Here is a 139,528-nt window from a genome sequence, read left to right on the forward strand (position 1 = left end):
TGTGCCCATTGATAGGTTGCCATTTAATTTTTTCCCCCCAACATTGTGCTGATAAATGCCAGAAACTGAAGGTGTTGGGGATATCTTTCAAGAGGCTGAAACATGGAACGGATGAGTAAATTCCAGCCGAAGTTTATAAATAACTGAAAGGCCACTGTGCAGCACAGCACACCCAGAACCCACTTTGAGGTAATTACATGGAAGACAAATTGCAGGATACATTATCAGAGGCATTTTGTGCTCTTCAAAGTGAACACGGCTAGATCATTTTTCTTCTGGAGTTGGATAGCACTGGAAACAAGAAGCTGTTTTTACTTGTCTTTGATTGAGATGGGAGACAATATGGTGCTGGACTTTCATGATATCTGATGGAGGGGAGAAATGGAGTTCTCTTCCCAATTTGACCATTAGTAAGGCAAAATATAGTCAAAGTCTGGATGCAAAATCACATTTTTTGTGATATAAGAGTAAATACTCTCCAACTGCTTGCCTTTACTCTGAAGGTGCACTCCTCTATTGTCTCCCGAGACAGACGGATGCCAACAACTCACACACCTATTAGATATACACACATTGGGTGATATCTAACTAAGTCAAACTTAGAGTAGACCCATTAAATTCAAGTGATTGTTGATCATTATTCATACTCATTATTCTACTCTGGGTATGACTAACATTGACTATTACCATATGTGTGTGGTACACACACACACACACACACACACACTTACTCAAAGTTTCCAAAATTACACTTTCCAAAGAATGAAAATTAGGTGTGTTCATGGAAGACTGAAAATATCAATCAAACCTTTATTGCATTAGCATACAGCCATAGCAGGATAAGACAAAAATGCTAGAGACAAGCAACCAAACAAGATTCAAAGCAATATTACTGGCGTTATGACATTTAAATTACGCTAAGACAGTAATGTAAAGATTTAGTTGCCGGCACTGGGAATCTAAAATGCGGATGTATATAAAGCATATAATGGCCCCAAAATAGGCTCGGCACATTAGGTTAAAAAGGTAATAAAAAGAATTAAAACAGGTCCAGGTCTAGGACACACTACCCAGTCAGAGTAGCCCTGAGTTTCAAAGCCTGCACTATAAAGATTGCCACCCCACGTGAAATTTGGGGATTTGCGTCCACAAGAAGCGATTTCAAACAGTCTTCTTTAGATGTGATGGTGGACGGGATCAAGAGGAGGAGCTTAGTTCTTATTGGCTCATAAATAGGGCAGTAGAAAAAGAAATGTATGAAGTCCTCTACTTCATTCATTGTGCATGGACATAGACGCTGAGTAATAGGGGTCTTAGAATAAATCCCTTGCAAGAAGGCCGTGGGTATAGAATGGAAACGGGCCATGGTAAACGCTCTTCTCAAATTGGGCTCCGTCAGGTCTATCAAGTAGTTGGCAAGTGATCTTACCACTTTCACTTTAGGGAGCCACATGGAGAGGCGAGCTGTGGTGGACTGTGCCCGGTCCATGGCCTCGTCTCTTGTAAGAATCCAGGCCCGGATTTTATGTTGGTCCCAAGATGACAGCGTGTCAAGATCTGAGAGGGAGTAGCGTGCAGTAATAGTCTCCATAGCCTTGGACCATTTGTTGCTATGAGAGCAAGTTAAAAAGGCTTGCCTGGCTAGTAGGGAATCTGGGGCTTTGATTAATTTACAATAAAAACTAATAATTCTAATGTGGGCTCTCGCCACAATGGAGGGGAGGCCCAGTTCTGTTCTTAACTGTGCAGCAACCGAACCCTTGGGGAGATCCAGTAACTTTCGTGCAAAAGAGTTTTGTAGAATCTCGAGCCGTTGTAGTGTTTTTAAATTCCACCCCCAGATTTCAACCCCATACAGTAACATCAGGAGGAAGGATTTATCTGTGCAGTTGTATCTGGGGGTTATATCTGGGGGTTATATCAGCTGGGTAAGGTTAGGATTACTATTCTGTATGTTTCTGTAATTTGAAATTATGTATGTTTCTGCAATTTGAAATTATGATGCCAGAATTGTGTGAAGGGAAATTGGGTAGAGTTGAGGGTGGGATGCAAGAAGATCAGCTTAGTCCAGTAAGGACCTCAACCTAGGCTGGTGCGAGATTGCAAAACAGCTGACATACAACGAAATGCACATTCATAGGAGTCCATTCATCCAGAGTTCTTTTTTCTATTGCGTCTTTAACTTTGCTACTGAGGGAGCATCGGGGGAGCTATGCTGCTACAAAATGTAGTGTACTGGTCGCCATCATATAGCTAAAAGGATCTCTCAGTTCATGTCCTCATGGCCTGATCCTGTGAGTACTTACTCAGAAGGAAATGAACTGTCCAATAAGTGTCCATGGGATTCACCCAAAGTCCCATGGGAAACATGATATTTAAATTAGCTATGGTCAACATCTTTCATTGGTTTTGAACTACATGCACACTTTACTTTTAAAGTACATTTCACCTCTCAAAGAATTCTGGGCATTGTAGTTTGTTAAGAGTTGCTGGCAATTGTAACTCCACAAGGGGTAAACTCCAGTGCCCAGAATTCTTTGAGGGGTGTGTGTGTGTTTTGAATGGGCGTTAAAAACAAAATGTGTGTACACAGCCTTAGTGGGACTCTTGTCACAAGAGACTGAGCTATTTTCTAATGAAATTGGATTTACCCAAGAAATTTTTTAGAGTTTTCTTCAAGGCAAACATGTCTCTGTTTCTATGGCAATGGTCATTTGCAAAGTGGTGAGAACAGAACATACTGTGCCCAGAACTTGACCATTGGGCCTGCAGAAGAGAGACGTACACTACCACAGATTAAATTCTGTCTTATAATAATAATAGTTTTTTAAAAAACAGAAGCAGACATTTACAAAATTACTTCGTGCTCAAAACTGTTAATCTTAAACATTAAATAGGCACCCAGGATACTTGGAAATACATACCGTATTTTTTGCTCTATGACTCACTTTTTCCCTCCTAAAAAGTAAGGGGAAATGTGTGTGCGTCTTATGGAGTGAATGCAGGCTGCACAACTACCCCAGAAGCCAGAACAGCAAGAGGGATTGCTACTTTCACTGTGCAGCAATCCCTCTTGCTGTTCTGGCTTCTGAGATTCAGAATATTTTGTTTCTAGTTTTCCTCCTCCAAAAACTAGGTGCGTCTTGTGGTCTGGTGCATCTTATAGAGCGAAAAATATGGGATATATGTGTTTGTGTGTCACATGGTGATTCTAGTATAACTGATGTCCTATCTGCAGAGATGCACCGCATTTTCTTCACAGCCAAATATAATGCAGGGGTTGCCCAGAAAATACATCTTTCCTGAAATAAGAGTGCGACTTTGAAGGAAGCTGTTTAGACCATGAGTAAACAGCAACTAATCAATTTGCACTTAATCTGCACCCAAACTGATTCTGAAGAAAGGCCTTGACATTGTCATAATAAATTCAATAAATTCAGAATCAATAATTTCCAGATAAACTTGGAGAGCTCACTCATCGTCAGTACTGAGATCCTACCAAATCCAGACCTACAAACTGGAGGCTCCATCCGCTGTGAATGTAAACGAATATTTTAAATCTCTCATTCTTGTGGACAAGTATGTCAGCATTACTCTCTGCCAGCAATTAATGGATTTGTCAGACTGAGTCACTTGATAATGAGGGAGATCTTAAAAGCAGATTCAAAAGAGAGATAGAACTCACCCATAGTAATTCTATGTATATTTCATAAAGGATATCTCAGAGAGGGCTCTGTTTTGATAAATCATACCCCCTTCTGCCCTCTCTGTGGTTGTCTCTCTCTCGCTTTTGTCAAGACCCCAGGCCTTTTTGTACAGTACAGCCATGTGCTGATGTTGCACTAATTATCTAGACTGCCTAGTGGGCTGTGTTATTTGAACTTATGGCTGGATGAACTTAAGGAAGGGGGAGGGGAGAGGAATCTTCCGGTTGAGTCATTTCTGATTTCACATTCATTTTAATGCAGTTTACATTGTAAATTTTATATACGGCAGCAGCTATTCTTGTTTGTCATTGTTGGACAGAGCAAGACGTTATTAGAAAATGTGAAGCTATATCTGACTCTGCCTGATATTTTAACTTTTAAGAATGGCGGCGAATTGTTATTGGAAATGAACTGAGAAATTAAGCTTTGAGGTCACATAATGTGGCAATGAATATTTCAGAGGAAGGTATCTGTTTACTGAGAGCAGAGCTATGAAGGCTGTGGGGGAAAAGAGGGAGGATTACAAAAGATGAATTGCCCTCATAAGTTTTTATTTAAGTTCCAGCCAATAAGACCAGAGGTAGATGAGCCTTATTTTCAAAACTGAGAACCATAATAGATTGCCATCTGAATTCCTCCTGATATTGTTGGAATCCAATTCCTGATAACCTCAGCCAGAATTGTCAATGCTCAGACATTATATAACGTCCAGCAAGATTGGAGATGGTCTTAGGTCCCAACCCTACCCGTGAACTGTGTTGAGCAAGGTGGAGCCTGACATTTGAGGGGAATTAGTTCAAGTAAATGGCTGCAACAGGATCATATCAGCCTGCTTGGATGGCCAGCTGCTTCAAATATACTTGGACAACAACAATATGATGGTGAAGAAGAAGAAGAAGAGTTTGGATTTGATATCCCGCTTTATCACTATCCGAAGGAGTCTCAAAGCGGCTAACATTCTCCTTTCCCTTCCTCCCCCACAACAAACACACTGTGAGGTGAGTGGGGCTGAGAGACTGCAGAGAAGTGTGACTAGCCCAGCAGCTGCACGTGGAGGAGCGGGGAATCGAACCTGGTTCTCCAGACTACAAGGCCACCGCTCTTAACCACTACACCACATTGGCTCTCTGGTTCTTAACCACTACATCACACTGGTGAGGAGCTGACCCAGACAAGAGGGCACTCCACTGCCAGAAACCATAGTCTCGTAATCTGGTGAACCAGGTTTGATTCCCCGCTCCTCCACCTGCAGCTGCTGGGTGACCTTGGGCCAGTCACACTTCTCTGAAGTCTCTCAGCCTCACTCACCTCACAGAGTGTTTGTTGTGGGGGAGGAAGGGAGAGGAGAATGTTAGCCACTTTGTGACTCCTTAGGGATAAAGTGGGATATCAAATCCAAACTCCTCCTCTTCTTCTTCTATCTGCTAAGCCTGTACATTCCTAAATAAAGCATTACAAAGGCATCAAGAGTCCCTGCTTCCTCTTGCAAGGAGAGTTACAGCACCTGCTGTGGCTGTAGAGGCCGATACAGGAGAGATATGTTTTATTGCAGGTGGGTCAGATGGAAGTGCCCGGATGTGCTAATTTCGGTGTACCATGGCGTTTCTTCTTTCTATGCACCTCCCAGTGGCCATTCCGCCCCGATCACTGCTGTGGATATGGAACCTAGTCGAAGAGATAAACAACTACCTAACATTTAGAAGACATCTGAAGGCAGCCCTGTTCAGGGAAGTTTTTAATGTGTGACACTTTAATGTATTTTTAATCTTTGTTGGAAGCCGCCCAACAAGAGTGGCTGGGGAGACCCAGCCAGATGGGCGGGGTACAAACAAATTATTATTATTATTATTATTATTATTATTATTATTATTATTATTATTACAAAGGATTACCACACGGTGGGGTTAATGTCCCCAGCCTTCATGCCATGTTTGCAGACATCTTTGTAATGCAGACTTGGTCTGGCAATGAAGCTGTTGCCTGAAGTCAGTTCCCTGTACGGCACATTTTTGGGGATCCTGACATCTTCCATTCCATGGACATGGCCGAGTCAGCATAGATGCCACTGAGCCAGGACTTTGAACATGCTGGGATTGTAGACTTGGGGAAAGCTCACCTTTCTTTGAGACATTGTCATGCCATGTGATGCCCAGAGTCTTCAAAGTAAAACCAATACCCTCATTACAAAAAATACATTTGTTGCACTAGGGTGATGGGGGGGGGGGCTTAAATCCACTTTAATTGCACAAACCTAAATTTGCAGTATGCGCTTTGAATCCCTCCTGCAAAATAGTGACTGTCCAGTAGTAGCCTAAAAATCAGGGTAGACCTACGTTGGTAGGAGCTTTGCTGCTCAGTCGCCCTAGAATATAACGACTCATCAGAAGAGTGAGATGGAAAGTTCAGAACTCCTTCCTGAAGCTTTGATTGATTTGGGCAATATATATAAAGTGCAAAATCAATGGGAAACAGTCTGAAATGCGTCTTTCTGCTGACAAAGAGGCCCCTTGCACTAATGACAATCTAAGCAGTAAAAGTGCTGGCAGGCTCTGTGTGGATGTGACGTTAAGTCATTTGCCAGGGAGGCATGCAGGCCGGATTCAAGGGCTTAAAATCACTCTCAGAGCAGAAAAGAGGAATCCAGTGGCATTTTCATTGTAAAGCTGATAGTTGTGGCTCTGAGTGTACATTGTAAGGGAAAAATAAAAGGATACTCTTTCAGAATTGTAGGGTTTGGGTTTTTTTTTTTTTTGCAGGTGTATCCTGCAACATGTCATTGATGCAATAAATAGTGTGCTTATAAACTGCTTGGAGGTTTTTCCTACAATCAAGCAGTGTCTAAATTTTATGAACTAAATAAATGAACGATGTTTCAGTGCAGTGCTGCTGCAAAGCAGTTGCACAATTCAGATGAAGGGTTGTGGAAAGGTCTTTTTCTTTCCTGAGTTGGAGTCATAGAATCATAGAATTGCAGAGTTGGAAGGGAAGCCAAGGATCATCAAGTCCAGGGTTTTCAAAACTTGAGTCTCCAGCTGTTTTAATTTTTAAAAATTCCAATCATCCCTAACCACTGGTCCTGCTAGCTAGGGATGATGGGAGTTGTAGTTAAAAAACAACTGGAGACCCAAGTTTGGGAAACTCTGATCTAGTCCAGCCTCCTGCAATGCAGGAATCATTTGCCGAGTGTGAGGTGTACTGTTTGTCAGTGTTGATGTCGCTCATTGTGAGACTCTGCCCCATCGGCCTTGCTGTGTACCTGAACAAAAAAGTTTCCATGCCAAACTACAGCATTCCTGCATCTAACCATTGTTGTTGTAAGTCTTCAGAAGGCATGAAATTCATTCTGAGAAGGTGCTATTCATTGATTCTTCTGTTCAGCTTTTGCAAATGGGCATTCCTCCTAGTAGGGATGTGGGTGGCACTGTAGGTTAAACCACAGAGCCTAGCACTTGCTGATCAGAAGGTTGGTGGTTCGAATCCCCGTGACGGGGTGAGTTCCCGTTGTTTGGTCCCAGCTCCTGCCAACCTAGCAGTTCAAAAGCACAAAGTGCAAGTAGATAAATAGGTACCACTCCAGCGGGAAGGTAAACGGTGTTTCCGTGTGCTGCTCTGGTTCGCCAGAAGCGGCTTAGTCATGCTGGCCACATGACCTGGAAGCTGTCTGCAGACAAACGCCAGCTCCCTCGGCCAATAAAGCAAGATGAGCGCCGCAACCCCAGATTCGGTCACGACTGGACCTAATGGTCAGGGTTCCCTTTAACTTTTTATTCCTCCTAGTACAGAGGAATTTTGTCTTCAAGAGCCTGCGGGTTGCTTCCTAGTACAGAGGAATTTTGTCTTCAAGAGCCTGCGGGTTGCTTCAAGAGCCTGCAGGTTGCTTCACGTGGTCCTTGAGACCACTGTAGTGGTCTGATATTTCTTTTGAAGTAAGATGGCAGTTTGATACGGTGACCGTTTCTATGGTGGTAGCCTGAGTGTTGGAAAAAAGTTATTTGAGGTAATAGAGGTAGGCAGAAAATGCAGTACTGGAACTGTTGGTATTCATTTTGTGGTGGCCTTGTAGGGATCTTTCTGGTGAACCAACAGACAGCCTCGTTTTGCAATTTACAGAGAAAATTATAATATTGTCAACCAGCCCACATAAAAAACCCTGAGTAGTTTGTTGAATGAAGAAAAAATTAATCACTTCACATGTTTCTTAAGGGCATCACTAAATCAGATTGCAAATGTGTACTGTACTGTCACCAAAGATTAAGCATAAAGCTGTTGTCAGATGTATTATTCTATAGCCAGTGAAATATTGCTAAGAAATAGAAATTGCTTATAATTGTAGTATACAAGACTGCTGACTTTTTGCCTCAGGGTCCCCTTTTACCTCAGTTATGTACAAAATGGGCCCAGCTTGATTGTCTGTTACACAGTATTCATTTATTGACATAATTAATTCCATTTAAGAATCATTTCCCAAAGAATATCTCAAAGCAATTTCACAATAAAAACACCAGCGATAAAAAAACCCAAACAGTTTGATATATGAAAACAATTATAACATATGTCAAAACAATTTAAGTCCAACACAGATGCAAACTGGGATAGCACTTTTATTTATTTGCATGCATTGATTGATTACGTTGTATGTACAGTATTTATAGGCCACCCTATATCAATCTTTTTTTTAAAGGAATCCTACGTTAAACAAAAATGCACTGGACCTAATCTGTCTTAATGTCTCCTGTCTTTGCTTAAAGCAGTTTGTAATGAATAGTGGAATGTAAGGGTCAGGTTTCAAGGTCCAATGCAGAGGGAGGGGGGGGGACTTCAAAAAGTTTCATACAAGTTCAAACTTATTCAGCAGAAACTAAACTTGGAAAAGTGCTAGGTTCTGGCCAAAACAGATGAGCTGTGTCAGCCCTGTTATATCCTAACCACAAAAGTGTGCAGAATCTCTTGGTACCTCTGGTGCATATCATTTTCTGATCCTTAGAAAGTACCTGAAGCAGCAGAAACTGCGAGGATTAGCCTTTTTAAAGTTTCTGTACAATGAGAAAATCAGGGCTGGCCCTGTCATTAGGCAAAGTTAGGCAGTCTCCTTTGACAAACAGCGGCAGCAAGATGGTGGAAGACTAAGATGGTGGAGGACTGAACTGGGTGTGCAACTGTTCCCCATAAAGTGGCCCTGCTGCCTTCAGGTGTGGTGATGTTAGGACTGGACTGAGGAGGAATGGTGGAGGCCGCCCCCCCTTCCTGAACCTTCCTGAGAAGAGGAAGACAGTATAGATTTACAGCAGTGGTTTGCAGAAGGTCATGACTCTGAGACAGAAGAAGGATGGAGCTGGGAGATAATGGAAGGGGAGGAGAAGGAAGCAGCAGAGCCAAAACAGCTGACTGACACGTTATCATTAGAAAGCATTCCTGACACCCCTACTCATAGAACCAGGAGGGCTGTTAAAGTGGAAGTGCAGAAAGCAAACAGACAAAGGGCCTTATGCAGCCACTGTATAAAGGGTGACGCCACAGGCGATGGAGAGTAAAAGGGGGAAGAAGATTACTTGGGGAAAATGCCATGAATGAATGAATCTTTGTTTGTCATAGCAATAAAACAACAATATTTGTGTCTGTCATAGCAATAAAACAACAGTATGATATACAAAGAACAGAAATAAAAAAGTCATTAAATAAAATACATTTTAGGGTTTTGAATCAATAGTCAAATAGTGTTGGGTTTTGAATCAATAGTCAAATAGTGGATCTTATTCTGATTGCCCCAGCTAAAAACCTTGCAACCTTTGCTGTCACTTGTTCATCTTGATCTGCCAAGAGAAAGGACACTGTGGCAGTGGTTGGGCAACCCAGAATGGACAATAAAAGAGGGGTGATAATCTCATTCCTCAAGTCTTTATAAAGAGTGCAAGCCAGAAGGGCAGGCACCATCAATTTGGTACTGCCATCTCCACAGGGACATAAGCATTTTTTGTGTGGGATCTGTTGGAATCGTCCCTCAAGTACAGCTGAGGGCAATACATTCCATCTTGCGAGAGTAAAAGCGCGTCTATATTTTAGAATTGCTAGGTTATGCAATTGATTAATAGGGACTACATTCCTTTCTCTCAGTGTGTAAATCCTGAATAAATTACGCGGTAAGGAAATGTAAAGCAAATGAAGGAACATTCTTTCACCTCTGGTGGACTTGCCCTAGGGTGAAGGCCTTCTGGGAAATGATATATAATGAGCTGAAAAAGGTATTTAAATATACCTTTACCAAGAAACCAGAGGCCTTCCTTCTGGGTATTGTCGGCCAGCAAGTGTCAAAGAAGGACAGAACATTTTTAATGTATGCAACAACGGCAGCAAGGATACTTATTGCTAAGAATTGGAAAACTCAAGATTTACCCACACTGGAGGAGTGGCAGATGCAACTGATGGACTATATGGAACTGGCCGAGATGACTGGCAGAATCCGAGACCTGGGAGAGGAGAGGGTTGAAGAAGACTGGAAGAAATTTAAGAGTTACTTAAAAAAACATTGCAATCTGGTTGAATGTTAAGAAAGGATGCTAGATCATAAATAATTGTGCACCACTAAATTAGATGAAATTATGATGATAAGTAAATTGAGGTTAAATTATAAACCTATTAGAGAACTAACAGACTATAGTTAAATGAATGTGACATAAGATTGCAAACAAGATGATAAATTGCGGGCAAGAATTGACAATGATGTAAATGGGAGCGGGAGATGTGAGGGAGTCCTAAGTAGTTGAGAAAATATGTTATGATATATGTTATATTGTTCTTTATCTTTGCATTTATGTTTAAAAACCTTAATAAAAAATATATTAAAAAAATAAAAATAAATAAATTACGCGGTAAGGACCCTTCTTGTTACCTGTTTTGTTTTGCTGCCACCGGGGAAGAGAAAGGATTCCCTGAACCTTGACAGGTGGATGCATCCACTGAGTTGAAGTTAGTACCATGTGATGGAACTGCAGGAGAAGGCTCCATCTTGCCTCTTACTTCAGGCAACAAAATGCCTCAGTTCAGTCCTGAAAATACTGGAGACTTGTGCTGGTTTTCTGAAACACATTTTTCTTTACCAATATTTAGATTGGAAAACAAGTACGCGGGTAGACAATCCCAAGGCAGCATCAAGGGCGCTCCCTACTATGGCTTTGGAGATGACAAGGCCTAGTCCTCTAGCATTTGCCTCTTTTCTTGGGTCTTGTACACTGGCTCCATGATATGATCTATGATCCCCACAGATATGTCCCCATCAGTGCATAAGAGGATTGGCAAGCTAATGGTCCTTCAGATGTTGTTGACTTCCAACTCCCATAAGCCCCAGGCAGCATGACCAATATTTTGGAATGATGGAAGTTGTTGCTCAACAACACCTGGAGAGTCACAAGTTCCCCATCCCTGGTATATAGAAATGACTTGATTTGGGTATACATTCTGGAGTAAAAAATAAATTAAAAAATAACAACACCAGAACAGAAGGTCTGAGTTAGACCCAAGGTCTATCTAATCCAGCAAACTGTGTCCCAATGGCCAACCAGATGCATGAGGGCATTTTCTACCGGTATTCAGAAGCATGCTATTCCTGATCCTAGAGGTGGCATATTACCATCATGACTAGCAGCCATTGATAACTTCATCCTCCATAAATTCAGGGCGTTTTTAATCTGGAACTATCCGGAACTCAGTTCTGGCACCTCTCAGGTGGGCACTATTGCCATTCTAAGAGAATAAGGGAGGTGCTCATCGTGAGTTCTGGAACCCCTTTTTCTAGAAAAATAGCACTGCATAAATTTGTCTAATCCCCAAAGCCATCAAGGATGGTGGCTGTAAACTAGGGGCCTTGACCCAAACCCTGAACATCGCATGATAAGCCTAAAAGTCACAGAAGATTACTGTAATATTTTTTTTAAGCCATAGAAAAGAAGAAGAAGGCTTTCGATTTGATATCCCACTTTATCACTACCCGAAGGAGTCTCAAAGCGGCTAACAATCTCCTTTCCTCCCCCCCCCCCACAACAAACACTCTGTGAGGTGAGTGGGGCTGAGAGACTTCAAAGAAGTGTGACTAGCCCAAGGTCACCCAGCAGCTGCATGTGGAGGAGCGGAGACGTGAACCCGGCTCGCCAGATTACGAGTCTACCGATCTTAACCACTACACCACACTGGCCATATAGCTAAAATGCTGTTTATGAAGTGATTTCTGAATTTCTATGATGTAGTCCCATGAGTTTTTCAGTAGTTTTTTCAGTGATGTTGGATAAAATGAGAATTTTAAAATACAGCTGATCTTTCTTTTTTAAAAATAAAAAAATGAAAAATGAAAATGAGGCAACCAGGAGCCTAATAAGAGTGGTGGCAAGAGTTCTAGGCCTTATGTTTCCTGCCTGCCTGCCTTTGTAAGTGTGTGTGAAAGAAAGAGTTCAAATACTACCATTGAGAGTAGATGAAGTCAGTATGGGGAGAAAGACTCACAGTCTCATAGCAAATAGGAACTAGAAAGGTTTTTGTGAAGTCATGGAAAAATGGCCTTCACACATCTTCCCAGAAATAATGAAGCCAGTCTCCTCAGTTACAGTTAGCTTGGACTCAGACATTTATCTTCATTTTTCTCATAATTGGCTGGGCATAGGTATCAATTTTCAAGCAAAGGGCTTAAGGCCTCTACAGAAGTGTCGGGGATTGAAAGTTAATGTGTGCCCACGGACAGCTAAATATTGAGAAAGAACATAAATCTCCACACATAAAGGTGACTGGTGGGAGGGACACATTCTTCTTGGGTTTGAAGCTTCAGGAATTTTGGAAGCTGATAAAGCAATCTTTTTGTAACCATGATAGAATGGCAGGGGCAGCCCCTTTATGTTCATCTTTATTCTACCTATACAAGTTGGTTAAACAATTGGTTGCGTTAAGTTCTGTCTGTGTGTGGACATAGCACTTGTTTCCTTCACGAAATGTCCAAAGGTCAAACTGAGTGATGTACACCAAATCCACCATGTTAACCTTGAGAGGTGGTTGTTGTTGTTGTTACATTCTAATACTGCGTTTTTAGTGTGAATTGTAACGTTCTATATGAATTGATGTGCATTGCCTATATTCTATAAGAATTCTATATGAATCCGGTCTGTATTGTGAAGTTCTATATTTTATTTGAAAGCATGGTTTATAAATCTTTAAATAAAAATTAAAAACAGAGCCAGGTCCATGGTGGTCTTTGGAAATGCTGGTGTACTGAAAACAAGCATGTCTATACTTTGCAAAGTTCTGAAAACTACCAGTCTTCAGTAGCTGTGCAGCTGGTCTGGGGATACTACCAGACAAGGGTGTGTGCTGAAATGGAACTTCCAACCTGCTAAACCAGAGGTTCTCAACCTTTTTGAGTCCATGGCTTCCTTGACCAATGACATTCTTTCTGTAGCTGCCCTGGCCAGCCCCAGTGGCACCATTCGCCTGGGAAGCTTGTAGCCAGGGCTGCTGCAACAAACAGATAGGCAAGCCTTTGAGAGGCAGATACGTGAGAGGGCATCAGAGGAAGGAGGGGAGGAAAGAAAGAGGGACAGGGGCCAGTGTTGCCTGTGGCACCCCTGACTATCCTTCAAGGCACCCCAGGGTGCCATGGCACACTGGTTGAAAACCACTGTGCTAAACGATTGGGCAGTGGGTCCTGCCCAGTGAAATAGGTGCAGCACATGGGCATAGCCAGGATTTATGTTGAAGGGGGAGAGGACACCCACCTGCCACCATCCTCTGTCTCTTTTTGTTAAGTATTTTTACTCATTTTCTTGATTTTGGGGGGCAGCTCCCCCTGCTCCACCCTGGCTATGCCCCTGGTGCCGTAGTATTAAAGAAGGCAGGCAAGAGCAACAAACACTTAGAAGATATGGAGGCAGTTGTAAATAGTGGTTACACGCACATGATAGCAAGTGACCTTTTGATAAATGATTGGTCATCTGTTCTTACCCTCTTTGAATTAAGTTGGAACTGTTGTCTCCTGTCTCTGTTGCACGGGTGGTGCTAAGAAGCTTTTAAATGGCAGAGGCACTGCTAGCAGCCGATAAAAACCGATGCATATGAAATGGTCCTGTAGTGTAGGAAGAAGATAGGTCCAAATGCCTTTTCAGCTGCCCATTTTGCTTTTGAATAAGGCAAGAAGAGTTCTGCATATGTCAGCTTATTCACCAGTGTGCTGTCTCATCAGCCCAGGATAATACTAAAGTCCCCAGGCTATTTCTTGTATCCCCGGGGGGGGGGGGGGGAATTATTCCAATGAAATTACTTACACGTTTATTGAAAGCTGATGAGACTGGATCATATGTTCTTAATTATACCAACTGAAAATTCAATTTCTACCCAACCAGTGGTGCCAAAAAGTGCGCCAGACTTTGACAAATGCGATGCAATTTACAGTTTTCAGTCCGGTGCCAATTTGTGAGCGTGATTCAATATTATATTCACCCATCTTGGCAATAAATGGGTGATGGTTGTAATAATTTTCTAATTCATTTCCTAATTTATATTTCTTACAGCAGGCAAAATTCTGACTGCTTAAAATCAGGGTCAGCAGAAGAGAGACAGTGGTAGAGTCATGGCTAGCTTGTGATGGATTGTTCAGTGCGGGCTAGATGCTATGATTTGCATATCGCAGGCATGGGAAACCTGTGGCCGTCTAGATGATGCTGGATTCCCAGCCTCCATGAGCCCCAGCCAGAATGGGCAATGGTCAAGGATGATGGGACTTGCAACCCAGCAACATCTAAACATAGGCTCTTTCCCTCTCACAGCCTCTGTTGGGATGAGTTCTTAGGAACATGTGAAGTAGCCTTTATACCAAGCCAGATCACAGGCAGGGATGGGCTAATCTGTCAATTTCAGTTTATGTCAGTTTCTCATTTTTCCAGCTTTAAGTTCAGTTCACATTTCTGCATCAGAAAGCCTTTCTTTTTTTAAAAAAAAGGTCTTCATGAAAATTCAGAAGCATTTTAGTCTGAATTATTTTGTATGCAGTTTTGTCTAATATACACATTTTTGTAAGCAAACTCCCCAGGGATAGGCTAATCTGTCAGTTTCGGTTTGTGTCAGCTTCTCATTTTTCCACTTAAATTCAGTTCTCCGCATCTTCACATCACTTTGGGAATCTTTTCTTTTAAGTCCTCTTGAAATTCTCATCAGCGCTTTGGTGCAAATTTCTCCTAATATAAACAATTTTGTAAAGCCTTTATTTCTAATATAACAAGTTTTTGCATGCTATTTTAATGCACACTTTGCCACAGTATGTGCATTTATATGTACATTAGCTGGTTGGAGAACTGTGTTGCAAAATTCAGAGAACTGTGACTCTCAAAGCATGACTGTTTCGGTTTGAAAATTAGGTAAAGGTAAAGGGACCCCTGACCATTAGGTCCAGTCGCGGACAACTCTGGGGTTGCGGCACTCATCTTGCTTTATTGGCTGAGGGAGCCAGTGTACAGCTTCCGGGTCATGTGGCCAGCATGACTAAGCCACTTCTGGTGAACCAGAGCAGCGCACGGAAACGCCGTTTACCTTCCCGCCGGAGTGGTACCTGTTTATCTACTTGCACTTTGATGTGCTTTCGAACTTCTAGGTGGGCAGGAGCAGGGACCGAGCAACGGGAGCTCACTCCGTCGTGGGGATCCAAACTGCCGAACTTCTGATCGGCAAGTCCTAGGCTCTGTGGTTTAACCCATAGCGCCACCCACGTCCCTTGTAAATGTGAGTTGATTCCTTCCCAATGCCTAACAATTGGTCCATCCAGACTACTGTTTCCCAACCTTGGGTCTCCAGCTGTTGTTGTACTACAACTCCCACCCTCTCTAGCTAGCATGGCCAGTGGCCAGGGATGATGGGAACTGTAGTCTGAAACCAGCTGAAGACCCAAGTTTGAGAAACACTCATCTAGATCAGTACTATCTGCACATGGAGCACTGAGTGCTTCAGATAGTCCTACATAGTCCTTCCTACGTCCTACCTGAGAAATGCCAAAGATTGAACCTGTGGCATACGTGGTGCCAGCGTGGTGTAATGGTTAAGAGCGGTGGACTCATAATCTGGTGAACTGGGTTCGCATCCCCGCTCCTCCACATGCAGCTGCTGGGTTACCTTGGGCTAGTCACACTTCTCTCTGAAGTCTCACTCACCTCACAGAGTGTTTGTTGTGGGGGAGAAAGGGAAAGGAGATTGTTAGCTGCTTTGAGACTCCCTAGGATAGTGATAAAGCGGGATATCAAATCCAAACTCCTCCTTCTCCATACAGCCTTCAAAACATGTGCTCTGCCACTGAGCTTTGGCCCTTCCGTAAGGGGGAGAGATTGTCCTCTGTGTGTAGACAGTAGGGGTGCCTGCAGGTGGAGATGGAAAACTCCATTGTGCTAGCACTCATCCTTGGAGTAGCCTTACTATTCAGTTGAATGCAACCCATAAGAAGCTGCCTTACGCCAAGTCAAATGCTGGTCCATCTAACTCCAGCATTTCAGACAGGAGTCTTTCCTCAGCCTTACCTGGAGATACCAGGATTGAAGCTAGGACATTTTGTATTAAAAGCATGTGCTCAACCACCTAGCTCCAGTCCTTCCTTGCCAAAACAGGTGATTGTTTTACCAAACAACTGATTCATGAGCAGCATGGTAAGTTAACATGTGGTAAAGGGTCATTTGTATTTGCTCTTACACATTTGCAGCAGTGTGCAGGATTCCTTTGTTCCCCCTAGGAAACATTTCAATCCCTGCTTTCTTTCTTTTTTAAGGAACAAAAGAGTGACAATTTCAACTCCTTTGTGCCATCACTAATTTTGCGCAATCTATGTGTGTCTTTTTCCCCGTTGAGCATTCATGCACAGCGCCGCTCTTTGCTTCTTGTTCATCAGAGTCGCTCCGAGAGCTTTGAAAGCATTAATTACTTTAGTCATTTAATCAAGTGCTAAACAGCCGATGGGCTGAGATTGTGACTCAATATACCAATCACAATCGAGTTCACTGCCACCTCGTGTCCTCCTGCCCCCGTCTTTTCCGATTTCTCTGCTGTTCCTCATTCTCTGCTCAGGCTCTGCACAAGCTTCCCAAGCTCTTCGGAGAAGAGGGAGGCAGGATTTGCAGTGGGGAAAATATTGGAGGTAGAAGCTGCAAAAAAAGGATTTCCTCTGACTGGTGCACTGGAAGTTCAGCCCCATTTCATTCCCACCAACAGCAGGTGTTGCAATCAGAGTCCTGCTTCAGTACATAGAATCAGAGCATTGTAGAGTTGGAAGGGACATCAATGGTCACCTAGTCCAACCTCCCTGAAATGCAGGAATCTCAGCTAAAGCATCCATGACAGACAGCCATTCAACCTCTACTTGAAAACCTCCACTGAAGGAGCCTTCAGAGGGAGACCATTCCACTGTCAAACAGCTCTTATTGTCAGAAAGTTAATCCTGATGTTTAGTTAGAATCTCCTTTCTTGTACAGTGGTACCTCGGGTTACAGACGCTTCAGGTTATAGACGCTTCGGGTTACAGACTCTGCTAACCCAGAAATAGTACCTCAGGTTAAGAACTTTGCTTCAGGATGAGAACAGAAATCACATGGCAGCAGCCTGGCAGCAGCAGGAGGCCCCATTAGCTAAAGTGGTGCTTCAGGTTAAGAACAGTTTCAGGTTAAGAACGGACCTCCAGAACGAATTAAGTTCTTAACCCGAGGTGCCACTGTAAATTGAAGCCATTGGTTCAAGTCCTGCCCTCCTGAGTAGGAGAAAACAAGTTTGTTCCCTCTTCCAAATGGCGGCCCTTGAGGTATTTGAAGATGGCTGTCATCTCTCCTCTCAGTCTCCTTTTCTTCAGGTGAAACATACCCAGCTCCTTCAACTGCTGCTGATAAGGCTTGGTTTCCAGACCTTCCCAGGTTGATGAGCCCCATCTGCCCCTTCAGCACATGCAGAAACCACCTTCTTGACTGTTGGACTAACTCTTGGTCTCGTCTGCTTAATCCACTGGAGCCTGTCTTCACATGCAGGGGAAGTCCCTAACTCACCGAGGGCAATGGGGTGAGTGTGCGAGTAGAAACAAGCTTCCTGTACAAAGGTAACATTTACATTCACTGACCCTCTCACTTTTGCCTCTGGCCCTGCCCACCACTGGCATGTGGTCTCCAGAAATTTGTCCTGAAGGGGAGATGGCCCTAAGTCTGAGAGAGTTTTCCTTTCTTGGTCTACTGCCCCATTCTTGTCTTGTCTTGTCTTGTCTTGTCTTATCTTTCTTTCTTTTTTTCAAAATTTTAAATTAGTTTTCCAAATTTATAACAAACGAATAAAAAAAGAACATCAAACAACAAACAAACAACAAACAAACAAACATTTATTCCAGCTGTAATAGTTCCACTTTTGTTAACATTGTTGGGTGACTTCCTCGAATCCGCCTGGCTGAGCTTCCATATAAATCATTGCAGCAGTTTTCCAAAACTATTTCCACTAAGATTTACTGAATCAATTAACATCTTTCTTTCTTTTCATTTTAACTTTTAACATAGTATTCTACAACATCACATATTTAAATCCTAGGCCTATCTGATACTCACAAGTAATTCTATTTAAGAAGAAGAAGAAGAGTTTGGATTTGATATACCGCCTTTCTCTCCCTTTAAGGAGTCTCAAAGCGGCTAACATTCTCCTTTCCCTTCCTCCCCCACAACAAACACTCTGTGAGGTGAGTGGGGCTGAGAGACTTCAAGGAAGTGTGACTGGCCCAAGGTCACCCAGCAGCTGCATGTGGAAGAGCGGAGACGCGAACCTGGTTCCCCAGGATTACAAGACTACCGCTCTTAACCACTACACCACACTGGCTCTTAGATATCTTAACATATTTAGCTAAGTAGTCTTTGAATTTCTTCCATTCCTCTTGGTCCTCCTCCTCCTTCTGGTCGCGGACTCTTCCAGTCAGGTCAGCTAGCTCCCAAAAGTCCATCATCTTCATCTGCCATTCCTCCACTATTGCTACTTCTTTTAATTTCCAATTTTTGGCCAACAAAATTCTAGCTGCAGTTGTGGCATACAAAAACAATCTGACATATTTCTTGGGCAATTCCAAACCTGTTATTCCAAGCTGAAAGGCTTCTGGTTTCTTAATAAATGTATATTTCAACATTTTTTTCCAATTCATTATAAATCTTTCCCCAGAAGTCTTTCACCTTGGGACACGTCCACCACATATGGTAAAAGGTACCTTCTTTTTATTTACATTTCCAACATATGTTGTCACATATGTGGTAGATCTTTGCTAGTTTTACAGGGGTTAAGTCATTCTTGTCTTCTCTTTTGGCTTCCATACTATGAGTAGATTTTGCTCTCCTCTTCCAGTTGTAAGATTTGGTTTCCAGGCAGACAAAGACGACTGGGTTGATATCAACATGGCTGAGACTCTGTGGCTGCTCTGTTGTGGATCTTGACATGTTCAGTTTGTTTTAAAATTTTGTTTCTAACCTTTATGATTCCGAGGGGCAGGGAGCACTTAGGGAACAACGTGATTGGAATTCAAACATAGGAACTGGTACAACAGACAATTAAGCTTTTTTTTCTTTTTCTTTGCTGGTATGTATGCTTGTAAGCCAATGTTTTCACTACTAGACCTTAGTAAATGTCACTTCGGATCTCAATTAACTGGTGATCAGTTCCAAACATCCTAAGACCTGCCACTTCTCATCGCACTTTAGAAATTGCACAAATGGCATTGCAGAAGCAGCACAACATGCCTGCAAGCTAAATGCCATTAAAGAGGGAAGTAAATAAGTTCATAGCCTGGACTCTGGGTGATTGGCTGCTCTGCAACTGAAAACAGTGTTTCTTTTTTTAATTTGACGTTTGTTGATGCTATCGAAAGGTTCTGAAATTCAAGCTCTTTGAAAGGATGCATCCAGGCCAGAGTATAAGAAAGCTCAAAGTTGGGGACAACAATAATACACAGAACTATATTCCATCAGATTCATAATTCCATATCTACAGTAGTGCATCAGAATTTCTGCATACAAGCACAGTGGGGACTCCATTTACAAAGAAATTTCTTACTAATGCCTTATTTACCCTCAAGTTGAAATTAGTTACAGCAGTTATCAAATAAAATAGATGCATGCAGGACTCAAAATTAAACAACAATAATGGAAAACATCATCACAAAATAGTCAACTCAGACAATCAGGTTGACGGTTTGCGTAAATGTTAGTATCACCCTGTATTTATTAATGGAGACCAGACATGAGAACCAAGTGACCTATACAACATCACTTTGCTATATGCTATTACCATTAGCATTTGGGGAGGTCACATTTTCCCCACCTCTGGGCTAGAGGAATGATGAATGACTTGCAACACCTTTATTGTACTAAGATCAACCTCTAGTCTAGGCCTTTTTGAAATGCCTGGGGTTATGTGAATTTAGGGCAAGTCCTCAACTTACCAACTTCTTAGTACTAAGACAGTGGTTTTCCACCAGTGTGCCCTGGCACCCTGGGGTGCCTTGAATGATGGTCAGGGGTGCCGCAGGCAACACTGGCCTCTGTCCCTCTTTCCTTCCCTTCCTCCTCTGATGCCCTCTCACGTCTCTGCCTCCCAAAGGCTTGCACAGCTGTTTGTTGCAGCAGCCCTGGCTACAAGCTCCCCAGACAAATAATGCTTCTGGGGCTGGCCAGAGGCTGCTTCCTAGGCCCTTGTGGGGCAGTGGGAGGAGACACCTCTCTTTGGGGCAGGGGGGCAGATCAGAGACCAGGGGCAGGAGCAGTAATTGCCAGGAGGACTCCCAAGAAGATGGAAGAGGAGAGGAGCCTGAGGGAACACTCCACATGGAAGGGTGTTTGAAAAAGGCTGGGCAGGCAAGGGGTGACACATCTGGGCTCCTGAGCCCCACAGGGGTGCCACAGAAAGAATACCTGTGAATTATAAGCTTTACCATTACAGATCTCCATAGTCCAGGCTTAGCTGCACCACTGCATACAGAACACACCCAATAGTTTCCTACCAGAGGATTCTAGTCCATTTATGCTAGGAGGCAAGCATGAAAAAAGTCATGCAGAAAGCCAGACTCTTTCATTGCTTCAGACATGTTGGGCACACCTCTACAAGTGTGCCATCCTGTGTTGTTGAATACATGGGAGTCTGGCCCTGAGCCACTGGTTATCTATACACTGGGCTTTTTCAAACTAGTGCCCTCTAGATGTCATTGACTCCAATTCCCATCAGCCAATGGTGAGGGATGATGGGATCTATAGTCCAACCTGTAGGAGGGCACCAGGTTGGGAAATGGTGATCTGTGTGCTCATAAGTAAAGTGGCTGGAATGTTTTTTTGACTAAGAGGTCTAGTGAAGTTTATTTAAGCAGTCTCCCTCCCTCCCTTTAAGAATGCAGATTTCCTATTCTGGAAGAACAACTTTCTCTGTAAGAACATACAAGTGAGCCGAGGACAGTTATATGTTCGGAAATGTTTGCTGCACCTGTCTACTTGCATTTTTTCATCAATGAAAACTTTATTGCTTTTTCAGCACACTGTCTTCCTTAAGTAAGGTGCACAACAGCTGCTTGTCAGCATCTGGTTCTTCTGAGCTACGGTTAAGTGCAACTGAATGTTGGAATAGGTGACCTGCATAAATTTAGGTTTGCCCTTTCGTATTCAGAAACTGTGCTTGAAGACGGGAAGGGGAGCTTCGCTCAACTTGCCTTGCCCTGTCAAAGCTTGAGCAGCGCAATTGTAGCCAGGTCTACTTGGAAGTAAGTCCTACTGAATTCAATAGGTCTCTCACCCAGGTTAGTGCAGTTAGGACTGCAGCCTTAGTGACTCGGGAAACTTGGCAAGATCCTGCGATTCTTGTAGTGGCTGCTGTGAATATTCTGCTTCAACTTGCGAGACACATCCCAATGATTAATTCAGCTCATTAGGAAGCAAGCTTACCTAGCTTATGCATGGCACAGCACAACGCTGCTTATGTGAATGGCCTGGGGGGATATAATGCCTCTCCCTTTAAATAGATAAACAGGAGTGCTTTTTTGCATTGCGTTATTCAACTAACCGGGCTAGATGGGGACATAAAGAAATACTATGGAAAACTAGGTATTTCAGAAATCCAAGAGGCAGGCAGTTCTGAATTTTTATTGCAATTCTGCAAACACTTTCCGCTTCCATATTTTGTGTTTTACTACCAGTTAAGCAATTGTTTAATAAAACATCTGATTTTTAGTAGCCAGCATTTGACTTTTTAAAAAATGCAATAAAGTTTTTCCTCTTGATAATATCAAGAAGGCAGTCCTGTATACGGAAGTTTTTAATGTTTGATGTTTTAGTATGCTTTTATATTTGTTGGAAGCCACCTAGAGTGGCAGGGGCTACCCAGTCAGATGGGCAGGGTACAAATAAAATAATGATAATGATAACGATGATAGATTTATTTGAATTGGGAGAATGTTTCGCTTCATTCTTCCATAGCAATCATTCAATCCTTGGCTGTTCCCCCACCTCTCTGAGGCTGTGCATGCATACACACACACACAGGACCCCTGGACGGTTAAGTCCAGTCAAAGGTGACTATGGGGTTGCAGCGCTCATCTCACTTTCAGGCTGAGGGAGCTGGTGTTTGCCCACAGACAGCTTTCTTTGTCATGTGGGCAGCATGACTAAACCGCTTCTAGCGCAACTGAACATCGTGACGGAAACCAGAGTGCATGGAAATGCTGTTTACCTTTTTGCCACAGTGGTAACTATTTATCTACTTGCACTGGCATGCTTTCAAACTGCTAGGTTGGCAGGAGCTGGGATTCAAATCGCAATCCTTCTGATTGGCAAACCCAAGAGGCTCAGTGGTTTAGACCACAGCACCACACATGTCCCAATCCTGTGCATATAGGAAGTGACTAGGAAGAGCAAACTGTCTCTCAAGCATTATGGATTTTGGAGGGGAAGTTCCACAGCTGTCACTGGAAGTACTGGTGGGCATAGTTGCTCCTGTGGCATCACATTGGCAAACTCTGATGTAGGGTAGCAATTGTGGCAGTGGGAGAGGGATAGCTGGAGAGCTGCAAATTCAAAGAGTCCATGTAGTGAGGGGAAAAGTAAATGTAGTGAGGGAAATTGTCCCTCTTTGTATGAAATCAGTACAACCTACATTAGAAAGCTCAGGTCATGCACTCTTTAATGTTCTCTTTAATTCAATAGCTAGATATTTGGGAAGTTCTTTTCACAGGGTTGATAAAGGACCTGCCTTTTCTCCAGTCCGATAAAAAGAATTTTGAAAAGAAATTCCACACAGCTACTGACATTGTAAGTCGCCTCAGAAACATACACCAGAGATGCCATTGGCAGTGTTTGTGTACATGCTAACTGTTGACCCCCAGGAAAGTTTGCCACATTAGCCACAAACCCAAGCATAGCAAAAACGTAATTGCTCCAGGACAAAACCAGTATTAATGTTCCATCAAGGCCAGACTTTCACGGTAGTTCATATTCCATAGATGTGCCTATGAGAATATTTTATTCTGAACCTGCAGTCCCATAGAATACATTGCATGATTCTCTCTCTCCCCCCCCCCCGGTAAGTCACTCCCCCCCCCCGGTAAGTCACTAGAAAACTGCATGACTCTCACTGCACTGCACTGGCTCCTGGTGGAGTACAGGGTCAGGTTTAAGGTGCTGGTTTTGACCTTTAAAGTCCTATGTGGCCTAGGACCCACGTACCTACGGGACCGCCTCTCCTGGTATGTCCTGTGGAGGACCTTAAGGTCCACAAATGACAACATTTTGGAGGTCCCAGGTTGCAAGGTGGTCTCAACCTAGGGCCAGGGCCTTTTCAGTACTGGCCCCATCTGGTGGAACGCTCTGTCACAAGAGACTAGGGCCCTGAGGGACTTGACATCCTTCCGCAGGGCCTGCAAGACAGAGCTGTTCCGTCTGGCTTTTGGTTTGGATTCTGTCTGACCCTTATGTTTCCCTCCCCTTATGGTTTTGATCTATGGGCTACTTTTAAAATGAGGCTGCATTTTAAATTGCATTTTAACCTGTATTTTAAATTCGTCCCCCCCCCCCATGTTTTTACTGTAATTTTACTGGTGTTAGCTGCCCTGAGTCTGACTCTGGCTGGGGAGGGTGGGGTATAAATATTTATTTATTTATTTATCATCATCATCATCAATATGTGTTATGTGTGATGGATACACATGTAGATCCATTCCACCAGTGACACTATGTGACAACCTTATCCTGGAGATATGCAGCCCCCCTCCCCCGGAATTGATGTCAGCACAGGACATTTATCTTGTATGAAAATAGCTGCATTGATAAAGAAAGTATTAAGCAGTATCAGTGGCTCAGCTACACTGTCTCATATGCAACTGTTGCATCCACTAGTGTTGATGGAACAGAGAGGAAAACCTTACACACATACAAACAGACAAAAATACACACACTGCAATACTCAAGCAATTGCAATCCCAAATGTAGCATGCAGTTTTCCAATGGAAGAGGATTGACTCTGTAGCAGTGGCTGCATTCACATTATACCTTCAAAGAACGATAGGAACTGTAGTTTACCTCACACAGAGCTGCACCCTTAAACTACAGTTCCCAACGATTCTTTGAGGGGAGAAATGTGCTTTAACAGCATACTGTGTATGCAAGAGAACTCTTTGTGCGCCCTTTGTTTATTCAGTATCCCAACCCTTCTTCCATCATGAAATTCAAGGAGGCACACAAGGAGATTCTGGGTGGCTTCTCATCCAGGTACTGGCCAAACCTAGGAGATTTCTGGATTGTCACTATTTTCAGGTAGGACTGAATCATGTTTTGGCAAGCCCAGGTTGCACAATGACTGCTGACTGGAGATTTTTGGGCTTTTTGCAATAAGGAAAGTGAGGAGGGGAATGCGCTTAGAAAATGTGGGTGCTTTGATGGAACATCATCTAACCGCAGATCAATAGTGCTGCTGAAGCCAGAGCGATGCTAGATGAAGTTGTGGCTTTTCCCGTTGGACAGCCCTTCTGTCGTTTGCCCCAGTTTGCATAAGAAGCCTCTCAAGATGGTTGGATTCTGAGAAGCGTCTCTTGTGTTTCTAAGCAGCTAGTACGAGCTGGGAGCCAGCTGCAATGCCAGAGCTTGCAAGCAGCTAGTTCTCAAAGCAGGAGGAGGTGGAAGAGAAGGAGCTATATATATTATATATATATAATATATTACACACATGGGAAGCTGATGCTTCGATTGACGAGCACGGGGGAGTTACTGGTTCCGCTTTTTTCTTTAAGGGGGAAAAAAGCCACACACAACCAAAAATCCTTAATAGGGGAGGAAAGACGCGAGCGAGAAGGAAGCGCCTTTTCAAAATCCACCCACCTCTCTCCCCACCCCCTCCAGCTCTCCGGCAGCCTTGGAAACGGCATTTGCGCTGCCTCCGCCGCTGCGTTCGGGCAGGGAACGGTTCAAAGCAAGGCAAGGGATTAAGCGCAGGGCGAGCTTTTCGCAGGCGCGGGGGCAGCCAGCGGAGAGGCGCCGGGGGGCCGCATCCCCGCGGCGAAGGATGGAACTTTGAGCGCGCCGGGGGCAAGGAATCCGGTCCTGGAGTGGAAAGGATCCCTCCGATCGTCTCCAAGGCTTGTTGGATCCAAGTCTCCAGTCTGAGGGATTTATTTAACTGGGGATATTTTTGGAACGACTTACTGATATTATTATTATTATTATTTTGCACGCAGGCAAATCTGCAAAGAGGAGACTTCCGTGCGCCTGCGGGGGGCTGGGTCCACTACCCACTCTGATCTATACGGGACGCTGCGGGATTAAAGGACCGGCGACACCCCCCCCCCAAATCTCCCCCAGTGGTCGCAGCGGAGGGCTGTGCGCGCGCGCGCCGCGACCCGCTTCCCCAGCGCGCGGTTGCTGCGCTCTCCTGCCTCGCTCGGAACGTCTTGGAGAGCTGCCGCGGACGGAGCGCGCTTAGGCGCCCCTCCCCAGCCCCTCCAGCAGCGCCCGGGGCTCCGCCTGCCGCGGGGGAAGCCCGTGCTGGTTGCCTCCATCACTCCCCCGGAGGGGCCTTGCCCCACGTGCGCGATCCTGCGTCCAGGACATCGCCGCCTCCGCTCCTTGTCATTCATGCGCTCGGCCGTGCGCCCGGACGCCTTTGGTCCTCTTCTTCTTCCTGCTCCTGCCTGGGACTAAGGCGCCTCCTCCTTCCCCCGGTGGATGCCTCCGGGAAGCGGGCGGAGCGCGCAGCCGGGGAGGGGGGCTGCCGCTGCCGCCGCCGGAGTACATGCCAGTGCCCTCTCCTCCTGCTCCTCCTCCACCTCCTGCTGCTGCTGCTGCTGCTCTTCTCACCAGAATGCTTTACTTCCAGATGGTGATCATGGCAGGGACTGTGATGCTGGCTTATTACTTCGAGTACACCGACACCTTCTCGGTCAACGTGCAGGGCTTCTTCTGCTACGAGAGCGCCTATCGCAAGCCTTACCCGGGCCCGGAGGAGAGCAGCGCGGTGCCCCCCGTGCTCCTCTACTCGCTGGCGGCGGGGGTGCCCGTGCTGGTGGTAAGCGTCGCTGTCGGCAAGCGAGGTCCCTCCCCTCTGCCTCTCCCACCCTCTCGGTCTGTCCCCCTTTTTCTGGCACACCCCCACCCCCGGGAAATATATACAGTATATGCTTTTCGCCTTTTAAGTTGCTCAACTTGTTGACGAGGTGTCAGGAGGGCACGGGGGTGCCAACTTGAAGAAAAATTGGGGTGGGGGAGGCAGGTAAGCCTCATCCCACATAATCGATCACATGACGGGGCACACCCACACCATTGGAATGCCAATGCCTATCAACTTTGGGGAGGCCCTCAAATATTTTATTGGGGGACGGGAAGGCAAAGGGACCTCAGCCCCTAGGAGTTGGCACCTATGGGAGGGCACAAGGAGGGAGCAATAAATTGAGGGGGGTGGAATCCACTGTCAGTGGGTCAGTTGTTTGGGGATAAGAAATCCTCCTTCATGCTATGCCTTGTTAGTATTTTGAGTGCTGGAATATTATCCAACATTCTTGCACTTCTGTTCCTTTATTGGGATCAGATAGCACAACCCCCCCTTTTTTTTGCTTGAGTCCAAATTTGCTCCCTGGTGCCTTTGAGATGGGTTCAGCAATTGGGCCACCAGTTGGACTCTCTCATTTGGGGAGGGGGCTCTCCACTCTTCTCAGCCATTTTCTAAGGACAGCTAGTTGAGAGAGGGCCTTCGGGTTTTCAGAAAAGCCAGATTCAGTGCTAGGCTCTTTCAGAGAAGGAATAGTGCCTCCCCTGCCCCCATCCTTCTTTTAAAAACCCAACCCTGACATGATTTTTGTTTGGCTCCATTCAAAGCATGTGTTAGTCACAGATCTGGTGGGTAGCATTCTGGAGGAGACCAGTTGCTGATAATAGCCACATGTTAATATTTCAGCCAACAACAACAACAACAACAAAAACAGAAAAAAGACAAGCTTGGTTATTTCTGACAGTAGATTGCTATTTAAAATGGAGCAGGTGCTTCTTCTGATTTCTGCCTAGTACATTTAAGAGATAGACGGTGTGGCACGTGGCATGATGTGCAAGTGAAATCCTAAAAACCTGCTACTTATATGTGGTTTTCTGTACATATCTTTTTTTTTTAAATAGAAGTAATTACACACACACACACACAGATATGTGGCTGTGTTGTAATGCAGTTCAGCTGGGTTCTCAGCTGGGGGCTGGGGAAGAATATCAGCAGCAAAGCAACAAAACATCTGCCTTTAAACGGCTCAGTGTACAAGTTGTAATGTCAGCTGACAAAAGCATTAGCATCATTTAATAATCCTTGACCATATTGAACAGATGAACAGAAAGGGGAGTGTGCGGCTGTTAGGGCTGGATTATATATAGACATGAACGCACACATGTGTGTGTGTACACACAAACACACACACACACACACACACACACAGAGAGAGAGAGAGAGAGATACTGCATAGAATTAGTCTTGTTCTCGAATCTGCTGATTTCCCCCTTGGTAGCAGTAAATATTAAGGCCATAAAGATGAATGGTAATATTTTGGAATTTGCAGTTTAATAAAGCAATGGTCTCCTCGGAAATTCTGAATGGAAAACTAAAACTCAGAGAGAATTTCCTTTCCATCACAGCAGGGCTTTGCTTAGGAGTCTCTTTAATTATAAATCAATCACACTTGCAACCCTGTGAGTCTTCAGAGTGATTTTAAACCTGAGAGCCAACTTACGCCCTAATCAAGAAATAATTGAAGCCGGGGCTGGCACAGGTTGCCTCCCACCTTGCAAATGTTAAGGAAGAGCGTTGGATAGAATGATATTGTGTTTTTCTCAGGCCAGGAAGAACTGGAAATGGGAAAACTTTTTGAGTACCCTTCCAAAAAGACACACACAAAAACTTAATGTTTAAAACTATGCAACTGCCTGTCCTCTTTTTAAAAGCTTCTTTGCTTTTCAGTTTCAATACACACACACACACACACACACACACACATGTATATATGTATATACATATATATACACACACATATAACAAACAACCCCCATATACCTCCCACCCCCAAGAAACATTCCATGCATCTACACATTAAGTGATAACAGCTGAGCATTAAGCAGGGTTGTACTATAGCTTTGTGTTGATTTTAGCAGCTAAGGATCTTCGCTTCTTAACAGAGAGTGACATAATAAAGTTTGCTTGCATTGTAGGATGGGTCAAAGAAGGGAAAGCATTTGACTGTAAAAATGTCACCTGCTGACACTGAAGTAAAAGAGACTTAAGGTTGCAATCCTGTGCACGTTTACTTGGAAGCAAGCAACACTGAACTCTGTGGGACTTACTTGAGTAAGCATGCTTTGGATTGTGATGCAAGTCAGTTCCTTACATGGGGTGCAGGGAGGTGGCGGGGCAGGGAAAAAAATAGAATATTAGCCCATAATTCCCATGGGGCACTGGGCTATTTTTTTAAAATGTAAGGTAGGCTGAAATCTACTTCCATCAGATACGTGAAATGTAATTAACAGCAGGTATTTGATGGACACCACTGTTGCCGGTGTCAGCAAAAAAACTCAAAGGCATTGCATACTGAAGGTGTCATTTTCCTAATACATTTGGCCCCTTATAGGAACCCTTCAGCAAGTCCATGAGGGCAAAAGATTCTTGCATTGCAAGAGGTTGCACTAGAGGATCCTCGTGGTCCCAACTCTACAGTACTATGATTCTATGAATGCACAGTGCCTTTGCATTAAATGTATTGGAGCAATTAGGGACCCTATTCTTCTCTGCAGATAATTATTTTTGTATCCATGTGAGTGCAGTATGGATCCAGCAGTATCCATGTGAGTGCAGTATGGATCCAGCGGTATGTAGTGCAGATGTTATTTTGTTAGCTTGGCTTTATTAGGTGGGCAGGGGAATCTAGGTATGAAGTTCCAAGAATGGAGAGGATCGTGATAAATCACCAGTCAAGACCTCCATACATCTAAAACACTCTGTCTTGGATCCTCAGTAATCCACACTGGATTTGTGGCCGTGTCTGCATCATCCCAACGTGGTTTGGAAAGAAGGAAGTTCACAGCTGCTTTTGTGTGGCTGCGCGTTTCTGGATTATTACCCCAGTCCACAGAATTTCACAAGCAGAGTCAGCGGTACCTACATGACTGCATCTCTGCATATTCACCTGTGGAAGAGGCGATTGCTGATTGGTTGGAGCGGCACAAGTTTAGAAGGGGATGTTGGGTTCAAAACAGTCAAGAAACACTGCCTGTGACCTGTCTATGATTGGTCCCATTGAGTTTGGCACCTTTAGAGCTTTCTGCACAGATCGCTCTTTTCAGCCATTCCCGATACAGGCATCTCATATCGAAAGAGATGGCATGAAAGAAAGAGGGGGGAATAAACCTCCTTTTTAAACATGGGGGAATAAACCTCCTTTTTAATTAGCTGCATCACATGACTCTGTCACTGCATCCAATACACATTGGCTGCCAGACTTGTTTCCCAAGATACAAGATATTAATTTTTAAGGAGATTTGCGGTCCAGTTAAATATTCATTACACACTTCTATTTGGCAAGACTGTTTAAAAAGTGGCCGTTAGATACATTTTCTCCTCCTCATTTATCTTCCCAAATGCCTTGTTGCAAGCAGGAAACAGCATTGCGTGGCCAGGAGGAGACCCTCCTGACCCCAGGCGACTCCCAGGTGGAATAATGACTCGTGACACGTGCTATGGGATTAGAATTGGCCACAACTTTATTAAACTTTCAGATGCAGGAAGACCTTGGCTTAGGCACTGGGCGTTTATCCCTCCTGGATAGCCGGGGATCTGGGGCACATCAGGGTTAATCAATCTATCTGGGGATTGGGCTGGCTCTGGAAGATGTATGTTTCAGCAGAGAGCCCGCCCCCCCATTTCTCCATCACGCAGGGGAGAACACTGATAATATTTCAAGTATGGCCAGTGACTCCCCTCAACACAATCCCTTTAACAGGGAACCCTGGGACCACTGCCATGGGGGGGGGGTGTATCACAGCTTCACGCCCCCCCCAGTGAAGATAGACTAAAGGAATCCTCCCAAGGCCTGAAACTGCCAAAGTTGTGGCGTTTTGCTATGGGGACAGCGAAACCTGCAAATGCAGGGAAATTCCTTCCCGGTCCTTTAACAGCAACCATTGTTAAGACCATAGCAGCATCCGCATGCCTGTAAATAAGATGTTAACCTGCAATAAAAGACCTAAACTAAGGGAGGGTAGGGCGGGAGAAACTCTGGAGCCGACTGAGGACTCCCAGGTAGGTTACATCCTCTATTGTGCCGAAAGGGCTGCCCCAACCCTTACCTGGTCCATTTCCCTGGCTATGACTCCCCTGCTGCGATTGGTTCTTTGAGCTGAGGTTAGGCAGAAACCTCTAGGCTTGCAACTAGGGGAGGCGGTCCAGGATTGTTTTGCTGGAAGTTGCGTTGGATCAGGGGTGCCACGCAAATAGCGCCCTCTATTTGATGTGGAGAGTGGTCATTATGTATTCATCAGCTATGTAAAACATATAGCAGAGAAATGGCTCTATCTGATTATTCTACCTATCCCCAGGTGTGCTGGGTTGGGCCTCATGGGGGGGCTGTTATGCATGCATGACATCACACATGTGACACCCCATCCTCCATCAGGCCATGCCTGCTGGGACATATAGGCACCTGCTGGGATGTTTTGGTGATCATGGGGGGAGGGAGGGCGAAAATTGCCCTCTAAGCCTCCTGCCCAGTGCGCTGGCATTTGCCTAGGGGCAGCGGGGGATTAAAACTGGCACACACACTAGTTACGGTATCTCTTGCTTGGATTACTGCAATGTGTTCTACGTGGGGCAACCTTTGAAGGTGACGCAGAAACTACAACTAATCCAGAATGCGGCAGCTAGACTTGTGACTGGGAGCAGCCGCTGAGAGCATGTAACACCAGTCTGGAAAGATCTACATTGGTTCCCAGTACGTTTCTGAGCACAATTCAAAGTGTTGGTGCTGACCTTTAAAGCCCTAAACGGCCTTGATCCAGTATACCGGAAGGAGCATCTCCACCCCCATTGTTCTGCCCGGACACTGAGGTCCAGCTCCAAGGGCCTTCTGGCAGTTCCCTCATTGCAAGAAGCCAGGAAACCAGGCAGAGGGTCTTCTCGGTAGTGGCACCCGCCCTGTGGAACACCCTCCCATCAGATGTCAAAGAGAAGAACAACTACCAGACCTTTAGAAGGCATCTGAAGGCAGCCCTGTATTTTAATACTTTGTTGGAAGCCGCCCAGAGTGGCTGGGGAAACCCAGCCAGATGGGCGAGGTATAAATAATAAATTATTATTATTAATATTATTATTATTACACAGATAAACTCCCCTTCCCTCCACCAACACCTTCCCTTATACCCAAGTCATTTAGTACAGACAGGAGTCCCTTCATTTTTCTCTGCCTTTAGATCCTCAAGAAACAGCTAATTCAAATAGTGTGATGGACTAGTGCAGCTGTTGTTGTTGTTTTACCCCACCCATCTGGTTGGGTTTCCCCAGCCACTCTGGGCAGCTTACAGCATATCTGAAAACATAATAAAAACATCAAGCATTAAAAAGCTCCTGAAACAGGGCTGCCTTCAAATGTCTTCTAAAAGTTGTGTAATTCTTTTATCTCCTTGACATCTGGTGGGAGGGCGTTCCACAGGGAGGGTACCACTACTGAGAAGGCCCTCTGCCTGCTTCCCTGAAACTTCGCTTCTCACAGTGAGGGAACCAGCAGACGACCCTGGGAGGAAGACCTCAGTGTCTGGGTGAACGATTGGGGTGGAAACGTATAGAGAGATGTGCATTAGTAATCTTTACAAACTGCCTCTGTGTCCTGAGTTATCATAGTGGCATACAACAATTGAAACTCAACCAAGTTTCACACTGAATGAAACACGTTAAAAACAGCTTTTCCACCTGGGGTGAAAGGCACCAACTTGCTTTTATCTGAGAAACTAAAGAGTTGTGCTTGAGTACACCACTACAGTGGGGTGACTGCAGAGACCCTAGTAATTGAGAAACAACCCCCTGTCTCCATATATACATATTCTTAGTCTGTGTTGTGGTAACGCTAAATGTGACATAAATACATAGGCAAGCATGAGAAACAATTTGTATGGATATTAATTCCACTCCTCAATCTTGCTTAATGTCATTGTTATGCTTGCAAGTGAAGGAAAGTTAGTTTCCTCAGGTAATAATAATAATAATAATAATAATAATATATTATTTATACCCCGCCCATGTGGCTGGGCTTCCCTAGCCACTCTGGGTGGCTTTCAACCAAATATTTGAGTACGAAGCCAGTTTTCTGCTACATACAAACTTGGGGAAGTGTTTGTTCGAACTTTAGTTCATTAAAACAAACCAGGATCAAACTATGGTTTGATATCCTGGTTTGTCAGCTAACTAAAACAACCAAAGTTCATTGAGATTGTCATATGTAACGAAATACTTCAGTTTAGTCAAAACGGAAAGTGGAAGCTTTCATTCTGTCATGTGAAAAGGAACCAGAGGTGCAGAATGGAAGTCTGCGGCTTGCTATGGCTCATTCCTGATAATCTAACTATAGTTTCTCTAGGTAACCATAGAGTAGTACTCAACTAGATGTGCTAGCAGAATGAAATTTTCCCCTCCCCGCCACTTCCAAATCTGTTCCATGGGGCTGGGGAACCTTCATAATAGATTTAGGGGGTGCACAGGGTGGGGGGGGAAAGAATGTTCCACTTAAAGCTACAAATGATAGTTTAGATAAGGCACTCATGTGGTGCCTTCTGGATGCCTCTGAACTCCCATCAGCCTCAGCCAGCATAGCAAGTGGCCAAGAATGTTGGGAGTTGTAATCCATCAACATCTGGAGGGCCCCACATGGGCTACCCCTGGTTTAGACAATCTTCCAAATCTTCTGTGTGTGAGACACATGAGCAGAGATAAATGAAAACCAAAGGAAAGGAAAGGGACGCGGGTGGCGCTGTGGGTAAAACCTCAGCGCCTAGGACTTGCTGATCGCATGGTCGGCGGTTCGAATCCCCGCGGCGGGGTGAGCTCCCGTCGTTCGGTCTCAGCGCCTGCCAACCTAGCAGTTTGAAAGCACCCCCAGGTGCAAGTAGATAAATAGGGACCGCTTACTAGCAGGAAGGTAAATGGCGTTTCCGTGTGCTGCGCTGGCTCGCCAGATGCAGCTTGTCACGCTGGCCACGTGAACCGGAAGTGTCTCCGGACAGTGCTGGCTCTCGGCCTCTAGAGTGAGATGAGACACAACCCTAGAGTCTGTCAAGACTGGCCTGTACGGGCAGGGGTACCTTTACCTTTACCTTAAAGGAAAGAGTTGTGCATTTGTTGAGTAACTGCTGAGAATGGCTGTTAGCTTTCTCCTTGCTTGTACTTTTGTACTTGGGTAGCATAATCAAGACAGAGGTCTCAGCCAATTTTAGGCATGGTGACAGGATGGAAGAGAGAGGCAGAGTCTTAAGTATGTGAGCTTCAAACAATTCTACCATTTTTTGTGTGGATCAAAATCTGTACCCCAAATTGTGCCTCGAAGGCCACCAGAAGCCAATTTGGACTGCAGAATAAGTAGCTGAGAATTCTCTTTTCTTTACTGATTGAAGTATTTAATATCTAGAGGTCATAGTCATGTTGAGATATTTTTACTTTCTCTGTTATGTCTTGAAATCTATTTAAGAAAGAAAAGGAGAACTGTCTCACTTGATTCTCCACTGTGTGCGCTTTTCTTTGTCAAAAACATGTGAATTGTTATACAGAATTTTTTTGATTCAGTTCTACTTGCAACCTTTCCTACTATGCTTCCTGGTTCTTTAGTAGGACTGTTTGCCTTTTTTGAACTCCTGCCTTTGAAAGCAGGGAAATACATGTTAGCCTAATCTTCCACCTACAGTTGAAATGATGTGTATATTACCGGTACTTTTCCAGGAGGACCGCAGTTAACCTACCAGATGTGCTATGAAAAGATGTGCCAATGGCCAACAACTTGGATGTCTTTGAAAGGGGGTTAGATAAATTCATGGAGGTCAAGGCATGATGGCTGTATGCTATCAGAAGCCTTTGAATACCAATTTCTGGGGAGCAATAGCAGGAGAGAGCTATTGTCCTACTGTCCTGCTTGTGTACTTTCCATAGGCTTCCCATCTGAGCAAGGGGATGCTGGACTAGAAAAGCCTTTCATTAGATGACTCCTTTTTTCTATTGTGCTTTATCTCTTCTGCTTTCAGTGTCAAACAAAGTTGTCTTCTATAACTTTATCACTATTTTACTAAGATGCAAAAAGAATATCTTGATAGCTTGATAGCTTCTGTGGCACCCGATGCCACAGAACCATTTGGGCATATGATTTTTGCGAAGTGTTGTGATGGTTTTGTTGCTTTTCATTTACCCTTGTACTGTAATCTGCTATTTGCCCAAAGCAAGTGAAATGTACGTTCTGGTAAATGCACATTGTATGTCTTTCTGCTTCTCCTCATCTTTAAGAGGTACTGAGCTCTAAACCAGGGGTGGGGAACCAAATCTGGCTAGCAGACCAGATGTGGTGTAGTGGTTAAGAGCAGTGGACTCATAATCTGGTGAACCGGGTTCGCGTCTCTGCTCCTCCACATGCAGCTGCTGGGTAACCTTGGGCCAGTCACACTTCTCTGAAGTCTCTCAGCCTCACTCACCTCACAGAGTGTTCGTTGTGGGGGAGGAAGGGAAAGGAGAATGTTAGCTGCTTTGAGACTCCTTTGGGATATCAAATCCAAACTCTTCTTCTTCTTCATGATCTCCTCATAGGGCAAGTTTGACATGTGGGTAGCCCCATCAACAGTCAATCACTATTACATCACCATGACAACAGTTCAGCATCCTTCTTGCTCTGAACTCTGTTCCAGATAAGAGTGGCCAACTTAGGGGTGCTCACAGATTTCCCCAAACTAATCTTTCCTTCAGAGGTGTCCTGGTAAGTCCCTGGCTCCTAGCATAGGAGAGTTGAGACTCTCCTCATTATCAAACTCTCCTTGAGGTTAGCAGACAAATTCCCTCCTCACTTCCCTCAGTGCCTCTTCTGGTAAGGAGTTTACTTCCTGGGTTTCTACATCAGGTTGCAACCGGGAAGGATTTCCCTGTCATTTCTGAGGCTGAGACAGTGTTTCTCTGTGTATCTCTACCTTCAAAATCTATGCTGCTCCTCTGGCTGCCTCCTTCCCACCTTCTCTCACTCTTCATAGTATGCAGAGGAGGAAAAGCACCCCTCACACAGCTGTGAGGTTCTATGGAGGCAAGGCTCAGTTATGTCAAGCCCCTGACAAGTCCCAGCTTTCAGCCAGCCTCTGACAGCCAGGCGACATTTTATTTTTATTTTATTTTTGCCCACATGGGTTTTGCAAAGTGCTTTGCAAGGTGCTGTGTTAAACAGCTGTTCTGAATTCCCCAAGCTGCATGCACTTTTCCTTGCCATGGGAGGGAGGTGCTTGGAAAATGAATCTCTTCCTCCTCTCCAAATAAACACATTCAACAAGAGAAGGTTTTCTATTTGGATTGTGGCTGGCTGGTGCAAGAAACACCACAGTTGCAAGAAACAGTTGGGAAAGCTGTCTCAGATACTCAGCAAACAAAAGGAGCTTCAACGTTCTCAGGGCTCAACAAGAGTTTCGTTGAGAAGGAGGGATCAATATTAAAAAACAACCTTTTGCACAAGCACAGTAGTAGTTGACTTTGGGTGCCTGGAGTGCTGAACATTGACCTTGTAGCTACAGAATGTAGTTTAACATTCTAGATAGACATTGGCTTGTAATGCAACCAGAACAAGTAAGCAGAACAAGTTCATAAACCAAACCAGATTCATATTCAAGCTTTGACAGTATCACTGCTTGAGAGACCAAGGGCCACATAGGAGCAGAAATGGTCTCCCTACTCCTCATTACCAGTGTTAGAAACTCAGATTTATAAGCTAGGACCAAATGCCTCCTTAAATTAAGGTTAAAGTCACCAAAGCGAAATGTCTAGTTGTCATTTTGGGGCAAGACAACTCTCAAGTCTTATTTTTGAAATGATGGACTGACTGTGAGTGATTATCAGTTAAACATCTGGCTAGTTCAGATGCAACTTTGAGTTAAGGTTAAGAGCTTTGAAAACTTAAAGAAGAAAAGTCACTTGATCCAGGGACAGTCCACATATATATTGGCTTAGTCCCAGTGGCGTAGCGTGGGGGGTGCAGGGGGGGCCGGCCGCACCGGGCGCAACATCTGGGGGGGTAGGGTTAGGGGGCGCAAATCCACGGGTTAGGGGGCGCAAATCCACGGGTTAGGGGGCACAAATTACTTGCCTTGCCCCGGGTGCTGACAACCCACGTTACGCCACTGCTTAGTCTGACCTCTTTTCCTTAATGGTGACATGGACCATTCATAACACAGGGATATTCTTCACAACTGTGAGCAGGGCAGTGGGGGCGGGGTGTAAGTGAGGATAGACTAAAACAATTAACTGTAATGTTGTTCGCTTCTCCTGCTCAGGCTGCATGGAAAAAGGATTTTGGTTTCTGAAATTCATTCTGGCTGTGCAGATAAAATAGAACTGATAGAATTCTACAGGGCGTGGCATTAGTGTGTGAAAACAGTCAAGATCCAGTGATGCCCAGGCATGCAGTTCCAGATGGTGCAGATGTCTGGCACCCAGGTACCTTCGCTTGATCGCAAGTGGCCAATAGTCAGATGCGAAATGTGCCTGGCTAATTTTGAGCACTGCTCATTACATAAAGGTTATATGGCATATCAACTAATGAGGAGAAACACTATCTAATCTTTTTTTAAAAGTTTTTTATTTATATAACAAGAAAAAAGCACACACACAAATACCAAATTACACACAAATTACAAAAATAACCGTAGGCACATAATTTTCTTAGCAAACAATAAAACATCTATTGGTCTTAACACTAAAGACCCAACTACCCGTCTATTCCATATTTCAAATTCATATTACTTTTTGCCAGTATATGCTTTTATCATAATTAAACTTATTCTCAATAAATCTAATTTCTTATATCTACCTTGCGAGTATTACTGGAGTTCCTTGAATGCTGCAACAGAATTTAAACTACTATATTTATTTTTCAGATAATCTTTGAAAACCTCCCATTTTGAAACAAATTCCTGTTTTGATTTATTCTTTATTTTTTTCTGATAAACCATCTAATTCGGCATATTCTGTCAGCTTTTGGATCCAATCTTGTATAGAGGGGATTTCATTACTCTTCCATTTTGCTGCAATCAAAACTCCTGCTGCCGCCGTCACATATAAAAAGATACCCTTTCTCTTTTGTGGAATATACAAATCTGTTATCCCCAGGAGGTAGGCCTCTGGTTTTTTATTGAAAGATATCTTTAGCATTTTTTGCAGTTCTACATGGATACTCTCCCAGAATACCTGTTTTTTCCTACATATCCACCACATATGGTAGAATGTTCCTGAGTCTCCGCATCTCCAACAATTACTTGACACATTTTTATACATTTTTGAAAGTTTCCATGGTGTTAGATACCATCACTGTTGCATTTTTTGAAAGCTCTCTCTAATCGTGTAACAATTTGTGAATTTCCAATTGATCTTCCATAAATTTTCCCATTGGCCCATGGTTATTGAATGGCCAAAATCCTGGGACCACCTCACCACTGAAACTGTTACCTCCTCCTCCTTGACTGTCTAGTCAAGAAGGAGTCAATAAGTTTTAGAAAGAGTTTTTCTTTTAGAATTTACAAGATCAGATTCGAATCGGGAAATTTCTGTTGAGAACTCCTTTTGTTTGTCAGATTTAAAATTTTCAAATAACTGATGGTATTGGAACCAGTCTGAGATGGAAACACTATCCAATCAAATGTGATTTACTTATAAATGTGATAATAGGATTATTATTATTTGCCAATAATAAAAAATCCATCAAATTCATTTGATAGGGTGTTTTATTGTGGTTCCTAAATGTCTTGTTGCAGCTAAAATGTGGCTTTTCAAGGACAACTTTGAGAGGGCAGTCGATGGCAGCAAAAACATGTCTTGTGGCACTTTAAAGACACAACAAATTTATTAGGGCATAAGGTTCTGTAGAGACCAGAAAAAGTCTGTGCCATAATAAATTTGTTAGTCTTACAAATGTGCCATGGGGCTCCTTGTTGTTTCAAGGACAGTAGCACAGACCTGAAAACTTGAGAAATATGTCAACTTCTCACATCTCGAGACTTTCTCCCCAAGGCACAGCAGTCAGAAATCACCTTTCTTGGCACTGTTATCATTTGTCCTGTCCTTGGTGGCACATGATTTTCTGGCTACCACTGTGAACACGTTTTGTATCATTTGAACAGAAAGGAAGGAAATAAATTTGCTGCCCAGACAATTCAGTGCTTTTTAAGTGATCACCGCATATCTGTTAAAAATTGAGCTCAGAATCGTGAGCATTATGATTTGGATTTGGGGCTCACATTTTGGATTTAGCCTTTTGATGCCTCCTTTGAAGTTTATTGAGCTGACCATTTTAGTACTTGGTAGCATTTCAGGACTGATGGGGGCACATCCTGGTGACGTGTAGATACAATGCCTGCTCCTGGTGAAGTAGGGATGGGGAACCTGTAGCCCTCCAGATGGTGGACTGCAACTCCCATCATTCCTCATCATTGGCCATGCTGGCTGGGGCTGATGGGAATTGGTGTCCAACAGCAACTAGAGCTTCCCTGTCTCTGCTGGAAAAGATGCACAGTGTCTTACAAAGCACAATATATTGTGTGCTTCTTTCCCTTCCCACTTTCTGTCCTTTCTGGAGTGAATTCTTGCTTCCTTTTCCTTTCAGCGATAACTATGATGTACATAAATAACTATGATGTACATACATGCACCACCAGTGTAGGTGGTGATTTGGTTTTCTTGTAATCCCAGACTGCAAAAACTCTTTAAACTATGTTTTTAATCTCTACATTGCAGTAGTGATATCAGCCATGGTTAGTGTTGATAACATGAACCCCAAACCATGGATCATAGCAACCAGGGAAGGGAGGAATCTGTGAAGTGTGCAAACCACGGCTTTCAGCTTTGTACATGCACTGGTTCTTGGCTAATCACTTTCAACCATACATGAGTAACAACGAATGCTGCCATATGATGCTGATATACATTTCACATTGCTTGAAGTTGAGAGGATTCTGCACATCTACCCTTTTAAACAACTTTCTTGATCCCGAACACGTTGCATGGAATCTTTTTTAAAAATATATTCCAATAAGATGTAATGCCACATTTTGTGCTAGAAAAGCTTTATTTACAAGGATAGTGACTGAGAATCTTCATACCTCTAGAGTAGGTCCCATTGTTTCAATAGCATGCGATAGTGTGTTGTCTGTTTCATGTAATGTAAAGGAAATGCACCGTGTATGAACAATGATTAATTGTATGGGTGAGCATCCACAACAGACTGAGCTTTCATTCTTTCCCTTATCACCCAATCCTTTGCGATGGAGGCAGTTTATGCCTTCCACTGTGATTTGATGGGTGCATTATTGAATGATGTACAGTAGAGGTGTATGTCAATCATCCATTATTTTCATGCATTGCAATCCTGCTGTTTTCGAGACATGTCAGATTCTATTTGGACTTAATATCATCACTAATGTGTTTAAGATCAGGATGCCAGTCATCATTATCTATGCCAAATGAGGGCACCATAGATGATAAGGAGAGCGAGCGTGATCCTTTTTGTAGTCCATTTCTAAGGCAACTTAGATGGTGACATACTGATGTTGTGTGTGCATATGTCAGTGCAAATGCTTAGGATGAAGCTATTAGTGCAGGCTATGTAGAAGTACACAATCTATGCCCGTGGCAGGTGTCGCACACTGCCTTTCAACAGACCAGTAGCCAAATACAATATTTCCTTAGATCAGGGTTAAGGAGTCTTAAGAAGGGTTAAGAAGGTGGACTTTCAGATATATGAGGCCTATGTCATTTAGGACTTTAAAAGTGCATATGAGCCCCTTAATTGATCAGTCTCCAAGGAGACACATTCTAGCCAGGTAAAAACAAAATGAGGTGGGTGAGGGATGTAGTCTGGGGAGACGTGTGTGGGCTGGGGAGAGTCCAGAGGGTGAGACAGAGAGGCTGGGGGGGCAGCATCTGCCTTTGGCCATCCCTGCTCTAGAAAGAGGAAATATTGACGTCCTCAGTATGCATTGTACATAATACTGCCTATAGCCTCACTGTATACAATGATAGACCAAATCACAATGCAGATCAGTTGCCACTCAGAGGGCATGAGTTCTTCCTTCTGCTAGACTAAAACTGTTTTGCTGTCCATTAAGCAGAGGTGGATCAAGAGATGATGACTTGCAAAAAGTCCTTGCGTTGGAGAAATGTGTGCTATTAAGGTCCCTTACTCGGGAGGGATGTGCCATAAACATAACATGTTGGTCTTTTGAGCATAGAGCTATGTCATATCCAGCCCCTTGTGGGAAGGTTAGCCCACCCACATTGTTTCTCTCTTCCCCCTTCCTCCTCTCAGTTATCTACATTTTCTAAGGAAATGGAGTTCAGAAGGTGTGCTTGCTTGAAATTTACATGTTAATTGGGTTTTGGGCTCTCAGGTTAATTAGCTTTAACATCTGTTTCACACTGGGATTATTCCTGCGATTGACTGAGGAAGCCATGAGGGTTTTGAGGTCACCAGACAGGCCTCTGCATGTCTCGTCTCTTAACCCCCCAACCCCACATTTTGCTCATATAATTCCCTGGGCTTGGGAACAGGCTAACCTTTGACTTTGCATGTTTCAGCTGATGCTGTTTGTCACACAACTTTAGTGACCAACATCCAGCTGAAGTAGGATTGAGTCAACACACATATATTTTGTTTAATGTCTCCAAATGTAGTTCAGTAAATGATAACGAACAGTATGAAATATACTCAGAACTAAAACCCCAGTGAGTTCAATGGGACACTGTTTCAAGAAGAGTGGGGGGGGGGGCGCAAATGCTTCAAATAGTACTTTTGCAAAGGAGCTGAGTGGGGATGCTCACCAAATCTTTCACTGTCCTCCCCTCTTCTCCTTTGTACCCCTAATGTTGAAGGTGTAAAGGAGCAGTGCTGGGTAAGAGACTGCTAAACAAACAAACAAACAAACAAACAAACAAACAAACAAACAAACAAACAAACGGAAGTGTGTTTGTTTGCATCTGGATATGCAAGAGCTGATCTTGTTTTCCAAAGTGATGCTAAACCTGTGCTATAGAAGGATGATGAAAGAAGGGACACTTCTCTGAAATATGCTTCTGAATACCAGTTGCTGAAAACCACCTGAGAGAAAAGTGCTATTCTGCTAATGTCCTCCTTGCAGGCTTACCGTAGGCATTTGGGTGGCTACGGTGAGAAGAGGATGCTGCAGTAGATGAGCCCTTGGCCTGATCCAGTAGCCCCTTCTTTTCAAACCTCGAACTAGTAGAAAATAATGTAGGAAAACAATTCATAAACTGATGGTGCCAAAACAAATAATTAAAGCCTGTCTCAGTTTCAGAGTACATAGAACTTCTTCACCCAGTATGCAGCAATTACCGTAGCTACTATTCTAAGACCTCTGCCAAAAAACCCAGATTGGCTGTGGTTCCCTAGCACATGTCAGGTAGGTGTTGGGAGGAGAGAAAGGACATGCATAGCCAAAGGGAGACATGTCTCCAAACTTGATTTTCTGATCTGCTGTTAACCTTGTTTGCCTTTGCAGAAAATGTATTCAAGCAGTGATAGTTTTCTCTCTCATGATGACTGATTTATGCAGTAACACTGTAGACAGCAGCGGTTTCAAGATGTGTCTCAGGGAATCCTGTATTCCTTAGAGGTTTCTCAGGGTTTCCTCAATAGGCAGATAAATAATAGGGAGTGAGTTTCTCTGAAAATTTGCTTACCCACCACGACTGATGCTCTCTCCTGTGTGGCAATAGGAGACTGTTAGCTGAGTCTAGGGGTCATTTTTGGTTCGTGGAAAAGTGACAGAGAGGTCCAACAGGACTGGTGAACCATACTTCATCTCCCCAGCCTTCCAAGTTTCGCCCTGTAGGGAGATGAAAATGCCCTCTGGGGAACATTTATTCTATGCCCCTACACCCTGTCTCTTCAGCTAGAAGAAGCAGGAGAGGAAGCACCAATCACTAATGATTCCTCTCCCCCCACTACTTCAGAACATGTCAAGTAGCTCTGTGGCTGGAAGGTTGAGATCCACTTTTGAGGTCCAGGAACAAGCTACTACTGAACTGGCTGGCTATGTTTCTTATGCCAGAACACTTGTGTGTTGGAGATCAAGTTGCATCTGGAGGATTTCCTTCTGATGCTGGACCCCTTCGCACAGTCAGTTGTGCATATGACTTTGTGAACAGGCTTGTGAGGCCGCGTGGATGGTATGTTTTCTGCCACTCATGGCCCTTTGGCTCCAAGCTTAAATGATTTATCGTAGCATGAATTTTTTCAGGCAACAGCATATGAAAGTTTATGCCACAATAAACCAGCTACTCTCTGAGGTGCCATAGCACTTTAAGGCTTACTGTAAATAGAAGTGCTGCCTGATTCTGAATATTACAGACAAATCCTTTTGCCTTTTGCGAGGCTTTTAGTAATATTCTTATTTTTGAAAAAAACCAACACCATGTATGAGCATCATTTTCTGTGTGCGTGTGTCTGTGTGTGCTTTCTGATTTGGCTCCTGTTAAAAGCAGTCTTAAATACTCTGCAGTTTGGAGGCTGAAGAAGCAGATGGGATACGTGCTCACACCAGCACAAGAGACCAATGTGCTATTCTTTTTGCGGTACCTCATATAAAAGATACAAGCTCAGTAACTCAAGCAATTTGTCTACCTGTTTGTCTCTAAAGGGCCTTCTGACCCACTCATTTATCTCTGCAATTCCCAGTTGACATGGAAGGTTTTGCGCATGGTGTGAAAAGACCAATGTTCTGTTGCACATACAGCCTTCCTACTGTGGCTGTGGCTGACACGGCCCTAAAACTGTGCCTGTAATGAGGGCTTCTCATAATGAGAGTCATAGCCAATCAAAGAGAATCTGCAGATCTGCAGTGATTATTGGAGGTCTGCGATTCAGCATTCCTTCCATCTAAACCATTGAGTAATATGGTTTTTGTCTGGAGACCAAAGGAACAATCTGTCCTCTCCCCCCTGCTGGTTTCAGGAGGCACTGCCAGCCTTGGCGTTCTGAAAAAATGAGATTACTAACAGTTCTTTTAACTTTTCTCCCCCTCTGCATAGTACATCTCTGAGGCTCGCTGGAGTCATGATGGCACTAAATAGGATGTGATTCACTCTAATCTATTGTCCCTGGGAAACTCGGAAATAAAATTCTGTACATTTCTTTAAGAAAAGGGATCGCTCATCTTCTCTAAATGAAACACTGAATGCAGGAATGCAAAAGTAGCACTCCAGTCCTGTACAGCCTTGTGCAACAGAGATTTGTAGCACTTAGCTCTGAAGAGGATAGGTTTCTCAGCTTGTCGGGGTTGGGACTAGGGCAGTTTCCAGTTGGTACCCTTTCTACAGTTTGTACAATTTGTCATGGATGCTTTAGTTGAGATTCCTGCGCTGTAGGAGGTTTTTGGTCTAGGGTCTCTTCCAACTTTACAGTTCTACAACCATTGTATTAAGAAGAATATTGGATAATCTGCAACAAAGTCTAAGGCAAAATCCTTTCAGTGGAAATCCAGAACTTGTCTTCATTTTAATCTCTGGTTGTTCAGCGGTTGAGTTTTTCATTGGGCCATTTGCTCTTCCCAGTCAAATATCTTTTAAAGAGGGGAAACATAAAGGGATATGTTCCTTGGAAATGGAGTAGCACATGTGTATTATTTTTATGAAGTAGAATGATGGGTAAGCAAATGCCAAGGGAAAAGGAATGTAACGAGCTTCCATCTGTTCCACTTGGCATATAGCTTTGCGGATTTTAATGGTAATTTTGCCTGTTTAAGGAGAGCTGATGGATGTTCCATTCCGTTCACAGCGACATGCACTTTATAGGGATCTTTTCTTCCTAGGTTTTGCCTACGCTAGGAAGATAGGCTGAAATCTTCAGCTTTCCTCCTGTGCATTTAATTCCACCAACCAGTGTCAATACTAATGCTGAATAAGGCAATGATAACTCTCTTAATGCCATCTTCAGAATGCTGGCTTGGGTCCTAAGTTCCTCTGAGTCAACTCAGGAGATGTTCCTACTGGTGGAATAGGGATACGGCAATTGCGTGGCGAGTTCCTGCCCCCCCCGTGGATGGGCTAAATAAGCCCACAACTTTATTGGTTACAGGTGATGAGTGGTATTGGCTTAGGCATTGGTCCTAACCGACTATATCCGACTTCAGCCTGTCTGCTTGAAGTCCGGGAAGGGTTAACCACTAGTAGGGGGAGTCTTGCTGATGCACATAAACTAGGAACTCCCCCAGGGTCATTGATTGGGGGCATGCCTTAGGCCCTCACCTCCCCAGGCTTTGGACAGGGCCTGCCCCCTGGAATCCTTTATTGGACTACCCTTTGATATGTGGGGCAGGTGATGGCGCTACCTCCCTTTTTCCATCTACAGAACAATACCAATGCCTAACTGCCAATACCAATAAAGTTGTGACAATTTGCTACGAGGTAGGCGAAAACCAAGTGGCTGCTGCCAATTTGCCAAGTGGAAAAATTCCTACCAGGCCCCTCAATGGAGACCAACCAAGGTCCATAGCAAGATCAAGGAACAAAAACCTTATAGAGCGGGAGGGTGAGGAAAATCGGAACAGCTGGCAGGCAGCAAATAGGGAGATCCCCGGCTGTGTTCTGCCTTAAATAGGGCAGATCACGCCCCCAGAGCCAGCTGATTGGCTGGCCAGGTGTGACATGGCTGGGAATCCCTCCAATCGCACGGGGGCTGGGCTCCAGCCGCCGTGTGCGTGGTGGGGCCGTGAAGCCCGCAACCCCACCTCCTCTGTAGCGCAGAAGTGGCTTTTTGGACAGCTGCTCCTAGAGCACCCCTGTGCCACCCCAAAATGGTTTAACTGTTTGCTTGCTTTTTTTAAAAAACAAACAAACAAACAGATTGGTGACATGAGGTGTTAATACTAAGTTGGGGTTGCCATATGTCTGGAATTTCTTGGACCTAACTGGTAAATTGGCTGTCAGAAATAGTGTCTGGGCAGAAATTGCTTTAATGTCTTGGAAAATCTGTATGTATGCCATGTCGGAAGTGTCATTTGCAGAAGAAGCTTAACAACTTTGGGCAAAACTAAAATATGGCAACCCTATACTAAGTGCACTGAAATTTCAAAAGCAACAAATAAGTGATCTGCAAAATCTGTGTGGATGCCAAAGCTGTATTAAAAATCAACTAACCATTGACCAAGGAAAACCTGATTGTATCTTCAAAAAGGCAGAAGGTGCCTTGAAGGAAATGTCACACAATGCATTTCCAGGAAGCCAGGAATTTTATGCCACCCTAATAGATCCATCAGCTTCCTTCATGGAGAAAGAAAGAAAGAAATCGAACTACTACGGCAATGGAAGCATAGTGTGTGGCATGACACCTACAAGAACCTATTTTAAAATAAAGCCCATTGTTGTCATTGTCGAACATTGTCTATAAAGCACTTTTGCTTGTCAGTATTATGCAAAAACTTTGCAGAGACATTTTTGGAAATAATTCACATTGACGTTTAGGTGGCCATCTAGAGGCAAGTCTGTTGACAGTTTGATGAAATAGAAGCACGGGAAGAGATTAATGATCAAAGGCGGCAGTCAGAAGTGTCAGAGTAGATGTCACCTAAGATGGATATTATATAATGTACGAGGACCCTACAACAAAACGTTGCTGGCAATGGTGTTCTCACCTCCTAATTTCTCAGGGTGTTTACCAGCCATGCTTTCCTCCAGCCTTCCATTCCACACCCAAACTTCTCTGTTTTGCTTTTCTGATAGCCAACCTCCCATGCAGCAGCGGTTGGCCAGGTGGGTGCCCCTCTGCTTACCTGAGCTCCCATCACGGTTGTTGCTGTGACATACCAGAAGGGTGAGAAGGAGGCAAAGTTGGTGTGGTGCAATTACATTGGCAGGAGAGCTGGACTGACTCCACTCCATCTCGCTGCTGCCTCGCCCCTCCTTCTTGCCCTCCCAGTATGCCCTAGGGCAAACATTGATAGGTGGTCAGGTAAGCAGTTCTGCCATGTCAACCACTAACTATTTCCATGACTATTTCCTCAATGCGGTATTCTTTGGAGTTTTCGCTCCCTTGGATATTCTATCAAAAGGTTTTGTTTTGTTTTGTATTCCTGAACACTTAGTGGTTCGCCAGATACTCCAGTCTTGTTTCTCAGTGGCTCTGTTTTGGCTATATAGTGGTACCTCGTGCTACATATGCTTCAGGTTACAGACTCCGCTAACCCAGAAATAGTACCTTGGGTTAAAAACTTTGCTTCAGAATGAGAACAGAAATTATGCTCCGAGAGTGCGGCAGCAACAGAAGGCCCCATTAACTAAAGTGGTGCTTCAGGTTAAGAACAGTTTCAGGTTAAGAACGGACCTCTGGAACGAATTAACTACTTAACATGAGGTGCCACTGTAATCCTGTTGGCACTAGTTACCCACACTCAATATTCAAAAAAAATGACCAAACATTTGTATAGCGCTTTTAGGTGTTCAAAGCACTCCACATTCATTATCTATTTGTAAAGATTACAACATTATAAGGCAACCCTGCATTATCATTCCCCACACTGGGGGGGGGGGGGGAAACCAGCTTGCCAAAGGCTACTGTCAGGAGGAGGTCAGCAATAAAACAACCAGTGTCAGTGAAGTTAACTCTTTATTCAAAGATGCCCAAACAGTGCACATCACATCATCTCTTCCCTGTAGGTATTGCCCCAATGAGGCAGTTGTGAGGACTGAAGGTCGGTGCCTTCCACTGCTCTCTTGAGACTCCTCCCCCAGTTCCTTCCGCAGCTTCTTTGTCTTGTCTCTCCATGTTCTGGGAGACCAGGGGGAAGGGGAGCTGGTCGCAACAGGAAGGGGAGACTCCCTGGCTTCTTCAGCAACCTGCTTCATCTCTGCCTCTTGGTCCCACTCCTCTCCAGCCTCTGCTTCTGCCGCTGATTCTGAACTGCTCTCTGCCACTGCCTCCTTCTGCTCGCTAAACCCTGTTGCCTCTTCAGCTTCCTCTGCCTCCTCCTCCCAGTCTGCTCCCTCTTCTCCCTCTGACCACTCATCATCATTTCACCACCAATATCTGGGCTCTGAGCCTTCCTCCCTTGGGGGTTCCCCAGTTGATGCTTCCTCTACATCCAGCCAGTCCATGACAGCTACTTACCGACTGTATGGCCCATGTGAGATGTTCAAGAGGCTTTACTGAAATATCAACAATAAACCAAACATCTGATCTTTTCAATATATATATATATATATATATATATATATATATATATGCATGCAGATATCATGTTTTAATAGTTGATGTTTCGCTAAGATTCATCCACACTCCCTATTTCCAATAGAGTGGAGCATTTGTGGCTTCCAGTTATAGCTGTTGGTATAATGGTTGCAGTGAAGCAACCATTTTAAAATTGCTGTTAGATTTGAATTTCAAAGGAAGTTAGTATTGAATATCCATCTGGCATATATTTGTTCTATTCTGCATTGTGCAAACACCTGACCATAGGCTGTTGAGTCTCCAAAATTGCACATCTGATTGCTGCAATATCATGCCTGGATTCATTTCTTACTCACCTATTAGGGGTTTTCATGCCCAGTGCTACAGGATGGCTTTAAATTCATCGGGCTGAGTAGGGAAGGGAGCACGGAGCAAGAGTGTCCTGGGAGAATATTGGAGATGCTGTACCTTAAACGATGTACTCACGCATGGATGGCCTGAAAATCTTAATGTGCTTTATTGCTGCTTGTTTGCACAAGAGGCAGATGTTTAGGAAAGGACAGATTGTTGTTGTTCTAGGTTCGCATCTTCTTTTTTTGCCATTTGATGAGTGAAGGTATTCTTCTGTATGTATCAATGGAAAGGTGAGATATTTATTCATAAATGGCCTCCACAGAAGTTCATAATTTTGTTTTGCCTTTACCTGGGCAAACGACACAGAGCCAGGTATGAGCATTCGGTGCTGTTCATCTGAGAATGTGCTTATATAAGGCTAAAAAATCTACCCCTTTGTTCTTTTAAAAAGTACCCAGGTGCAAACGCTGAACATCCTCTTCAACAATGGTCACCTGAAAGAAGAGTCTTGCTATGTATCACAGCAATTCCTACAACCTCCAGTCCTAGTTTGCATTTCAGCTGCCAGTTGATTACCAATAGCTGTTTAATCCACTTCAACAAGGTATACACCTAGAATTGCTGTGGATTCAATTCAAGTTTCGTACAACAGTAATTGTATTAACAAGCAAACACTTCTTCTAATAGCACATAAATATAGTCTAAGGTAAGCAATAGTGGCACTTAAACATTTCTTACAAAATCTAGATCTTAAGATTTCAGTAGTTCTAAATAGGAGAGCATTTTTCTAAGTTTCCAGCTATTGTAAGATATCACCACTCAAGTGATGAAAACAGGCCGGTATGTTCAAACTTCTGAGTGTATACAGTTTCTGAGAATCTTATCAGGTGAAGATAGTAAGTCACTACCCCATAAATTAGGGTCACAATTGAAACTACCTTACTGTTTCTTATCATTCCCACAACTTGAACATATACAAAGAGAGTTTATTAATTAAATTACTGACCCTAAAAATTCCTCAACAACTCATATAATTCTTCAGAATTAGACAAATTCTAAATTTATTTTTGACAAGTTTTCAATAGTGCATTTTTTGGCTGTTCATGAACCTGAGGCTCCAATACTTTGGCCACCTCATGAGAAGAGAAGACTCTCTGGAAAAGACCCTGATGTTGGGAAAGACGGAGGGCACAAGGAGAAGGGGACGACAGAGAACGAGATGGTTGGACAGTGTTCTCGAGGCTGCCAACATGAGTTTGACCAAACTGCGGGAGGCAGTGGAAGACAGGAGTGCCTGGCGTGCTCTGGTCCATGGGGTCACAAAGAGTCGGACACGACAAAACAACTAAACAACAACATGTTTAGCTTATCATGTCCAAACATTCATTCACCCCAAATTTATTGGTCATTGATTGATAAAACATAACTTTAAGCACCATTGTGAACTTGAATGATAGATTGAGCATCCCTTAAACTTCATATAACCTTTACACTCCAACAGTAGGGAGGAGGTCAATGTAGGGCTAAGCAGATTGCACTATCGACACAACCATGTCTCTTTTCCTGGTGGAACAATTTGTCCCTCCTCTCCCCACATGCTGTTCTGGGATTCTCTTGACCTACATGGGGGATATGGGAGGAGGAGAGAGGGAAAGCCCCATTTCTCTAGTAGAAGTACTTGCATGGGCTTCTCATGCTGGGACCAAAAAACTGAATCTTAGTTTTATTCTTCAGCATTCTTCCTCCATATATTAAACCATTCTGGCTTGTGAATGAAGTTGATATAATTCATTATGAGCTTGCTTTGAGTCTATGTCCTTCCTTAGTATAATTATTGCTTTCACTTAATTACCTCTTAAGATTTTTAATTATTTCTCAGGACCCGTTCCCATTTTGCAATGGTTTGCTTTTGTTCAATATATTCTCCTTATTTGGAGAAGTCATTCTTAGCAGAGCTAAAGCAGATGAACTGCTGGGGGCATGGCATATAGGTGGTGTGGTTGACTTAAAAGTGCTGTGAGCACAGTATGTGTGTTGCACATGCAAGCTTCTGAACAAGCACTCTATTCTTTGTCAGGAGCTTGTCCTACACATGAGTAGGACCCTGGCAGAGACACATGCCCAACTGGCATGTTCTCTCCCTCCTGGTCGATCGTTCAGGAGCTTCAAAAGCTTTCTTCAGCCCGAACATCACAGTGACTGATGCCAACAGATATCGGCACACTTAGGGATCCTCAGAGTTTGTGCAGTTTGTGTAACAGACCTCAGCAACTCAGCATTTTGGCTAATCTACTTTATTTTCATATAAACACACATGGAGCACTGCAACATGGCTCCCTCTATCTCTAGCATCAGACAGCAAAGAGAAAAAAAGAACAAAGGACAATAGTCCCACTTCATGGAACACAGTAATATAAACATCCTGTCTCCGTCTGTGCTGGTCCAGGGGGGAGGTTGCTGAGGAGCGAGGTCCAGGACCTGAGTTGAGGGTCGGCAGACAGTCCTCCTCGGGCGAAGCGGGGTCCACAGCGGGACGCCGGGCAAGGACAGGAACTCTGGGGGAAACAGGACTGGATGCTGGCCGAAACAGCTCATCAATGACTTTGCTCCCGCAACCTGGGACCGGGCTGACTGGCCTTTATCTTCTCTGAGGCCAGGGGTGGTCCTGGCCCCCAGGAGATCCGCCTCTCTTGGCCTTAAGGCGAGCACTCCGCCTGGGAGAAACCAGTTCCCTTCGCCTCTCTGCCCTGAGCCTCTGCAGTTCAGGAGAGGCTGAAGGGTTACTGGGCCCAGAGGGAGACTCACCTGTAGGCACTGAGTCCTCAACCACCTCTGGAGCCAGAGTGGATTCACCTGGTGCCTGCTCCTGAGGATACGGCACAGCTGCAGGCACTTCAGAATCAAGGCCTTGCCCCAGTTCAGCCGGCCCTGGAGGCAGGGACTCCTGTGCAGGCTGGGATTCCTCCGGTTCAGCCTCTGAATCGGATTCCCAGGCCATCACACCGTCACTTCCCACACTGTGGAATCAAAACAGATACCATCATGTGATAGACAAAAATCCCATGACTGCAGACATAGAGGAGGAATTCTAACATCCTTCCCCCTTTTTAATGTGAAGTGGGACATGTGAGTGTAGGGATGTGCTGAAGTATGCTCTTTAGCATGCAGCATGTTCACCAGAAAGGGACTTGGATCCTGAGTTGCCCTTCTGTGAATGGGAATAACTCTGATCCAGTACAAAAAAATTCCTTCCAGTAGCACCTTAAAGACCAACTAAGTTAGTTCTTGGTATGAGCTTTCGTGTGCATGCACACTTCTTCAGATACACACTGAATCTGAAGAAGTGTGCATGCACACGAAAGCTCATACCAAGAACTAACTTAGTTGGTCTTTAAGGTGCTACTGGAAGGATTTTTTTTTGTTTTGACTATGGCAGACCAACACGGATACCTATCTGTATCTGATCCAGTAGATGCTAATAGTGGTAGAAAGGTAGGCAAAGAGATTTCCACCAATTCTCCCTGAAGCCCCCAGTGCCATCTCCCAACACTTCTCTGGAGTATCCTCCAACCCTCAGAGCATCATTTTGTTGGCTGGTACAGAGGACTATAGGAGGAAGTGATGGAAACCAGTTCCTTTTGCTAGCAGGGATATCTCATGAGATTGCTCTCTTTTGGCCCAAATTAACATTTCATATCTTCTGTAGAGTGTGTTACATGTGTTGGTTTGGCTTGAGGATGGAAACTCCTCCTGAATGAATGCATGAAATCATGATGAATAATTTCCAAGGCTTTTAATTTAATCTAAATTAATTCTTTTAATTTAGATTTGTTATCATGAATCAGTAATTTTTTAAAATAATAATAATAATATTATGAATCATCTTAAAAGGAGCCTCTTTTGTTTTGGTGTGCTTGCAGTTATTTCTGAAGTTCAAGCAAACTTTTCAGGGGGAACTCACAGGAACTCAGTTCTGGCACCTCTCTGCTGGGTTTCAGCCCCTCTCAGGTGGGTGTCATTGCCATTCTAAGAGAATGAGGGAGGTGTTCACAGTTTCTAGGGAAATAGCACTGCTGCGTACCATCAGGCTAATAGTTCACATCTGAAACCAGAGGAGGAGTGGCTAACCTGCAAGTTGGATACATTCCACCAAGAGGCTTGGAGTGGACCACAGAATGGGAGTGAATGGGATGGGGAAGGGAAGATAGATAGAGAGCAGGCAGAAGAGGAGAGAAAGGGAACTGTCAATCCATCTGCTGTATTCCACTTTGTGTGTCAGTCCTCCCTCTCTCGTGTGTGTATCTTTGTGTATGTTTGTCTGCACATGCTTGAAAGAGTGGCCAACCCACAACGTAAATTTGGGCCAAAAGAGAGCCATCTAATTTAGCACATTCCATTTTACTCATAGGATCGAGGCCATGGTGTGTGGTGATGCGTCAAATTTTTCTTCCAATTTCTTAACGCTCATGCATTCTCGGCATTGGCAATCTAGGCTTGAAGAGAAAACCTCTTTCATGGGGAATGAAAGGGCATACTCAGACGATGTATAAAATATTAGAACAAAAAAGCTTTTAGCTCCGCTGTGTCACAAAACATGCCACTCTATACCACAGATTGTTTTTCAAAAGGCTGGGGGACTGAATAATAGATCTTGTCACTTGGTGTTGTGTGAAATGCTCTCGTATAGATCTCCACCTGAAACTCCCAGTTCAAAATATCTGATTAATATGTTCTTTCCAGCCAGCCAGTCAATCTTTATTTATGGCTTTTGCCAAATAATCCTTTCAGCTACAAACTGCAATTTAGTCTTCCCTACTTACCTGTGGTAAGTCGCAATTTTCCCCTGGGGACTGGAATAGAAACAGGTTCCACCGTTACTCCCTTTTGTCAACTCATAAGACTGCATCTATCTCAGCTGTGCCTGCTGTCCTCATTGTTTAAATCCAGGGCTGGCATTATGAATTGCCACACACTTTTAATATTTGTGATCTGGGTTGGCTGCCTCCTTCTGCCCTGATGCCATGGACTGGTTGGGCACAGAGGAATGGTGGGAGGAATCCGCTGGGGAACCCCCCCAGTGAAGAAGGCTCAGAGACCAGGTATTGGTGGTGGGAGAATGAAGAGGGAGAAGACTGGGAAGAGGAGGTACAGTGGTGCCTCGGGTTACATACACTTCGGGTTACATACACCTCAGGTTACAGACTCTGCTAACCCAGAAATAGTGCTTCAGGTTAAGCACTTTGCTTCAGGATGAGAACAGAAATCGTGCTCCGGCGGCGCAGCAGCAGCAGGAGGCCCCATTAGCTAATTTTTTTTAAAAAATGATATTTATTAACAGTTTAAAGATTACAGAAGAAAGCAAAAGAATTAAACAAAACAATACAATACAATAAAAAAACAAAGGCACTACATAACAATAACACTAAAACGTTGAATTAACATAACAAAACAACAACTGTTTAAAACACATCCAATAGTTTCAATATCTTATCTTTCATTCACTTGTTTCAACGACCTCCTCACACCTCCCTTTTTGTATTCCACTTCAATTAACTGTTTCAGCAATTCCTTTCCATCTTCCTCTGTTTTCTGTCCTGTAATTTTTCTTAACATGTTCTAACCTTATTTTTTCCCTTTAATACATTAATAATCTATTTGTACTTAGTTCCTTATAACATTTCTACGAAAGCCATGTAAGTTCATTCCAACATTTTTCTAACATTCATTAATTTTACAGTATTTCTGTAGATAGTCTTTAAACTTTTTCCAGTCTTCTTCCACTGACTCTTCTCCCTGGTCTCGGATTCTGCCAGTCATCCCCATTAGCTAAATTGGTGCTTCGGGTTAAGAACAGTTTCAGGTTAAGTACAGACCTCCGGAAGGAATTGACTACTTAACCTGAGGTACCACTGTATTGGAAGCTGGAGAGGTAACAGGTCTGTGGCTGAAGCTGAAGCAGGAGAGTAGGGAGGCCAACAGGGAGAGATGAGTCAGGCTGGTGAAGAGTCACGAGTGTCTCCCCCTCCTGCTGTGACAAGTTCCCATCCCCGCTGGTCTCCCAGAACCAGGAGAGGCATGAAGAGGGCGAGGAGAGGTTGGCTGCACACAGATGCAGTCTCCAGTTGCTTGGAGAAAACCCTGGAGATGAGGGGACTTAGGCAGCTTTGGGGAGGCATGGACCTCCAGTCTCAGCAACTGCTTCATGGGCACAAGACCTACTGGAGATGAGTTGTCACAAGAACTCCCAATATCAAGGGTTCTATATTATGCCCTCCCAAATACAGAGAATCCCTGAATTCTCAGTTACTTTACCCAGGGAATGATCAAGGTTAAATCACCCCACACTCGGTCATGTTGCCCCACTCCCATCTGTTAAACAGCTGATGCAGGTTGCCGGGATTGTGGAGAAAATTGGATTTCTTGCAGGCTGTGAAGGAAGAACGGAGAAGCTGTGTAGAGGAGAGATGAGATGATCACCCGCTCCAGTTACTACTTAAAAGTCTGAATTTGTGTAAAATGAATCATTTTTACCATTACATGAAGCACAAAAGTCAAGAAAAACAAACCATTATAAACAAAGCAAAAGAAGAAAGTTGAGCCTTGTTGTGGATGTAAAAAGGAAAAACAAGGATATAATAATAAGAATAAGAATAAAAGCCCATGCACTAAAACAAAACCTGTACAATACAGAAACTTCAGTTGGCTAAATCTGTGAACTGTAAGAATATAATAATGAAGGGCAGGATTTACTGAACCAGCCCCATAAGGACATTCCCCCCTCTCCTGCCCCACTTACGCCCAGGCCCCAAAATTGGCTGGAGAGGGGAATGGGAGAATCCTAGAGCAGTTTGTGTGTGAGGAGGAGGGGGATAGTTCCACCTGATGAGCTGCAATGCTAGCACAGTTGGAACAGTTGTATGACATTTTATCCTCAACATGTATATAAGCATAGGTAAAGGTAAAGGACCCCTGGACGGTTAAGTCCAGTCAAAGGCAACGATGGGGTTGCAGCGCTCATCTCGCTTTTCAGGCCAAGGCAGCCGGCGTTTGTCCACAGACAGCTTTCCGAGTGATGTGGCCAGCTTGACTGAACTGCTTCTGGTACAATAGGACACCGTGGTGAGTGCCAGAGTTGTTTACCTTCCGGCTGCAGCAGTACTTATTTATCTACTTGCACTGGTGTGCTTTCAAACTGCTTGGTTGGCAGGAGCTGGGGCAGAGCAACAGGAGCTCACCACCGCTGAGCAGATTCAAACCGCTGACCTTCCCTCACAGTAATGTGAGTAAGAAGGAATACAGGAGAATACATTAAATGCTCTCAATATTCAGCGGATTTGTGTGAATACCTGGAATGCCAGATACATTCGGCTTCGTCAGCCTTCCTCAGTAGTCTGCATTCTTACTCCCGTTCCTATGTGGTACATATCCAAAATTAAAACATTTCCTTAATAAATAAATAAATAAATGAACAGATTGACCACATATCTTCCATTCCTATGACTTAAAATGATCTTATGCTCACCCTTGCTTATTGCCAGGTGAATGGTCAGTGTCTTCAAATTGCAATAATTAGCAGAATCGCCTGTTAAGAATAACACATTAAAACCACATTAAAAACCCCCTCAAACCTCCTCATTGCAGCATGTCTAGGGGGGTCCCTGGCAGTTCCTCGCTCCCTGTGACACCAGCCCTGATTTTTACCATTTACCTCACAATGTCCATAAAGGGAAAGATGGGCCACTTTATGCACTAATGGTAATGTTAGCATAGCAAATTAAGCTGACATGTGACCCACATTTTGCCCTAATATAGCTAGCTAGGTCAATTGGTAAATAATATGCCATGCACAAGCCCCATATCCAAATATCAATAACAAGCTGGAGGTGGTGTGTAATATTTTACGCACAGAAATCAGCCATTGAATTCCTAATTCCATTTATTTGTTTCAGTCTTTTTCTGCCACCATTCAGAGAGAGGCCTCACCATCAGAATCACCGAAACAATTTAGGCATAGAAACCAGCACGTGAAACTTTAAACCAAGCAGCAGCACAAAAAGGTCCAGATAAAAGAAATTAAACAATTCAACATGATTTGAAGCAGAGAAGCGACGACAATTTAAGATCACAATCGCAAAGGCAACATTAAATTTACGTGTGGTATCAAATTTGTTTCTTAATGTTCAGTTCCAGTGTCAATCTCATTATTTATTCTAATCAGCAAGATATCCAGCTGAATTAACAAGGAAATTGTTTTCCTTTCCATTCAAAATGGCTGGTTATTTTCCCCAATAGTGGGGAGAAAAAACAGCATCCTGCTTATAAGGGAATTAAGCAGGGCATTCTGTGTCTATTAAACAAACAAGGAGCAATGGCAACAAGGAAATACAACAGAAATGGCCCCAGGGGAAGGCTCAGCATAATGAACTAGAAATTGCTACTGATAGTTCTTTTGCTACTGCTCTTCCTGTCAGCGGTCTCACCTCACAAGCCAATATCAGTTTACAGAAAAGTGCAGTTCTCATTTACAAAACCTCAAAGGACCACAGTTTACACTGTTGGATTTTTCTTTAGAGCAATTGCCAGCATGCAAAGTAGATTTCCCCGAGGCGGCAACAGTTGCTAAGGATTCACAGATGTCACTTTTGGTGAGTCCAGGGGCAGGTCTTCAAGATACACCTACCTGCTATGAATCCGCACAACAGCAACAAGCTTGCATTGACTTTTCCTTTGTGGTGTTTAACAGGGATAGGGATTAAGGCACCAGCTATGTATGGGGAGGCGGGTGGCGCTGTGGGTTAAACCACAGAGCCTAGGACTTGCCGATCAGAAGGTCGGCGGTTCAAATCCCTGCGACGGTGAGCTCCCGTTGTTCAGTCCCTGCTCCTGCCAACCTAGCAGTCTGAAAGCATGTGAAAGTGCAAGTTGATATATAGGTACTGCTCCGGCGGGACGGTAAACAGCATTTCCGTGCGCTGCTCTGGTTCGCCAGAAGCGGCTTAGTCATGCTGGCCACATGCTTGACCCGGAAGCTGTACGCCGGCTCCCTCGGCCAATAAAGCGAGATGAGTGCTGCAACCCCAGAGTCGGCCAGGACTGGACCTAATGGTCAGGGGTCCCTTTACCTTTTTATGTGTGTTGTAGGGGTTAGACTGCTGGATCAGGAATCTGGGAGACCAGGGTTCAAATCCCCAGTTCTATGGCACATGTTACTGCAGCACTGGTGGGCAGTAAGGAAATTTTACCATCAAGAAAGATGCATTAGTGGGCGGTAGGTATAAAAAGGTTGACTACCCCTGCCATAGAGCATAAGGTCAAAGAAATCTAAGAGGTTACCTGCATGGTTAACAATGGGTACAGGTGGCACTGTGGTCTAAACCACTGAGTCTCTTGGGCTTGCCAATCAGAAGGTTGGTAGTTTGAGTCTGCACAACAGGGTGAGCTCCCATTGTTCTGTTCCAGCTTCTGCCAACCTACCAGTTCGAAAGCACACCAGCACGAGTAGATAAATAGGTACTGCTGTGGCGGGAAGGTAAATGGCGTTTCCGTGCGCTCTGGCACTCATCACAGTGATGCATTGTGTCAAAAGCGGTTTACTCATGCTGGCCACATGACCTAGAAAGCTGTCTGTGGACAAATGCCAGCTCCCTCGGCCTGAAAAGCGAGATGAGTGCCGCACCCCTTTGACTGGACTTAACCGTCCAGGGGTCCTTTACCTTTTACTTTTAACAAGCAGAGTCAAGGAAGCTAGAAAAGTCAGGGAAGCTACTTTGAAATCTTGTTCAAAGTAAAACTTGAAGACAACATAATTTCTTGTAGACCTTTCAGTAATGCAAGCAAATAAACATTGAGAAGCATATTGATAAAATCATTTCATAAAACAATAATAATTTATTTAAATACACGAGATAGAAGAGACAGTCACAGGGCTAGGAAGATTGCAAGATGACATTGTAAAAGGATTACTGAAAAAGGGTAGTAAAATTGCAGAGAAAAATGAATTCTTTACATCCACCAGCAGAAGATATTAGACAGGTACTCACACCTGAATCACGATTTTTTCAGGAAAGGCATTTGAAGAACGAAGTCAAATGGAGGTGATAAGAGATGAAGTGCCAAGACTAACTGACAAATTAAAAATTAACAAGTCACTAGGCCTGGATGGAATATATCTAAGAGCTTCTGAAGAACTCGAGTGTGAAATTGTCGCTCTAGCAAAAATAGGGAACCTGTCACTAAATTGGTCTCCTTACCAGAGGACTGGACGGTAGCAAGGGTAATATGAATTTTTAAAAAGGTATTTAGATGAAACTCAGAAATTACAGGCCCATTAGCCTGACTTCTGACACTGCTAAGTTGTTGGAAAGCATTATTGAAGCTAAATTGTTCAACGTGCAGGAAAAACAAGTATTGATGTGGAAGAGTCAGCATGACTTCTGGAAATGAAAGTCTGGTCTCATCAGTTCTTTAAGAATGTCAAAAAGAATGGTAGACATTATAAGCTTAGATGCAAAAGCTTTTGACAAAAAGTTTAGCAGTCGATGGATAAAAAGGCAAGCCTTCTTGTGGATCGATCATTGGTTAAATAATATTAAGAAGAGGGCAGAAATAAAGATAATTTTTTACAATGGAGTGAAATAAGCAGTGGGCTTCCCTAATAATCTATACTGTATATACAGTCAGAATTTAAGTCTTGACCAATCTTTAATTGATGCTTAGGGGTTTATTTTTGCTGTAATGTGTGGCTTGACAATCACTCATAAAAACTATTTGCAAGAAACCTGAATGTGAACCCTAGAGAGAAATAACATTCAATGCTTTGTTACTCAAATGATTGTGCAAGATCAAAGAATTGTTTACTCCATTGGGGTTTGCATATACAGTGGGTTTTTAAGCCTCAGAATATGATATTTCTAAACTAAAGCACACAAGCCTTTAGCAGGAAAAAAAAGTCAAATTCGTATTTGCAGATTTGAATATTGAGATGCATACTTAGCAGGAAAAAAGTATTAAAAATCACAAATTGTCCTTCACTGCCTGTACTTGGATTTACATTTAATAAATCCACAAAGAGCTTAGAGATTGCTGCCTTATACACTCTACTGTTTTGTGTCACTTAGCTCTCAGATTAGGTTTTACTTAGCCTGTTTAAAACACGGGGCAAAAAATTAATAATTTTGAAAATAAAGAATAGTGGTTTGACACAACTAAATATTCAAAACAGGTACTGTCCTTCAATATTATGCATAGTTCAGTTGAAACTTCAAAGGCAGTCTCAAGTGCAAAAAAGAAGCAGGTGAAGATTTTCCTGATGTGAAACGTAATTGACTTGGGGGAGAGGTGTGTTAAGACCTTATGTGGCATTTTGCAGGGCACAGGGTAGTCATTGACATGAGTCTTCCACCAAGTCTTTCTTCCCCAGTTAACTTCCAGTAAAAGAAACAAATAACATCATGCAATGAGGGTAAATGTTTATCTGGTCTGATCTCCAGTTTATTGGCTCTTGCCTGAATACGATACCCTGGACACAATAATGCTACACAGGACACAGGTTGGTTTGTTTTTAAACCCAAGATGTGGGAAGGTTGATTGATGGCAGCAATGCACCTCAGATCATGTTTACTCAGGCTGCTGTTATAAAAGGCATATAGGAAGTTTCCTTAGACTGAGTCAAACCAATAGCTTAGTGTTGTCTGCACTGATTGGAAGTGGCTCTACAAAGTTTCAGGCAGGAGTATTTCCCAGACTTAGCTGGAGATCCCAGGGACTGAACCTGGGATCAAACCTTCGGCATGCACAGCAGATCCTGTACTACTGAGCTGCAGCTCAGGAACAGTAATGAAGCTGGCAAATCCTATCCATAGATTATGTGGATCTAATGATTTGGCCACTGGAATCTATGCTCAAAGTAGAATTGTTTTGTTTTGTTTTTTAAAATAATTTTTATTAATTTTTCCATTTTAACAATCCAATCAAATCACATTAAATATTCCAAATTATACAAATACATATCATATAGTCCAAATATTCCGCCAAATTATAAATTTTTTGGGGGGGGACTTCCCATGCTTCAAGTTCGGTGGGGGCTCTGATCATCTTATATCTCTACTGCCTTGAGTTTCCAATAGTTCCTTTAAATCTTCCTGTTGTTACCCTTCCTCCTTTCATGGCCTCTGAGTTGTTTCCACATGTGAGTTGAAGTAAACAATGATATGCTTCTGTGTGAAATTAGTATGCTTGACTCTCCCACTATTGCAGCTGGTAAGCCTATTGTTTGCAGTATATCCTCACACGGTGAGAGAAGATGGCGTCTGCCAGTGGTGAAATGGACCTTTGGACTGATTCGGCATAAACACCAGAATTGTTTTGTTTTTAATGGGTGTCTTGACTATAGGGTGTCTTGACTTTAAGAACTGCCAGGGGGTTAATACAGTAGGTACAAAATCCCTTCAAAATAACACACACACACACACACACACACACACACACACAAACTTGAGTATGATTCCACCCCCTTGGTAAGTGGTAAGAGAATTGTGGTTGGAGCAGACTGCTGAGCAGAGTTGTAAACTTCCCAATACCCTCCATTTTCAAAGAAAGATAAATTGCCTTTCTAAAAACGAACTACTTGCTAAATGTGAAATAAAGCAGTTCAGCTATATTGAGCTATATATGTTCAATATGTATCATCTGTTCAGCAGCACATGGCAATTATTGGAGGAAATCCTGTCTCGTAAAGATGTCAGATGTGGCGTCCCTTTTAGACCTCAGAATTTATTGCCCCGAGTACAAGAATATTAGGTCTATTCTTGGATATTTAATGAGAACATCAGTCATACTTTGAGGCCATATGATATTTCACCTTCATCCTGCAATTTCCAAGTTTTAAAATTCAGTGCGTTTGGTCTCTTTCAGTAGGTTGAGCGCAAGGATAAGACAATGTGATTTATTCTTGGTGATGTTGGACTCCCAATAGCACCAGAAAGCTTGGTGAGGGACGGCAAGAGTCTTAAGGGGGGTGGAAGGTGACTAGCCTTGCTTTAACGTTATAAACTTCTTCTTTTAACTCAGCAGTCTGCTTGCAACATGGCAAAATAAGGGTTTTTCGCATTGGTACACAAGGCAGCTACAAAGAAGTTGCAGGATAAACCCAGTGTCAAGACTGGGTTAGAAGACTGAATGCAGTGACAGAAACAGGACTCATGGTTACAAGGGCAAAAGCCAAAAATGGAGTAGTGATAGAATCAGGAATAAAAAATATGCAGGCCAGGATACTTTCTGTCTTTGGCTATTGGAAGTGGAAAGCTTGTCAAGACTAACATTGGATGATCCAGCAAAACAAGCAGGAGTGGAGGAATGGGGGGCGGGGGGGGCGGTTCGCCCCGGGTGTCAGCACTGAGGAGGGTGACAAAATTCTGGGCGGCACTCACCGTGGGGCCTGCAGCGCGCCCGAGCCATGCGTCTTCCCTGGGAGTGACACGGTGGCTTGGGCGCCTGCAGGCTCCGTGCTGCCCTAAACTGCCCACCCACTGTCTCCCCCTCAGCTGTAGGGTGGCGGAGTGGAAGGAGGTAGGCAGACTTCTCAGAGGCCCCACAGAGCATCCTGCCCTGGCTTGGCCCACCCCCGCAGGCAGCTGCCCCCGCTCCTGGGTACAGGACATGCATGCGGCCCCAGGCACCCAATCAACTTCCTCCGCCGCTGAACACAAATAATATATATTTTTTCTGTGTGTTGGTTTGGCTTGAGGATGGAAACTCCTCCTGAATGAATGCATGAAATCATGATGAATAATTTCCCATGCTTTTAATTTAGATTTGATATCATGAATCAGTAATTATTTTTTAAAATAATATTATGAATCATCTTAAAAGGTAGCCTCTTTTGTTTTGGTGTGCTTGCAGTTATTTCTGAAGTTCATGCAAATTTGCATACCAGGCCTTTTTTCAGGGGGAATTCACAGCAGCACCTCTCTGGTGGGTGTCATTGCCATGCTAAGAGAATGAGGGAGGTGTTCACGGTGAGTTATGGCACCTGTTTTTTCCAGGGAAATAGCACTGCTGCGTACCATTAGGCTAATAGTTCACATCTGAAACCAGAGGAGGGGTGGCTAACCTGCAAGTTGTATACATTCCACCAAGAGGCTTGGAGTGGGCCACAGAATGAGAGTGAATGGGATGGGGAAGGGAAGATAGATAGAGAGCAGGGAGAAGAGGAGAGAAAGGGAGCTGTCAACCCATCTGCTATATTCCACTTTGTGTGTCAGTCCTCCCTCTCTCGTGTGTGTGTCTTTGTGTATGTGTATCTGCACATGCTTGAAAGAGCGGCCAACCCACAATGTCAATTTGAGCCAAAAGAGAGCAATCTAATTTAGCACATTGCATTTTACTTGAACGTAGTAAACACATTAGGTGGAATTCAACGTAGCGCTCTTCAATAATTCTAGCTTGCCAGATGGAATGATGCCCCCACCCCCCTCCATGCTGCTCTGGGAGTTCTTCTGACCCCCAGAGCCAATTTTGTGTGAGAGAGAGGGGAAAAGGGGGGAGGGGGGACACAAGCAGTTGTCTTTGTACAAAGCTTCCACTGATGGGACTGGTTAGATGAAGCCTGCCCATTGAAACTTCCATACTTTCTGAATCTACTTTACTTGGGCAACTTGCATTTTCTGGTATGTGCTTGATGCCTTCAGAATGATTTTGAAATAAACCCTATTGTTTTCAGTGGGGCTTAAAAAGGACCCCTGACCATTAGGTCTAGTCGTGGCTGACTCTGGGGGTTGCAGCGCTCATCTTGCTTTATTGGCTGAGGGAGCCGGCGTACAGCTTCCAGGTCATGTGGCCAGCATGACTAAGCCACTTCTGGCAAACCAGAGCAGTGCACGGAAACGCCGTTTACCTTCCCGCTGGAGCGGTACCTATTTATCTACTTCCACTTTGACATGCTTTTGAACTGCTAGGTTGGCAGGAGCAGGGACCGAGCAACGGGAGCTCACTCCGTCACGGGGATTCGAACCGCCAACCTTCTGATCAGCAAGTCCTAGGCTCCGTGGTTTAACCCACAGCGCATTACTTCCTGATTAATGTGCTGCAACCTGAATACATTATGCTTTTAAATTTGTTAGAAAAAAACCCTTTAAAACAGTCACTTTGAGAGTCTTTGACTAAGAAGCAGGATAAAAGTGTTTTATTAAATTTATAAAATGAAAACTGCATCAGGTTGGCATTTTCTTTCATCAGCTTAAACAAGCATCAGAGACTTGACGCAATCCTATGAGTTTCTTCATTCGGATATCACTGAACAAACGATTGTCATGAGAACACTGAAACTAAATGCTCATTTTATGGGGAAAGAGAAGGTTAATGAGAAATAATGCAGCCAAGATTTGGATCATTAGGTACAGGTGTCAGCGGGTGCCTCAAAATTAGAAATAATCTGGGAGGGGAGAAGGAGGGGAGAATCTAAACATTGGTCTAACAGCGATTGAGAAGAATGTAGGCAGAAATCTACCGAATTACTTTTACGAGGTTAATAAATAAAATTTGCAAGACAGCTTGTAATTGGCAGTAAAGGAGATTCCAGAATAGAACACGGAACATTGCTTGACCTTCCCAGTGGGAGGAGTGATAACAGAATCATAAATAGCAGCTAATGCTGGAATACAGTTCAAAGTGTGGGCCATGTACTTGTATTGAATGAACTGGATGTAAATCCAAAAGCAAGATAGTATCAAAAGAGTAGAAAAGCCTACATCTCTATCCAAGCATGGACCTAAATCAACTGTTGCATCCAAGGTGTAAAAAAAAACAAAACCCTCAGCATTTTGAAAAGGCATCTGTTGTGATAGGATTTGTGTGGGGAACCTTTGGTTGCTGAAATACAGCTCCCATCATCCCTGGCCACGCTTGCTGGGACTGATGGGAGGTGTAGTTCATCATTGTCTGGAGGTCCAAGGGTTTCCCACCTCTGCATTAGTAGGGTGACAGGGCACTTTAATATTGCGGAAACCTAAATTTGTACTCTGCCCTCAAATCTGGTGTGCAAACAGTGTGGCAGGAATCCAGAAAACTGCTAATAAAGTTTAGTTGTGCCTCACAACTAAATTTTGTTGGTGGGATTCAAGTCCAGAACTGCAGATCAAGGCCAGATATAATCTCCTGAGACTGAACCCATGACATGATCAACAGTCTAAAGATTTGACAACCAAGCCAGAACCAGGACAATCATCAGATGAGGCCCATTCCAGCTTTCTAGGATGGTCCATTATGCAGGAAAGCAAATTCTATCAGTAAGGCAAACAACTCTGGTGAGGCAAGCAGGGCTCTGAGAATCAGGGAAGAATGGCGAGTCAGACAAGACCTTAAAAGCCCTGTACGGCTCGGGATCGCAATAACTTTCAGATTTCCTCTCCTGATATGAGCCTACCTGGACCCTTCATCTGAGGCTCTCCTCTGGGTGTCCCCTCAGAAGGAGGTTCAGAAGGTGGCTTCTCCACTTGTGGAATGCTCTCCCCAATGAGGGCACTATCCTTGACATCTTTTGTGCACCAGCTGAGAGCCTATCTCTTCTCCCAGGTGTTTGACAGATCATGATCAATGTTCTCCTCTTTGCTTGATAACTGCTTGCTGATGCTGAAGTTCTGCTCTTCAAGCAGCTCCAGGAGATGTTCCTTGTCCTCCTCTGGCTCCAGCTTTCTGGCCATAATTCCAGCACCTTCATGGCTAGTCCAGCTCTGTTGACCTCACCACACAAGCTCCTTATGCCTCACAGTACAGCTCCTAGCAATCTCTGGCATCACCTTGCCACTTCCAGCCCTTGACTCAGGAACCATACTCAAAAACACACTCAAAAACTCAAAAAAAAATAGCTGGGTCCATAACCTGATGGACAAGTCTTGCAATCAATCAATCAATCAATCAACCAATAAACAAACAAACAAACAAACAAATACCATGCAGAGTCAAAGGTCCAAAAGGGAAAAAAAACCTTTTACTAAAAGGCAACGGCTTGTTACAAAAAACTTCAGAAAAAAGTCAGACACATGAGGTACAAACGAAAGTAAGAGAGAGCGAGAGAGCAGCTTGCTGAGCACAGGAACTTATCTCTCCTGACTCACTGTGACTTTGAGATAGTCAAAACAATATTTGCCTCAGAAATGAACCTTATAGAATCTTCCAGAATCTTCCTGCACTTTCCAGTTTCTGCCCTCAAAGACTTTAGTCATGAGAAGTTTATGGGTCACTGTAAATGGTTTTACTGCAATGGCTTCTCTTTGTTTCTATGTAAATTCTTTTGGCTGTTAATTTTTGTAAGCTGCTTTGTAGTGAGCAAATAATTAAGTAAAAATAAATAAATAATGAGCCCCATTCCCCAAGATTTTGAGTCCTGAGGTAAAACTGGCTGGAGTTTGCCCAGGGAATACTGCTGTCAAATTTCCTCAGGCATGAACAGCAAATTGGAGCAGATTCTTCTGAACTTGCACCCGCTGCCTTGGCCATTTATCTGCTTCTGGACTCAGTTAAAGTTGCACTGGAAATGAAGTGTCTACATACGGTGCCAAATCCATTGTGTTCTTTACAGTTGCTGTGGGGAGATGGGAGGAGAACAAGATTACCTCTGAAATACACATGCTGTCAAGGCTTTCACTCAACACTTGCATGAACAACACTTAAAATGCTGTTTTAGGATTGGATATAAAGAGCTCTCTTTGTTGTTGTCATTGTTCTGATTAATTCACATTCAAGGTGAAATTCATATTTACTCAAGGACTGAAGGCAAAGGATATCATAGATGATATGCGAAGCCCTGAATTTCCTTTTTATAAGGATTGTAGGACTGGTGTGTGTTTGTGTGTTCCATAAGAATCCAGAATTAATTTACTTCCAAGACTTCTAAAACTGTATGATAAAACTGCCTGGCTTCTTTAACCAGAATATAAAAAACCTGCACTGAAGAAATTCCAAGCTATCACCCATCATTTCTTCTGATCCCCGTTTCTACCTCACAGGTTGCACCTGAAAATATTTGTCTTAAATGCTCAATAAAAATCTAGAAAGAGGAATTAAAAAAAAACCATGATAGCATAATAATTATAATACGTAATCATAGAAAGCTTTAAATAAATGAGTAGCATAAAGTTGATTCCATAGTGGAATACAAGGTTCATATTTATACAAATCATATCAAATAATCATGAATGTTGCCAAATAAACTCATATTTAGTAGCAGTGTGTCCACCATTAGTTTTTTTGGTCATATAAATCAGAAGCAAAGTCTGCCTGTAGAGAAGGGCAGGTCATTGGTTTAATACCAGGCCAGTCACTGAAGACAAAACTGAGCTGGGAACAATATCTTCACTTAGTATAATGCAGTTTCCTATGTTCCATGATGGTTAGGGCTGGTGGGCACCAGGTTGACTATCCCTGCTCTGGCACAATAAGGGAACAGATGACAATCTACAGCCTCCCTCCTTCCCCAACATCAGTATACTCAGCACCTCACTTGGTTAGACACTGGCTTCTTTAGGGACTGTTTGCTCACGCTTTTAAGCATATTTACTGAAATCCTTTTCTTCTTTGTTCTCCCCCTTCAAGATCATCGTTGGAGAAACTGCAGTGTTTTGCTTACAGATGGCCACACGGGATTTTGAAAACCAAGAAAAAACTATATTAACCGGAGACTGTTGCTATATAAACCCACTGGTGCGCAGGACTGTCAGATTTCTTGGTAAGACTATTATGCATTCTTTCCAGATCTTCATGTGTCACACAGGCTGTCCACCTGTAAATCATCCATTTTTGTTTCAAAGCATGCGCCCTGACACAGCACTTGCAAAGCCCTGAATACCAGCGGATTCTCAATGCTTGCAAAGTACTGTGTATAGGGCTTTGCAGCTGATGCCAGTCAGCGGCGCCTGCAAATCCCATTTAGCCCAGTTGGTTTTTCACCTGCCTCACATGTATATGATGCCCAGTGCAGGGCAGGTGAGTGTGGCTTCACCAAAACAATTTTGTGGGCCAAATGAGGTGGAATGAATTAGGTTTGCAGGTCAGAGGTTCTCTGCTGCTTCCTTTGAGGTTTTTGTGCCCTTTCAGGATGAAATTCTGTTGCTAAATCTTCTACACCAGACTAGTCTTCAAAAACTGCTTACTTTGTTACATCAGACAACCTAGAATTTCATAATTCTTACATTATTATTGGTGAGCACCATGTGCAAAGACATTGTTGGCCTTCCTTGCAGATTTGTCCTGTTCTCTTGAGATGCCCACTAGAGTGATGGAAAGCAAAAACAATGCCAGTCTTCACCCTAGATCAGGGTTTTCCAAACTTGGGTCTCCAGGTTTTGGACTACAACTCCCATCATCTCTAGCTAGCAGGACCAGTGGTTAGGGATGATGGGAATTGTAGTTCAAAAAACAGCTGGATACCCTGGTTTGGGAAAACTTTCCCTAGATGGTGGTTTTTGCCAATCTGTTGTTCACCAGATGTTTTGGACTACAACTCCCATCAGTCACCCAAAACCTCTGGAGGGCAACAAGCTGGTGAAGAATGACCTATGGTAATACTTTCCCCTCACGTTAATATTCATCTTGAGAACTACAAGGAAGCAAATAAGTAAATAAAAATAGGATGCCACACACCATAGTCCTATAAATCCCAAAACATAAAAATATGCAACAGTGAAAATGAATCCCTCCAAAAAGTGTAATTTTGAGGCATCTGAGAAAATGTTTTTGTTGTTGTTGTTCTTGAAAACCTTTTCAGAATCTTTTAAAAGAGAGGCAGTGATTTTCAACTTGGTATTCCCAGACAGATTTCTAAGGAACTTGATGAAACCCCCCTGAAAGAATTCGTCACATGATAACGCATCTGCTTTTTCTTTTCAGTAATAAGATGAATACATCTGTACTTCATTAACAATAAAGACCCAGAGCCTAATACATGCAGCTTTGATAATAAAAGATTCATAATAAACATTCCTCAGTTTTGCTAACGTTTGGTGAGAGGAAGGACAAAAACGCACTTAATGATGGACCTTCTTCCTCTAAGGGAAATGATTACCAACATTTCCCCCATTTCATCTATTTCCCCAAGCTTTCTTTGCCTTGCAGAGATTCTAGGACTTTATGTAAGCTATGCTAATAAAATAAAATAAAATAAAATAAAATAAAATAAAATAAAATAAAATAAAATAAAATAAAATAAAATAAATAAAATAAAATAAAATAAAATAAAATAAAATAAAATAAAATAAAATAAAATAAAATAAAAATTCTTTCTTGGATTTCTGATCCTCTAACTAGCTAGGACAATGCAAATATACAATACCCAAACTATATCTTCTTTCTCCTTTGGCGATCACTCGTAACCAAGTAAGATTGTCTTCCATAAACACGGTTTTAACAATGAGTCCGTAAGTGACTGTGGAGGCCAATTCTGGATCCACACATCCTTCCACGGTGGGGACATTGGTTTCTGGGCAGGAGTTGATCACAGTGTGGATTTGCCAAGCTTGCCTTCCTCTTAGCACGTTTCTCCTTTGCGTCCTGAGTTTGAGCGTCTTCAAAGCCCATGACACCTTCAGTAAAGGCTGTTCTCCAACTGGAGCGCTCGCAGGCCAGTGTTTCCCAGTTGTCAGTGGTTATTGACCCGACTAAGGCTTTCAACACTGTAAATCGTAATGCCCTGTGGACTGTCCTTCTGAAAATTGGCTGCCCAGATAAATTTGTAAACATCATTCGGCTCCTCCATGATAATATGACAGCAACAATCGCAGATAACAATGGCTCTCAAAGTGAACCATTCACAGTGGGATCAGGTGTTAAACAGGGTTGTGTTATTGCCCCAACTCTATTCATTATTTTCATTGCCATGATCCTACACTTTGTCGAAGGGAAACTCCTCACCAGAGTAGAAATCATATATTGAACACATGGAAAGCTCTTCAGTCTGAGCAGGCTGAAAGCAAAGGTTACCAGTTACAGGTAGGTAGCCGTGTTGGTCTGCCATAGTCGAAACAAAATTTAAAAATTCCTTCAGTAGCACCTTAGAGACCAAGTAAGTTTGTTATTGGTATGAGCCTTCGTGTGCATGCAGGTATCTGAAGAAGTACACACGAAAGCTCATACCAATAACAAACTTAGTTGGTCTCTAAGGTTCTATTGGAAGGATTTTTTAAAATTTTGTTTCGAGTAAGGTTACTGTAACTTCCTTCATAGAGCTTCAGTATGACAACATAGTGTGCACACGCTCACAGGATGACCTCCAAACCATCCTAAATACCCAAACTATATATTAGCATCGTTATTGCTCATGCATTCTGGATGGTACTTTCATGGAGAAATTGCCGTTGCTGTTTGAAGTAACGTTTGGTCAGCATTCCAGATTATGAACTCTTCCTTTTCCTCTTCCTTTTCTCCAGGCATTTATGCATTTGGACTTTTTGCAACGGACATCTTTGTAAATGCCGGACAAGTGGTGACTGGAAATCTTGCGCCACATTTTATTGCACTTTGCAAACCCAACTACACCGCTCTTGGATGCCAGCAATTTACGCAGTTCATCAGTGGTGCAGAGGCTTGCTCTGGAAACCCAGATCTTATCATGAAAGCCAGAAAAACATTTCCTTCCAAAGAGGCAGCTCTGAGTGTATATGCAGCGACATATTTGGCCGTAAGTAAAATAGACAGCCTCGTTCTGTGATGCCTCAGCTGCTTCTTGAGCAACTACTGTATCTTGTTCTTCCTAGTTTATTTAAACTTGCTCTGCCTTAACACACATGCCTCATGGGTCAGTGTCAGGGGTGTAGTGTGGGAGGTGCCAGGGGAGTCGTGGCCCCGGGTGCACAATTGGGGGTGTGTGAACATGGTGCCCCCCCAGCACAGCCTGGATGAATGCTCCTCTCTGGGTTGGCCAGCTGGGCTGCCCGTTGCTCGGGTGGGCAGCTGGCTCAGTGCAGCCCTATTTTGCTCTTATGGGGGCGAGCGGTGAGGGCTGGGCTGCTGCCCTCCTGGCACATGCACCCACTCGCCCCAGGACACAGCAACCAACACTATGCCACTGGTCAGTTTTGCATTTCTTAATAGTATGAAGACGCGGGTGGTGCTGTGGGTTAAACCACAGAGCCTAGGACTTGCCGATCAGAGGTCGGTGGTTCAAATCTCTGCGACGGGGTGAGCTCCCGTTGCTCGGTCCTTGCTCCTGCCAACCTAGCAGTTCAAAAGCACGTCAAAGTGCAAGTAGATAAATAGGCACCACTCCGGCAGGAAGGTAAACGGTGTTTCCGTGCAGTGTTCTGGTTTGCCAGAAGTGGTTTAGTCATGCTGGCCACATGACCCGAAAGCTGTACGCCGACTCCCTTGGCCAATAAAGCAAGATGAGCGCCGCAACCTCAGAATCGGCCACAACTGGACCTAATGGTCAGGGTTCCCTTTACCTTTAAAAGTATGAAATGCCTCTGTTTTCTTTACCATGTGCAGGTGTTTGAAACAAGGGATTTTGGAGGGGCGGGAAGAACAGATCATGGGGACCTGCCTCACCCCTCCTGTATCGGCACATTAGAGTGTTTTGTTTGGCATTGCAGCCTGTGAGAAGGGTAGAGTTCAACCTGTTTAGGCCAGGGATGGGTACAAGAACCTGGGATAGCTCAATTGGAAGAGCATGAGACTCTTAATCTCAGTGTCATGGGTTTGAGCCCTGTGTTGAGCAAAAAGATTGCAGAGGATTGGAGTAAATGAACCTCATGGTCCCAGATTGTGTACACGTCTGCTCTAGATGAGGGATGCCTTCTATATATGTTTTGGAATACAATTCCCATAATTCCTGACCATTGGCCGAGCTGGCTGGGCCAAAGGGAGTTGTAGTCCATGATACTTGGTGGACACAACAGTGACTACCCCTCATCTAGAGCATGCCTGCAGACAAACTGGGACCCACCAGCCATGGCAGCAGCTCTAAGAAGTGTTTCAGAGTTAAAATGTTAAAATGACTGTAAAATGATTGAAATGTATATAACTGAAAATCATAAATTTATTATTATTATTAAAATGAAGTGTTTCAGAGGATGGGGTGGGTCTGGGATAGTTCCAGGCAAATGCAAGACTCTTACAGTTTTGGACATACTTAGCATTCCACCTAGGTTCATTTGCTCTTCAGATGGACTAAAATAATTAACCAAAATACCCAAGGACCGATCTGAGAAATGCACCCACTGTCAGATTGCGTTTGTCCCCAGATTAAGCAAGGGCATGTTTTAACCTATCAAATGGAATTTTCCTCCAGCTTCCCCATTAATGTTGGCACTGGAGTAGCAGAGAATAAGGGTGGGGGGGAAAGCTAATTTCATGCCGCTTTCCCTAGTTTCTGCTGGCCTGGTTTTATGTGGAGTCCCAGCCACAATCTAAGTCTTCCACATGAGTGAAAAATAGGCCTTTGGAGGGCAATTTGACAACACTGATGTTGACATCTGTGGGTCTTTTTCAGCAGCCAGAAGAGCACGATCACATGTCAGGGACTCTCATATGTACTTTATTTAGGTTTGTAGGTTGTGAGTTGTACATTTGAATCAATTAGGAAATAACTGATGGAAAGCAGGCAAGGAGAAAAATTCCAGGCATGCTGACACAGTTCTGGGTAGGGAGCGAAACTGAAGCAATATTGAATGCCTCATTAAAATGAGTTAAAATCATGTGTAACGAGTAACAACATAGCAAAAACTAAATAGTCTAGCTCTCAGAATGCCCTTTATACAAGACTACCTGTGTCGCTGCAACCGCGTTTATCTTGTCAAACTGTTTCCCTTACACTCAACGGCTTTCTCTGCTGATTATTACAGGAATAATTCTACGGTGGAAACATTTTCCTTTTCCTGAGATCAAGTACAAATAAGAAATGAGTCAGATCTCACACAAAGCAGGCTGTGTCACACATTCTTTTGTGGCCCAAAGTCTTTTCACAAATTCTTGGATGTATGCCAACGAGAAATATTGAGAATTAAGATGGGAGAGCGAGAAATACCAAAAGCATAAGGAAGAGAAATACTCCTTGGTTATTCCCCATAGTCTAATCTCTGGTTGTTGTTTTTTTTTTTAAAAAAAGACTGAAAACTTATATAAAAGCTACTTAAAAATAGTTTCTGCTTTCAAAAAGTTACTGGCATGCACTTGAGCACTTTTGCTGCAATTTCAGTGCCAGTAAAGCTTCAGGTTTATGTCATTAGTAGAAATACACATGGCTCATATCCACCAGGAGTCATGTGTGGTGAGTTCAATTCTGTGAATTCCCCTCCCAGCTGAGATCAATCATCTCTCCCCTGCTCCCCCGATTGAAGTTTATAATTATAATTATAATTATATAATTATAATTATATTTGCATACTGCCCTTCATCTGAAGTCCACAGGGTAGTTCACAATACAAAGATTTTTTTATGTAAAATAATTTTAAGTAAAATTAAGTCTGCTTTTCTGTTGGATCCCATTGGTATGTCTTCTGTAAGCCCAGTTGCAAACTCAGTGGTGTATAAATTATATAAAGATCAAAGTGCATACAAGTGACTTAGAAAAAATAAATCTGTTAGCATCTAAAGCCTTGGTCAAACAGCCTGCACAACTTACGGTTCACAAGTCCAAAGGTAGTCACAAAGTATGGACTTGAGGAACTTCCTGGTTTTTTTACTTCCTGCCAAGCACACAGTAGTCCCCAAGACATGGGAGCTGGATTCATAGGTCACCAGGCTACATATTTGGGTAACGATTTATGTCCTGTCTTTGGAGGTTTGGAACAGGGAGTGGGATACTGCCATGGTTGCAGTAGTGCAACAGGTGGACAGGTGGACCCGGTAGTAATAGTAATAATAATAAAAATAACAACAACAGCAATAATAACAACTTATTATTTGTACCCCGCCCATCTGGCTGGGTTTCTCCAGCCACACCGGGTGGCTTCCAACGAAGATTAAAAAACATTAAAATGTCACACATTAAAAACTTCCCTGAACAGGACTGCCTTCAGATGTCTTCTAAATGTCAGGTAGTTTATCTCTTTGACATCTGACGGGAGGGCGTTCCACAGGTAGGCGCCACTACTGAAAAGTCCCTCTGCCTGGTTCCCTGTATCTTTGCTTCTCGCAATGAGGTAACCACCAGAAGGCCCTCAGCGCTGGACCTCAGCGTCCAGGCAGAACGATGGGGGTGGAGGCGCTTCTTCAGGTATACTGGCCCAAGGCCATTTAGGGCTTTAAAGGTCAACACCAACACTTGGAATTGTGCTCGGAAACGTACTGGGAGCCAATGTAGGTCTTTCAAGACCAGTGTTATGTGGTCTTGGTGGCCGCTCCTAGTCACCAGTCTAGCTGCCGCATTCTGGATTAGTTGTAGTTTCCGGGTGACCTTCAAAGGTAGCCCCACTTAGAGCGCATTGCAGTAGTCCAAGTGGGAGATAACCAGAGCACACACCACTCTGGCAGGGTCTCAGCCTGTGTACCAGGTGGAGCTGGTAGACAGCTGCCCTGGATACAGAATTGACCTGCGCCTCCATGGACAGCTGTGAGTCCAAAATGACTCCCAGGCTGCACACCTGGTCCTTCAGAAGCACAGTTACCCCATTCAGGACCAGGGAGTCCTCCACACCAGCCTGCCCCCTGTCCCCCAGCCCCCAGGCTGGCAGAGGAGGGAGGGGTGGCGTGGGTCACCTGGCTTCTCAGCTGTCGCCATTAACTGAGAGGGGAGAGGCACTAGGCTGGTTGGTGCAATGCAGGTGCTGTGTTAGAAGTGTCCAATGGGCTCCTGTGCTGCCCTGGTACTGCAGAAGCTGCAGCAACTTCTTCACCACATTGATTCCCTCTGGGGCATCCAGGTAAATAGCAATGTCCCACCAGCTGCTGCTGGGTATGCTAGTTGGCATACGTGAGTAGGGAGGAGGGAAATAACTTGGGTATCATCCAGGACTACTTCACCAGCCCACCAGAAACATCCAGCAGGGGTGGGTGGGTGGGTGGGTGGGCAGGACTATGGAACTTGAAGACCAGCATAGAGTCAAATTAATTTGAAACCCATTATCATTATTATTACCGTATTTTTCTGTGTATAAGACTAGCCCCCCCCTAAAAATAATGTGAAAAATTAGGGGGCATCTTGTACACGGATACATTTTCCCCATTTTCTTAAATCTGAGTCCCCCCAAATAGGGGGCATCTTATACATGGGGGCATCTTCTAGATGGAAAAATACGGTAATTGTTACATTTGAATGCCAGCCTTCATCTGAAGATCACAGCGTAGTTCACAACATAAAAATCGAAAACAAAATTCATAATACATAAATACATTATAAAAACAAATTTAAGCCAATAACCCACCTCCCACGATCCAATGCATGGCTACTTGCTGAGTTTAATGGGACTGACTCCTAGCTAAGTGGGTGTCTAGGTTTTAAGATACAGATAATCATTAAGGCATCTGTTGTAACCTTTCCTCATAGGGGTAGGTTGTTTCATCCCCTTGATCATCTAAACCAGGAGAAACCATTTAGACTAGTGACCAGCACTTGTAGGACACAGATGGAGAACGCATAGTCCTCCAGATGTTCCTCACCTGCATAGCAAACAACATTTGGAGGGATGCAGGTTTTGGGCCACCATCTGCTACCCTAGCATTTCTCATGAGGGTTGTGAGGAGATGAAATGGTGAAAACTCAGGAAAGCAGCTCTGACCTCCTTGGTGGATGGCTGGGAGAAAAAAGTACACAAATACCCAATTTTACTCATGTTCAGTTCTGTGCATTCTGCACTCTTAACTGAGAGGAGTAGCCAATGTTATGTCTCACACCATTATGCCCATGTTAATTATCTCCAGGGTATCTTCTAGCTTTTAAATATCTTAGCATATTGTTTTATTAACAATAGGCTCCCTTTTTTCGCCACTGTTTAGTGTGGGTAGATGCTGCTATGACAACTTGGGACTTTCTCTCCTGCTGGATATGCAGCCTTCTACCAACAGGTTTTATATTGCCTGTTTGGAAAACTTTGTGGTTATTTATTTTATACTGTTGGGTTTTTTAAAACCAAGAATCGCCCAGGAAAGATGGGAATGTTGTGGAAGTTTAGGAAATTGCCTCCTTACCTTCTCTCATGTGTAGAACACTCTAAATCCATTTATTTTGCACAGCTGGACACACTAGCAAAATAAATACACTATGGGGGGGGGATCAAATTGGATATCATCATTTATGAAGAGTTTTATCCCCTCTCCTTTTGCTACTTTCCAATGTGATACAATTTGTTCTGTTAGGGATGTTGGAATTGGCATCAACTTGTAAATCTGTTTCAGTAAACACTACTTGTCTCATCCTTCATTTTCAACAGAAACCCAAAAGCCAAGTACAGTTATAACCCTTAACTATGACTAGTGATAATCATGGTATGTTGGTTAAGACCCCCAACACCCAGTGGCTAAGTGATGAGATTTGGCTTCCCTTGGAGAACAATGAGCCCAGCAATTGTCACCTCCGGGCATTTCCTGGAGTGTATACATGTCTTCAAGCTTGGGGAGCTGGCAGGGGAAAGAGTCCTTTTTCCAAGGGCAAAATGGTGTTGGAATGGAGGAACTTGGCAAAGGTTTTGATTTTATATGATTCATAAAGCTAGGTATATTCCCTGAGCTGTCAAATCGAAAGGATACATTCAGGCATAATATTTGTAACTGTTAACAACTTTAAAGATGTGGCCCCCCGCCTGTAATTTTTGTAACAGTTTGATTCTGTTATTGTTTGTATGTTCATGTGTCAGCTTGTAGATATATGATAAAATAAAGTAAATAAAGGAACAACCAGGCCAGCATGGAAAGGTCGGCGAGAGGGCCATTTTGGGTTCTGGTGGGCCACAGGTTGTAGCAAGCTTGCCCTTGACACATTCCTTGCAAACAGGACTGCTGGCTTTCACTTTGGTGATTGTGCTGGTCCTTTTGGAAGCTCTCAGGCAGGATGAAAGGATCCACCCACTGGATCATTTGCAATGACTTAGGCCGCCTTCTCCCCTGGGCCCCCACTGCTCATTCACACAGGTTGAGAGATGGGAGAGAAGGGGAAGGAACTGTTGAGGCAGCGACGGGGACTCAGAAATTTCTCCAAGCTAGTCTCTTGTCTTCAGGCCATGCCCTTCCTCAGCCCCGCTTCCTCAGATGTTTTTGCCTTGGCTGGAAGGTGTGCTTGAACTCTTGACAATGCTTCTTGCTTCCCTGGATAGAAGTTAGGGGTGTGTGACTGTGTCCATAAACTACTGTGCAAAGGTAAAATTTACATTCCTTTACCCGCCTACTTTTCTTTCTGGTCCCACCCACTACAGTGGTACCTCAGGTTAATAACTTAATTCGTTCTGGAGGTCTGTTCTTAACCTGAAACTGTTCTTAACCTGAAGCACCACTTTAGCTATCAGGGCCTTGCGCCGCCGCCATGTGATTTCTGTTCTCTTCCTGAAGCAAAGTTCTCAACCTGAGGTACTATTTCTGGGTTAGTGGAGTCTGTAGCCTGAAGCTTCTGTAACCTGAGGTACCACTGTACTGGCATTTGGCCCTCAGAAGGTTGGCCAGAAGGGAATGTGGCCCTTGGTTCCCCATCCCTAAATTTAGGGTGGCAGAAGGAAGGAGCCACAAGTGCAGACCCTCTTCCTGTTAGAGCACTGTAAGGAGCAGAAAGAAGGCTCAGGTTGACACCTGAGATTCCTACTTCTAATTTGCCTCTGTTTTAATAAAACAATGAAAAGGAGCAGGACACAAGGACACACACGTTGTTTCCCCCTTCCCTACCAGTTCTGCTTGTTGCTCGTATTCTTTGATAAAGGAGCAAGACTCCTTGACCTATTAACTGCTTTTTTGACTATGAAAAATGGCCGAGGCTGCGATTCTGGACAAGAGCAGAAGGCGCGACACTAATTGGCTAATACCGCTGAGCGATTGATCTCCTGCCCTCCAATTCCAGTTGTGCATGAAGTCCTTCTGCATACTTCCCCTCATCTCACATATGTGTGGGGGCACTGCAGGAGGCTGCCGTTTCAGCGGTATGATGGTGACGCTGCTTTCTCCCTCGCTTCCAGATGGCACAGTCTTTCAGCTCACTCCCCTCCACCACACCTCTCTGCTTCCCAACGGCTTGCTCTGAGGCTGGGTGATGAATAGCTGCTGGCTGAATATCAATGCAAGCAAGGAGGAGGTGGTCCCGTAGAAAACATTTGGAGGAAATGCCATCGTGGGGACTGCTTGGAAGTTGGGCTATACATTAAAGATAGATAGATACGATAGATGATAGATGATAGATAGATGATGATAGATAAATAGATAGATGATAGATAGATAGATGATAGATAGATAGATAGATGATAGATGATAGATAGATGATAGATAGATAGATAGATAGATAGATAGATAGATAGATAGATAGATGATAGATAGATGATGATGATAGATAGATAGATAGATAGATAGATAGATAGATAGATGATAGATAGATGATAGATGATAGATAGATAGATGATAGATAGATAGATAGATAGATGATAGATAGATGGTAGATGATAGATAGATGATAGATAGATAGATGATAGATAGATAGATGATAGATAGATAGATGATAGATATAGATAGATAGATAGATAGATAGATAGATAGATAGATAGATAGATAGCTACATAGATAGATGACATAGATAGATAGATGATAGACAGAGATAGATAGATAGATGATAGATAGATGATATAGATATAGATGATAGATAGATGATAGGTAGATATAGATGATAGATAGATAGATGATGATAGATGATAGATAGATAGATAGATAGATAGATGATAGATAGATAGATGATATAGATAGATCGATGATAGATAGATAGATAGATAGATGATAGATAGATAGATAGATAGATGATAGATAGATGATAGATAGATAGATGATAGATAGATGATAGATAGATAGATGATAGATAGATAGATATAGATAGATAGATGATAGATAGATATAGATAGATGATAGATACATAGATAGATGATATAGATATAGATGATAGATAGATGATAGGTAGATATATATGATAGATAGATGATAGATAGATGATAGATAGATAGATAGATAGATAGATAGATAGATAGATGATAGATAGATAGATATAGATAGATAGATAGATGATAGATAGACAGACAGATGATTAGATGATAGATATAGGCATTTTACTTGCTTGATGTACAGTGGTACCTTGGGTTACATACGCTTCAGGTTACAGACGCTTCAGGTTACAGACTCCGCTAACCCAGAAATAGTACCTCGGGTTAAGAACTTTGCTTCAGGATGAGAACAGAAATTGTGCTCCGGCGGCATGGCAGCAGCAGGAAGCCCCATAGGCTAAAGTGCTTCAGGTTAAGAACAGTTTCAGGTTAAGAACGGACCTCTGGAACAAATTAAGTACTTAACCCGAGGTACCACTGTAATTGGTTTTCCCTCTACCTAAATTCATACCTGTTTCCAGTTAAGCCAAGCTGGAGTTGAAAAGCTCTTGTATTTTTTTCAGGTAACAAGTGATAATTAAAAGATTCCCCCCCCCCCCAACTCTATGGAAGGGATGTAGCTCAGTGACACAGCATCTGGTTTGCATGTAGAAGAACCAGGTCTAATCTCCAGGTCTGGTTGGAAACCAACCCTGTCTGAAACCCCAGAGAGTCAATGTCAGTCAGGGTGGACAATACTGAGCAAGATAGTGCAGTCATCTGACTTGGTATAAGTCAACTTCCTACGTTCCTGTGTTGTGGTTACAGGTTGTCTCCATGTCTAGCAAGTTCAGATAGAGCCTCAATACTTCATCCCACGACATACTTCCCAAAGCCAATCAGTTGTATACGCAGGAGCCATGTTTGCTGCACACCAGCAAACTGTATCTGCACAAATAAAGTCTTCTTCTAAGAATACCAGTTGCTGGGGATCACAAGTGCGAAGAGTGCTGTTGCATTCAGGTTTTGCTTGTGAGCTTCCCATGGGCATCTGCTTGGTCATTGTGACAACACTATGCTTGACTAGATGGGCCTTTGCCCCGATCCAGCGGGGGCGGCTCTTCCCGTATTCTTCAGAAAATACCCAAATAGTACTGCCGCACAAAATGTGAATCTCAGACCTCAGTGCAACCCTGCCCTACAATCATGTCAGCTTTGTTCAATGAAGATCTTTGTACCCACATAAAGCTTTGGATGGGGGAAAGAAATGGAAGAAATTTGAGGTTATCCTTTGAGGGTTAGTTTCCTTATGGCTATAGCCTGGTTGACACGTAATGCTAAACCACAGTTTAGACTTTTTAAGCATAAGCTCATGTGTTTGCCCTTCCCCTTGTCCTGCATGCCTGCAAGGAGCCTGAAAGCTTTGTATTCAGTTTTCAATTAACCATAGTTACTGGTTATTTGACAACTGTGGTTAGGGTGAACTATGGTGTAGGAAAACTAGCCAGAATCATTAACCACAATTTGAGGTCTGTTGGTTTCCTTAAACTAGGCATATCCTTGGATTTAGAGGTCACCCCCCAGCTATTACCATGATTTCTCCCCTGATGCTACGCTTCCTGCTTCTTTGTTTGGCAGCCATGCTCTCCTCCAGGGCTGGGAGAGCTGGCCAGGCCTGTTGGTGATTTAAAAATGGAGCCTGAAGGGTGTGGGAAAGCAATTGCACTCTGTAGTCACATACTATAGTTCCCTTTCCACTTATTGTCAGGAGTTCAGCCTACACTTGAGTAGGACCCTGGCAGAGACACATGCCCGACTGGCATGTTCCCTCCCTCCTGGGCGATCGCTCGGGAGCTTCATAAGCTTTCTTCAGCCCAAACATCACAGCGATCGATGCCAACCGACACTGGCACACTTAGGGATCTGCAGAGTTTGCACAACTTGCGTGTGACAGACCTCAGCGACTCAGCATTTTGGCTAATCTACTTTATTTACATATAAACACACATGGAGCACTGCAACCTGGCTCTCTCTGGCATCAGACAGCAAAAAGAAAAAGAACAAAGGATAATACTAATAATAATAATAATAATAATAATAATAATAATAATAATAATTTATTTATACCCTGCCCATCTGGCTGGGCCTCCCCAGCCACTCTGGGCGGCTTCCATAGAAACCAAAAATACAGTAAAATATCACACATTAGAAACTTCCCTGAACAGGGCTGCCTTAAGATGTCTTCTGAATGCCAGGTAGTTGTTTATTGCTTTGACATCTGCTAGAAGGGCGTTCCACAGGGCGGGCGCCACTACCGAGAAGGCCCTCTGCCTGGTTCCCTGTAGCGTTGCTTCTCGCAATGAGGGAACCGCCAGAAGGCCCTTGGCGCTGGACCTCAGCGTCCGGGCAGAATGATGAGGGTGGAGACAATATGATGGGGGTGGAGACAATAGTTCCACTTCATGGAACACAGTAACACAAACATCCTGTTTCCGTCACTTCCCACTCTGTGGAGTCAAAACATATACCGTTATGTGATAGACAAAAATCCCATGACCGCAATCATAGATCAGGAATTCTAACATCCTCCCCCAATTCATGCTCTGTTTTGCAGTCATCAGTGTAACTGCAACAACCATACAGATGCCATACACACAGTATACCCCGTATCACTTGTTCCACCCTTGGAACTACCTGCAACTGGATTAGCCTTGGGGGCCTTCCTGATGCCTCCGTCTCCCTGGCAGAATCCCAACACTTCTTTGCAGCTCCATTAACAAAACAGCAGCTGACCATCCACGTTATCTCTTGTCAAGTTATCAATAAAAGTGTCACTTGGATTTGAAAGTGCATTTTCCTTCTGGTGTTTTACAAACAGCAATGGTTTCCCTTGGGAGGTTAGCAGCAAGGTTGGACACCCGACCTTGGCTCAATCCAGAAGAAGAAATGAGAGCGGGGAAACTCTGGTCATCTCTCTCTGAGTGTGGAAGCTCCAGAGGTCGCAGAATTTGGTCCCCAAATCCATTCCTAGCAGTGCCACTGTGCTAAATCACAACTAACATTAACCACAGTTTTGGGTAAGGTTTTTATGTAGTGAGCAACCATGGTTAATGGACTATAGAAGCGTAAGGGGGAAGAGGGAAGTACAGGAATCCACATTGCGGCATGTCCTCTTAATGCTCAACTTCAGTTGAGCGTTACATGCAAACACAGTCATTGTCATTTACTGTTTTTCTTACGGTAATACTGCTTGCGTGGTCAGAAATCTAAAATCTGAGTTGTGTGTATTTCATAAATACTTCATTAAATGAAAAACTAAATTGATAATGAAGCATCTGAGCCCTTGGCATACAGGTACTTTTTTGAGATACAAAGCGAAGCGACGTTCATTATTCATTAGCAGTGTTTGTTTTCTTACCTTGATGTGGGCTTTGCGTTGCACAGGAAAAGTTCAGCTCATTGTTGTCTTCTGGTAATCTGTGTAATAAACAAATATAATTAGGCTGGGTCAGTTTCAGGGAGATTTATCACTTGCCTTGCAGTGAAGTTTTATCCTTTAAGCTGCTAGGAAGATGTAAATCTTAATTTGTTCCGGAGGTCCGTTCTTAACCTGAAACTGTTCTTAACCTGAAGCACCACTTTAGCTAATGGGGCCTCCCACTGCTGCCGCACCACGAGAACACAATTTCTGTTCTCATCCTAAAGCAAAGTTCTTAACCTGAAGCACTCTTTCTGGGTTAGCGGAGTCTGTAACCTGAAACGTATGTAACCCGAGGTACCACTGTATATAAAATGACAAAATACATGATAAAAGCAAGAACAAAACCCACAAACCAGTAAACCTCCCCCCCCCCCCGCAAAAAATAAAAAGTACATTTAAAGGGGTAGAAGATGTTAATCAGCCCAGACATTGAGGTCCAGCTCTAAGGGCCTTCTAGCAGTTCCCTCACTGTCAGAAGTGAGGTTACAGGGAAGCAGGCAGAGGGCCTTCTCTGTAGTGGCGCCCGCCCTGTGGAATGACCTCCCATCGGATGTCAAGGAAATAAGTAACTATACAACCTTTAGAAGACACCTGAAGGCAGCACTGTAGAGGCTGGTTTTTAATGTTTTATTATGCCTTGTATATACTGGAAGCTGCCCAGAGTGGCTGGGGCAACTGAGTCAGAGGTACAGGGTACAAATAATAAAATTATTATTATTATTATTATTATTATTATTATTATTATTATTATTATTAAAGGCCTGCTTGAAGAGTAACGTTTCCATCTGGCGCCTAAAGTTGTATAATGAAGGTGCCAGCTTGCCCCTTCATCCTTCTAAATCATGCCTGCCTTTGTCACTTTTCAAGGTATTAGGTGGATACCCAATTCGTATTCTCTCATCTCCCACCAGATGCCTAGTCCAACCATTAGGCTGCTTAAATCCTGTTGAAGTCGGTCGGATTTAAACAGCTTGGCTGTGCAGAAGCTTACAGCTTTTGTTTCGAGTAAAAGGAAGGAGAGGGGAAAACAAGCTTAGCTGTCCTACTTGCAACCCTGAAGTCGTATCTGTAGAGTCACAATAATACAGTGATTACTATATTGATCAAGAACCCGAGATTTTTATTTAATGAAAAACTAAGCCTGCAGTCACAAGAATTGGCTGTTCAGTTCGAAACCTGTGAAATTCAGCTCTTCCTCCTTCTATATTTATTTACACCCACTTTCTTGACCTGCATGTCTCTTGTACTTATTATCTTTTTCTTTGGCAGGAACTGGATATAAGGGCTTTCAGGAAAGGAAGTTGTTCTGGTGTTGTTCATCCTTACATTGTGCTCAGCCTGCCTGGAAGGTCTTTGTGAATTTTGATGAATCTGATGAGGACTCAGCTATACAGCTGCAAATAAAACATTGTGAATGTGTTGTAAAGTGCAGTACACAATTGTGCCATTAGATGGCAAAAGTGAGCTATGCCAAATTCAATATATCTTTCGAAATGTTTTTTTAAAAAAAAGCATTTTCACGTTTTTTAAAATATGTGTGTAGATTTAACCTCAAAGCAGCTAAAACAGAGATTTTAAGTGTGTGGTTGTTGCCTGTGTCTGTATAAAACAGGAAGGCTGTAGATTAAGGCTAGATATTACAGTTATAAGACTCTGGACTGAAACCAGCAGCCCCATATCTCCTCCCCTCGCAAAGGCAAGATGCTCAGAATGTGATGGGATGCCCTCATGCTGCAAAGTTGCCTTGCTGCTGATCTGCTTCATTGGTGACCATTTGTGGATAAGGAAGTGTAATAGTACGAGGGTGTTAAACCTTGAGTATCACTAGGTGTCATAGCTGTCAACTTTTCCCTTTTCTTGAGAGGAATCCTATTCAGAATAAGGAATTTCCCTTTAAAAAAGGGAAAAGTTGACAGCTATGCTAGGTGTTATGGAAAAGGAAGGGAGTGGGTTTCTGTTTTCAGCAGCAGCCCCCGGCACACATCTGCCATAACTTCTAGCTCCACTCTAATGCCTGCTCCAGAATTCTTGCTAGTTTTGAAATCAGTCTGGAATTCCCTTTGCATGTTTGGTACACCATTGCTGGGCGATATAACGGTGCATTGTTTGAAATAGGTTTGAAGTTCAGATCGCAACAACGGTTTCAGAATTTCTGAGCTGGCAATATATTAGCTCCCAAGCTGCTGCCAGCACAGTGCATTTTACTCCTGGACAGTGCTTTTTTTTCTTCTAAAAAATGTTTAGGGGTACTCTCATTTTCCTACTCATATTGAAATACTGTCCCTCAATAATGCCAAACTGAGATTCACAAAATGTTTAAGGGTATGCGTACTCCTGTGTCCCCCGAGAAAAAAGCACTGCTTGCACCTTGCAAGGGCGCACTATGCTTGCCCACTCCCTCCCTCCCTCTTTTATTTTATTTAACAATATATATATATTTAACAATATAATATATAATATATAATATATAATATATAAACAATATATATATATTTAACTACACACACACACACACACACACACACACACTTTTTAAAGAAAAAAGCCCTCTAAGCATTTTACATAACATAAGAGGAAAAAAAAATCATAAGAAATTGCTGATACAATCAACAGATTTCAAGAAGCTAAAAGATGTAAGAAAAGCATCACAATATAAAACCAAGTTGTTGTTTTTTAAAAAAATATAATTTTTTTAACATGTGTCTGGGGAGGCTTGCCTAAACATAGAAGCTTTTAACAGGTGTCGAACACAGTACAGTAAAGTCAGTTCCAGAAAATAGGTGCTGCCACACCAAAAGATTGATTTGTCGCAACTGCAGAAATGAACATAACGTAAGATGTGACAGTGCGTCTGCGCATGCGCTGGTCGCGTTTCACCACTTCTGCACATGTGTGTGACGTCATTTTGACCATCTGCGCATGCGTGAGCGGCAAAACCTGGAAGTAACGTGCTCCGTTACTTCCGGGTCGCCGCAGAGCGCAACGTGAACGCGCTCAACCTGAAGCGTATTTATCCTGAGGTATGACTGTACTATATTGCTGGTGGAACTTGACATGTCAGGGACATGTCATCACATGCACAGGACTATATCTCTAGTTCCTGGTTCCAGGAGATGCCCTCCTTAATTATCACTAGGAGGAGGATTCTACCCATATTTATAGCTACCTGAGCTGTTCAGTTTGCTTAGTTCTCGAAATATGTATCTTGACCCTTTATTTGCTTTTCAACCTATGAAAGGAAATGGTTCTACCCAGTAACTACTAGCTCTTCATTATGGCACTGTCAGGGGCTGGACTGAGGAGGCATGGTGGGAACACCCCCTCTTCCTGCAGCTTCCCGAGAAGAGGAGGACAGTATAGATTTAGAACAGCGGTTTGCAGAAGGTCATAGTTCAGAGGCTGCAGAGGGGAGAAGCTGGGGAATATTGGGAGAGGGACAGCAGGAAGAAGAAGGACCAGGAAAGGGACAGCTGACAGACTCAGTGTCTTTGGAAAGCATGCCCCCCCCAGTAGTAGAACAGAAAGCTCAGAGGCAGAAAACATAGATCAGCAGGGGTGACGTAGAATAGGAGGGACTGGGGGTGGGGGTGGGACTTTACTTGGAGCAACGCCATTATCTAAGAGAGACCGCATTCCTTCGTCTGTCTCTCTCTGTGAATATTGAATAAACTACTTGGTAAGAACTCTTCTTGTTTATCTGCTTCTTGACATCTCACCGTGGAAGGGATAATATTCCCTGACAGGCACACATAATCAGCAAAGATCTTAGATTGTTGTTAGCCGCCCTGAGCCCGGCTTTGGCTGGGGAGGGCGGGATATAAATAAAATTTATTATTATTATTATTATTATTATTATTATTATTATTATTATTAGATGTTCAATAAGCGACACACCATTTTCTAAAAGGAGTAAGGATGCAACGTTTATATAAGGTTAGCACCAACTAAGTTCTGCCAGAGTAGAACCTTTGAAATTAAATTACCCAAGTTTCTTTGTCTCTTACCGCACTGAATTTATTTGTTGGTAGCTACCATCTTGGTCATTTCAACCACCACTAAAATGGAAATATATACATACTATACAAGCTATACAAAATATACATAGAGACACCATTATAAGGCAGTATTAGTGCATATGCATATTAGAAAAAAACAAGCTGAGACAAATAAGTTTCTCAAATTCATTGGTGATCAGATCTTTACAGTCCACCATATTACCCTTAATGTACCTTCTCGGTTTTTGAGCAGCAGTCGCAAATCTTGCAATGTTGTGTGCCACAAAATTATCAAAGCCGGACAAAAAATACCTGATATTCACTTGGTTGTCCACTTCAAAGTTTGTTATGCTCATCAGTTTTGCTGGGTCTGCTCTAAGTAGAATTATTATTGGATACGACTCAAAAATTATACAAAGTGTACACTCCTAGGTAGTGTAAATGCTCTCTTTAGGTGTCAAATTTTAAACACATTTTAGTGGTTAGGTTAACCAAGAAGTTAGCAACATTGGTTCCTTCCTTCCTTTCCATTCATATATCATGTTTTCCTCCCAATTGCTCAAGTAAGCACACCTTGATCTCTTTGCTCCTCCTCTTTGTTTTACCCTCACACCAACTATTAGAGAAATAGTTACCCATTGTCAGCCAATGACTCTCACGCCTAGTCCAGAACTCAAAACGTTCCATAATGAAACCCAGCCAACTATTCTGGCTTTTTCTTTTCTTTGTTGCTGCTTTAAATAGCCTTGATTTGTATTGACCTGCTGCACTATGAACCTGTAATATCAAAGTTTCAAATGCATTTTTCTAGTTATGATTTCCACAAGCCGTTTTCTCAGCAAGATTCGTTTACCTTTCATCTTCCAGTATGTGTAACGGTGAAAATGATTATTCCTGACCTCTAGTGGAGTTTACCACAAATTACCATGTTATTACATAATTATGACAACCAATTGTTTTGTCTAACTTTACAAAAAAGATTTAATATGTCTAGGGTGAAAGAATGGATTTATTTATTACCATGCCATGGGCTGGGAGATGATCATTTATTGTGCATTTATCATCATAAGAGGCTGCTATAATAAAATATTCCCTCCTCTCTGATATTTGTTAAATTGGACCGTTTGACCCAATTATAAAAAAATTGTTTTTTTGTGCTTTGTTTTTTTCTTATTTAAGAATTTTGAATTTTATTTAGTGTGGTTTTTTTTAAAAAAAATAAAATAAAACCCCCTCATGAATGTATGTTTGTATGTATGTTTGTGCATATAATTTTCCAAGCAATTTCAGCAACATGCTTAGCATGTTCCTCCCTTTGTTTCCTCCCTTTGCCTCTGGCCAACAGGACTGGCCCATAATATTTTGTTGCCTGAGGTGGAAGAGTGTGAACAGTTAGAAAAAGATAATGGCTGCCTAGCAACTCCAGAGCAGCATAATGTGGATTTCTCTGAGCAGATGACTTCTGTAGGTCCACTGAAGGATTCTCCTTGGTTCTTGGTACAATCATCTACTCTAGGCTGTACCTGTCATGCTAGGCATATTAAGGTAAAGGTAAGGTAAGGTAAGGGACGCGGGTGGCGCTGTGAGTTACATCACAGAGCCCAAGACTTGCTGATCAGATGGTCGGCAGTTCGAATCCCCGTGACAGGGTGAGCTCCCATTGCTCGATCCCTGCTCTTGCCATCCTAGCAGTTCGAAAGCACATCAAAGTGCAAGTAGATAAATAGGTACTGCTCCGGCGGGATGGTAAACGGCGTTTCCGTGCACTGCTCTGGTTTGCCAGAAGTGGCTTGGTCATGCTGGTCCCATGACCTGGAAGCTGTACGCCGGCTCCCTCGGCCAATAAAGCAAGATGAGCGCTGCCACCCCAGAGTCGGTCACGACTGGACCTAATCGTCAGGGGTCCCTTTACCTTTACCTTTTAAGGTAAGGTAGGACATGGGTGGTACTGTGGTCTAAACCACTTAGCCTCTTGGGCTTGCTGATCAGAAGGTTGGTGATTCAAATCCCTGCGACGGGGTGAGCTCCCGTTGTTTGGTCCCAGCTCCTGCCAACCTAGCAGTTCGAAAGCACGCCAGTTCAAGTAGATAAATAGGTACCAATGCAGCGGAAAGGTAAACAGTGTTTCTGTGTGCTCTGGTCTCCATCACGGTGTTCCGTTGCACCAGAAGTGGTTTAGTCATGCTGGTCACATGACCTGGAAAGTTGTCTGTGGACAAATGCCAGATCCCTGAAGGTGAGATGAGTACCGCAACCCCATAGTCACCTTTGACTGGACTTAACCGTCTAGGGGTCCTTTACCCTAGGCATATTAAATGGAGCTTGTTGCCAGTAAGGATGTTTACTTTATACCCACTGAATTTAGTGAGGGTGACTTCCAAGTAGACTTGTATAGAAGTGTGCTATTGTGGAGAAGTAAAATTAAGGAAACACCGCTGGAACTTCTGCATTATAGTCACGGTGTTGTTAGTATGCTTGTTTGGTATGTGTGCCACTGTACATACCTGCAGACTAAGGCTGGCTAAGCCCTAAGGCACATTCAAAGCACAGTGTTTCCCTCAAAGAATTCTGGGTGCCATAGTTTGTTAAGAGGTACAGTGGTACCTCAGTTTAAGAACAGTCTGGTTTAAGAACAATTTGGTTTACAAACTCCACAAAACTGGAAATAGTGTCTTGGTTTGAGAACATTACCTTGCTCTAAGAATGGAATCTGAACGGTGGAAGGGCACCGGTAGTGGGAGGCCTCATTAGGGAAAGCGTGCCTCGTTTTAAGAATGGTTTTGGTTTAAGAATGGACTTCCAGAACAGATTACGTTCATAAACTGAGGTACCACTGTACTTAGAATTACATACCCTTCAACATTTCTCTGATAAAAATAGGGATGTTCTATTCTGTAATGATAATTTCACTATTCATACCCAACACATCTTACTAGGTTTCCCCGGCCACTCTGGGCAGCTTCCAACATATATAAAAACATAATGAAAAATTAAATATTAAAAATGACTTTCCTATACAGGATTGCCTTCAGACGGCTCGGGAGTCAAATAACCTCTAACATTTCTCCAACTCCATAACATCCAACATTTCTCTAATGAAAGCAGGGATATCTTATGAAAAAGCAGGACATTCCACGATCAAATCAGAAACCAGGACAGCTTCTCTAAATCAGGGACATGCCTGGAAAATAGGGACACTTGGAGGGTCTGGAATTGTATCTATATGAAGGGTATACTACAGTGTCCAGAATACTTTGAGGGAAAGAATGTGCTTTGAATGTGCTTTAAAGGTATATTGCATGCACAATTTGCGTCTGTGTGTTCAGAGACTAGCCTCTTCTGAAATAGAAAGGACTGGGGGGAATTAGATCAAATGTGCTAGGGGAAATGTCCCGGGTTCTATTCTGCAATCCTGGCTCTGTTGCCAGAGGAGGTGTTCTATGGATAGACAATGTCTATCCATAGAATCGGCTCATAAACTTAAGCACATTTAATTAAATGCACAGGATCACAGGCTGCATTAACTTTGGGTCAAAATCTGAGAAGCAGAGTGCCCTTGGACAGTGGTGGGGAGCAACAGAGACAAGATCAGAGCTTTCCCAAGAAGTGAGATTTATTGGGAGAGAAGAACAAAGTGGTCGTATAATAATTGACTGTGAAGGCTGTTCCAGAGAAGGGAAGGAGGGGTGGGGATGAGAAGTGATATGGCTGTCAGCTATGGAGGCTGTAATGTACAGTGGATTGCTTCAGGGAGGGGAAAGGAGGAGGTATAGTGGGAGTAGGATAGCTGGAGAGAGAGGGGAGGAGAGAGAGAGAGAGAGAGAGAGAGAGAGAGAGTTCCTTATGCTTTGTCTGTGCAGGAATCAGTAGCATTAGGATAAACTGAAAAATAAAGTAAAAAGGAGAGACTTCCTTCAATCTCAGCTAGTCTTCATGGCACACACTCTACTGTTAGCAGCAGTGAGGGAAAAGAAAATGCAGAGCTAGGCATCCAGAGTCAGTCAGGTTGATTTTTTTGTAGCAAGACTTCTCCGGGTGTCACCTAGAGTTCAAGGATCCGGAGGTTCAAAAGCAGGAACTCATCCAGGAATTCTAGAGGCCATACAAATAGAGTGTTTGCAAGCATGGCGCTAACAGTGGCATACTAAGTTGGGAAACGATTGCAAGACTGTGGAAAAGAGAATTCCCGCAAAGCAAAAACAGTCAATTTCACATAATTATTTCATCTCTAAAGAACGTTGTATTATTTCCGTGCACTGTAATTTAAGATGGATATGGACAAACAAGAGTGTGTCTAGAAGAAAAGGCCTAAAAGGGAGAAGGGCCTGGAGACTAAGGGTTTGTTCACACCGGAGTATGTTGTGGATTCACAGTTTGCTTGTGTTCTCATTAAGTGAACATCATCAGCATAACACCCACTGTGGAGAGCTGCAATTTCACACATTTTCTCCACTGAATTTGGATTTTCCCAATTGGGGGATAAGGGGAGAAATAAATGACCCCAAACTGCTGCACTGTGGTCAGTGGATGATTGGCATCAGGTCCCCTCCCCTCAATGAATGGATCAATCCTTCCCTTGTCCTTTCCATGTCCCGCACTCAATTACTTATAGTGTCATCCCGAGTTGTGAGTGCTGCTTTTATTTTTTTTTAAATAAAAAAGTGTTCACTCAGATTGACAAACAAAGAGGGGTGGGGGAAGGAGAAAAGCATTAAGAATAAATAAAAAATGCCCTTGCAGGTACAAGAAGAGGGAAAGAGAAAGGGGAGGGAAATAAGTGGCAATCTTTCATGTGAGCGACTCTAAATTGCACCCGGGGAAAAGACATGGAGCATTGCTGGTGAAGAGTTAAGACTGGGGAGAATCCCAAGGGGCTGAATGAGAGGCTTAGACTTTGGTCCTCAGACTGAAAGTTCCCTGCCCCTGAAGTAGCTCATAAAATCGAAAGTAGACCCCCCCCCCGATGTGTCTTGCTTTTTATTTGAATGTCTCAAAATGACAGCAGTGATTTTCCCCACATTTCAAAAAACCAACAACATACCTTTAAACAAAGTTTAGGCAATCCTTGCTGAGTTTATGAAGCCTCTATTTACCAGGGAGCTTGAATTTGAATTCCATTACTAAAAGCGCTGTGTAGTTTTTCCTGAACATTCTGTAAATGTTTTCTCTTGACAGATACACAAGCTCTCATTTCTATTTCTCTCCCTGCCAGCACACAAAACCTCTGTAGCACTGCGCAATCAGAATCAAGTTCAAGAAAGACCAAGATTAAAAATGGCAACAATACTGGAGGGCAGGATTTAACAAGAATATGGTACTGCAGGAGTTAGTACAGTCTGTGAAATGAATACAGTATCAGTTTTGACTGAATGCGGTCACAGATTTATTTGCTTATAGGTTGCCTTTTACATTTAAACCCCTCCCAAGGTGACTTCCTATATATAAATTCATGGTGTAAAACTAATAACCAATTTAAAACAATAAGAGGAACCCACAATACCTTTCAGGGGAATCCATTGCATAATCCTGCAAAGTTTTGGTTCCCCTGCCATAACACTTCCCAGTTTTCCATATTTTTAATTGCTGCCAGTCAATGAATCAATCAATCATAGACATGTTCAGTCTATGGCTGGCTATTGATTTGTTTATATACTGCTTCTAACAGACGTATCTTAAGCAATGTACAGTAAAATCAACACACAAGAAACAAAAGAGGTTGAAGAACAACTACTGTGTGAGTGCGTCTTACACACATTTCACTTGTGTGATTTCAACTATACACAGTTGCATAACTATTGTTCTTCAGTATCTTTGAAATTCTCCTTGGTATCCTTTCTAGTTTGTCAATGTCTGTCTTGGATTGCAGTAACTAAAAGGGGTAGTGTTTAAAGATGCCAACCTATTTTGTTAAATTCCTGCAGTTTTGTTTTAATAAGATGAGTCTATTCTATAAAGACAATTAAGAATAATGGAACATTTTGATACTGTTCACTGGCATCACCAATAGGTATGAGACTGATATTATTATTATTATTATTATTATTATTAATTTATTTAGATACGCTTGGAAGCATTGATCTTACAGGATTTATGAGTGTGGAAAATGCACCTTTTAGAGTGTTCTCAGTATGATGTGTAAAGGTTGAGGGTATTTTGTGTGAAAGTGAAAAGCCAGTTTAATTTAGAACAATTTTTTGTTGTGGTGGTGGTGATTATCCCGTTGTATGTGCTATTGAGGCTCACAAGGAACGTAGGCAGCATGTGGTGAAGCCAAGTAAAAAAAGATAATGCCCAGTTGAGATAAGCAAGGTTGAGTCACAGTAGGCCATGTCAGGTTCATCTGGTAAGGTGTAGTTTAGCCTTTCTCAGACTTGGGTTCCTGTGTTATTGGACTACAACTCCCATCATTCCTCGTCAGCATAGCCAGTTGTAAGGGATTATGGGAGTTGTAGTTTAATAACTTATGGGGACTCAAGGTTGAGTAAGGCTGGTGTAGAAAGTCAAAGCAGGCCAGGCTGGGAAAGTATGGTCAAAAGTTTGCTTAACAAAAAACAGGACCTTGGATAGCTCCAAGTGAGCCCTGCTAGCTGAAGTTCCCTTCTATTAAAATAGCTTTGGGAAGATGTTGGCTCATCCAGGAATGAAACAGAACCAAAACTTTCTGTCAACCTGAGCCTTCTGACAAGACCTGTAACATGGTTGGCTTGGCTACCCCTAGAACAGCAGGCTGGTTAGTTAAACGGCCCTTGCCTGATTTTGCAGAAAGCTATTCCCAGCCCTGCCCAACCCAAGGCCCCTCCTGGAGACCATCTGCTTCAGTTCCAGCCCCAAATCAATTCAGGGGTAGGGCCAATGCTTAACTAAGATGCTAATTAAATGTATGGTTGGAAGAAATGCGCCTCCTTCACCCCCGACGAAGAGCAGGAGGGTTCAACTCTGTGCAGGGTGCTTCTTCGCAAATGCCTTCCCCACAGGAAAGGTGCTTGTTAAGAAAGTATGCCCAGCAGGATGGAATTCCAACACTCCTTCCCCTACTATCTCCCTGCCAGGCCTCCTCACAGTCCACTCCCTAGGCCCCGTTGCCATAGCAACCCCGCAGGCCTACCTCCATATGTGATGCAGCCACCACAGCAGGGCCAGGCTGTATTTGGGCTCTACCAGCCATAGCTCTCCACTTACTTCTTCCTGATCGGGATGCATTTTCACCAAGTTTTCCTGCAGCCCAATCTTAGGCCTGGATGGTTGCCATGGGAACAGGGCCTTGGAAGAGGCCACAAGGAGGCCTGGAGTGGGGATTATATAGGGCACTCATTCAAAAATGCCTTCCCTGTGCTGAGAGTCAAGTCCACACTTTATGTGGCAAGTGTTTTGTCCCCCCTGCTGGTTCAGCATAATGTGTGAACAGCGGCACATAAATACAGTAACTCAGAGCAGGGCTTTAGGTGTGGCTGCCTCTGTTCTGTGGGACAGCATCCCTGCTGACATACAAAAGGCACTCACTATTTGTACTTCCCAGAAATCATTGAAGACATCTTTATTTTGACAAGTTTTTTTCAGCTACGTGTAAAAAATCTCTGCTTATTCATTTTGTATTGTTCTTAACGCTATCTTTACTATTGCCTCTAAAAACCATTTTTAGCTTTTCATGGTATGTTTGTAAATCACCTTGACACATAGGTAATCACTGAATAATAAATTATATAATAATAATAGTACATTTGAAAATATTTAGCAGGAAGCCATGGGCTTCCAGGGATATGCACCAGGTTTTTTTTAAGGACAAACATCTGTGCTTTTGAGTTTGCTGCAGGAGAAACCATTGAATTTTGGCCAGTAGGATGGCCACATAAGGTTTGGGTCTGTGTTAAATGCAGACCTTGGGGAATACACCCCCCAAAAGTAGCTGAGCATTTATTGGTATTTGAAGACAGATGCTGTGAGAAAGACAAGAGCAACTGAATTCTTTCTCGGTTCATCAGTATTATATGCTAATATAGCAACTTGTCTTACTACAGAAGAGAGAATTCACTGCAATTTGGGGACAGAAATAAAAGAAGAGCTGCAAAAACAACATTGATTCCCGACTGCAGGGAGAAAGAAGGAAAAGTGGTATTAGAGATGCAGCCTTTTAAAGTAATTGTTTATTCTCTATGTTAGGCAGAATTGTTTTTGTTAGCTTGCCATTCATAAAGGAGCACATTCACAAGCAGATGATGAGCTTCAGCATTTTTCTCTCAAGAAAAAAACATATGTAATGTTTGCTACTATTTTTTCTTTCTTGCTTATGGAAATGTACGTTAAGCAAAATGACTAAAGTGTCATATTCTGTAAAGGACTGGAAGTTTAGCCTTCACAAAGGATCCCAGTGTGTATTATGGACAGACACATGTACAGACAGAGAGCCTTGCAAAAACTAGCTGGGTAATGAAAGTAAATAGTCTACATGCAGGGACTGGAGCTCCTTGTAGCAAGCAATTGCCATGAGGAATGGTTCCAACCATATTATCTCTTTCTTCTTAAACTGCCACCAAGAATATCTGTCAACAGCATGGGGGAAAACTTGTTGTGGTGTGGGCTTTGACTTGATGAGATGCTTACAAATTTAGTCAGCATATAAATTCTATTTCAGGTAGTGCATCAAGGACCTGGATTTCCAGTTCTAGTTTAGCCTTGACTATGACCCTTTGAGGAGGAAGAGAAACCTTAGTTTTCAAAAAAGAGAATTGGAAGTACAGTGAGGGGAGAAAGTATTTGATCCCCTGCTAAATTTGCCCATTTGCCCTCTGACAAAGAAATGACCAGTCCATAATTTTATTGGTAGGTTGACAGTTATTTTGTGTTGTCACCTTCTCACCAAGCTGCTTGGCAATAGTCTTGTAGCCCAGTCCAGCCTTGTGCAGGTCTACAGTCTTGTCCCTACAGTCTTGTCCAAGACACCCTTGGACAGCTCTTTGGTCTTGGTCACGGTGGCTACTTTGGAATATGCTGGTTTGATTGCTTCTGTTGACAGGTGTTTTTTGTACAGTTACTGTAATGAGCTGGGATTACAGGTAAGACCTCTCCCTTACAACAGGTGCTTCTAATCTCAGCTCGTTACATACAGCGAAGATACCAGGTAGCCTGACATCTGGCTGGTTGATAGGGGATCAAATACTTATTTCACTCATTATAATGCACATCAATTTCTGACATTTGTCTTCTGGGTTTCTGGGGGTTTTCCTGTTGTTATTCTGTCTCTTACAGCTACAATAAATCTACCATTAAAATTATGGACTGGTCATTTCTTCATCAGAGGGCAAACGTGCAAATTTAGCAGGGGATCAAATACTTTCCTCCCTCACTGTAGTATGATGAAGTCATTGATTCCCTTGGTGTATATCAGCCTATCCTAATCTGGTGCTCCCCAGATGTTTTAGACAGCAACTCCCACCATCCCTTTTTATTGGCAGTGCTTGGTGGGAGTTGTAATCCAAAAACATATGGAGATTACAGTGATGGGGTAGGGTGATGCACACCAGGAGAAACAAGCATGACGCCCTTTAGATGTTTTGGGCTACAACTTCCATCAGCTTCAACCAGCATTACCAAGGATGATAGGTGTTGTAGTCCATAAGATCAGGAGCACAGCATGTTTGCTACCCCTGGTGCACACCCACCTTTCCTTTGTCCCACTGCCACCTCTGGTCAAATAGGTTTTGCAGACATTTCAGAAACTCCCCCAAAACTGCAGAACCCTGTTTTCCAGGAGTGGCTATCATATTGCCTTCAAGATGCCAAAGAAAGCCATAGTCTGTCTCTAGCCTTGATCAGTAGAGCTCCCGATCAGTGTAGATTACTTTCTTCATAGGATTAATCTTCAGGATGAATTGGGTGATTGCCTCTTAGATGTAACCTGCACTGATAACAGGTTTCAGACATTGTTGCTGAACGGTTCTTGCATCCGGTCACTAGAAGCGGTGGAGAGCCATCAGGAATTCAAAGTGTAGCATTTTGTTGTTTGTGTTTCATTCCTGAGTCTGTTGAACACATTTTACTGGGCAGCGAAGAAAGATGTTAAGTCACAGTTTAATGCAGAGTTACGTGCAATCAGTCCATTGATTTTACTTAAAGGTGCGCCAGTGTTGGATGGCAGCCATAGATTGCAGCAAGATTACTTGCTAGTCTGCAGCTTGCTGGAAACGTTAAGAGCAAAGATGTTTCTTGATTAACCATAGAGACATTTCAGCTTATGTCCTCTCCACACAATGAGGTTGATTAGCATTAATTGCCCTTAGTGAACATGAAGAGGCAAGAGGCAGAAGTGCATTAGCTCTCCAATAACACTGAAAGTGGTGGGCACAATTTTTCTTGCTGCTGTCAGGGCCCTTTGTTAGCTTATTCAGCCCAGAACACTGGATGAGTGCATGGTGCTGTTTCGACTGTGTGCACAAAGGAGGGGGGGGCAGGCAAAACAACACTAAGCACTTGTTTCTGCTGGGCTTTCCACTCTTCCTCCCCCATGCCCATCTACCACCAACGGCCCTGTGGGAAGGTACAGGGAAGTGAGGGAAGCAGAGATGGATTCCCTACTCCTGTTCAAGCTGGACTCCCCTTTCTGACAATAGCATTTTACCAACAATTGCTCTGCAAGAGCAGGTAAATACATCAATCTCCTCCTGCTGGATGGTTCCTTCTCCTACCATCTATCTATCATCTACCATCTATCTATCATCTATCTATCTATCATCTATCTATCTATCTATCTATCTATCTATCTATCTATCTATATCTATCATCTATCTATCTATCATCTATCTATCTATCTATCTATCTATCATCTATCTCTATCAAATATCTCATCTAGCTATAGCTATCTATCTATCTATATCTATCATCTATCTATCTATCATCTATCCATCTATCATCATCATCATCATCATCTCTCTCTCTCTCTCTCTCTCTCTTATCACCAACGACTTGGTGGAAGTTGGTAGATAACAAAGGAAGCGGGTGAAGACAACATCCACCTGGTCCTAATGCAGCTAAACTCCCCACCATACACAGGGTCATTTACCACTAATTGCCTGGTGGGAAGGAGCCAGAAAGAAAGGGAGGAAGGTGAGGACAACATCAGACATGGATTCCTGCTGGTTCGGTTTTGTTTCAGGTATATTACTTTTAGTGTATCCATTTGATAAATGGTTTCAGGTGCTTTGAGCACTTCTGTCTAAATTGCAGGGGTATATAAACAATTAAATGAATCAAGGCTTAAATTTGTATGTTCTACATTGGATTGTTTAAAATCATTATGTTCTATTCCCCACCAACCAACAAAGTAAATTTTGCCTTTTTAAAAATCTGAACAACGCTTTCCCCACTTAAGAATGAAAACTCACACTGCTTTCATCCCCTCCCCGATCTTTTCATCCTTAGATGTATATCACCAACACGATAAAGGCCAGAGGAACAAGACTGGCAAAACCAGTCCTTTGCTTGAGTTTAATGTGCATGGCATTTCTTACTGGTATCAACAGAGTAGCAGAATATCGAAATCATTGGTCAGACGTGATAGCAGGATTTCTAGTTGGCATTTCTATAGCAGCATTTCTGGTAAGTACGGCTGCACGTGACTCTTTCTATGACTATGAGTTTGACTATGAATGGGTTCCTTACATGATTTATTCATCAGAATGCAGGCGGCATGCTTGAATAACAATCATTCATAAATATAAACAAATGCACAGTTAATGCTAATCCTGAGCTCAATATGTGCTCCAGCATGCACTTGGAACACATTCATATGAGAGATCACTGATTTCACTAGTTTAAATTGTTACATGCATTCATTCCTTTGCCTGCAATGAAAGTGTCTCCTCCACTGAGCTGTGTGCATCTGCAACTACTGGATCCCATATTTAAAATAATATGTTAGTTTTTAAAAGACGTTATTATCCAAACCTCACCATTCAATTCCAAATGAGTCCACTGTATTGGAAGACTTCAGCACAAATTGAGGCCCAGGCCAATGTGCGTTCATGTTTGTCAGCAATGTCACTAAATTATTGTCAGTGCAATGTGTTAACTGGCTTTCCTTTTTTTAAAAAAAGTTCAAAGTACCATACAGTCATTTAGAAAATGGCATTTTTGTTGCAGCCTTCTGACAATGTGGATCCACATTGCACAAGTTGAGTACGGAAAGTCACCATGTGCTGGAAGATATGCCACATTAATTACGGTAGTGGGCAATGTAGGCAGAGCTGCATTGCTAACCTGGTTTCCCAAAACAGCATGTCACTGCTGGCTGTTAAGAGGGAGGGGGGAGGTAGTCGGAAGCTTGATGTGGTTCAGGTGCAATAGTATGGGTGTTGGATTGGCTTCGCTGCTGTATCTGTGAGGAACTATCCACCGCCTTGTCTTTCACTCTTGATAACTGGCAGTGATGTGCAATGTTGGGAAACCGGGTTAGCAAGACCACACCAGCCACTACTGTTTATTTTATCTATGAGCTCTTGATGGTTAGACTATTCTGTTCAAAGAGTGCATGTTGATGGGTAAGTGCATATTGATAAGTGCATTAAGTTGATGTATAAGTGCATGTTGATGTCTGTTGAAAAAGAGTTAGAAAACACTCCAGAGGCAACTAAAAATGTCTATTTACAAGCAATTGTTGGTAGGCATCTAAAATGTCTATTTACAAGCAATTGTTGGTAAATTCAAGGAATGACAATGTACACTGGCATCTTCTTGATAATTAGCCTAAGCGTATTCTAGCTGTGTTTTTACAATGTTGTGCTTGTGCTGTAATCTCATTCATTATGGAAGAGTGATTTAATAATTAGCATTTCTATTGGAGGACATTGTACAGTTGATGTGGGTGTTCAGGATCCAATCTATTAAACTCTCTCATAATATCTGATTTCTTCCTTCTTTTTCTAGGTTGTGTGTGTGGTAAATAATTTTAGAGGTAGACAACCAGAACATGAACATTCTCACATGGACAATCTGGCTCAAATGCCTATGATCAGCCTCCCTCGAGTAGAGAGTCCTTTAGAAAAGGTAATGGATGCTCTTCTTGAATTTGAAATGTCACTTCCTTTCTAAATTCTGGCGACACAAAAGGAGAACTTCTGATTCATAGCCACAAGCTACCATTCACCGAATGCTAGGACAACTGCAGACTTGGGATAGCAAGGGAAATTTTGTATATAATACCAAGCCGGTATTTAGTGCAGGGGTGGAGAACCTAAGGAACATGGGCTTTCTGTCTAGCCCTTGGGAGTCTTCTGTGGCCACACCCTCTTCCCAGGCCACACCCACTCTCTCCAGGCCACACCCTCACTTTGATCATGCCTGTTGCTCGTCTTAATGGGAGATGGAGAAGTGTGTGTGTAGAAATCCCAGACTTCTGCATGGCTGGAAAATAACCTAGTGTATAAAGTAAGAGTCACATCCATTGGCTTTCCCACTTTTGTATCCAGTTCCTGCCCACCAGCTGGTTGCCCTTGAGGGAACGTGGACCTTGGATTGAAAAATGTTACCCACCCTGCTCCCCAGGTTTTGTGCTCTGTGCATGAGTGGCATCAAGTCTTGGGTTTCCACACTTTTCTCTCCTCCTTTGGCAAACCCGGAGGGGTGAATCAGAAGCACCATGTTGTGATTTAAAATGGCCTAGAAGTCTTTGGAACTCAGGGGAGCTGTAAATATTTTAAACAAAGGTTTGCTCACACAAGACAACTTCACACCACTGTGTATGATCCAGCCTCCCTCCAACTGGTCTCTTCCAGATGTTTTGGACTCCGACTTCAAATATCCCAGATGCTTGGCCATCATGGCTGGGGCTCATGGGGGTCTGGAGGATACCAGGTTGTGGAAGGCTTGCTAAAACTATCTAGAATTCCCCTGAGTTCAGATGCAACCATGAATTATAGATCCTTTAAAACCCATATAAAAAGGTAAAGGGACCCCTGACCATTAGGTCCAGTCGTGGCCGACTCTGGGGTTGCAGCGCTCATCTCGCTTTACTGGCCAAGGGAGCTGGCATACACCTTCTGGGTCATGTGGCCAGCAGGACTAAGTCACTTCTGGCAAACCAGAGCAGTGCACGGAAATGCTGTTTACCTTCCCGCCAGAGTGGTACCTATTTATCTACTTGCACTTTGATGTGCTTTTGAACTGCTAAGTAGGCAGGAGCAGGGACCGAGCAATGGGAGCTCACCCTGTTGCGGGGATTTGAACCACCGACCTTCTGATTGGCAAGCTCTAGGCTCTGTGGTTTAACCCACAGTGCCACCCGCATCCCTTAAAACCCATATAGATGCTTTCAAAATCCTCTCACCATGCCAAGGTGGAGCTTATGGTTTCCCATTATAGGCAACGCAGGCATGGTAGCTTCACACTAAAATCCAGTAGAGGGTACCAAAGAACATCTTCATTGCTCCTCTCCCCTCAACATATTCTTTATATGTTTATTGAGAAGAAACATCTAGTGGAAGAAACTCAGGAAGTGAGTCAGCCAAGAGACATCTGCATGAAAGAGTAGAAGGTTCGGGATGATAGACAAGTCTTCCAGCAGTCTCCCCCACCCCCACTTCCCAGGCACAGAACTGCTAATGAAGTGAGCAGAATTTTGGTCTCTGGTAGGATTAGGTAATCAGGCATCACACTGCACTTCCTTTGATCAGGACCGCAGAACTGCGAATGGTTGGGAGTTATTATTACCTTGCCAAAGCAAGGGCTGGAAAGCCTGCAGCAATCACAGGTGATTCTAGGAGATGTCAGTCAGAATAAATAATACATGGGTATATTAGGCAGTAAGGAACATTTTTAGTTCCGAAAAGATGCCACATGGTTACATAATAGAAAGTCAGATTGTGTCAGAATGGCTTTTTGTGACAAAAGCAAGCACTGAAATGGATAATGAGGCAGGACAAAATGTTTTAGAAATATTAATTACCTTGAAAAAAGTTAGATTACCCCTTCTTTGCACAAATCTGTCATTATCCATTAACCTAGCATGTAATATCCAGCCCACTAGTGGTGGTCAGTCCTCCTATCATTTATTTACTTTTTAACTTTATACACAGTCTAGAGAACTAGAGAACATTTAGAGCATCTAGAGATGGTTTTATTACTGTTCATTATACTGCAAAATTCTACATTTAAATGTGCACCTGGAGTTTCTGCCAGGCACACTCACCAGGGAGTTGTGGGCAGTGAGTGGCATTCAGCTAAGTTTGACTCAGAGTGTATCTATTGGAATGAATGAACATGGCTAAATTAGGTCCATTAATTTCAGCGGCTCTTCTCTGAGTACAGATTCATTGAATACTAATCACTTTTCATAGACCCACAGGCAACTAGTCACACAAAACAACTTTTTGCCCCAAATGCGGATACACACTCCCGGTTTCCATCAAAAGAGGCACCCAGCCAGCACAAGAGAGCTCAGAAGATCAATACAGTGTAGGTGAGGTGTATATCTGTATTGCCAGTGTGCATGAGAAGCAGCTTGCCACCATGGAAGCTGCTGGGTTGCAGTGGCAATGCATGAAGTGGCTTAAAGAAAGAGATGAGAGTTGTTGTTCATTGCTATTGTTTTGCTTGTTTATTTTACCACGGCACTCAGTATCCTTGTCTTTGGGATATAACCCTGTGATTTCCCTGAAATTTGTGAGTGTTACAGATGATCAGGGACAAGTGTAAGAGCCTTTGTGTGTTTCATTGCCATCGGAGAATAAACAGATTTCTTCTTGGGATTCTTTGACACACCACTCAACGCAAAGATGCCTGAGACGCTTTGTCATAAGGAGGTCACCATCTCCTTTGCTCGAGCCAGCATTTGCTTGATGAATGTGCATCTTCTACACAAGCCATTCTGTTAGGCCTTTGCTAGATGTCAGAATGAAGCAAGATACTTGGGAAAGGCTTTAGGAACTGTGGAAGGGGCAGCCAAAGTTCCCATCAGAAGAGTTGTGTGGGTTGAAGAGAAGTCCTTCAGTGGGTCATCTTGTGCCCCATCACTTTAGGCAATTTACTGAGAGCCCAGCTCACTTCCACTCTCAGAGCTGGACTGAGAGAAAAGTATCAAGGAGGAGGTGAGGAGCTAAAAAAGCCAGTCCCCACATGCTGCTTTGTTAATGAATGGGGAAGTTAAATGACCCACTCTCGCGCCCCCCCCCCCACTCCGTGAATGTTGTATTTCATGTACAGGCTTCTCAGATGAAGAGGAGAATATCCATGGCTGGGAATCTGGGCAAATCATAAATCACACCACCTTGTGGAATCATATGGATTCTTCCAAATCTTGCATGTGAAGGGACTCTACCTGTGTGTTTTAGTGGAGAGCACCATCTTGTGAGGGGGAATCCTGATTGGCCTGGGATTCCCTCTTATGTGGAAGAACTCCAGAAGCATGTCTGAAGCAAAAATAAAACCTCTGTGAGCCTATCGGAGGTGGAGCTGGTGGGGGGAGCATGTGTGGTTGTGTTCCCCCCATCAACTTGTTAAATGACCAAACAATAGTGGAATATATTGGGAAGGGAACTCTTTCCTTTCAAGGCAGGTGTATGAAAGCTCAGACCTGGAGCACAAAGGCCTCTCCAGTCTCCCCAGGCAGGCCACACTTCTTCCCCCAGACTCCACCCATTATTTCCCCTGCTGCGTGCCTTCCTTGGGTGCATTTGCCTGATCAGAAAGTGTCCCTGAACTGTGATGATTTCTCTTGCTTGTCTGGCTGGTTGGCTGGCTGGCTGGCTGGCTGGATGACTGGCTGTCTGGCTGGAGCTTATCCTTCCTAGCTGTGGCAATTGCAGAGCAGAGGGAACTCAGGGCACTTTCCTGGCTTTGGCTAGAAGACTAGTGTTGTGCTTTCGGCCACTGCACAACGTGTCAGCTTGCTTCTCCTTCTTCCCCAGGTGATGGCCAGGACAGTGGGGGCCCACAGTGAACCTGATAGAACACAATCAGGGAGAGATGTTTTGAGACAGTAGGAAAACACGGAACTGGACACGGAATGGCACTGTGAATCATTAGTGAAAGAAATGGCAGCTTGGCGTTTCCCATCTGTCTGGCTGAAATGCAGTATGTTACTTTACAAAGGCAAATCAAAGCCTGGTATGGATATTAGGAAGCCGTTGCTTGTCAAGAGAGCAACAACCTCTGCTTACTGCATTCCAGGCTTCATCTTTTCTCTGTCCCAGCCCAGCCACTGACCTCAGGAAACCAGAGCTAGAAGGTCTAGATTTGGCACAGCTGCCCACAGGCCTGCCTTGTCCCTTATGTTCAGTTTGAAAATTCAATGTGACATTTGCATTGTCTCTGCTTAAATATATCCTTGGATCTATTCAAAGCGTTGGAAGGTCAGGAAATTCTTGTTATGCCCAGCTTTCTTCTCTGATTCACCATGCATCTGTACACCTGGGCCTCAGATGAAGGGTGGTATTTAATGAATAATAAGGACAATAATGATGATGCTACAAACAATGGACATTGTTGAGCTGGTTTCGCTGCTCTTCTAAAATATTCTGACAGCTGAAATGAGTATTCATGGTGTTTGGAGTAAGATGCAAACCAAGAGCTCTGTTTGCTGTACCTTTCTCTGTCTATCCTATATAACCAGCCATCCATGCAATCTAAACTGTTTTCCTATCATTTGCCATAATGATCCATACCTTTTACTATTACATGTACTGTCACTGTGGCTTGGGATATCTTCCTAAATTGCATTCCATGATGCATTGGGACTGCTTGTGGAAGAGAAAATTGACAAACCACTCACACTTAGCATGTAGAACAACTTTGTATGGCTCTTTGGATCCCAGGCTAGTAGACGTTAGCACTAAGGGAAAACTGACCCATTCCTCTGTCTTGAGAGGCATACGTTTACCTGCTTTGCATTTTCTAAAGCAAACACACACACACACACACACACACACACACACACACGATAACTATTACCAGAAGCTAGGGACTGGGCAGAAATGGAAAAAGGTCTCATTTAGAGGTGAACTTACCCAGTTCAGACTATCTGAAACAATTTGCAACCTGAAACAGCTATCAATTCAAATTAGCCCTTTACTGAATTTTGCAGTGTATTTCTTAAGCCATATGTGTACACAAATGCATATGTCTAAGTAAATCATGCATAAAAATGCATATATTAGCAAAAGTAACAAGTGAAATTTGTCATATCTGGGGAAATAAAAATGTGCAAATTAGGGGAAATTGCATACAAGCCTTCTGTATTAGAAAAAAATCGCATTAAAATGCGGATGAAATTGCATGAGATTTTTTTTTAAAAAAGTTACAATCTGATGTTGAGAAAGCGTGTTCTCCTTCACGGAGAGCACGTGTTGCGGTGGGGTCTGCTGAGCCACCCCTCTGTTACCAGGCAGGGTCTCTAAAGATGGCCTGGGGCAGAGATTGGTTCACTGGGTTGCTGGGCTAAAAGTTATGTTGCAATTTTGGTGGGAGGGGTAAAATGTTTAAATACTCTGCACGCAGCCTGGAACTTTCTCTTTGCTGCGTGCAACGGATCACCCGCCCACCCGCCCTTGAGTAAGGGGCTGTTGCATTGACCTTGCTATGCCTATCATGGGGTTGTCTGCCGTTGGGGCAGGGGCCTGGTAGGAATTTTGTCCATCTGGCTGATTGGCTGGGCCATTTGGTTTTTGCCTACTGTGTAGCAAATCGTCACAACTTGTAAGGTTGCGGTTAGGCATTGGTTTTAAATTGGTGGAGGAGGGGTTAGGATAGGCTGGGCCTGCCCCTCCATGGTTGCTGCGGAAAGGGAATTCCGTTAAAGGAATCCTGGGGCTTGCCATCTTTTTGTCCAATCCCTGGAATGGGACTAGGGCCGGCAAGCCTTCGGGGAGCATGCGGATGAGAATTGAGGGTCTGTGACTCAGCTCCATTTCTCCCTGACTTGTTTTCCCGCACTGTCTTTCGGTGGTGCCCAGACGTCAGTTCTGTCCCCAGGCGGGGGGACAGATAGTCTTAACCAATGCCTAAACAACCGCTCACGGTTTTGTATTTAAATAAAGTTGGGGCCAAAATTATGCCAAAAACCTTAAACAAAAATTAAGTGTGCGTTGTGAGTTATTTGGGGGGTGGCTTGGGGACCTCAACACGCAACTGAATTTAAGACTGGAAGAATGAGAAATTGATAGAAACCAAACTTGAGAAATTCACCCATTCCCACTGGCAACCCAAGAAACTGAAAGAATAAAAATTCATTGCCCTCTCTCTCTCTCTTTATCCCCTGTACACTGCCATCTGTGTCACCTTGTGCCCTCCCTCCTTAAGATGTGCTCGGATGCAATCTCAAACTAAATCAGGAGTTTTTTAAAAAAGCAAACAAGCAGAAGCTACTGCTCTGTTGCCCAGACAAAGGCAAAAGGTCAAGCTTCTGAAATTTATATTAGGCCAGGCTCATCTGTGATTTTCCAGTGGTCAAGTGAGAACTTTCATTCCAAACAGACAGAAAATACCAAGAATGATTTAAAGCAAGGCTCTGCTTGACTAATGATCCACAATGTCATTCTTACCCATTGAGCACAGAGGATGCAAACATGCCTGGGGTTGTGCCATTTTTAAGAAATGCAACACTTTCAACTGTTGCCCATAGGCTGTGATTGTACTTTGTGCACAAAAGATAATCATTTTCCCACTGTAACTTTAAAAAATGAACTTAATTGAGAGTGTTGCCTAGCACAGAGAATGCAGACTAATGGTAATGACCAGCAATTAATTATATGCTCATTCTATGTAATTGACAGTCAAGTGATCAAGTTTAACAGAGCTAGAGACAAGCTTTATGTGTTTAGCATAAAAGCTGGGGGAACTATGCCTCACCTCCAAGGATTGCTAATTAACATGTTTTTAACTCCAGCTATAAGTATATTTATCCTTAGGATTGTAAGATGAGGAATGGGACGCAATAAGTATTTCCCGTGTTCAGTTCTCCCTGTGCAAAACTCTTCCTTGCCACTTCCAGGTTTCTCTTCAGCTCAAATATGTTCTCTTTCTCTAATTGCTGCCCAAACCAAGCTCTGCATTTTGCAATGAAAGAAAGAAAATACTTCCAAAACGAAAAACACTAGCTTCTCTAAATCCTTATGATCACTGCACCCAGGTCTTGTTTGCAGGCCAAAGATTGAGAATCCACTACACCCTAGGGAAAAAGAACCAGAGTAGATGGAAAAGGCAATGAGAAATATCTTCCAAGTAGGACCTTGCACAGATTCAGTGTGTAGACAATGAGACTCTTAATCTCAGGGTTGTGGGTTTGAGCCCCCATTGTAGAAAAGATTCCTGAATTCCAGGGAGTTGGACTAGGTGACCCTCATGGTCTCGTTCAACTTTACAATTCTATGATAGAATGGAACAGATATGCATCTGAAGCTACATGGAAGTAGAAAGTGCCACTGGTATTATATCCAGTGTAAGATGGTTGGGCATCCTGACCTCAACAAAGAAATTGGGCTAGGGACATAGGCAACTGCCGTCTAACAGGAGCAATGGAGGAGCAGGGCCAATGAGCTCTCTCTCTCTCTCTCTCTCTCTCTCTCTCTCTCTCTCTCACACACACACACACACACACACACACTTTTAGGAGTCCAGGTTCCCAGCTTGATAACACAGTAAGCGTAGGTAATTAAAAAGGAGTATTTATTGCAAAAACAAACAGATAGCTCTGGACGGCTCAAACAAAGCCTCCGGCACCATCACTCAAGATGACCCTTCTGAAGACTCCTTCCAATGTCGACAGAAGATATTGAACTTATGGCTCTTGCGTCTCTTGTTTTGCTTCCTGTCTAGTAGCCCTCCCATTCACCGACTTCTTGGATTAGCTCCAACCCCTTCCTGTTCTGACATGCTATCTTTGTGTTTATTCATGCCTGTTTGAGCTTCCTGCGAGCTTTGGCTGTGTTCTAGCCTGCTCTCCGCTACTGCTTTATCAGCCTACACTTCGAGGTCAGGAATAACCAAAGTCTGCAGCTGCTGGCTCTCCCCGCTTGACTAGCATCTAAGCCTCTCTGTTCTTGGCTGCTTTCTGCAGTTGACTGCAAATCTTCGCTAGGAGCTGGCTCATTCCTGACACCCACACACTCAAAATAGTTTAAAGCAGACATTTCTCCCCTTTTGGTGTCTTCCCCTTCTCACTGTACTCAAACGTCTCTCTCTTCCATTCCTTTCTTTACCTAAATTCCTGCCATTATTTGAAACCATCATGTCCCCCTCCCCCAGTATCCCTCCCTTCTCACTCCCATGCCATAGCCACTGGTGTTGTGCAACCTGCCTTCACATTTGCTCCCCTATCTCATCCTGATTTCACATAAATCCAGGATACTGATGAGGCACTACAAATCTTCCAATAGGGGCTTCGCAATGATATTCATACATTTTGTTAGAGAGAGAGAGAGAGAGAGAGAGAGAGAGAGAGAGAGAGAGATTTAAAGCATATTTTTCCTGTTCTTCAGTCAAGAAAAGCTTCCAGAGCAGCATACAAAGATCAGTTATGAGAGAATCCTTGTCCTCCGGTTTATAATCTTAAAGACATGACATGAAAAGGAATTCAAATGAAAGAGATGACACACAAACTTGGGTGTTAGACTTACTTCCTTTATCGCCTTTTGTTTTGTTTTGTTTATTTATAGTCTGCCTGTCTGTCATATATGTATACACTTCCCACAAGAATATGAATAAATATATTTTCACGTGGGAAGTGCTGACTGTTCTTGTTCAGATGTCACTAAATGTTAATACACAAGCCAACCATAAACCAAGGCCACAATCCCATGCTCACTTACCTGTTGGTTAGTCCCTTTGAATACAGTGGGATGTACTTCTGAGAAAACATGTCTAGGGTTGCAACTGTTATTCTCAAAAGAACTGGAAAAGATGTTATTTGAGGTCTCAAACTGCAGATGGGGTGCAAAAGAACTTTCTTCAAAATAGCTGTTGCATCATGATAAGATCACATGGAATTGTTCTCATATTGCCTTATTTATTTCATTTATATTTATATACTGCCCTTCCTTCCAAAGGAGTTGAGAGTGGCAAGCAATAAGTGGCAAAACAATAAAAGCATCTTTAAAACAGTTTATAAAAAATCTATACAATCTCAAGGTAGCACTGGTTGTCTTTACATGCAATGCATCTTTCTTTTCCTCCTAAATATATATACATTCACTTGCCTTAAGGCTGAAATAAAATCAGTCAATAGGCATATGATGTTTGTGTGTGCGCGCGCACGCGCACGCATAGGGGTAGGTGTGTTATAAATATACCATATACATTTCCACATTTCATAATCCTTCCCAGTCCACTTAAACTTGATTCCGAAAGCAGATCATAGCAAGCAAGAGCCAGTGTGGTGTAGTGGTTAAGAGCGGTAGACTTGTAATCTGGTGAACCGGGTTCGCGTCTCCGCTCCTCCACATGCATCTGAGTGCAGCCAACCTCTCCTCACACTCTTCATGCCTCTCCTGATTCTGGGAGACCAGCGGGGATGGGAGCTTGTCACAGCAGGAGGGGGAGACACCCGTGACTCTTCACCCGCCTGACTAATCTCTGCCTGTTGGCCTCCCTACTCTCCTGAGAGAGCCGGTGTGGTGTAGTGGTTAAAGCAGTGGACTTGTAATCTGGGGAATCGGGTTCGCTTCCCCGCTCCTCCACATGCAGCTGCTGGGTGACCTTGGGCTAGTCACACTTCTCTGAAGTCTCTCAGCCCTTCTCACCTCACAGAGTGTTTGTTGTGGGGGAGGAAGGGAAAGGAGAATGTTAGCCGCTTTGAGGCTCCTTAGGGTAGTGATAAAGCAGGATATCAAATCCAAAATCCAATACCATACAGTCAAACCTCAGTTCCTGAATGGCTCCATTTTCAAACGTTTCGGCTCCCAAACGCTGAAAACCTGGAAGTAAATGCTTCAGTTTTTGAACGTTTTTCAGAACCCGAATGTCCGACATGGTTTCCGATTGACTGCAAGAAGCTCTTGCAACCAACCGGAAGCCACGCCTCAGTTGTTGAACATTTCGGAAGTTGAACGGTCTTCCAGAACGGATTATGTTCGACAACTGATGTTTGACTGTACCTGTTAAATCAGTTCAGAATGCTGATTGGGATGGTGTGAGGGTTCGTTCTCCACTGGGCTTGGATTCAGGCACAGCCGAAAGGTTAAAAAAATGCTCCACAGGCCCAGAATTAGGCAGGAGGTTATTTTTGTCTGCTTGGTTGCAGATATATCAGTATATCTAGAACAACTGGAATGTATTACAGCAAACTCCACAATATACGATATTGTTTGCACAGAACACCCACATTTCTTTTCCCATCACATATTTCTCCCCATTTGCCAGCATTTTCCTTCAGGGAGCTGCCTATAAACTGCTGTTATTTCTGTTCATGCTTTGTGCTTCACCTTTCATATTTTATTTCATTTTATTTTTTGCTTCACTTGAAGTGCTGGTTAGATGACAGTACATAATGTGGAAAACATGTCTAACTCGATTCTTTCTGTGTAATTATTGTACATTTTGCAGAGTCGAGGCATTGGTAATGGTCAAGAGGAGCCATTCCAGCAGAGCTCTTTTAAAGCACGCCTCTTTAGGGTTTTCTCCTGGATAGTAGGAATGGACCAGTTTGAGCATCTTCATATAAGGCAATAAACGTATGTGCGCATAGAAGCGCACTGGTGTGCTTTACGTGTGTTCTCACGAAGGCGGACATGTTAGCCTTCAGTGCAGGCTAAGGGCATTTTGAGAAACGGAACTTTTGTGAAGTATTCTTTTGTATTCTATACTTGGTTTGCCTTTGCTGTAACGGGGGGAGGCAAAAAGAATTCATTTGCTGAGGAGATGTGCATTTGCAAAATTTGCACTTCAGTACCGACATCTCTCATAAGATCATTTTAATGCTCTGAAATCAGATCTAGAATACAAAGAATAAATAAGGCGTCTGTAGTCAAAATTTATATACAGATCTCCAATATTTAATACAGCCCCTTTTTATTTTTCACAAAACATATTTTATATGACTGTGATAATCCATATATTATTTTTTTAAAAAAAATAGAATAAACATTTAGCATAGTGCTAAATATGCTGAAATGTATGATCGAAAACCTGCACTTGAGGTTCAGCCTTCGCATCCTGCTTTTCTAATGGGGGGGGGGGTGATTTTACTGGTTTGATCCCTTTGGGCTTTCGTGTGATGCCATTTTCTCTGGTTTTCCTCCGGTGATGCATTGGTGGGAAATAATCATTACAATGCATGCTGTGCTTCTAATCTTTTCTGTTGCTGCTGCCAGTTACTGCCTCTGACGATTAGAACAAAACAAACTCGTGTAGTGCTCTGGTAGGAAGCCAAAGAGGAGGCTGATGCGAACTAATTGTGAGCACTGACGGGTAGAAACAAACATTCGTTTGGGAGCCTGGGTGTGTGTGCTGCTTGCTCACACAACATTTCAATTTGTCTGCTGTGTGTGTGTGTGTGTGTGTGTGTGCTGTGGGAGTGCACCTCAAGGACTTGCTAAAGATTGCATGGTTAGAAAACTCCAGAGTTCACCAATTAGGGGTCAGACATATTACAAGACCCCTTACATGATCAAATATCTGCATTACAATATATATTTCTTCAAGCTTAGATTTCACAAAGTCGCATTTTAAAGAGCAAGGCTCGTAGCTCATTATTACAGGTGACTAAAGGTGTTCCTGAAGAATAATCGTATGAATGATTATTTGAACAACCGACACCGGTGTGTGAAGGGTTGTGGCAAGATGGCAGCAGTAGCCTTCTGGTGACACAGTGTGCCAGGACAGGAATGGAGCGCACACAATTGCAGATCACCTTCGCCCAGCCCAAAGCTCTCTCAATGTCATGGATGTCTTGGATGCAGAGGAATGGTGGGAGGAACCCACTGGAGAACCCCCAAGGGAAGAAGGTTCAGAACCTGGGTATGGTGGTGGGACAACAAAGCGGGAGAAGACTGGAGGGAGGAGGTGTTGGAAGCTGAAGTGGTAACAGGGCTTAGTGAGCAGGGAGAGTCTGTGGCAGAGAGAAGTCCAGAACAAGAGGCAGAAGCTGAAACAGGAGAGGAGGGAGGCCAAGAGGCAGAGATGAGTCTGGCTGGTGAAGAGGCATGGGTGTCTCCTCTTCCTTCTGCAACAAGCTCCCTTCCCCCTCTGGTCTCCCAGAACTAGGAGAGGCATGAAGTAGGAGGAGCATAGAATGGCCTACAGGCACAATCTCTGATTGCTTGGGAAACACCCTGGAGAGGAGGAAACATAGCCGGCTGTCAGGAGGCATGGACCTTTAGTCTTGGCAACTGCTTCATGGAGGCAGGACTTGAGTTGCTGTGCTCATTAGGCCTGACACTTCTGTCCAGATCTTGTTTTACTAATGGAGAGTTAACTCTAGCTTGCTCGGTGTGATTAGCTGCTGGGTTGCTCCGGTCACTCAGCCTCACTGCCATCCCATCCAAATGTTGTAACCTGCCCTGGGACGTTTGGTTGATGAGCAGGAAATAAATAAATAAGCAGGTCTTAACACTTAAGTGCTGGAGACCCAACCGAAATCAGAGAAAGTCATACAAAAGTCCTGTTGAAATTAATGGGACATAAATTGGTCACAATTAACTTACCATATTGACTTCAAGGGGACTTAAGCACCTTGACAAATGTATGCCTTGTATCTTCCATCTAGAACATCCTTTTTTTGCCATCAACCTTTTCTGGTTAAAAACTAAATGACAGGCTTATTTTGAATGCCACAATTTGCTATTGAGTACTTGGTTGTAAAAGCAAAATGCCATGCAGATCTGTGACTGTGGGCCTCAGATAATTTGTCAGTATATTTAGACTTAAGTTTCTGTTTACAGAAGACCACAGTTTGTGTTTTATATAAAAACGTGTATTTTTTAATGTTTGCTAATGTGCACAAACAATGGAGAAATAGAATCACCCTGTTGAAAGAAGCACAGTGTACAGCAGATCAAATAAAGGGGGCATCTCACTGATTGAAAAAGAAGAAATGATGTTAATGTGTACTGTCAATGAGCAAATGTCATTTTCATTCTAACATTTTGCTGCTTCATTCTGTGCCGTATGTCTCTCTGGGAGTAATTAATACTTTTTTAAAGTGAAAATGAAGGAAGGAAGAAATGCAGCATTAAAATTGTATTAACAATGAAACACAATATGATCCGCTATCAGACACTGTCTAATTTGTTGGCTGGAATTTAAATCCTAATTATTATAAGATCCTTATAGAATTACACCTAAGTTACCCAATACTCACATTGCTAAGCAATGGCAAATAAAGTAAATGTAGAAACAAGGTGAAACTAAATGTTATAATAAAAGAGAAACGTTAGGTCCTCTGTCTCCTATTTTCCTTGTAATGAAAATACAGGTGGAGGACTTCTGTCCTACTCTGTGGTCCAGCAAGACAAAACCTAATTGGGGTGCAAGGTGGATACAATACACTGGAAAACAAAGATCACTGATGTTGTTCCAGCAAGGAACAAGCTGAAACTGAGTCTTATATAGTTGTAGTAACAGCAGGTGCAGCACCTGTTCTACAAGATGCTATTTGACCCCAAGGGCCTCAGCCTTCTCCTGTAATCTCCTACTTTTCTGGAGTAGAGGACGCTCTGGGAGCTCTCCAGTGGAGTCCTCTGAGTCAGAAGATGGCAGTGCCCAGAGCCAGCCCATCCCTGAGGCAAGGTGAGGCGATGGCCTTGGGTGGCAGGATCCACAGGGCAGCAGATCCTGATGTAGTTCTTTATCCCCCCCCCTTGTTCCTGATGTAGAATTTAACTCTCCCCTTCTTCCCAGGCAGAAAGTGGGGGAGCCATTTTGTTGTTCGCCAAAATGTCTTCTGCCGGCCCTGGCAGTTCCACATCCTTGGGCCAGGGGGAGGGGGCTCTGCTGCCCCCCAGGTTTATCTGATAGCAGTACTTCTGGGGCTGGCCCTATGTGCCCCTCAGGTTCCGAGTCCTTGCCTCCATCACCTAATGAAGAGAAAGAAGCCTGACTCTGGGCCCCTGACAATTTCCAAGCTAGAACCTTCGGGTAGGAAAGTAGTGCTTAACCCAGGCATAGGCAAACTCGGCCCTCCAGATGTTTTGGGACTACAACTCCCATCATCCCTGACAACTGGTCCAGTTAGCTAGGGATGATGGGAGTTGTAGTCCCAAAACATCTGGAGGGCCGAGTTTGTGTATGCCTAGCTTAACCCTTCTCCTACCTGCTGATTCACCCTGCAAAAGGAGACCCAGGCTGTTTTTCATATTTTCTCTCCCTCATGTGGCCTGCAAAACTGGAAGTCAGCAAAACAGAACAGAGGAAAATCAACTGGGGAGGGTTGGGAGTTTCAAGAGAGAATTGGCAAGTGTGTTATATACAGTCATACCTCGGGTTGAATACGCTTTGAGTTGAGCGCATTCGAGTTGCGCTCCACGGCAACCCGGAAGTAACAGAGAGCGTTACTTCCAGGTTTCGCCGCTCGCGCATGCACAGGCACTCAAAATGATGTCATGCGCAGAAGCAGCGAAAAGCGATATGTGTGTGCACAGACATGCCATCACTAGTTACGTTTGCTTCAAGATGTGAACGGGGCTGCGGAACGGATCCCGTTCGTATCTAGAGGTACCACTATATGTTGTGGTGGCAGCAAGTTACCGGTAAGTACCACACACTCCTTTGGAATGTTCATTCTTCCTTCAAATGTCCCCTTAGCCTCCCCACATTCACATTGCGTTGACAATGCCCTAAAACGGATGGAGTCTTGTGAAACGTTTTGGACTTTTTGCAGGAATATGTGTTTGCACCACCGCAGCGCAACAAAACTCTGAAAGTGATAGGGTAGGAAATGCACATTGTTGTTTTGTCAGTTACTGTATAGACTTTTAACTGTTTTCTTCTCTCTCTCTCTGTCTCCCCTATGCCTTTTTTACATTTTGTAGAACCACATCACGGCCTTTGCAGAAGTCACATGATGTTGAGACGGATGTCTATTCGCTGCACTGGACGTCATCCCTTTTCACAGTTCACTCATAATAACTGACATGTTTTCCAGCAGAGGAGAAAAATAAAACTTTTGTCTGGTTTTATGACCTGATTAGCAGCATTAAAATTTACATCAGCCTATGAAGAACATGCCAGAAATGTCAAAAGTTAGGAATATTTTCCAACAAAAAGCATTGCACCATTTAGGGGATGAGGGTTTTGGGGAGGGGAGGTATTGGGAAAGCATGAATCTGTTCACATCACATAAATATATCATTTTCCATCTCTGGCTGTCCCCCCTCCCACCTAGCCATGTAAGTATCTGACGGAACATTATTATGTCTGATTTTTCATTGTTATTTTTACATTTTAGCATGACACTTGTTCCCATTCAAACAGATTTCAGTGTATACACTTCTTTTTCTTTTATTTTCTAAAAATCCCATACTCAAATGCTGTTTGCACTTCGTATTATGCCGTGTTTCACATACACATTTATATCTTAAGACTGGTGCTTCTGCTTTTGAAGAAACAACAACAACAACAACCCGCCAATTTTTACTGTAATAAGTATATTGTATCATAATTTTAAAAGAAATTATTTATTTGGATATTTTCCTGACTTCATGTGGTTGAATAGTTGATTTTGTAGTTCTTGAATGTCTACAATGTACCCTGTAGTTAGGATTAGAAGTGAGAACACTTAGGCATTGGGATATCCTATTATTTTAGCGATTAACAATCTCATACTGAAGGTTAATGGCTCTGTTCTGAGGTCTCCCCCACCCCATTCATAACATAAAAGTAAAATGATTGCTTTCATTGATAGTACTTGAAGGTTAATGTGACATAGCTAGCAACCTGTTTCCAAAAGTCATCTCAAAACCTTTGATTCTGGCATGAAGAAGGAGCAATATATAAGATGTGCTTGGCTCTCAGCCTGAGGGGTCCTCACATCCTTCTCCCTTGTTCTGATGATGACAGTGATCTTTGTTGTTATTATTTTAATTTATCACCTACCTTTCACCACAAGGTTCCAAGGTGGGTTGTGAGAATTTAAAATATTATATTACAAAATACTATAAAAACAAATTACAGCCACAAGAATAGTATGGGTCCTAAAATATATGTTGTGGATGTGAAAAGCTAGGGTTAAGAGTTGCTTCTTCCTTGTTTGGTGGAAACTACACAATGAAGGTGTTGGACACACCTCTGTGGGAGGGAATCCACTGCCATAGAGAATGCCCTCTCCTGGGCTGACATGCCCCCAAACCTCCGAGGGTGGTGGAACCATCAAGAGGTTGCCTTCTGCTGATCTGAGATCTGTCCCCATCCTTTGTGTGAAGCAGTGGTGAATGATGGATCCTCCAGTGCTAGAGAGTGAAGCTTTGCAGGGCAAGGAGAAGGTTAGCCAACATGGAGTAGCCAATAGAATGAGCCAGAGTTCCTCCCACTGGCACAGTATTGCTGTAGCAATGGGTTTCCCTATTCCTTTTACAAGTACGTGGACTTAAGATGCCCTGCTCTGCTTCACTGGTATCAGTTTCAGCACATGCCTCTGTTCTGCAGCAGCTATGGCTGGGTGTACGATCAAGAATAAATCGCTGACAACTTAATGATATAGTCCTTCACACCCTAACACTACCAGATCAATGTGAATGGTTTGTAAGGATCCTGTAGTCATTTCAATACCTAATATAACCATGTTCTATCGCAGTTCTCTGCTATTCCTCCTGGACCTGGATTCACCATCTCTTATGACTTTATCCCAACTCCTCTCTTCCCGTTTCTTCTCCAAAAAGTGGAAGCACCGCTGCTATGGTTCACCTTAAGTCATGTTGTAGCCCTGTTGTAGGTGTTCTGGAGCACTAACTCCCATTTTTACTGAAGGATAAAATCTGGATTTGGTCACTTCGGGTCCCATCTCTAAGTCACCATTGCCATCCACCTTGTTGATTTGTTGACTACAACCCACAGTGTGAAGATCACCGCTCCCTACTGCTTAAGGCACTCTTGAAAATGGGATTCAGGCTTCCAAATAATGGGTCTTTTCACATTGCTTTTCAAACACCATAACAACCAAAGTAAAATGGGGCTATATCACAGCCTTGCTATGCCAGGAGGCTTCACGTTTCAATTTCTTTAGTCTGGGAGGCAGTAGGGGGTGGGTGCTTTTTTTCCTTTTAAAGGACTCATGAAAAAATGGTCTTGAAAATGGTAAGAAGTTTAACCAAAGTACAATCATCCTTCCAATTATTTATTGTATATCTCAGGAATTATTTCAGTTACGCCAGGAAAGTATGTGAGAATACACAAGAGAAGGCCTAGTGAACAATTTTGCACATGTTCCTATTTTTCAAAATCACAAAGGAACATAAAATCCAAAACATCTGTATTTTGAGATCTAATTTACCCTGGCAACCTACAGACATGTTTTCACATTTCCTCCCTGGTGTGTCAAAGTGAGCTAGGCCTTTCTACAACAGACTTTGCACACAATCCAAGTTATGCACCTTTATATTCCCTTGATTTCACTGAGAAAGTTAGGCATGCACTTAATTTCCTCCATTTGAAATCAGAGGGAGGGAAAAAATGCTGCCCCTTGCCCTGATTAGCTCCCTTCCCTTTCCATTAATTGCTTTGAGCAAACATGCTGAGATTTCCCCAGTAAAAAGGTAACCCAGCTCTTTGCTCCTGCTAAAGTGAAATTTGTACAGGGCAAATGTCCAAGGAAAATTGTCCCTTGAGCCATGCTTTACCCATATACTTAATGTTTTGCTCTGTCTGGCAGCAGGAGATGAAACTGCAACATAAATTCTATGTGGCTCGTGTACACCTGCCAAATTGTTAATCAAATGATGTGGTGCTCTGTGCCATCCACAATTATTCTCATGGGCATTTTATTATCTTCATTCAACATAGCAAATTAAGCTGTGTTCTCATCAACAGAAGATCCAAATTCTACGATCATCAGAATTACATGACTTTGGCCTTTTCTAGACTTTGCTACTTCAGACTGAGGGTTATGGGGAGGGGGTCAAATTGTTCAATACATCCTCTTGTTAAAACCCTCCAAAATTTGCTCAGACTAGCATGCCATGAAGGTTGCAACATAATCTTCAACATGTTACCTTCCTGTGTGCAGGACAGCTAATTGTTGTCAATGTTTCCTTATGTGACCTCCCCCTTGCAGTCTGAAGTGATGCAGTCTGAAAGAGCTTGTACCATGTGATTCTGCTAATCGTGTCGCTTGACTCAAAGTGCACGATATTTCTTTCAGAGATCAAATGCACTCTTGTATCCAGCCTGCACGATGGATGGTGATGACCATGTAACTTCAATAGCCAATTTCCAGCTCTTGGTCTAGGAGCCTTCTTAAGGAGGGGACACGTCTTCTCTAGGGATGGATACAGTTGTGTGAGTTTGGATCAGAGGCAGCTGGCATACAAGTGTTTCCCAAAGATTATGTGATACTGTGTGGATCTTTTAAAAAAGAGGGGGTTAATGTGCTCACTAGAAGCAAAGAATTGAGCCCTTAACTATAAGTCTAATGTGTGTTAAGAGCATCATTTCTTAAAGGATCAATTACGTTTGATAAATCATAGCATATCCCATATGCTCCCCTTGCTTGTTTCATTTCTTGGTCTAGCTGTTTAGGACCCTCCTTATGTACACTTGTTCACAACGAGGATTTCAGGGAAATCCTCGGTTGGTCAGTGCAGTACAGCAATTCTGCAGATTTTATATCTGATTCTTAAGTTCAGGAAGAGACTCTTTTATGTTAAAAGAAAGACTATTCTTTTTCAGCATATTGTCTTATGTAAATCAGCATGTAACTGAGTCTGTCTCTCAGGATTTATAAGAGCCTAGTATTTGGGTTAAATTGATCATGTTATCTTTGTGAATCAGCAGTAACAGGGTGGGGAAGAGACACACTGCTGTGTACTGTATTTTTAAATAAAGTAATTTTTTTCAAGCATACGTTGCAAGTTTCTTTCTTAGAGAAAGTCTCCTTGAGGGACTTGAAAAGTTGTCAGGCTGAGTGTTTGTAAGATGTTGTGAATAAGTGAGGTGCAGTGGTACCTCAGGTTACATATGCTTCAGATTACAGACTCTGCTAACCCAGGAATAGTACCTCGGGTTAAGAACTTTGCTTCAGGATGAGAACAGAAGTTGTGCTCTGGCGGCACGGCGGCAGCGGGAGGCCCCACTAGCTAAGTGGTGCTTCAGGTTAAGAACAGTTTTAGGTTAAGAATGGACCTCTGGAACAAATTAAGTACTTAACCTGAGGTACCACTGTACTGGCATTTAAAATGGGAAAAAACAATGGGGGGGGATGAGCTTCAGTGGTAAGAAAGAAGTCTCCATATTTTTCTGGTGGACTCTGTATACATCTGGTGGGCTGTATTGAGTTTGAGTCGAGTAGGAAGGCCTATTCATGGCAGTTCTCTGCCTCTACTCTGCCCCGAAGCTCACAGGTTTGTGGGCCGGTGAATATCTCTGAACCTCACCTACCTCTCAGGGTGGTTGTGAGGATAAAACGAGGAGGGGAGGAACCATGGAGAAACTGTGGTATGAATAAGTAAATGTATAAGTCTCTCAGAAGTCACCTCTGATGAGTTCTTCCATTATTCTAGATTCAGGTAGGTAGCCGTCTTGGTCTGATGCTAAATAAATAAATAAATAAATAAATAAATAAATAAATAGATTAATTTTAAAATTGCCCTGTAGCACCTTAGAGACCAACTAAGTTTGTTCAGGAGCCAAACATTCTAGGTGAAAGCTTTCGTGTGCATGCACACTTCTTCAGATGCATCTTAGTTGATCTCTAAGGTGCTACCGGGCAATTTTTTGAGTTCTTCCATGCACAGCATTTGAAATGTGAATTTGTGACAAGGCATATGGGGATACCAGCTGGGTGCACATCCATACTGATGTCCGTAGATGTATTTTCTGGCATTTCTGCAATTATGAAATGCAGAAGGCATATGGAGGCAGCAGCTGGGCTTGCAACTCTCTCCAGCTTTTACAAAAGTTCCTTCTAGAAATATATATTTAAAAAGGTGGGGATAATGTCACTCCCCACCCCCACCCCTGACTACAAATTTCATGGCTATTTGCAGTTTCATTCTCACTCTAATGTGCTTTACAGAGAACCAGTTCATGGCCATTTTCAAATCATTTCCTGCATTTGTAACGACAGGGAGCTTTGCAAATTACTTAACAGTATTATGCATATGTGTCTGTATATTCTCTCCCTCTTCACCACCAAATCCTCCTATATACTGTGCTGAATGCAGGTGTGACTATAAGTGCTCTCCTGCGTTAGCATAATATATTCAGGGGGAAAAGGGGCGAAAGATGATTGAGCATCTGGCGTGGAGGAAAAGGCAAAGCGAGAAAGAAAAGGGAGATAAAAATCCAAAGCTGCAGAGTAGAGATGCAGAAATTTACACCAATTTCTCCAAGTGGCACAAAGTCACAACAGTGTTGCTTTGCAAATTGGTGTATCTACGGTTGCCATATATACTGGAAAATTCTGGTAGTGTCCAGGGGCCAGAGGCTAACATGGCTGCCTGAAGGGGATTTTAAATTTAAGATGAAATGTCTGGGGTTTTGTCTGTTCCCTGGCGGAAGCGCAAGCGCTGTGGAGAGGTTGTTTCCTTGTTGCCTCCCAGATGGCGATTTCGGAAGGCTGCTCACCACCCTGCTGCCAGCAGCTGCTGATCTCCGGAAAAAGGCTCAGCAACTGTGTCTGGATTCTTACCTCTTCAAATATGGGAACCCTAGCAAATATGGCTGCCTTCTCTTTCTTGTAATACTGTGCAGAGCAGTTCAGAAGACAAATTAGAGAAGATATCAAGTGTTTAAGATACTCTCAGGAGGCCCACAGCCAGGCATCTAGTCCTGTTCGACTGCAAAATGGCAGGATGTGTCAGCTCTTGACACTGGTCTGTGGATGGTGGTGCCAACTGGGAGTTGTTACCTTCTTTGAATGACTAGTTCTTTTCCCTCAAAAAACTGAGGCGTGTGAGCTTGCTGAGACCTTGCCATGCATTAATATTTGAGGAGATTTCCAGGCTCCTAGCCAGAGCCACACTGGCAGCCATAACAGATATTGGTGCACTGTTGTCATAATGTACTTGGTGTTCTAATCCTTTCAGGGACCAGTGACAACAATTCTAGAAACTACGTAGGCACACACACAGGTTATAGGCACACACTTTGAAAGTAACTGTTGTCTTGAGGATTGGTTTATTCTCATTTTGTCCTGCAGGCCTTGGAGATACGCTAATCTCATTCTAGAAGCCGGGCTTTTAGTGTTGCAGCTGCAGCCCTTTGAAATCAATTTACAGCTGAAATTAGAAAGTTGCCTAGCACCATTATGTTGCGAGGCAGGCCTGTTGAAGACGTTTTTTGTTTAAGAAGGTTCTCCCTGAAGTGTGACCTCCATCATATAAAGAATACAGTGGTACCTCAGGTTACATACACTTCAGGTTACAGATGCTTCAGGTTACAGACTCCGCTAACCCAGAAATAGTGCTTCAGATTAAGAACTTTGCTTCAGGATAAGAACAGAAATCGTGCTCCGGCGGCGCAGCAGCAGCGGGAGGCCCCATTAGCTAAAGTGGTGCTTCAGGTTAAGAACAGTTTCAGGTTAAGAACGGACCTCCGGAACAAATTAAGTGCTTAACCCGAGGTACCACTGTATCAATGGTCTAATTTTAGAAATGGTTTTATTATTTTTAGAATCTGTATTTCATCTTATTGCACACTACAGATTGCTGGGGCTGCAAAGTACTTTGAAATAACAGTAATATGAATGGGGAGAAACCTGGCATCCAACTTTCTTTACCTCTCTTCCATACCTGGAGGGGCTGCCTTTAGTGAGGCAGGTGTCCACTTCAAACTATACTTAACGTATATAACATATATAAAGGGCTGTCTAGTTTCAAAATAAAGAACTGTAAGAAGGGAGTTGTCCACCAACAATTAGCATCTACATAACAGACTGGGCTGGCACACAGATCTCATGATTTCAGTCTCCCCACCCACAAGATGAAATGTGCTTCTATTTAAATTATAGTAATAATTTCTAAATTTTCATTTGTACATATACATTGGTAGCATTATTTTCAATTTATGATGGGGTGGAAGTTTCGCAGGCTACGAAGGTCTTGCTCAAAAATTTATTGACAGCTGCGCGAGTTACTATAGCTAGGAAGTGGAAGGGGAAAGGTGAATATAAAATGGAAGAATGGTATAAAGAGGTGTGGGATATAGCTATTAATGATAAATTAACATGTGCTATTAAGGTAAGACGGGGAATATGCAGGAGAAATGATTTTGAGGAGATACGGAAGGTGTTTGTAGAATTTGTACTCTTAAAATGGAAAAGAGTCACACCATTGCAAGAGGTGTGGCAATTTTGAAAGTTGGATAGTTACAATGGAATGGTCTTGCGGGTGGGGTGCATTTTTATTCTTATTAATTATGATTACTTTGTCAAAATAAAAAACTATAAAAATATACATAGAAATTTACTATGATGAAATGTACAGTCGTATCTCAGAAGTCAGACAGAATCTGTTCCAGAAGACCATTCAACTTCCAGAGCGCGGCTTCTGATTGGCTGCAGGAAGCTCCTGCAGCCAATCAGAAGCCCTGGAAGCTCCGTCAGACGTTCAGCTTCGGAAAGAACATTCAAAAACAAAACACTCACTTCCAGTTTTCAAACGTTCGGGAGCCAAAACGTTTGACTCCCGAGGTGTCCGGGAGCCAAGGTACGACTGTATTGCATTTCCATTTAAATAATAATAACATAATAATTTCTAATTTTGTATTTAAACATATTCATTGACATATGCAATTTTTATGAAAACCTGACATTTTGGGGGTGGGGAACGATACAAAAATAGCCACCCTACCAACCAGCTGAGGGGAACTGGAGTCCAAATTCAGCTTTTCCTCTTGCTCTGTTAACAGCTGATTGGTTGGATTTCACCTTTTCCTTCAAAAGGCTGAGCTCCTGAACAGGCTGAAAAATTGTTTGCACAACCCCCATTGGTTCACGTGATTCCCCGTTCATACAATGAATACACTGAAGCCTGCTTTTCTGACCTTACAGCTCCCAGTTACAGTTAAATGGCAAGCAATAACAAATGTAATTGTATGTAATTGTAAATGCAACAAATGTAATTTTTTATAAAATGCTTTGTCATTATTGTTTTCAATAGAATGCAGAAAACAGGGAAGAATAGCCTTTTGAGCCTTGCTGTGAATCTCTCTTTGTGTCCCTCCCTCCTGGAAACTGAAATGGTGCGCTAAAATTGTATTATAAATATCATAATCATAACCATTTGGATCAGAACTCAATATTCAGCTAGCACCGAGACACAGTTGATGTGCCTGTAAGCAGTAAAGACACCAGTCGGTAAAGAGAGGCAATGCATGATCTGAAAGTCAGATTGTTCCTGTTTTCACGATAATTTCACTCACAGGGGAAAGCAGACAAAATACTCTGAGGAGAATGCAGGATTTTAAACAGAAAGGCCATCAAGCAAGTCTAAGGCAATATTGATTGTAGCTACAATTTAAAAATCTATAGGTCCCCTCCAAAAAAAATTATATTGACCTCAGCCATCTGAAATAATTTCACACATTTTCCTTTATCTAAAGTTTTTCTTAACTCCCCCCCCCCTTGTTACATACCACCCCAATCTCCAAGCAGGGGTATCAGGCACACTTACCGGAGTCTGTGCTTCCTTTCGGACAATGAGGCACAGCAGAGACTGTGGTGTCTTTATGATATATGGTTTATTTGCATATATATACAACCTGAGCCTGGATGGAGAGAGTGCAGAGCATTCACATGCCAAGAGGGTCCTGTTCCTTCTATTGCTGCAGCCTCAGATTCCAAGAGAGCCCAGAGGTTGTGTCTGGCCCTCTCTGCAGCACAAAACAGACAGCCCCGCCTCAGGCTTGCAAAATTGACACCTTTTCCCATGTTCTTTACACCAGTACCCACTGCAAACCTGGATTTTCCCCCTCACTCCATTCTGGCATCACCTTCTATTAATTGCCCCGAGCATGGGGTGGGTCACATAGTCTTAGACTTGCTGATGGCTTCTTTCTCTGTCTTTTCTTAGGTCAATGACTCGGCCATTCCGATGATTACCTCTTGATCATTCCTCTTGATGGCGCCTCTGCCAGGCAGTTTCCTGAGCAAGGAAAGCTGAATACAGCTATTTAAAGTCTAACTTTCAGTTTAACCCGCCAAGCAATAGATTCATTCTAACTTTTATTAGACCCAGGAATTTAGGGGAATCTGCCCTGTCCCATACTCATGACAATATACATCACACATATATACACAGAGAGAATGTGTTTTATATATATATATATATATATTTGCTTTCGTAGATTTTCACGTAGATTTTTTCGTAGATTTTATATATATATATATCAGTGTTTCCCAACCGGTGTTCCGCGGCACACTAGTGTGCCGCGAGACTTTGCCTGGTGTGCCGTGGGAGGGAGGCGGGCTCCATGTGCTTAGAGCAACAGGCTGCCGCCCCAAGCCTCGCACGCCCGACGGGAGCTCCTGCCGGGTGCGCAAGGCTTGCAGACACTCGCCCGAAGCACGGGGCACCCTCCGGAGGGCTCCGCGTGCTTCGGGCAACAGGCTGCCGCCCCAAGCCTCGCGCGCCCAGCGGGAGCTCCTGCCGGGCGCGCAGGGTTGCAGACACTCGCCCGAAGCACAGGGAGCCCTCCGTAGGGCTCCCTGTGCTTCGGGCAACAGGCTGCCGCCCCAAGCCTTGCGCGCCGGGCAGGAGCTCCTGCCCGGCGCGCAAGGCTTGCAGACACTCGCCCGAAGCACGGGGAGCCCTCCGTAGGGCTCCCTGTGCTTCGGGCAACAGGCTGCCGCCCCAAGCCTTGCCGCCTGGCAGGAGCTCCTGCCGGGCGCGCAGGGTTGCAGACACTCGCCGGAAGCACGGGGAGCCCTCCGTAGGGCTCCCTGTGCTTAGGGCAACAGGCTGCCGCCCCAAGCGGCATATAGTCAATATAGGCACAGAGTTAATTTTTTAAACATTTTCTAATGGTGGTGTGCCTCGAGATTTTTTTCATGAAACAAGTGTGCCTTTGCCCAAAAAAGGTTGGGAAACACTGATATATATATATATATGTGTGTGTGTGTGTGTGTGTGTGTGTGTGTGTGTGTGTGTGTATATCTATAGGGGGGCTGAAAATAGGGCAAAATGTAATGATGTAACATTAGCTATCTGTAATAAGAAGGAAAACTAAAACTATTTTTTTTCTAGTTTATAAAATTATAAAGAAGAATAGATAGGCATGTGTAGCTACCACTCATTTATTAATTCTTTCCTGCTTTTTCATTCCTGGACAGAAAATAAGTGCCTTCTTTTATTATGGACAAGATATAAAAAGCTTTCACCTCTGGGCTAAAAACAACTAGACCAGCAAGAATTTGATTAAACTGAGTACTATAAATGCTGATTACAAGTGAGGTTTTTTATTAGTTGCACTGGCAATAAAAAAATATCTACCAGTTCTATTACTGCTATTCTTCTGTGATGAGATTTCATCTTTCAACGTAATACATTTGGGGATCCCTATCCTCTTATCACTGTTCAGTATCACAGCAGTGTACACAAGACATTTCTCTTGAAACCGCTACTGCAATGGAATGCAGAAAGCATTTCCATGCAGAGATGACTTAGGGGGGCTGTTAAAGGGTAGCGAATTGGCAAGTATTTACCAAGATGTGAGTCCCACTGAGTTAAATGGAGCTTTACTCCCATGCAGACATGTCAACTTGTGGAGGAGATTGGGGGTGCCGACACTGCACACAGCTTCCTGACCTCAAGTCAGGTTGGAGGAACGTGGTGGCAGCCCAGCTTCAATGGCTGGCAGCTCCTCCTCCTTCATCTACAGAGGAGAAGATGGGAGGCAGCCAAGTTTCACCCTAACAATTCTGCAGCCACAGTGTGGTTGTAATGGTTAGAGTGTTGGACTATGACCTAGGAGACCAGGGTTCAAACCTCCACTCAGCCATTATTTATTGAATTTATATACTGCCCTATACATGGGGGTTTCAGGGTGGTTCACCGAATAAAATCAAAATATAAAACCACAAAATACCTAATAAAAATAAAAAAACAACCCAATAAAAAAGGTAAAGGTACCCCTGACCATTGTCGGCATGCAGAGGGCTGGGAAGCCAGCTGGCTACCCCTGGCTGGGCTGTCTCCTTCCAGCCGTCCCGTGCGAAGACCATCACCTCTGCTCCAACATAAATCAGCAACCCGGGCTTCTGAGCCAGGGCACACTATCAGCAGATCGAACTGCGCACACAGAATAGGTGTGAGGCTTGTGGAAGCATACTACAACTACAGATTTATTAATCATAAATCAGGACAAAGAAACATGTCATCTCTCTCTCATGTTGTCCCAGAGAGAACAGCTAAAAACAAAAGCTATACATGCAATGGACGTTCCCAGCATACTGTGCTGGAATGTAAACAGACATGTGACATATAACGATCCCATGTCTGTTCCGTAAGGTGGAACAGAAATGTCAACAACCATTAGGTCCAGTTACGGACGACTCTGGGGTTGCGGCGCTCATCTCGCTCTATAGGCTGAAGGAGCCGGCGTTAAAACACATTTTAAAAGGGCATAGGATGTAAATCAAATCAATCAAAGGCCTGGTTGAAGAGGAACGTTTTTGCCTGGTGCCTAAAGGTGTATAATGAAGGCGCCAGGCAGACTTCCCAGGGGAGAGAATTCCACAGACGGGAGGCCCCTGGAGAGGAGGCCCATTCTTGTGTTGCCATCCTCCGGACCTCTTGAGGGCCTCAGAAGGAGGGCCTCAGAAGATGATCTCAGGGTCTGGATAGGTTCATATGGAAAGAAGCGGTCCTTAAGGTGAGCCATAAAGCTCACTGGGTGGCTTTGGGCCAGTCACCATTTCTCAGCTCAACTTACCTCACTCACAGGGTGGTTGTGTGGATGAAACAGGAAGGAGGAAAAACACATATACACCTTGAGCTCCTTGGAAGAAAGATGTGGCCCATAAATGTAATAAAAATTAAATAAACTCCAGGATATATCCAAGACTCTTCTACTGTATTAACCTGTGAAGTACAGTAGTGGTGGGCAAAAGACCCTTTTGGAAAGTTGGTTCTCCGTTATTATTTTCTTTCTTAACTTCACAACCAACTTCCAATAATCCCCAGAGTTCCCCACAACACCGTTTAAAAATCCCTGCCATAGAGTGCAGCCGTTAACAAAACCAATTAGTTACAAAGGGAATTTATATTAATCCTAATCTTCATTTAACCTCTAAAGTGTCAGGATGTATTTGTGTTCCTTTTGGAGCTACAGGCTAACAGGATTACTGGACTTCATCTATCTCCTACTATTCAATAAAAGAAAAGTATTACTTTCACTCTAAAGCAAGTAAGCTTTGGGGATATTTATTCCATAGTCTCCTCTCCAATTCTTTGCGGAAATGATTGAAGAAGGCTGCCTTCCCAGGAAACGAGAGGTTTATTAAGATGGTAACCTTGTCTGTGCTCATTCATGACTAAACCTAGTTTACTGTGGGACATAAAGTCAGGGAGCTGACCTTTTGTCATCATTTTAAAAATCCCTTGGCAATCTCTGCACAGTTATTGTAGAGAAGTGGCTAAATTTCTGCTAGATTCTACCCATATGAGTTCAGTCAGACATCCCACATAATCTTTTTGGGGGTCTCAATCCCCCACCCCAAGTCTTGGCCTATTCCTCGTATCCAGTGATGGCTTTTAAATTTTATTTTAAGAACTTAATTTTGTCTTTCATGGTTGTGCCCTGAGGGCTCTTCTGTTGTTGTGGGGTCATAAACAGGAAACATAAATAAATATAACTCATATGAAATAAACCCAAGCAAAGCTTGTGAGCTCCCAGAAGAATATGGCAGGTTTCTGTTGCAAGCAGGAAGCTGGACTAGATGACTGATGGTCTGATCTAGCAAGGAGGTCCTTTCTGAATGGCTGTAGCTCAGTGGTAGAACCTCTGTTTTGTGTGCAGCAAGTCCCAGGTTAGATCCCCAGCATTTCTCTTCCTGGCTATTGAAATCTGTCAGAGGGAGCTGGGCATGTGGACCCTGGAAGTGGTGAATGCCGTATTGAGGGGCAGGGTAGTCCCTGCTATCCTAAAAAAGGCATTGGCCAGATCCTTGTTACACAATCCAATTAAGTTCACATACCCTCCAGTGTTCCTCTGATGAAAAGAGAGATATCCTATTCCATAGCCTCCACCATTTCTCCAATGAAAATAGAGATATCCCCTCCAACATTTCCCCCATGAAAATAGGGATGTCCTAAGGACATGCTGGGATCAAATCAGAAACCAGGACGGCTTCTGTAAATCCAAGACTGTGCCTGGAAACTGGGGACACTTGGAGTTCATTTCGCGTGAGGGAACTGTCCCCCAGTCTCCATTATTTAGTGCTTTAGAAAGGTAGTAGAGCAGCTAATGTCTGGATAACTCAAGAGTGAGGCAACTCATATGCTAGGAGGTGTTGATACCCTCAAGTCTCCCTCCTGAGCTCCCTGACCATACCCTTCTGTTGGAGAAGAAAGCCGTGCGTCACATGCCTTCCCCTCCACCTTTATAACCAACTTGCTGATCTCCCTCAGAGGCAGGGCAGTGCTCTGTTGCTAGCATTGAAGTAGGATTCACTACTAGATGTATAATACTATCTGGGTGTACATGCCATTTTGTCCTTTGCCTTGGGCTGCAAAACAACTCAGACTGGCCTTGACTCCAGGCAGTATTGGGCGATTCTGATTATTGGATCCATTGCAGTCTGACTTGCTGGAAACAGCATTGGTCACTCTGAAGCCTGACTTACACCAGAGGTTGGAGCATAGCATTGGTCCTCTTGGCTTTTAGTAACAGTTTGAAATACTGTTTTGAGAATTTTTTCCCCTTGGTGTGTTACATTTTTGAGCTGTATGTTCGGTATCTGACTTGTAAATCACTTTCGGAAGAATATTTTCCTGAAAAGTGGTTTACAAATTGTAATGGTTCTAGGGGTTGCTCGTGCGTAAGTTGCCGCCACTCCTGGCTAGGTTGCCTGGTTGAACCCTTTCTGTCTGGACAGCCTTTCACCCGTGGCTGTCTCAATCGCTGGCAGAATCCGTCAGTGGGCGTTTCTTGAACTTCTTCCAGCAAAGAAGTTATTTGACGCCAAGTCTCCTCCTACTCTCCCTGCGCGGAAGTCTTCTGGGCAGGGAGGGTGTGGGCAGCGGAGTACCCATGCTCTCCCCGCTGGTTTCCGGTGATGAGTCCTGGAACCTCCTCTCCGATTCCCCCATCTGCCCCCCTTCTCCACTGGTGTTACGCTGATTTCCTTCCCCAGCAGATGGGCTGCCTCTCTCCCTACTGGGACCCTCTCCGGCATCCCTCCGGAGCCTTCCCTCTGCCTCTGGCTCCGATGGCAGTTCTCTGACACAAATGTATGAAATAAATCAATTTACCCCATCTCCTGCATTATATCCTTATCTGCCCCCATCACCAACAGTCATTCAGTGTTCCACAGTGACTGAGCATGCTCAGTCTTCATTGTTTTGTGTATTCCCTGCTCCCTAAAGATGATTATTTTTTGTAATTCTGAAAAAACTTCTGGCTTCTCTGAGCCTGCTGCAAACTCTCTGCTGTGCACGGATGGTTCCATCCTGGCCACACAGGAACCAACATTTGAAGAACTGAGATTGCTATTAGAATATATGACCCTGAAAAGCAAAATAAACAAAACCTAGAAAGTGATAAGAGGGAAAGCGTGCAGGGTGGGGCAGGGGAGAGGGAGAATCAAAATAAAAAAATGTCACCCCATACAGCAGCCGATATTATATGTCTGAAATTAATGAAGGGAAATGTTAATAATTGAGATCAGCATGAGGGAAGGAATAGACTCGATTATTCCTTGGCATCGTCAAAAAGCACAAAGCAGCCCCCAGTGAAAGGACCTCTCATTGCAAATACCATTAATAATTCAGCGCATTACTTGCATATCTGAAGGCTGCCAAATCCCACCTTCTAAGACTCTGTTGAAAGCGATGCTGCTTTTCATTCTGCCAATATATTTGATGATTTTAATAAAGTAGAGAGGAAAAAATTGAATTATCGGGAGAAAAGAAGAAGAAGAAATTAAAAATGCATGGGGGTCTGGGGACTGGAAAAGACAAACTACGGGAGATGAGGAAAGGACAAGGTTACACCGAGTGAAGAGAAAAAGGAGAATCCACAAGCAGTGCAGGGTTGGCCCTCAGGATGTTGCCAGATGACAGCTCTCATCACTGCTGACCACTAGCAGTGTTCACTGGGGCTGATGGGAGTTGGAGTCCAACAACATCTGGAGGACCACTAATTCCCCACCCCTGATAGATGGAGAGATGGCTTGTGGACCACTAACAAGAGAACAGAATGACTCCTGAGAAATCCAGAGTTGGTCCTACCTGGTTTCTAGGTATCTTGCCATTAGGTTTCTAGGTACAGTGGTACCTCTGGTTAAGTACTTAATTCGTTCCGGAGGTCTGTTCTTAACCTGAAACTGTTCTTAACCTGAAGCACCACTTTAGCTAATGGGGCCTCCTGCTGCCACAGCGCCACCGGAGCAGGATTCCTGTTCTCACCCTGAAGCAAAGTTATTAACCTGAAGCACTATTTCTGGGTTAGAGGAGTCTGTAACCTGAACCGTATGTAACCTGAAGCGTATGTAACCTGAGGTGCCACTGTATCTTGCCATTAGGAACAGAAGGATCTGCTTTATGCCAAGTCAGACCAATGGCCAGTATTGCCTACACCAGGTATCTTCAGGCTATTCAGACCCAGAACCTACTTTTGAACCAAACATGCCTATGGTTGACCGACTGTATTTCTTAATCTTTCACCATATATTTGCATGGTGGTAGTATTCCTGTGTGGAAGACAGGAGTGCCTGGCGTGCTCTGGTCCATGGGGTCACAAAGAGTTGGACATGACTAAACAACAAGTATTCATGTTGTGAACCACCAGTTGAAGACCACTGGTCTAAACTGACTGGAAGCAGCTCCCCGGGGTATGAGGCAGGAGTCTTCCCAGGTCTACATGCAAATGCCAGGGATTGAACCTGTGACAGCCTATCTTCTGGCATGTGCCCTGCCATGGGCATAGCCAGGATTTATTTTAGGGAGGGCAAGCTTTATGTTAGGGTGGGCAGAACCACGTTATCTGTGATGCAACTGGTCAGTTAATTAAGTATTTATTTACTTGATTTAGGGGCAGATCTGCCCCTCCCTGCCCCCTGGCTACTCCCTTGTGCCTTGCCACTGAGCTACAGCTCTTCCCCTGCAGGACTGGAGTTGTGTTTCATCCAGTCAAGAGTTGAAAGTAAGAGTCACTTGCTTTGGTTGCCCCTCTGTTGAGAGGGGATGGGTAATGTGTTCTTGTGAATTCCCCTTGACCTCTCACAGCTTTAGATACTATCAACAATAATTTCCTTCTGGTGTCTGAGTTAGGGGTGGGTGGCACCCCTTTGTGGTGGTCCCAGTCCTACTTGGATGGTCATTTCTAGAGGGGGATGCTTGGCCAGCCCCATGGAGCCTTCAATATGGGGTTCCTCAGGGACCCCTATGTTGTTTAACACCTTGTCAGGCTGGATGAGGAGGAGTGGTGGAAACTGCCTGACCAAGAACCCCCCAGGGAAAGTGCAGAGGGAGATGATTTGGATCCTGGATCCTGGCAGTGGGCAACCAGATACACCCCAGAGGAGGGGTAGAGCAATACACTGGTACCTTGGTTCTCACACTTAATCTGTTCTGGAAGTCCGTTCCAAAACCAAAGCGTTCCAAAGCCAAAGTGCGCTTTCCCATAGAAAGTAATGCAAAATGGATTAATCCGTTCCAGACTTTTAAAAACAACCCCTAAAACAGCAATTTAACATGAATTTTACTATCTAATGAGACCATTGATCAATAAAATGAAAACAATAATCAATGTACTGTACTATAAAATAAATAAGACAGTATTGTAGAGGGAAAAAATTAAAATTATTATTCTTTTCTTACCTGCACTGATGATAGTCATTGTTTGGATGGGGGGCTTTTATCCATTTTCACACAATCAATCAATCAATCAATCAATCAATCAGTCAGTAGCTGAACTGGGTTTCACACAGTCACAAAAACAAATTAACTGGAAAAAACAAAAATGCAAAATAAATAGCAAAAACAAAAGCATCAAACTTAATCCATTCTGGAAGTCCATTTGACTTCCGAAATGTTCAAAAACCAAGGCAAAGCTTCTGATTGGTGTGGGAACCCCAGAAACAATTGTCGACAGCCACATAGGATGTTTGACTTCCGAAAAACGTTCGAAAACCGGAACACTTACTTCTGGGTTTTCGGAGTTTGAGAACCAAGGCATTTGAGAACCAAGGCATTTGAGAACCAAGGTACCACTGTATTTTAAATCACCTTGTGATCCTCAGATGAAGAGCAGTATGGAAATTAAATAAATAAATGGCTGATTATATATTAACAAGTAATGCATTACTTATTTAAACCAATGGTTTTATTAAGGCAATCACAAAAATGACTGTCTTCCAGAAAATTCCAGTTATTACTGGAAACTTTACAGGAGGCCAGAGAACAGCAGATTGACAGTAACTCATGCTTCTTTGAGTTCAAGAAAATATACAATATGAGGGGAACGGGACCAGAAAGCTTGTGTGGCTTTGAGATTTTGAGATTTTTTTTTAATAAAAAACCCCACTGCTTGACATTTTCAACTGGAGAGACGGTCACAGACCAGCCTCCACTTTCATGCAGCTGTTGTGTTAACTTCAAGAGCCATATGCATGCAAAGATATAGGATTCCCGAATATTTCCCCCTCCAATTTCATCACTATTTATATAAATGTGAAAGCGCAAGCATACAGATATAGCTGCCCATTCTTTTCCACATCTGAAAATATTCAATATGACCTTTCCTTCTAACAGGGAGCTGTGGCTTCCCTTCCTCCTCATTCAATTTTATATGCACCACAACCTCTTTCAAAAAGTAGTAAACACACGCCAGGGAATTTTTAAAAATTGTTGCTGTTTATAATCTATTGCTAGCTTTTGATCTGTTTTTATTCTCTTCCTGGTTTCATTCTGTTTTAGAGTTCATGGTAATGACTTTGTATCCAAGATAAAGTGCCCATCGACCCTTTGTTATTGAGCAGCATAAGAATCTTAAAAAATAAGTAAACTAAAACTAAAATAACATTTTCAAAACTGGCTCACCATGAAGAAGCAAATAAACCCCCAAAACTGTACTAACCAGCACAACCATTCCAAAACGGCATTTATTGATCATTTTTAATTGATTTAAGCTCTGATTTTTTTTTTATGAGTGCCCTTTATGCATTTGGAGCTGCCTCAGTTCTCAGATAAACCCTCCAAATGCGTATTTGTCAGTAGGAGGTAGTGCAACGGAATGATTTAGTAAAGTATGCTGAAAGGCTGGAAGCTTTAAATCTATAGGCCAAGTAATGGAGCAAAACAGGTTGTTGTTTTTTTAGTTTCTCATTAGCAGGTCACACAAGCATATGAGGTTTAAAAATAAAAATATGTTTCAGAAACCGGCTGAAAAACAAAATTTATTTTCCCCATTACAGGGATAAGGTTTCTACTTGTGTAGTAGTTACAGGATTATTGGAGTTAAACATTCATTTTCCAGATTTATATTAGAAACAATGTTGTCCGAAGAATGGTGAGGGAAAGCACAAATAACGAAGATTATCCCATGGTAACAATTCCCGGTGGATGCTAAATCTGAATCCCTTGGGGCAGTAGAAGGTAAAGGTAAAGGATCCCTGACAGTTAAGTCCAGTCATGAACGACTCCGGGGTTGCGGCGCTCATCTCACTTTACTGGCCAAGAGAGCTGACGTTTGTCTGCAGACAGTTTTTCCAGGTCCTGTGGCCAGCATGACTAAGCCGCTTCTGGCAAAACCAGAGCAGCACACGGAAACACCGTTTATCTTCCCACCGCAATGGTACCTATTTATCTACTTGCATTGGTGTGCTTTCAAACTCCTAGATTGGCAGGAGCTAGGACATAGTAACGGGAGCTCACCCTGTTGCAGGGATTCAAACCCCTGACCTTCCGATCAGCAACCTCTAGGCTCAGTGATTTAGACCACAGTGCCACCCACATCCCTGAATCCCCTGGGGCAGTTATATCAAAACAAGGATTTCTGCTTGTGCAGACTTATCCCTGTCTCCTGCCCTACCCCACACCCTGTGCCCTCAAATCTTCTCCAGAGTGTTGGGAGAAACCCTAGAACAGATTTAGGGGGCACACAGGAGGAGAAGGAGAGGAAAACCCTGTTGCACAAGTTGAAATCCTTGCGCTGAAGGGGTGCATTACTTAGCTCTTCTTTGCATACAACTCCCGGGCACTAAATCCACCCGATGCATCCCCAAACAGCTAACAGGTGTGATTGCAGATTTATAAACCAAAGCAAACTAGAAGGTTTCAGAAGTTTGATCGGCAACAGTAACTATGCACATGGCACTGGGCTCTCTGTGTGGTTCGTCATCCAGCTTAGTAGCGGAGTCTGAAAGCCTGCTTATGTGTGTGTGTGTTCCGCTCCTCCCAGCTGTTTTGGAGCATGTGCTTTTTTCAACTGAAAGTTCCCTCTTATTCTCTTCATTAGGCCAAAACAGGCATCTATCCTGGGATTTTGTAAGATGCAGAACAATTCCTTTAAATTAAAGCCAGACTATTAATCACCTAAAAATTCTTTAAAAATTGCCCGACAGCTCTGAGAGCCAGTGTGGTGCAGTGGTTAAGAGCGGTAGTCTTGTAATCTGGGGAACCGGGTTCGAGTCTCCGCTCCTCCACATGCAGCTGCTGGGTGACCTTGGGCCAGTCACACTTCTTTGAAGTCTCTCAGCCCCACTCACCTCACAGAGTGTTTGTTGTGGGGGAGGAAGGGAAAGGAGAATGTTAGCCGCTTTGAGACTCCTGAAGGGGAGTGAAAGGCGGGATATCAAATCCAAACTCTTCTTCTTCTTCTTCCTCTGTTATTTATTCCTGGTGTGTTCATTTTATTTCCCAGTTTGTGTTCAAATCAATTCATAGATTTTAATGGGCACTGCCTGGCTGTTAGCTCAATGGTAAGGCAACTGCTTTTCATGCAGAAGGTCCCAGGTTCACGCCTTGGCACTTAGGCACCAACTCTGTTGGGCTGAGGACAGCTTAGCCTCCTCCCCAATTATGTGGGGACGTGGTTGAGTCATCCCCACCATCCTGCCGGGCCTTCCCACGGTGGTGGAGAGCCTCACAGGGACTCCCCGCAGTGGTGATGTCCTCTTAAGGTCTCCCCGCAGTGGCGAAGGGTCCCACTAGACCTCCCCATTGTGATGTCAACATGAAGAGGGCTGGGAGGCCAGCTGATAAGCCCCAGCTGTGCCATCTCCTTCCATCAGCCCATGCTCCGATGTACATCAGCGACCCGAGCTTCAAAAGCCAGGGAACGCTATTAGCAGAGTGTACTGTGCACACAAAATAGTCATGAGGCTTGTGAAGTCATTCTATTACTACAGATTTATTAAACATAAATTAGAACAAAGAAGGGATGTGGGTGGCGCTGTAGGGACGTGGGTGGTGCTGTGGGTAAAACCTCAGTGCCTAGGACTTGCCGATCGTATGGTCAGCGGTTCGAATCCCCACAGTGGGGTGAGCTCCTGTCTTTCGGTCCCAGCTCCTGCCCACCTTGCAGTTCGAAAGCAACCTTAAATAGGTACCCCTTTATAGCGGGAAGGTAAACGGTGTTTCCGTGTGCTGCGCTGGTGTAGGCTCGCCAGAGCAGCTTTGTCACACTGGCCACGTGACCTGGAAGTGTCTTCGGACAGCGCTGGCCCCTGGCCTCTTAAGCGAGATGGGCGCGCAACCCCAGAGTCGGTCACGACTGGCCCGTATGGGCAGGGGTACCTTTACCTTTACCTTTACCTAGAACAAAGAAACATGTCATCTCTCTCTCATGCTGTCTCAGAAAGAACAGCAAAAGCAAAAGCTATACACAAACAGAAGTTCCCAGCATACTGTGCTGGAATGTAAACAGGCATGCGACACACAACAATTCCACATGCCTGTTCCTTAAGGTGGAATGGAAATGTCAACACTCACAGCCTCCTTCTGACCCATGTAATATCATGTGTGTCACATGTGTTATGTCACGAGCATGCACCCAGCATGTTCAGGTAGGGCTTGGGAAAGATGGCTGCTTAAAACCATAGAGAAGCATTGTCACTCATCAAAGACCACAGTGAGCTAGATAGTCCCAAATTTGACTTAGCATAAGGCAGCTTGCTACCATGACAGCCCGATTTCTGGCCTGGGAGCTCCCACTATTTGGAAAGGATCTCTGTCGCCATTCTTGAATTTTCACTCTTTCGATTGTTTCTAAGAACGGTCCCGTAGAGAGGTGTCGGAAGAGACAGGATCCAAAAGTGACAAGTTCTGTGAACTTGGAGCGATGATCATTGTTGCCAATAGCACTTGGAAAGCGTGAACTCCCAGCCTCTGCCGAGCTTATTAAACTTCCTAATGATTGATGCTGTTGAATCTCATTATAAAGGGGAGGATTCAGTCGAATCCTTGATGGAATTGCAGAGTTCAGAACTTAGCCCGTTTGCTGTACGGCATATTCCCAGCTAAGGCCTTTTGATTTTTAAAACCATTCCTCCCAGGATTTGCATTTCAGCGCTCATTATTATATTGCTGCTAGCTTGGGAGTTGAAAATATTGTTCCAGTTCCCAAGAGTTTTAGTGCCATGTTTATTATACCGCAGGGGATATATTTCACCATTTCATTTTCCACAGAGATATTAAATAACGGTTGGATCTGACTTTTTTCTCTCTCATAAAGAGCCCATCTTCTGAATTTCTTAATTGCTAGGAGGAATATGGCTGCATTAAGCATTATTTTGGTAAGCTATGTGAAGGTTTGCACTGAAGAATGCGAGCTTATACGGCTCATATGTGAATCCTAGGAAAATGAGTGTTCCTGCCGTCATAGACTATATAATGAAGTCTGTAGTAAGTGCCTTTCTTGCTACTTGAATTACAGCTACTTCCCATGTTGCAAGAGGGAAGAGTATGAGCCATGATTCATGTGATTTTCCATACAGCAGCAAGAAAAAGCAGACAGCAAAACTTCCAAAGTAGTACATGTTTCTATTTGTCCTGAAATACAAATATGGCTATGGGATGCGGGTGGCGCTGTGGGTTAAACCACAGAGCCTAGGACTTGCTGATCAGAAGGTCGGCGGTTCAAATTCCCGCAACGGGGTGAGCTCCCGTTGCTCGGTCTCTGCTCCTGCCAACCTAGCAATTCGAAAGCATGTCAAAGTGCAAACAGATAAATAGGTACTCCTCTGGCGGGAAGGTAAACGGCGTTTCCGTGCACTGCTCTGGTTTGCCAGAAGCAGCTTAGTCATGCTGGCCACATGATCCGGAAGCTGTACGCCGGCTCCCTTGGCCAATAAAGCGAGATGTTCACCGCAACCCCAGAGTCTGTCACGAGTGGACCTAATGGTCAGGGGTCCCTTTCCCTTTCCCTTACAAATATGGCTTGCTTAAGCTATGCGCTCTAAACTTGGAGCATCCAGCTTAGTCCTCCTTACTGGTAAGGTTTGCATGGTGGAAGTGAAAGAACAAAGCGTTTGGTAACCTTCCCTCGCAAGGTGAGGGGGTGTGAGCTAGCCAAGCCTGGCAGGAGACCTTACTCTATGGTCTTAACCCCTTCATGCATTAATTAGAGTTAAGCATTTTGGTTATACAAGGTATCCCACAGGAGGGACATGATGGAGGGTCTGGGGCCAGCCAGCATGTCCCTGCTCTCCCTCAAACAGTTCTAATCACATAAGAGAATTGAACCCCTAAACAGGGCTCATTCTTGTGGTCAATTGGAATATTCTGCATTTGTGGGTCAGGAGTGACAGAGGATGTTATCAATAGGCTTCCTTTTATATCATGCGGTACATTTCTCGCCAATAATTTACAGTCCCTTCCTAACAGATGCCTATTTCAGACAGAGATGTGATTTTCAGGAGCAGGTTCATGACACCCAGACAGCCCTAATCTCTGTTCATATGTACGTTTGTGTGTCTACTGGGCTTTTCGGGTATTGCCAATCAAGTGATGGCTGCAACCCTCCTTCAACCCAGCCACATCTTTACCTGTCCCACAGCTGATGTAATAATAATAATAATAATAATAATAATAATAATAATAATAATGCTTGTGGGTCAGAAGTTCCCCACCCAAGCAATACATAGCATGGACAAGGATGGCATTCAACTAAATATTTGCATTAGTGCATGGACTATTGCCATCCCAGTGGGATTTCCTCTCTCTCTATTCCCTGCATGGACCCTGCACCCTCCACAAATTTGTTCTAGAGGGCTAAGGGAAACCCCATAACAGATTTAGGAGGTTGTGGAGGGAGGGAGGGAGGGAGGGAGGGAGGGAGGAGGGGGAATGGTCCATTGCTTAGAACAATGTTGAATGCTACCCAATGTGATCACAAAGTCTGGCTGTCAATTTCAGTTTTGGACATGTTTTCCACTGCAGATTAAATTTGCCTATGTGGCATCTTTATGGAGCAACACTTTCATTTGTGGGAGGGGGGGTATAATTGCTTTGTTGTTTTCGTTTTAACTATTTCCTTGTGTTTTCGCCTTGTATTTTTATCCTGTGAACTGCCCTGAGATCTTGTGATTAAGGGCAGTATATGAATCTTAATAATAATAATAATCATCATCATCATCATCATCTCTGCTTCTACAGGTTTGCTTTATGTCTGTGCTGGAGTTTCCTCTCATGCCCATTGCCAGGGCAATTTCATTTCGGAATCTCATCTTGTCTATTGAAAAATGAGTGTTCCTTAACAAACCAGTCCATTTTTTAAAAAGATTGCTTTCATTAAGAAGCCTACCTGTGACTTCGAGTGATTGGCGATAAGAACGTTTCTACTTGGAAAAATAAGTACACCTTTATACAGCAAGGGGGGGGGGAATAATTGAGAGAAACAGAGATATATGATTGCCGCAGAAATCCCTATGGCAATATTCTTTATTAATAGTACAAATAAACTCTTTTGTTTTCAGGAGATGAAATGAAGTTCTGTATCAGCAATAATGCAGTCGAGTAGCATTTTAATAGAGTTGAGTGCATCTAATTTGAAATGAATAATTTATTGAGTGAGTTTACCCGTTTTTATTTATTTGTAGGTTTTTCTTGAGTTCATCCTTTACTCTCATAATTGCATTGTAAATTAGAAGCTTGCGGAGATATGTGTACAAGGGACTCTGGGAATACCTTGGCTTAAGGCAGGGCAAGATGATGAAGGACAAGATTGTGATAAGACAATACAGTGAATTATATTACATTGTAAGGTGTGAGACAAATTTCAACAGCGAAAAGCAAATCATATAGACATATACTAGGTGAGTAAGTCTTGTCCTTATGTAGCCCCTCCTGTTTCCCTCACACACTCCGATTAACACTCTTAATTTTCATTTGGGAGCAATACATAGTTATGGCTTACATACAAACCAAGCCAGGGCCATCTTTAGCCGGGGGTGCAAGGGGTGTGAGGCACCCGAACACCGAATTCTGGGGGAGCGGCAAATGTATACCTACTGTAAACTGGTCCCTCTCGATTGGCAGCAGTGAAAAGCAGTGGAGCAAAAGTCCTTCCCCCCCCCCCCATTGCTCTGTTACTCTGTAGCATCAAATATTCCTGTCGAGTCAGAAAACAAAAGCAGTTACAGTGGTACCTCTGGCTAAGTACTTAATTCATTCTGGAGGTCCGTTCTTAACCTGAAACTGTTCTTAACCTGAAGCACCACTTTAGCTAATGGGGCCTCCAGCTGCCGCCGTGCCGTGTTCTCATCCTGAAGCAAAGTTCTTAACCCGAGGTACTATTTCTGGGTTAGCAGAGTCTGTAACCTGAAGCATCTGTAACCTGAAGCGTATGTAACCCAAGGTACCACTGTACAGGTGAGCGATTTCCCTCCTAGAAAAAAGGTCAACAACCTTGGCTTCCCCTTTCCCAAAAAAAGCTCAATAAAAGTTAATTTGGGACAGCTAAACTAAATTTGGGGGGCGCTGGGTGGATCTTTGCACCCCAGCGGCACATATGCTTAAGACGGCCCTGAACCAAGCAAACTGTGGTTGATGCAAACCAGTTTCCATGCTGGCCAGGATTGTATGCCCAATTCAAACTGTGGTTTGCCAATCGAGATATGATTGGCTTAAAATGCAGTTTGGATGAAGCAGAAAACTATGGTTTGCTGCTGAATCAGAAGTGGGTGAAGGCACTGGAGACAGAGAAGAGAAAACATTTGTATCACTTTAAGTCCATCTTTAGTTGTTGGGGTTTTTTTGTCCTTGTTTTAGTCTGTTCTTAGCTGTATTTATGGCATGTTTGTAAATTGCCTTGAGATACATGGGAAAGGCATTTCATAAATAAATAAAACAAATGAGCACAGGGCTCATTTGCATAGGCATCCCTCCTCCAAGGTTCAGTCTGCATTTTGGTGTAAAGTGACTCTCGGTTTATTCTTAATTTCAAACATTTCATCTTCTTTTCAAAGCCACCCTCCAGCCTTGCTGGAATCAATCACTTATGTGCTTACCTTGACTGTCACAACAGGCTTGACAAATTGAGTTGTTTGGAAAAAGGTGTTTTCAATAACAAGCTTTTTTTTTTTTTTAAAAAAAGAAAGAAATGAAAATCTTCCACCTCTATATTTCACCGGACAGCAGAACAGACAAGGTATGATTGTCTTATAGTTGAACACCTTAGCCTTTTTCACATATACAACAATTCAGGTAGTAGACCGGTTTCTGGGCTCCATTTCTGAATCTAGGTGGGATAAATTTCAGAACTGAAATGGATTCTATGGAAGTGGGAACTAGCTTAGTCTTCACCTGAGTACGACAGTCTTTTTGTTGCAAGGCAACAAGGTAACAGGGTAGTTTTGAGGG

The 139,528-nt window shown here is 43.4% G+C and overlaps 1 protein-coding gene and 1 long non-coding RNA gene across 2 annotated transcripts; one reads left to right on the forward strand and one right to left on the reverse strand.

Annotated features, from left to right (window-relative positions):
* The first annotated feature begins 24,971 nt into the window (after positions 1 to 24,971).
* Positions 24,972 to 117,405, forward strand: PLPPR5 (phospholipid phosphatase related 5). Its single transcript, XM_083743551.1, has 6 exons — positions 24,972 to 26,249; positions 66,595 to 66,727; positions 69,423 to 69,673; positions 96,855 to 97,031; positions 98,358 to 98,477; positions 113,387 to 117,405. The coding sequence occupies exons 1-6, from the start codon at positions 25,977 to 25,979 to the stop codon at positions 113,417 to 113,419; spliced, it is 987 nt and encodes a 328-aa protein (XP_083599677.1). The 5' UTR covers positions 24,972 to 25,976; the 3' UTR covers positions 113,420 to 117,405.
* Positions 65,034 to 93,052, reverse strand: LOC310846691. The gene is made up of 3 exons (XR_014565476.1): positions 92,548 to 93,052; positions 81,385 to 81,443; positions 65,034 to 65,584 (listed from the first exon to the last, which is right to left on the reverse strand). It is a non-coding gene; the product is annotated as an uncharacterized lncRNA (long non-coding RNA).
* Positions 117,406 to 139,528: the final 22,123 nt, after the last annotated feature.

The sequence above is a fragment of the Podarcis gaigeae genome, assembly GCF_964106915.1.
Source record: "Podarcis gaigeae genome assembly, chromosome: 6".
Classification (NCBI taxonomy): Eukaryota; Metazoa; Chordata; class Lepidosauria; order Squamata; family Lacertidae; genus Podarcis; species Podarcis gaigeae.

Excerpts from the sequence above, each read along its gene's own strand:
- PLPPR5 (XM_083743551.1), top strand. The coding sequence starts at position 25,977 with ATGCCAGTGCCCTCTCCTCCTGCTCCTCCTCCACCTCCTGCTGCTGCT. Across the intron at positions 69,674-96,854 it reads ATGCAGCGACATATTTGGCC|ATGTATATCACCAACACGAT; the intron begins GTAAGTAAAATA and ends TTTCATCCTTAG. Across the intron at positions 97,032-98,357 it reads TTTCTATAGCAGCATTTCTG|GTTGTGTGTGTGGTAAATAA; the intron begins GTAAGTACGGCT and ends TTCTTTTTCTAG.